The 144179-nt window shown below is 45.4% G+C and overlaps 2 protein-coding genes across 7 annotated transcripts in view; one reads left to right on the top strand and one right to left on the bottom strand.

Moving 5' to 3' along the window:
• LOC147121149 (tyrosine-protein phosphatase non-receptor type 14-like) overlaps positions 1-17680 on the top strand; it is a 311830-nt gene extending 294150 nt beyond the window's left edge. For all 3 annotated transcript variants that reach the window (XM_085981181.1, XM_085981179.1, XM_085981178.1), the window contains 5 exons: positions 6118-6336; positions 10300-10428; positions 12020-12254; positions 16005-16168; positions 17472-17680. In XM_085981181.1, the coding sequence (XP_085837307.1) occupies positions 6118-6336; positions 10300-10428; positions 12020-12254; positions 16005-16168; positions 17472-17600 (876 nt within the window). In that variant the 3' untranslated portion in view covers positions 17601-17680. The remainder of the gene's footprint in view (positions 1-6117; positions 6337-10299; positions 10429-12019; positions 12255-16004; positions 16169-17471) is intronic.
• An 11336-nt stretch (positions 17681-29016) lies between these two features.
• On the bottom strand, positions 29017-102232 carry LOC147121150 (N-lysine methyltransferase SMYD2-like). Of its 4 annotated transcripts, none has more exons than XM_085981186.1 (12): positions 101801-102230; positions 81191-81254; positions 65602-65712; positions 63153-63213; positions 58939-59063; positions 48479-48546; positions 43423-43525; positions 41668-41778; positions 35289-35409; positions 33618-33792; positions 30125-30233; positions 29017-29293 (listed from the first exon to the last, which is right to left on the bottom strand). In XM_085981186.1, exons 1-12 carry the CDS (start codon positions 101947-101949, stop codon positions 29213-29215), a joined length of 1278 nt encoding a protein of 425 aa, XP_085837312.1. In that variant the 5' UTR covers positions 101950-102230; the 3' UTR covers positions 29017-29212. The 4 variants fall into 4 exon arrangements, 3 of the variants coding, with proteins under 3 accessions (XP_085837312.1, XP_085837308.1, XP_085837317.1); XM_085981182.1 differs by having other exon boundaries at positions 30125-30236; XR_015077330.1 differs by lacking the exon at positions 29017-29293 and adding an exon at positions 32338-32436 and having other exon boundaries at positions 30144-30233; positions 101801-102232.
• Between the last annotated feature and the right edge of the window lie 41947 nt (positions 102233-144179).

Consider the following 144179-nt stretch of genomic DNA (forward strand, 5'->3'; position numbering starts at 1 on the left):
TTTAGATCTTATATTGTGTAATGAGACAGGGTTAATTAGCAATCTCATAGTAAAGGATCCTCTGAAGCAGATATGATAGAATTTTACATTAATTTTGAGAGTGACTTGCCTAAGTCCGAAACTAGAGTCTTAGGGGGCGATTTTGCGAGCCCTGGGGAGGCGGGACTGCCGGTAAAATGGCAGAATCTGGGGGCGGGTACCCATCCCTCCCCCAACCCGCCTCCGTGCCATCTTCCCAGGAGGCGGGTACCCAACCCGCTACGGGTTCGTCTCCTCGAGGTGGGAAGGGGATTAGTGCCAATTAACTGCCTGTTAACAGGTAATTAACAGGCAGTTTTTTGGAGAATCCCTATTTTCAGCCCTGAAGTGTGGGTCAGCGAGGCGGGCCGTCGGTCTGCGGGGGCCGGAGGGGCCGAGATGTCCAGTGTGCAGGTGAGTTATGGGTGCATGTATGCAGAGGTAAGTGTGTGTAAAGTATTTTAATAAGTTTTACTTACCTTTACTTCTTCCTGCAGGCTTCCACCCTTCAGGTCTCAGGAGTCCCTCAGCTCACCGGCACAGAAAGCAGAATGGCTGCTGAACTGTCAAAAGCTGCAGCCTTCTGCTTTCTGCTCAGGAGAGCTCTCTAACTGAGCCTGTGTCCCAGGACTCAACTTAGAGGACAAATTGTCAGTGTTTGACAGCTTCACAGAGCTGTCAAACGATGACATTTCATCTGTCAAAAGCTCTTGACAGATGAAACGTCACTCGCTGACGTCACCTATAATCGGCTTTCCCTTAATTGACCTGCTAAGCCCGCTGGGCGGGCTTAACGCGGTCAATCAAGGAAAAATAGCGTGCATTAGCCACAAGTCGATGGAGGCGGGACTAAAACCCAACAAGGGGGAGTCCCACCTCCAAAAGCTCCCCACGGAGAAAATCCAGCCCTTACACTTAAATAAAGCCTATTACATAGGTATGAGGGGCATGTTGGCTAAGGTAGATTGGAAAAATAGATTAGAAGGTATGGCAGTAGATAAGCAGTGGCTAGCATTTAAAGAAATATTTCATAATTCTCAACAAAAATACATTCCGTTGAGAAACAAAAACTCCACAGGAAAAGTGATCCAACCGTGGCTAACTAAAGAAGTTAAGGATAGCATTAGATTGAAAGAAGAAGATTATAACGTTGCAAAGAATAGTAAGCCTGAGGATTGGGAGAGTTTCAGAAAACAGCAAAGGTTGGCCAAAAAATTGATGATAAGGGAAAAAATAGAAAGAGAAAACTAGCAAGAAATATAAAAGCAGATTGTAAGAGTTTCTACAAGTATGTAAAAAGGAAAAGAGTAGCAAAAGTAAACGTTGGTCCCTTTGAAGCTGAGACAGGAGAAATTATTATGGGGAATAAGGAAATGGCAGAAACGTTAAACAAATATTTTGTATCTGTCTTCACAGTAGAAGACACAAAAAGCATACCAAAAATGGTGGGGAACCAAGGGTCTAAAAAGGGTGAGGAACTTAACGTAATTAATATAAGTAGAGAAATAGTACTAGAGAAACTAATGGGACTAAAAGCCGACAAATCCCCCTGGACCTGATGGCCTACATCCTAGGGTTCTAAAAGAGGTGGCTGAAGAGATAGTGGAAGCATTGGTTTTGACCTACAAAAATTCCCTAGATTCTGGAATCGTCCCAGCGGATTGGAAGTTCGCAAATGTAACACTGCTATTCAAGAAAGGAGGGAGAGAAAAAAATGGGAACTACAGGCCAGTTAGCCTGACATCAGTCATCGGAAAAATGCTGGAATCCATTGTTAAGGAAGTGGTATCAGGGCACTTAGAAAATCATAACATGATTAGCCAGAGTCAACATGGTTTTATGAAAGGGAAATTGTGTTTGACAAATTTATTAGAGGTTTTTGAGGATGTAACTAGCAGGATAGATAAAGGGGAACCATTGGATGTAGTATATTTGGATTTCCAAAAGGCATTCGATAAGATGCCACATAAAAGATTATTTCACAAGATTAGGGCTCATGGGGTTTGGGGATAATATAGTAGCATGGGTAAAGGATTGGTTAACGGACAGAAAACAGAGAGTAGGGATAAACAGATCTTTTTCAGGTTGGCAGGCTGTAACTAGTGGGGTTCAGCAAGGATCAGTGTTGGGGCCTCAGCTATTTACAATCTATATTAATGAACTAGATGAAGGGACCGAGTGTAATGTATCCAAGTTTGCTGCTGATACAAAGCTAGGTGGGACAGTAAGCTGTGAGGAGAACACAAAGAGTCTGCAAAGGGATATAGATAGACTAAGTGAGTGGCCAGTAAGGTGGCAGATGGAGTATAATGTAGGGAAATGTGAGGTTATTCACTTTGCTAGGAAGAATAGAAAAACAGAATATTTTTTAAATGGTGAGAAACTTTCAAATGTTGGTGTTCAGAGAGATTTGGGTGTCCTTGTGCAAGAAACACAGAAAGCTAGCATGCAGGTACAGCAAGCAATAAGGAAGGCAAATGGCATGTTGGCCTTTATTGCAAGGGAGTTGGAGTATAAGAGTAAGGAAGTCTTCTTACAATTGTACAAGGCCATAGTGAGACCACAACTGGAGTACTGTGCACAGTTTGGTTCTCCTTATCTAGGGAAGGATATACTTGCCTTGGAGGCGGTGCAACAAAGGTTCACTAGATTGATTCCTGGGATGAGAGGGCTGTCCTATGAGGAGAGATTGTGTAGAATGGGCCTATACTCTCTGGAGTTTAGAAGAATGAGAGGTGATCTCATTGAAACATACAAGATTCTGAAGGGGACTGACAGGGTAGATGCTGAGAGGTTGTTTCCCCTGGCTGGAGTGTCTAGAACTAGAGGGCATAGTCTCAGGATAAGGGGTCGGCCATTTAAGACGGAGATGAGGAAGAATTTCTTCACTGAGGGTTGTGAATCTTTGGAATTCTCTGCCCCAGAGGGCTGTGAATGCTGAGTCTTTGAGTATATTCAAGGCTGAGATAGATAGATTTTTGTACTCGTGGGGAATCAAGGGATATGGAGATTGGGCAGGAAAGTGGAGTTGAGGTCGATGATCAGCCGTGATCTTTTTGATTAGCGGAGCAGGCTTGAAGGGCCGTATGGCCTACTCCGGCTCTTACTTCTTATGTTCTTAACGATCCTCCGGGCAGCCATTCCTAGCGCAAGCTTCAACTCCTTTACCAAGATGGTGTCTTGCACTAAACACAGACTAAACCGGCGTTTCAGCTCAATCTTGGCCACCTCGGAGGCTCTTTAGCACCTATAGTATCTGGTGAAAATCTTTTTTGTCTCGGTGTTGATCAGATCAAGTCAAGGAGTTTAATGTTTGCAGTTGATGAAAAGTGAAATAACCTTTTGAGGCATGGAGCTTCTCACCAGGAATTCCAGCAATAGTTGTGAAAACTTGATCAATTCTGTGCTTGGATAAAGATTTGAACAGATAAAACACTTGACTGCATTGACACATCAATCTGTCAAAACGATTACTTATTTATTGGTGGGCGGTACGTGTTTCCATCTGGAAAAAGTCAAAGTTAATTGGACATTAGTGTTTGAGCATTACTGTCTACTCCACAGGAAGTGAATTTGGCTTAAGGAGAAATGAATGATGCGTGATAAGGAGCCATGCCTGGCCTGGCCCAATAACTTGCTTACAACTTAGTCATTTTTAGATTATATGGTCAGTGCCAGGAACAGGATCTAATTCATAGCCCATGGTCCCTTGTCTTGTGTTTAGTTTAGGTAATTAAATTAAGAACAAAAATGGATTATATTTTTAATTTTAAATGGAAACCGAATTGATAGTGAATGTTTTGGCATGTTACATGCAGTAGAGCTCAAATGGTGAGCTGAGCCAAAATGTATCAAAAGTTTAAATAGTCTGATGCACAGTCTTACATTTGGTCACCTTACTTATAATTGGCTGGTAGGAAATTGCTTGAAATATTCCTAAGAATGTATTTCTGTTGCTGGACTGAGCACTGATGTGTGTTTAAGGAACAAGTTATAGCTATAGTAACGTTACGAAACTCCAGACTCTCTCATTCTTTGGCTGATGGACAATATCAAATATAGTTGTGTGCACCTGTGTTATCGTGTTAGGTATCTGACCACTTCTCACATTACCACCTCTTGCAGGTATTGTACTGAACAAACCCGTCCGTCTGTCTGTGCTTTAATCTTTTAGCTCTGTGACACGCAACAAAGTCAAAAGCAAGTCCCTGACATGTTACAAGCAAAAAAAGAGCAACTCAGTTTGCAAATGTATTCAGATTTACTAAGCTGGACTTTGCATCAAAAAATTAAACACACAGGACTGGGTTGCCTTTCTTTTTTTTTAAGTGTAATTCTTGAAATTCTTGAAAGGAATGAAAAAGAACAGATTTGAGATGGGCTATTCCATGATATAAATAATCTATCACTCAGGTACTTCCTAGAATGAAGCCAACCATTAAAGTATTAGTGTGACCAAACAATATCGGTGAATACCTGATATCCACAGATTTCAGTCATTATCTGCAAGGCAGTTGGTTTCATTTTTAATGAAAAATGAATTGAAAATGATCATTAAAACCTGGCCCTGAGATTTGATGTGAACTCTTAAGTCTGTGCCCTGGCACCATCTAGTGGGTCTTTGCATGAATTGCATCTATAGGTAAACAAGAAATCCTTTAACTCTTTGAAAAAAACAAATCTGGATGCTTTGTTATATATTTGTGTTTTTTTAATATCTTCTAAAAACTAGTTCCATCCATATAATTTTTAGTGAATAGAACTGATCATGCAAATTAGCTAGGCAACTGCATCTGCATAATCTATGGCTCTGTGCTTATTGAATGGAACTAGAGCGACACCAAGATATCAAGATGATGAGATTAGGATGGACATTGTAGCTCACTTCCATATTCCTTAATGTAACTTAAAATAAAGTCAATATTTGCATTATATTTGCTATTGTCTTCGGTCCCCGCCACAAACTCCGTTCCCTAGCCACCGACTCCATCTGTCTGAGGCTGAACCCAACTGTTCGCAACCTTGGTGTCATATTTGACCCCGAAATGAGCTTCCGAGCACATATCTGCACCATAACTAAGACCGCCTATTTTCACCTCTATAACATCACACATCTCCGCCCCGCCTCAGCTCATCTGCTGCTGAAACCCTCATCCATGCCTTTGTTACCTCTCGACTTGACTATTCCAATGCACTCCTGGCTGGCCTCCAACATTCTACTCTACGTAAACTTGAGGTCATCCAAAACTCGATGCCCGTGTCCTAACTTGCAACAAGTCCCGTTCACCCATCACCCCTGTGCTCGCTGACCTACATTTGCTCCCGGTTAAGCAGCGCCTTGATTTTAAAATTCTCATCCTTGTATTCAAATCCCTCCATAGCCTCACTGCTCCCTATCTCTGTAATCTCCTCCAGCCCCACAACCCCCCGAGATATCTGCGCTCCTCTAATTCTGGCCTCTTGAGCATCCCTGATTGTAATCGCTCAATCTTTGGTGGCCGTGCCTTCTGTTGCCTGGGCCCTAAACTCTGGAATTCCCTCCCTAAACCTCTCCGCCTCGCTACCTCTTTCCTCCTTTTAAGACGCTCCTTAAAACCTACCTCTCATCTGCCCTAATTTCCCCTTGTGGCTCAATGTCAAATTTTGTTTTATAATGCTCCTGTGAAACGCCTGGGGACATTTTACTACGTTCAAGGTGCTATATAAATACAAGTTGTTGTTGTTATAACAATGTAGATAATTTTTATAATAAGACAGAGGACAAGACTGACAGGAAGGGGTCTGAATCAAAAATAATACCGATTCTGACCCAAAATATGATTGCACTCTAAAATAAAATGCAGCAACTTTCACAGAGTAACACAGGTTGTCCCTATGAGTAGCACTATGTGATGCCAAACTGCCTCAAAAGATTTGTGCAGGGCCAGTCTTGCAGCTTGTGATATCAGTGCCTCTATTCTATTGCCTCCTCACCATGTCAATTAGTAGCAAATAGAATAAACACTTCTCTCTGAGACTGCAGTTCATACAATTACTATTTTACTCCAAGGCACTGCAGGAAACTCTAATAATTTCCCCTTTATTTCCCTGGAAATTCAGTGCAAGATGCTGGAAAGAAAGCTGGAGGAAAATATGGTGTTTACAGAGTATGAGCAGATCCCAAAGAAGATGGTCGATGGTGTTTTCACCACAGCGACTCTTCCAGAAAATGCAGAGCGGAATCGTTTCAGGGATGTCGTTCCGTATGAGGAGAACAGGGTGGAGCTTGTGCCAACCAAAGAAAACAATACTGGTTACGTCAATGCCTCTCACATCAAGGTGAGAATCCTGTCACTGTGTATATTAGCTGTGCCATCGTATGATTCTATACATTATTTTAAATATTACAGTAGAACCCCTATATAATTCAAGGTGACACAAGAGCCTCAAATTGTGCTGGATATTTACAAAAGTTTACCCCATTTGTTTTGCTTTGTGCAAATTTTTGAATAGTAAGTGTGAAATAATGTATATAGAGTGCTATTTAATAAGGAATAGGCTTGTTATTAAATTGTTATAAGGATGAGCTGAATGACCCTTATCTCACTACCTCAAACTGGTGCTGGTAACTGTTTCAATGACTCAGATCTGGCTCAAAGTTTGATGGGTCACGGACTGTTCAGATTCAACAGAGGCTCATTTGCTTATGCTTCCTGAATGCATAATGTTCTGTTAAATGGTCTGGCAGTTCCAATAAATATTTATTAATGGTGGATTATTTAGACCTCCTCAAGCTGCTTGATTTTTGTACTGAGTACTCACTTGAGGTTTTTATTTCAAGCTGAAAGTTGAGCTCTGCAATAATGACAAAAATCCTAATTATTAGAAATCTATCTTTAAAAATAGACTTTAAAAATACCCTACTGTCTGAAAGGACCATATTCTCCAGCTGGCAGAGGGGTAGAATGGTGACCTGAAATCAGCTGCCGAGTGGTTTGTATCTACAGGGTATTTTTGCCTCCCTCTTCTTCCCTATGTGTGGAAGTATTTAGTCTCTATTAGCTCCTCCCCCAACAGCCCAGGAGCCAACAGTCTACGGACGACTGCTACAATTAGACATTTACACTGTAGTCCACAGTACTTTTATAATGTAAAGGATCCTACCCATCGAAATCCATTGGATCCCCACATTTTTGTGGGTCTTGCAAGCTGCTGTTGGGTTTCTACTTAAACCCAAGCCCATGAAGCCGAATTCATTCTCTTTTGGCAACAGCCAACAGTGGGTCTTCATTAGAACAGTGGTACCAGCTGTAGAAAGCAACAGATTGAGTTCACTGGTTCTCAGTCCCCTTCTAGACATTATAAAAGTGGTAGTATTCTATGTAGCAGTGCATGGTACACTAAAGCAAAAGCTCACAACTTGTATTTGTACCATGCCATTATAGGTGCTTTTGCATTCTAAACTGTAGCCAGGAGAACTCTTCCCACAATTCTCTCACCGGCTGCACTTCGCGCTATAACTAACCTAACTACTATTGTTCCAGCAATAGCAGAGAACCACCTTTTAGAGGTCTTGTAAACTGTCATGCTCTGCTCCTGCCTTACATCTCATGTAAAACTCTCGAATCTGGTGCCGCAGATTAAAAATGCCTTATATGAAGCTTTTTAGTGCCGTTCTTCTGTAACAAGTTTTGTATTTGAATAAATTGAACCAATGATCAGTTTCTCTTCTGGCACAAAGTTGATTAATTTGCTGCTATTGTGATCATTTTGTCTGCTTTGTAAATTATCAAATTATATACTAGCTGGGGAGCCCCGCGTTGCGAGGGCAATTTTGGGGCGCGAGGGCAATTTTGGGGCGTTTGGTCTCCCTGCCCCTGTGTGTCCCCCCTCTCCCTGTCCTATCCCTCCCTCCCCTCTCTCCCTCCCTCCCCTCCCCTGTCTCCCTCTCCCCTCCCCCACTCCCCTCTGTCCCTCTCTCCGGCCCCTCCCCCTGCCTAGCGAGCCCCGTGTTGCGAGGGCAATTTTGGGGCGTTTGGTCTCCCTGCCCCTGTGTGTCCCCCCTCTCCCTGTCATGTCCTCTCCCTGTCCTGTCCTATCCCTCCCTCCCCTCTCTCCCTCCCCTCTCTCCCTCCCTCCCCTCCCCTCTCTCCCTCCCCTCCCCTCTCTCCCTCTCCCTCCCCTCCCCCCCCCCCCACTCCCCTCTGTCCCTCTCTCCGGCCCCTCCCCCTGCCTAGCGCCTGAGGTCCGGTGCCGTTGCTGAGGTCCCCCGGTATCGCGCGGCTGATGGACGGCCGCTGCGTGCGGCGCATGCGCGGTGAGTGCGGGCGGCGCATGCGCGGTCAGTGCGAGCGGCCCGCGGGAGCCGGCAAGGCCGTTAGCGAGCGGGAAACTTCGGGCGGCCCGCCCGCGCTACCTGAGAGGGGGAAGTAGAGAGGGAAGAGGAGAAGGAGAGAGAGGGAAGAGGAGAAGGAGAGAGAGGGAAGAGGAGAAGGAGAGAGAGAGAGGGAAGAAAGAGAGAGAGAGAGAGAGAAATTTTTTCAGCTTCAGGCCCCGAGTCCCCCCTGCGCGAGGGTGAGGAGGAGGGGGGGGGGGGTTGCTAAACACAATATAAAACTCAAATAAATTGTTAATTAATTGCCTAACACATAATTGAAATATTTACCTTGGTTCCCTAACACACAGAAAGTGTGGGGGAAAAAATCGTGGAAAATCAAGATGGCGGCCACTCACCTCGGTTCAGAAGGATAAGGCCCGCCCACACACGCACCGATTGGTCGACCGGTCAGGTCACCGAAGCGTAGGATTGGTTAATCGTCGAGTCACTCGACACTCAACTGTAGGAAGACCTCGACGTCACACGGTCGCTAATGAGATGCTAATGAGCGGAACGCTGAACGTTTTTGGGATACCGCGGGCGGGATTTTTGTCCGGCCAAAACGTAAATACGCCTATGACCGGTCCGGAATCGCAAGCTTTCTTTTGAGGCGACGCGCGCGTCGGTACGCTCTGTAACTTCCAAACGTATAGAGACCAGACAGACAGACAGACAGACAGAAGAGCCGCTTTATATATATAGATACTTTGTGCAGGAGGGGTACGGTGGCTCATATTGCCACTGAAAAATCTTAACAGCATGGTTCTCACACTGAATATTAACAAATAGAACATGAGAAATAAATCAAAAGCCTTTCCTAGTTCAGTGTTCTCAACTTCAGCTAACTTTTGTAGTAGGTTTATTTTGTGTTGTTTGGTACATAGAGCGTGAAGTGGGTCTTCAACTGCTATTTATTAGTTAAGGGCCTACTTCCATGGGACTGGCTGCAGTCAAGGATGTCGATCAGCCTTTTCCTTTGTGGTGTTGAGCACCCAATATCTCTCCTTGTACCTTGTATACTTTTCTGGTAAAATCAGAGTCATTCCTGTTTATACTATGTTAAGCCAGAATTGCACCTGATGGCAGAATTTTGCCATGTATATATGTATGGCATCCTGTAAGTACACCATAGCATTGGATTTCATGAACCACTCTTGCACAAAGAGGCTGGCAATATGTCAGTAACTGTGTTGTGCTGCTTGAGTACTTGATAATGCAAAAGCAGATATTGTTTCATTTTAAGTGTCTGCTGTAAATTAATACTTAATGTTTAACAAAGCTAGACTACTCTCCGCTTTAAACGGGGAAATGTAATACTGCAGTGTTACTGTAAGGTAACACCAGTTTAACAAAAAACATCTGTTATTACACCGGACGTCCTGTCTGTCTTGGGAGTTTGATGCAGAGCAAGACTCGCTCTTCTCAACCCAGCAACATGCCTTCGTGCCAGCTTCACAAGAACACTGCTCATTGCATCAGTGTGATATTTTCTATTTCAACATCATTCACCATGTGACCTTTCTGAGCACAATTGCCAAAATAGTGACGAATTAAGGTCCATTTTATGCTGTGGTCCCATGCCTGCTAGGAACAGGACTTAACGGCCAAAACTCAATCCACACAAAGGACCATTACAGCCAACAGACTGGAAACTTTTATTCCATCAACCTGAATTGGATTATGACCCAGGTGCCAGAGGTAATGAATTAATGTGCTAACATGTACCACATAGTCTTTCTAGGGCATGATTTTTTAAACAGATTTTGTGCTTTTTACAGTTGAAATGGGGTCATCTCTTCGAAGCATACAATGCAGAACACTTATTAGTGTACACTGCAAGAGGCTAAAGCAACCCAACTCAACAACTTCAGTCATGTAGGGTTTTATAGACTGTGTTCATTTATGATATTGCTTCTAATTGACAGGTTACCGTTGCTGGAGAGGACTGGCATTATATTGCGACACAGGGACCCCTACCACACACGTGCCATGACTTTTGGCAGATGGTGTGGGAGCAAGGAGTGAATGTTATTGTCATGGTTACAGCAGAAGAGGTGTGTTCTATTTGTTTTTATACTTAATTAAACTTGTGATGTTTCAAACATAGAGAGGACACTGTGGAGGAGATTGTTGAATTGTTACAACCATTCCACTTCCTGTTGATGGGTGTAAGCACATAGTGGTTTGATTTTTTTCAACTTTCGATGGTTCAAGAAAATATTTCTGGTTGTGTTAGCTCAAGTACAGGAAATAAAATCCTTACCCCAGATATGTGAGAAAACTAATGGATAGAATGGACCTGCAGAATTTTTTGTAGCTATGGGAGTGGTGTAATACCAAATTTCTACCGAGCCTGTATGACTTGGTATCACTGCTGCTGTCACTCTTTGTTCAAATTTAGGGTAAAGACAAAGAAAATTACTTTCTTTTAGAAAAAAAAGGCACCAAAATTTAAATGATTAAACCCATGTGAACATGTGAAAGTATCAAAAAAAAACTGTCCAGTGTACCAAAACCAAATGGAAAAACCAGTTTGTGTAAACCAGATAGTGATGGTGTGTCTCTACTATGCTCCTACTCTGTGGCACGTACGGATATAAGGTAGATGTTACATAGAATGCCACATGGGCCAAAACAACTTGTGGACCTAACAGGACATAATGCATGCACTTTGTCACTGAGTTCTGAAACTTGATCCACTCATTGCATTAATGTAGTTTCAAACCAGGACCTGTATGGTATCCTCTATCATATAGTGTTGTTATTGGCCATGAGTTTTTATAGAGGAGACTTGTATAGCAGGGAATTTATTTGATGATTTAGGTTTATAGAGAATATAACAATAATTGGCCAATTAGAATATAAATAAATGATCACTTCCTGTTACAACCTCCATAAATCTAAACCACATTAAAGCCCCTACTATACAATTCTCCTCTACAAATGTATGTGGCCAATAACAACATCATGTGATACGGGATACCATACAAGTCCTGGAAAGGCAGGAAACAGATGATGAATTGATTCCTTTCAGTATGTTAATCCCACATCTCTCCCTTTAAATACTGAAGCTGTTCCTCTGTTGTTTCATATTCATTTGTCGGAGTGATCATTTAGGCCACCTACATTGCCACTGAGACTTTTTTTCTTTCTTATTTATCATTCAGCCTGTCTCAATGAGCTCATTCTTCCTATGTGAAATAATAACGCTGCCCTGACATTTAAGAAGTAAAACTGTCACAGGAAACAGAATTTTGTGAGGCATAATATGCATCATTTTCCTGTAATCTTTTAGTAAGGAAAAAGGTGTCATGCAACCCAGGTAGTTTAAGTAAGTCAATATTGGAAGGGCTCTAACTAAAGGAATAAAAAAAATAGCTGAAAAGCATGAGTAAATGCAAAAGAGAGTGAGCAATGCAATGGAAAGATTTTCTACCTCTTTATATTAGAGCCTCCAAGGACTCCTCCATAATTTTGCAATGTACTTATTCCCATTCATTTATTCTTACTGCATGGTGAATGATTTGTGACATATAAAGGAACTGTGCTTAAAGGAACTAATCAACAATTATATTTTTACTTTGTGAAGTGAAAATCCTAAAGTTCACCATTCCAACATTCAGGAATTTATCCTTTATTATGTAGGAGGGAGGAAAACCAAAGACCCATCGATATTGGCCCAAGCTGGGCTCAAAGCACAGCTCAGCAACTTACGGAAAGTTTAAGGTGACAACCAAATTCCGCACAGATTCTGGTTGCTATGCAACTACAGGTTTAAAGGTCAAGCATCTTTTGTCTGGGCAGGAGAGGACCGTGTGGCATTTGCAGTACACAGACTGGCCAGACCATGGCTGTCCAGAAGATGTTCAGGGTTTTTTATGTAAGTACCATGATACGTATCATTTTGCACAATAGACCAAACAGAATGAAACACATTAATTTTAACATTACAATCAATTGATTATATAAGTCACGAATTGAACATAGTGTTAAGCGTTCATATATTAAACACCACTGTTTGCTTTAAAGCAGCGGTGTCCAAACTCTGGCCTATAGAACACACACAGCTGCCAATGTGGCCCAAGAAGCCGATGCAATGCAGTTTTATTTATTTATGTATTTCTTATTGGCTGGCTAGTCCTGTTTGAATTTTGTGTGGCTGGAGCTTTGGAAAAGGATGTTCTTAGTTACCTCATTGGTGGTTAAATCCTAAATCAGAATACCAAGATTGGTTAGTAGAAGTAACTCGAGATATATGTAAATTAATAGGAACATGGCTATTGTAAACTTTATATGTGGCCCTTAGGACACCTATGAGGCCACAAAGACAAAAAAGCTTAGAGAACACTGTTTTACAGTTCAAGATGCAACCAGGTTGCTCTGGGTTGTAATCTCTTTCCTTGCTGTACAGGAGACAGGCAGATACTTTGGATTTCTGTTTCCTCTCATAAAATGTACCGCCTCAGTTCATGGTTTAGACGGTGATTCTCGAACCTGCAAAGTCACAGGCTGCACTTATTTCATAACTGCAGCAACAATGCAAAGCAATTTTGCTTCGTACTGGCCTAAAATTGGTGTAATTCTGGAGTCAGGGCTCAGCGAGGCTCCAGAGCGAAACAGCATGGTACTTCAGCCCCTTGGATTCTCACTCCACTTCATTCCAGTTGTATTGTGTATATAGCCACAATGACTCTTCAAAGCATATATTTAAAATGATAGACCAACTTTTTTAAAATGGCAATTCCTTTTATACAGGAATTACAAAATAGAAAAGCTGCATTAAAACGTTTCATTTTAAAATGAGAGGCTATGCAGCGAGGAAGGATAGTTTGTACAAATTTATGCTAAACAGGTGGTCTTAATTGTGAGTGGTATTACTGCTTGCCCCATTGTGCAGTGTGTTTAAACCACAAGTGGAAATGTATGCATGTAATTAGGTACATTTTTAATGTTTTAATTGTGGTTTCAAAGTCTATTTTCAGAATGTAGTACAAGGGAACAACTTTTAATGTCCTTATGGTAACTAGGGATGGGAAACACATACTGTCTTGCCAGTGTCACCCACATCCCAAGAATAAGTAGTGAACAAAACACACGTCTGAAATATTCTCTCAATTATTTTTCTCTTCATTATAATCATCTTACTTGACCTCTGAACTTTCTTCTCATTTTCCCTAAGCTGTCCTACATGCTTCACCCAGACATACTGGGCAGGATTTTAACTCTGATGTGGGGAGGGAGCGGGGGGCAGCTGGATTGCGGTCAGGAAACGCTGGGGGAATGGATTTCCCTCGGCGCCTGATTAACATTTTTTTCTGTTTCCCGCCAGCAGCCAGCTAGATGGAGTGGCTGGTTGGCTGTCGGGCGGGTAGGCCTGCGGCACCAGTCCGCAGCCGGTGAGCAGAGAGGAGGGAGGGAGAGAGGAATTGGATACCGGGGGCGGGGGGTGGAGCTGGGAGCCTGAGATTGGAAGGCCGGGAGGGGGGGGGTGGGACGGGGATCGGAGGCCTCGTGGCGGGGTAGGGGGTAGAAGAGGAGGGGGGGGGGAGCGAAGAGTGTTGGAGGCCGGGTGGGAGGGGAGATTGGAGGCTGGTGGTGGGGGTGGAGAGGAAGAAGAGGGAGAATGGAGGTTGCCGGGGTGGGGGGGGGGAGATTAGAGGCCAGTGGGGGGGGTGGAGATCAGAGACTTCATGGGAGAGGCCGTGGAAGGGGGGTGGGGAGAGATCGGAAGGGCTGGGGGGGGCGGGGGGGTGTCCGATCGCGGGGTGTTGGCGAGGCAGGGACGCTGGCACTTACCTCCTGGATCCAGCAGGCCTGGGAAACCCGGCCGCCCAGAGTTAAATTTAAAATGGTGCTTCAAAATGCGGCACGCAGCCTCATTATAATATTTAAAGTGCCAACCCACTCCTGGGAGCGGGTTGGCCGCCCACCCACATTCTGCCTCCGTTAAAACCAGAAGTGGGCAGGTTGGAGGAGAGGTGGGGGTCAGGATTCAGATTTCTAATACTTTAACCTCCCACCCCAACCCAAACCCACCCATTTTTTGGAGTTAAAATTCCCCACACAGTGTTGAAATCAGTGGAATCATGACCCATTGCACTGTCTTTTACTATAACTCATTAATTCCCAGACCTCAAAACTGTGGAACCTTCTTTAGTCTTTCCTTCCTTTTAAAACTCAAGCTTGGCGTCATCTAACTATTAGGACTTAATTTGTCTTTCTCTCCTGCTCTTTTTAAACCTGGTAGTGCCTAGAAATGTGGAACAGAGTCCTTCATCTAGGATTCTCAATTTTAAAAAACTGGCATTTGCTTTGCTTTAGAGACTTGAGTTAATGTACAGTATGAAGCATGCAACAGATAGCAGTGATAACACACAATGTTGGAATATTTTTACAAATTCAGGTTTGTAAAGGGAATTTGAGAGCCTACATGACCTGTCAGAAAAACAATTACAATCTTCAGGGACACAACTACTAGGGTGGCAAGGAGACCAAAATCTGGTTGAGCCCAGATAGTCTGAAGTCTTTTAGAGTTGACTTATACCATACACGGGACCCTTTAAGCATCAGCCACTCACCACATGTGCTTTACCCACTTTGAAATGTTTTGAAAGAGTGAAATACTGAAGACAGTTGAGCTACTCTGTTATGACCTGGGGAAGCTGCTGTGAGATGAACAGTTATTTTGACATCATAAAGAAGTACTGTAGTGTGTGGTTATTTTCACTGCAGTTCACTTGCTAGATAGAACAAAGAATGGCTTGGAGTGTGTTGTGTAGAACTATTGGGTTGCATATATAGGATAACAGCTAATCATCTACTTCAGATTCATTCTTAAAGCCTAAAAGCTGAGCTTAAGTGGCTAATAATGTTATCTGAACCCTGAGATTGGGTTACAGCTTTGTCAGACATGATCAAAACCAGCTGTCAAATATAACATGTTTGGTTTATGGAAAAATTAAAGTCCATATGAGCCCTGAGATCAGCAACCTCTTACAACTGGACTAAGCATAGCTTTGTGATATAAACACTCCTCTGACTGAAAACCTGGGTTTACCACAAGATTTGATTCTAGAATTCCCTTGTTCCTCCTCTGAAAAGAAGGCAAATAATGGGTTCTGTTCTACAGGCTTTAGATTTACCCCTGTATAGATTTTTTTTTGTACAATCTATATCCTTACACCAGTGGAAGTGTTATTTTTAAAAAGTGCTTCCTTTGTATGACAGTTAGGATTTATCTATCAATTAGGATGAAAAAAAACTGTTGGATTACAACCATCTGAACTCACCGTTACTCTATTGAATGGTATTACTGTGGATAAGAGCTTTCTGCCAGTAATAGACACTAATCCTTTGCCTTCACAAGCTGCTTTCAGTTACTGAAAAGATGGCTCTTGGAGTAGGGTGGGGAGAAAAAGATTTGGGTGAAAGAAAAGGAAATCATATTTTATATTCAGCATTTCAGGAATGTTATTGAACTCTTCATAAATATTGATAAACCACACCCAACTTAATTTGTTCGTCCTGCCAGAGATTTTTGTTGGATGGTGGGAGCCAGCAAGAAAGTTACTGCAAATTCTAGCACCCAGTTTGTTTGTTACCACCTACACTTTCCTTTTTAATTTCTCAGCTTATCTAGAAGAAATTCAGTCAGTCCGTCGACACACCAATAGCATGCTGGATTCTACCAAGAGCTGCAACCCACCAATAGTTGTGCATTGCAGCGCAGGAGCTGGAAGAACAGGGGTGGTGATTCTAACAGAAGTCATGGTTGGTTGCTTGGAGCATAATGAGGTGAGTGCAACAGATGGTTTTGAAAATGTACTTGATGGACTTTCAATCCATGATGCGCAGGTTAGCAGTTGAGTTTGTCATAGGCAAGCTGCAAAGATCTTCACTGAATTTTACAGAGCAGTTCCCAACTATCTAAATGTTGCATAAAATGGACCTTCCATAAATTGGCATTCTGTTGCAATCCAAATAAAAAGTCTGAGAACCTGAAATGGACTGAAGATAGGAGGAGAAGAATGTCAAGCAATCTTGTTTTTCACTGGCCTTGATACTCTCTGCAGTTTTATCAGTTATTTTATTTGCCCACATTCCTGAGCACTGATGTTCTTCTCCGATGAACACTAGTATTCACTGAATGTACTTCTTTAAAGTTGGTATTCTAATGAGTGAATTGATCTCTCAGCTTTCTATACATCTGAAATATAGACATGATGATCAGTTTCCTGTGTTACCAAAGTGTTGTCATGATGGTGTGGCATCAGTATTAAAATTATTGCTGTTTCCATTCTTTCAACCCCATCTGTTGGAACTTGAGCTATTGAATTATTATGGGCACCGCCTACACACATCAGGTACAAATTACTAAAATTGGGGACATTAGGTTTCCATTGTACATATCATCTCACGCCTATCTGGAGCACCAATTAGTACATCTCTGTCTATAGCCTAGTAACCCGCCCATTAAATCCATAGCTCCTACAAAGGATCGGATCATCATATTACGCCAGTTAGACAGCTTTCAGTCTGCAGATTTGTCATTGTTGTGGGACCCTTTTGGGGGTAGCGCTAAAGCCAAAAACCCAACATAAAATGGCAAATGCATATTTAGTGAAGCCAGCTGGAGAAGGTGGATGAGGATGGTTATCAGTTGCTGTATATAAGCAGGTGGTGTGTCTTTCCACCAGAATACGGTCAACTTTTTGAGAAGAGGCTGGTGAGCCTCTGTGCATGCGTTTGAGGACATGTCTATGGGGCTTTGCCTTCTCTGACTTAATGATGTAAGCAGGTAGTGATGGCGTTGAACTGAGTATTTTCCCCCTCTTCTCCACCCCCCGACTCCCAGGACAAGTTTTCAATGCCCTCCGAAGTCCCTTTTGTAAGAGGGATAGCTAAAATTTAGAGAAAACTGCTCCCAGATCTTCAGGGATCCAGGCTATGATCCTGGCCTCAACACCCCCAGAGTACAGTAGTTTCTACCTAAGTATTTGTTTATTTTATTTACTGTTGGTATCTCCACTAGATTGTCTTAAAGTCCAATATCTGTCACTTTGTGCATTAACATATCTTCACTGCTGTTCTGTTTCAGAAGCTGGAAGTGCCGGTTATGCTGGGATTTCTCCGACAACAGCGGATGTTAATGGTACAGACCATAGCCCAATACAAGTTTGTCTACCAGGTCCTCATTCAGTTCCTGAAGAACTCCCGGCTGATTTAGATGTGAATTCATAAACTCTGTATTTGAACCACCTTAACATTTAGCAGTGGAAATGGAGCTAGCTTATTTTTTTTTTATTTTTTTTTATATAAAGTGCAGCTCAAGTACAGCAAGTATTTTGTCATGTGGTACTTTGATTTTTTGAACCCTCCCCTTGACTCTGTTGTGAGTCTTGTTGGTTTTAAGTTATAACAAGGCTGCTGTTGGAGCCTGCCATAGAAAATTCAGAAGTACTGAGTAAAGTAGCAAGAAAGAGAACATTTTGCGTGCACACTTATGGGTGGATGGTGGACATTGTTTTGCAGTGATTGCACAGTGATGTACCAGAATGATGTTTTCCAACAAAACAAAATGGAGCACTGTCCAACCTTGCAAATTTGTAGAGAAGACTAACGACCATGAGCTAAAGGTATGTTGGAAATGCTGCTTTATTACCTCATGAGCAAAATTCCTTTAACATTGCCTCGTTCACATCATTAGAAGACCAAAAAGTATCAGGGAGAAAAGCATTTGGTAGCTATTTGATGATGACCCAATGAGATCATAAACATTAATAATGATTAGAAATTATTATTTTTTTTTTTTTACGAAGCCTGCTCTGGATAATTATATCAGCAAAGATGAGCTGATTAATACAGTGTTATAAATAGACGGTAAGAAGACACTCCTCCCTTGATGGTCTGCACATATTTTTACATTAAATAATTAAAGTAATGACAATACAAGCTTTTGCTTTTTTGAAAATCATTTTCCTTGAGACTTCATGCTTCTTGGCATGATTTCAGCCATTTTGGATGCAATTATATACTACTAGTATAGGGGGCAAAGTTTGCAGGAGTACCAGGACAGTTTTATATATCCACAATGACTCACATCGGATCTCGTTACAAGTAAATAGAAGCTGTATGGGAATCCCCCATGTACCCTGGTGGTTTTGCTGGTGTTTAGTGGCAGAATCAGAATAGTGATACATTTTCCCATTAACAGCAGGAGACTTTTAGTGGAACACTTGAGGGCAGAGGTTGAGACATCTGGCAGTGGCACCCTCAGCAGTGTGTTACAGATTGAAGTTAAATGTCACTTAGCAGATGTTTTTAAGTAAGCCAGAATCTTCCACGCTACAGTATGTTTGGAATGCTCAGAGAGTTGGACAGCAGCTGGGGGTGATTTGTGGGAAGGAGTTATGTAGTTGGGGAAGGGAAGTGTTTCTGTATTGGGAGGTAATCCGATGCAGAATATGTTTCGGCGTCATTACCACCGCAAAATCCGGGCCATGTTAAGGGGTGTGTTACACAGACTTATCCAAAGAATCTAACACTCAGCCAGTCAGGCAGCATCTGTGGTGAAAGAAAGGTAGGGTGAATGTTTCAGTTCTGATGGTGTCATAGACCTGAAACATTAACCCTGCCTTCCTTTCTTCACAAATGCTGCCCGACCTCCTGAGTGTTGCCAGCATTTTCTGTTTTTATTTTGGATTTTCAGCATCTGCAGTATTTTGCATTTTCTTCAATAATTACACCCAGTTGACAGTGTAAGGTAGAACAAGATGTATATGAATAAGATTTATTCTGCTCCAATGTAAAGGAGCAAAAAAGACCCCTCAAACATGTGTAGTAGTAAAGTAAAGCTTCATTTTAATTTAATTTTTTATATTTGTCCAGTTAAATAATTTAATTTACCAAACAAGAGCATTAAACCAGAAATAAAAGTAAATGTTCAATTTTATTTATGAAACTTATTATCTTTATACAAAAAAAAAGTGCCAAGTATAAGACATCTGTAGGACATTTTCCATTGTCGCCCTTTTCAGGTTTGAATGGTTCTTTTTACAACAACTACATATAACTCTGGCACACTGCAGAGAAAAAGCTGTTTACATAGCTGAGGATTAAGTTCCATTTTAAAATTGGTCTTTGTCTAACTTTTGTAACTTGTCCTAATAGTCGTAGGAATGACCAAGTTATTTTAATCCCTGGACAGATCTTCTTAAAGTGTAAGAGGAAAAGTAAATTGTTTTCTTTTAGACTTGTGTTGTATCTCAGCAAGGATTCTTGGGTAAATGTTTCATCCTTGCTTTCATGTACATTAATTATGCAAATTATTTCTTGTAAATTAGTAATATTGAGTGTTATAGATTTAGAGAAATGTACTGAAGCATTGAACAGTTCTTAAGTCAAAAGATTCTTAGAATAGATTTATTTTCATTTAATTTTTATGTCTGGTGAAATATTGCACCAGTCCACAAGGGGTTAATAAAGATGGCAGCAGCAGAGAATGGGAACTGAGTATAGCTGGCCAGACAGGCCAAAATAGCTCATCATGTGCTACTGCATGGCCTCTGTGGTATGAGTGACCAGATAGTCGCGTCTCCCTGTTTATAGAACGGATTACCCAGCTTTGGTTATGGGATGGGCAGTGCATTATTTCAGCATGATAGCAAGTTAGTTATGTGATTTTAACATGCAAATAGCATCCCTGGTTACTTTTTTTTTTATAATGGTGGGGAAAGAAAATAAGCTTCCCAGCAACTTCACAGAGGTGACGATGCTCCTTTAATTGATATAGTTTCATGTGGGCTTTACTCTGAGATTGCTGTAGTTTGATCAGTTGTGGAACTAATAGGGGCCTTTTTATTCTTACTGATTTGTGAGCTGGAAACAGTCATAGGTGCAACGGAAGCAAGAAGATTTAACCAGCATTTACACAGAACTTTCTCAGTAAAAGAGAAATGAATGCTGTGAGTGTGGATGGAAAATGACTTAAAAATATTTACTTAAGTTATTATGTAGAAATGACTGGGTTAAAAAGATACTGCCATTATTATTACATAGCCCATGAGCAAACGCCAATAAAAAGCCAGATGCAAACCCGAGGTCAGCAGATGCCAAAATGATAAAGTATGAACAATGCAGAAATTGTATAATGCAATGGAGAGAGGAGATCGCATTTAATAACAAATTTGGTCATCTGCGAAAGAAAGTGCTTGGAGGCATGTTGAAGATTGGAATGTAAAAGTAAGAAAATATTGCAGAGGATGAAAAAATTGAAGAAAAGTGCAGGCTCTATAATCCCCACACTGACACTAGGCTAATATCTGACTACAGTTTTACTTAAACCAAGTTGGAAATCTGGACTGTGCTTTTTAGTTTGTGTGTGAATGAAATATATATAAACATGCAGGCCCTGAAATTCCTTGGGGTGCTATGCTAACGTTACACTGTGATCACCCCCGCGGATGTCTTCCAGCCCTGTCCCTGCGGAATTTGTGGGGTCAGCAGGAATGCACCTAATTTGTATGGGGCAGGTGGGCACAAGCACCTCTACGGACATACCTCTGTCTGTTGCATGCAGCTGGACAATCCAGTACCTGCCAGCCATGGGGAAGGGGTGATCTGCCCAGGCGCCTCACCCCACCCCCCCAACCAGCCATGTACCCTCCGACGCCCTGTGTAAAGGGGTGTTTCCGAAGTTTTTTTTTTAATGAAGTCCCTTTTCCCTCAATGATCCAGGCAGCATCCCTGCCCTGTATCCCACTGGTGGTGCTCATTTTCACCCATTAGGAAGCCAGTATGCCAAAACTCTGTGTACTGACCTCTACAGATATGCAGGGTCCTGACTGAGCCAGGATCACCTGGCATTGGGAGTCTCTGCCCAGACTCCACTCCCTGATGTCATTTGCCTTGTAAGGTTCCGCCCGTTTCAAGGCATTTCGGAAACTGTCAGAAACAGCCGAGACTCACCGGAATTATGGCCGGAGATGGGCAGAACCCCTCAAAAGGGCCACAGTTCTGCGCAATTTGGTTTTTTTTTTAAACCAAAATTGTGAACTAGCTATTGGTGATTAACAGATGAAAACAAATTTCAAAAACCACTTCCCAGCAGCACGACATCACAGGTTGTGCTGTACGGTGAGATAACAAATAAAATAAGGGGAAATGGCAGGCCTTTGACTGGTTTAGATGCCCAACAGCAGTCAGCGGTTCTATGAAAAGTAAATAATAGCGTAGATAAGTTAATGCTTCTCTGATTTAATAAAACCCTCCGAGTACTTTTTTTGACAGCCTTGTTTAAGATGGCTGGCATGCTGTGACTTTGCAAGCTCCTTCCACTGACTAATACTGTTGACTGATCTTAATTTGTGTATTTATATAATTTAACAGGTTGGGATAAAGCCGAATCTGAGTTTCTAATATGCTAATAGCTGTATTCTCTCAGTATTTTTTGGGGGGCTTTTCAATATTGCTACGGTCTGAATTGTTAGGTCAATTTTTAGGTATGTGCTGTTGAACAATGTTGATTGCCAAACCTGAAATTGCAACACATTTGCTGCAATGCCTATCACTACATTGTATTTGATGTTTGGAAATGCTGAATGGTTGGTTGTTGACCAATTTTTAACATTGTTCTGATTCTTGATTTAATATCTCATGATTATTAATCAAGCACCACAACTCTGTTTTTTGTTAAAATGCTTTTGAATGTACACTTTTTCTTACGCCTCTGTGAAGTGCCTTGGGACTTTTTTTTAAACTATGTTAAAAGGCACTATATAAATTATAAGTTTTTTTATATATATATAAATGCATTTATCACTGTAGGTTTGAGGTGCACCCAGAATCCTTTCCAATTGTATATTCAGATAGTTGGCTTGAACTTTGACCAGTTGATCACATTCTAGGCTATTTGAGCCCAATTGGAAACCATGTACTCAGTTAGTCGTGTACCATTGCCAAAATTTCAGGATGCTCACCACAAAGACACTGTGGGAATCTTACATTAGTTTTCTTAAAAACAGCAAGTTGTATAACATACCATACAAGACTATTAAATCATTGTGTCTTACTAAATTTCTCATCAGGTCGCAGCAACAACTTTGCCATGTTACTGTGAGACAAGTACAAAATTGTTCCAGACTATGGGAAAGTTGTGGTGAACCTCTTGCTGAAACTTCTATGTCTTTATATCATTAATTATGTTTCACCTGGATTTTGTGTTATCTTTAATGTACCAAGAAACTCTTGTGTAAAAATGGAAAGAGTTTTGTGCTGGAGACTTGAGTCCACCAGAAAGTTAATTTGAAACGATCCAAATTTACTTCACTTAAACATTGACAGGAGATTTTCATCACTGCTGTCTAGGCTGGATTTAGTAAATTTACTGAGTCAGTTTTCTAACCCTGTGTTACACATGTCCTGTTTTAGGAAGAGGTCAATTAATGAATAAAAACATGTTGCTTGTAGAGAAAGGTTCATAATATTCTTTGATACATACCAACAGTTACATAAGCAGTGAATAAAAGAGCAAGGATTACATTGATTTTATGCTAAGAATGTTAGTCCCCATCTTTTAACGAGTAGGATTGTGTCTAATCAATTGCCAAATTTAATTGATTACACACTCATTCACTCATTATCAATGAAGCCACACCAAGCCCAGCACTAGAGAGGCACATTATTTTGGACAAAACACAATGCACTATGGTTCGTACCCGATAAAACTACTGGTCCCCTAAATCTGTTGAAAGGTTGTCTTTGAACTTTAAGTTAAAAAGCACACACAATAAGTAATGATTTTATTTTGCATTTGTGATCTCTTATGCCAAGTGCCTTTCTTATAAAAAGGGCCTTGCTTATTTCTTGTGGGCTCCTCAGATTCCAACTGGACAGTTTGGCAGTTCAATCTATGACATATGCAGCTAATTTTTAGCATCGATGTGCTGATACTGCATTCAATTGGTATTTGCACCTGTTCAAAACCACTTCTCTACATCCCATGTTAAAAAGAACCCTGACTAAAAGCAATTGCCGTTAACTCCTCACTGACTTTGGCTCCAAACTCATTTGATGCAACATCTTTTCTGAATGACAATCAATTGAACCTATTATGACTTGACCTTTTTTGCCCTGACCCCCAAGGTGATTGTAATTGGTGTGGGGGGAAAAGCTCATGACTCCTTAATATAACAGAAGTGATATTAATCCATTGTCTCCACTGTATTCAAATAATGTTTAAATTTTCAGAAAGGTGAAGCAGTGAAAAACAACTTGGTTAAGTAGTAGTTAAGCGTCTTGTTTCTCACTTCAGTTGCTTAAATCCTTCCACCATATATGCCTTGTGGTATGAGTTCCACCTAGCAGACATAGAGGGAACTGGAGTTGATGTACTCTCCAGATGTCATTACAGTAAGCAAAGCTCCTGTTGACTGGAGTAGTACAATGGACTGGCATTTTTTTTTTTAATGTGCACTTTTTAAAATAGAAAAGCCTACAAATGTGTGTTATACTAACCCAGTGAAAGGGTTTTGGACCCTTTAGTGTTTATATGTCTGGAAAAAGTGCAACTTTGTAACAGGAAACTTAAATGTGTGGATTTTTAAGCCCACATGTTTGACTTTAAACGGAACTTAATGGTTTTAAGTACAATAAGTGAAATAGTCTTATGTTCTGTATCCTTTCTTCCCCTTGAAAACTAACTATGCATGCTTTTTACATCAGGTGTTATGTACTCTGATCAGTGTATAAGCTTTCATTTCCAGTTTTCCGGTATAAAACTGTGATACTACAATGACAGTATTTTGCATTGGATCTTGCTGCCTCTCTTTCTATGATACGGATACCATTCAGCATTGCTTCACATGACTTGTCAGAACAAAATTACCATTTGTTTCTTTCTCTGTCTTGTGTAAATAATTATTTTGTATATGCTTCTCAGTGACTATTTTTCCTTATTCATGAATGTACCAAACGTTTTGTAAAAGATTGTTTATCATTCATACACAATAAAGCATTTTTTCCAAAAATCCCACTGTTACCTATCCTTCTGTAAGGTAATGTAGAAGAGCAAGAACAATAACCCCCCCACCCGCATATTAGAAATTGTGTTGACAATTTCCAGTATATAGCCAATATTAGTGGCATAGATCTTACAATACTACTTCAATTAAATATATGCCTACATTTGAGAATTGTATTAGGATCTACTGCTTTTTGTGTAGAGTTTTATATATGCAATATCTAAATTGGTTCGCTCTAGACTGCTACATAACCCACTCTAAAGAAAAAGATTTATTGACCAAGCCATATCAGACAACAGCAGAACCACAGTGCAATAGAATGAAGTGCAACATCACTCTTACTTGTCAGAGACCAAGGCAGACACAGATGTATTACTAACACTTTTACTTATCTGCAATTGCAAGGATATGCCATTGTAAGGTTATACAGTGTTTTTTTTTAAGTGTTTGAAACTTATGCTATTAACACTTTGCACTTGACCTTCTCTGTATCTGGGCAATCCTTTGCAACTAGCTTTTATGTGAACATAATCAAACCTCAAGCTAGAATATAGAGAGAATCCCACTTCAGGTGACTTAATTGAATGCAATTTGGTTGCATAGACCCCTTTCTAAAGGTGTCAATCAACTATACAGCCATGTCCTTGAGTTATAACTGCCAGTGAGAATTCTAGTAAGGAGCATGCTATGCTGGAATAAGGCCTACAAGACAATTTGGTTCAACATTTTTATCCAAGACCTAAAGCTGTTTGGTCTGCATCAGTTGCTTCTGTGTACAGCAAATGGCAATTTTGTCAATACAAAAATCAAACTTGCTAATTATTTAGCTCCTTGGTTAGAGTACAGCTACACTACAGTAATCATTAGGGCAAGTCATTTGTTGCGAGGTCATCCTACAAATTTCTCCACCCAACACATCACAATGATTATAGTGCGTTTCGTACATGTTTCTTTGATTCTTTTAATGTTAAATCTATTTGACAGGATTGTTACTTGGGTGTCATATGCTACATATAAAAAGAATTCAGGCACAAAGCTTATTCATTTAGCAGTTGGACGCTTCCCCAAAATCTGCAAGCGTGGGTCCCATTGCTAAATTAGTTAGATGCTAGGCCCCTAATTTCCATATTTAAGGGGTCCAATGCCTAGGTGACCATCAGGGCTATGCTCAATTTTTCAGCAGCCCTTGCTCCAGGCAGGCAGCCCGAAATTGAAGTCTTCACTGGAGCTGTCTATGAAGGCACGACCAGCGGTGGATGCTCATGTGGCGTATGCTGACGAGGCCAGAGAATCAATTTCCATCGATCCTTGGGCCTCTGGGTTCCAGCGCACGCTGCTCCTTATGAGCCCTGACCAAAATCTATGTATGTAGGGAGGAGACAGAGTTTTTATTCAAAATCTAACTGCCCTTGTTTTCTCAGTTTCCAGAGTTTCAGTGGAATCCACCTGAACTCTTCAAATCTGTCTGTACGTGCAGCAGTTGAAGGCTTGGAGCCCACAGCAGGCTATTTAGGAAGCTTCCACTGAAACGTGAGAACTTGCAAGGAAAGCTGGATTTTAAATGAAAAAATTGAACCTCTAGTCCATTTGAACCCTAAAATCAACAAGATCTGTATACTGTGGTGTACAAAGTTCTGCAAGAAAGGCTAGTATTTAAGCTTATGGGTAGTGATTCAGGATAAAACCCAAGAATAGATAAGTCATTGGCTGAAGGATGGGAAACAAGGGAAATTTGGTACAGGAGTTCTTTGGTTGGTGGGTGGAGAGCAAGAAAAGTATTCCGTAGCATGCTACTACTATTTTAGTTACTGGATCAATCCTTTGCCTCAAGACCCTCCTCACATCTTCAATAGCAGGTGTTACAACACCTCATTTTAGGTTTTAACTGACAAAAATTACTATAAGCTATCATGTTAACATCTACTGCAACTAAAGAAAATAAATGGTTTGCACTATCTTTTATATACACAGTTCTAAAACAATCTGTGGAACAAGGCCCTACATTTCCTATTGTCCCACTACACTGGCAGAAGTTTGGTGGAGTGGAACTTCCAGCTGCCCTATGTGTCCCTGACCACTTACCAAGGTTAGAGGCATGAGAGCCAGCATCATTTACCACACCAATAGGGCACCCGCCTCAGGTGGGCAAGAGGGAATGCACTATGATGCCTTGCCACAGTGTAAGTGGGCCCAAGGTCCTGGGGAAAGGTTGAAGTTGATTCTCTAATTTGAACAGTCCAGGCTAATGATGCATATCTCCAAAACATTTGAATAACTGGAGCTACCAGTCAGACACATTACACAATATACAGCACAGAAACGGACCATTCGGCACAGCCAGTCCGGGCCGGTGTTTATGCTGCATATGCTAAACCAATCATATCATACATTAAAGAAGATTTTCTGCACCCACGATTGCTTTGATGTAGCGCGTATCAAAAAAAAATTAGGCAGGGCAAAGTGCATGCCTGTATAACTCCATGTTTGAATCCCTCCAATCAGGCTCCGCCCCATGCCACAGTACCAAAACGGCTCAGTCACAAACATCCTTTGTGACTGTGACAAAGGTAAACTATCCCTCCTCGTCCTTCTTAACTGGTCTGCAGCCTTTGACACGGTTGACCACGCCATCCTCCTCCAACGCCTCTCCACCGTCGTCGAGCTGGGTGGGATTGCACTCGCCTGGTTCCATTCTTATCTATCTAATCGTAGCCAGAGAATCACCTGCAATGGCTTCTCTTCCCGCTCCCGCATTGTTACCTCTGGTGTCCCCCAAGGATCTATCCTTGGCCTCCTCCTATTTCTCATCTACATGTTGCCTCTTGGGGACATCATCCGAAAACACAGCGTCAGTTTCCACATGTATGCTGACGACACCCAGCTCTACTGCACCACCACTTCTCTCGACCCCTCCACGGTCTCTAAATTGTCAGACTGCTTGTCCGACATCCAGTTCTAGATGAGCAGAAATTTTCTCCAACTAAATATTGGGCAGACCAAAACCATTCAGTCCCCGCCCCAAACTCCGTTCCCTAGCCACGGACTCCATCCCTCTCCCTAACATTTGTCTGGAGCTGAACCACACTGTTCGCAACTTTGGTGTCATACTTGACCCTGAAATGAGCTTCCGCAGCATAACTAAGACCGCCTATTTCCACCTCCGTAACATCGCCCATCTCCGCCCTTGACTTAGCTCATCTGCTGCTGAAACCCTCATCCATGCCTGTGTTACCTCGAGACTGGACTATTCCAACGCACTCCTGCCTGGCCTCTTACGTTCTACCCTCCGTAAACTTGTCATCCAAAACTCAGCTGCCCACGTCCTAACTCACACCAAGTCCCGTTCACCCATCACTCCTGTGTTCACTGACCTACACTGGCTCCCGGTTAAGCAACGCCTCGATTTCAAAATTCTCAGCCTTGTTTTCAAATCTCTCCATGGCCTTGCCCTTCCCTATCTCTAATCTCCTTCAGCCCCACCACCCCGAGAGATATCTGCGCTCCTCTAATTCTGCCCTCTTGCACATCCCCGATTATAAATCGCTCAACCACTGTTGGCCGTGCCTTCTGTTGCCTAGGACCTAAGCTCGGGAATTCCCTCCCTAAACCGCTCTGCCTCTCTACCTCCTTTAAGACGCTCCTTAAAACCTACCTCTTTGACCAAGCTTATGGTCACCTGCCCTGATTTTCCCTTATGTGGCTCGGTGTCAGATTTTTGTCTTATAACACTCCTGTGAAGCGACTTGGGACGTTTTACTACATTAACGGTGCCATATAAATACAAGTTGTTGTTGTTCCCAATCAATTTTCTTCCATTTAAATTAATAGAAGGAAAATTGGACGGGTTCCTTTACAGTCGCGTGCTCTGACTAGCACAAATTTCTGATATTCCCTATGGCCAGGTGATCCAGTGCACCTGGACAGAGATCCCATTATGTTTTTGTTTGAACTCTATGACTTGGGTCATCCCATCAACACAATTAATCATGGCAACATTTGTATTGATTTAGGCTGGGGCAGCATTTGCTTTTAACTCCTTATGTATGGTGATTGAATTTGGGACTAGACCAAATTGCTGCTATTTTGCACACCACCATTGCTGTACCAAATAACCATTGGGCAAATAGACCCTCAATGCTGAAATTCTTAAATAAAATTACAGAAAGCACTGTTTAGTAGCTATAGCCACAAGTCTTAAAGTTAATTAATATTTGAACCTCTTCAGGGATTTATCCTGCAGAACATTTGTGGAGGTCAAAATAACCAATAAAACTTAATTTAAAAAAAATTTGGATTCAATGCCAATTCCATTAATAGAATGAGTCCTAATAAACCTACCTTCACATTTCAAGAGGATCTGGATTGAGAATAATTCCTTGTTTTCAGTGTACAAAATTAGAATAGGCTTTATACTATGTTCAGTGTTCATGAGCAGACTGACTGATTATGCCTTTCTAGCAATTGAACGCAATTTTGGTGGAATGGGGCAAAGCCAAAAGATTACCACAAGTACCCAGTCCCGCTTCCTATAGAACTAAAAATTTTGCTTTGAAGTAGGTGTTTACAGAACATTTACTACTGTTAAACCCCTCGAGACATTAACTGAACCCACAACGATTCCAAGCTTGTACAATGCATTTTATTGTAGTATTCATTTAAATATTAAAAAGACAACAAAAATAAAAACAGCATTCCTTTGACCTTCATGCCATTATTTTCGGACTGGTTGTTACAGATATGGACAAATATTTCAAATGATCAGTTTGTTGTCGACAGACACCACCATACAGTCTTGCATTTTAACTGCAAGGAAAACTATTCATTTTTCTTCCAGCTCCTTTTGAATTTCAAAAACATACGGATGATCCTTGCCATGTGCCACTTCCATAATGGCCAAGGCCTGTGAAAGAAAATGCCCAATTTCATTGTCAGTACCTCAAGATCGATTCCAAAATGTGACTCTTTTAAATGAAGATGCCAATTATACAAGCTAGGTCTGTTGCATGGCACCCTAAAATTAATAATTCCAGTTGGGAAAAAGATATTAAAACAGGAAATTTTCTGAATTCAAAGTTTTTTTTAAATTTCTGCTCTCCTATTGTGAACATCAGGCCACTGCTTACACACCAGAGGAGCTAAACTTAAAATAAGCCTTTTTTTAACATCAGTTATGGTCAGACATTCAAACTAATTCTGTGAGCACTACTGATTTGGCAGGGTGGGGGGAAACCTTCAATAATATCTTTCAACTATTTTCCATGATATTGAACTCCCAATTTCAGCTATACATGAAATATGATTTATTTTAATTCCGTTTAAAAAAAAAAAAAATAACATTTGCATCACACATTGTTCTGTGAGAAAGGCGGCAGATAGCCAACCTGCTCACAAACCTCCATCAGTGTTATCAGGCACATACTACAGAAAATAGGTCTACAACTTAAATGAATGACAACACACTGTGCTCCTTGAACATTCAGACCCCTCCATCAAGCACTTTGAAAACAAGCACAGGAACAGTCTACTGGCTATAATAACCCTGATGTGAGATTTAATAAAATATGAAGCATAGGTATGTTTAAACCTAATTTCTTGCACATAAAACTAGAATACAGGGTAAGTCTTCCCTGGAATATTCCTTTAAATTCAAGCAATCAAAATAATCATGCATTAGTTGTAAACCCAATATTTGGTGACTGTAAAGAGAAAAGCCAAAAGGTGAACGTATTACCTTCCTCAGTGCCTTGGCTCCAGCAGTATGATGTTCCAAGCCCATATACAACCGTCCCAGTTTCAGCCACATTGAAGCAACATTCAGAGAATATGCAGGATAGTGTTTGCTGCTTTTTTTAAAAAAAGCAAAGCATTCTTTAATTTTTTTATACAAGTAGGATTTTAATTTTCTCCTGCCCCCTTTAAATCTCATTTTTCTTTCTAACTAGGTGAGGATTGCACATAGCCAGTGGAAAAGTTCACTAAGCGACTCTGTACACCGATGTCAGACCAAAAGAAGGTGCTACTCATCAAGGAGTGGGGCCAATGGTGTCCCAGTTTATTTGAGAGTCGCACTAAGTGCAAGGAACCACTGGAGTTCAATTTCAGGACAAGAGTACTATGCAGTGAGTGGAAGAATCCCAAGTATTAAATTCTTAAAAGGGGCCACGCACCCAAAAAAAAATTAAAAGGGCACATTGCTGGGTATGTGTCCAAATCACAAATCTGGGACCAAATTAAGAATTTCTCTTGGAACTAAAGGTTGATGTGGAAAATACGCAAGTTTAGTGGTATAGCAAGTGCCTTTTTTGTTGTTGGAGATTTGGGTACAGCAGAAGTAGTGTTATCCTGAATTTCATCTCTGATGCTACACCAGACTCTAGAGTGCTGACAGGAGCTGATTTTATGAAACTGCTCTCCCAGTGAGAAGCCTCACTCACCAGCAGCGCATGTCAGGAAATCGTGGGCACACTTCTCACGGTCGGCTGAGCTTTCATTTTAAACGGGAGCAAAATCAGGATTAGTTCACTCGTGATTTCCCGACAAGTGTTCCCAGTGGGTTAGTCCCTGAACTGGTAGCTCAGATTTATTAAGTCGGCCATTTGATATTAGGAGAGGAAAGGTGGTGCATCTCCATTTCCCACTCGTGACATCCCTTACAGTGCAGAATAGGTCAACAAAAATTCCATCAGAAACTGATAGTCAGTGGCACTCAATAGAAATCTAGTTTTGAATCAATATATCTATTATCTCATCAGTACCAGCTATTACGTTTTTTGGGCTGTACCACATATTACTCCAGTGCTCAGCATTAAGGACCACACCCGTATGTCAGCCCTTGCTCACAACAAAGAAAAGTATGACTATACGAAGTAGCATTCTGCAGGGTCAAACAGAGAGCCTCGTTACTGTAAATTGCCCACTGGAAATAACAAGTTCCATCGTGTTCTTCAGATAGCAGAAGCATAATCATCATTATAGATAAAACAACACAATTTGCTAGAATCAACCAGGTATCTTAAAAGTAACGTTAAACTGCAACAATAGATCAATACAGCAGATTCCATTAGATTGCAATATTTAATTTACAACTCCTTGGCTCAAAAAAAAGTGCAACGTTTCGCTAACTCTCCTAACAATAAATTTGGATCAGCATCTGCAATGCTAACACATGTTCAACGTCTCTCAGGCTGCAGGAGTCATACAAGAACTGCCAAATAGATTTCTCCATCTCTGGAGGAAGTGGTTGATTGACAGCTCTTTGCACAGGCAAAGGCTATCAAAAAGCATCTTTCACAATTAAATAGTCAACCAATTGTAGGATTTAAAATGTGCAGATTGTCTGCTACAAAACACATCCCTCTGGTATGTTAGCAACCTAAAATGGTTGGTTTTGTTTGCTTCCCATGATCAGATTTAACTTGTTTCTGTAAAGTCTGTAGGTTGTGCAGTAAATAACTTCAGAGACTTTAGAAGTACAAACAAAACAGGTCTTTACTATTCTGTGGTCTGGGCGATTTCTGCTCTAGTTAACGTATCACAACCCTTATATACTGGTGTGGTCACTATCGGTATTACAGTATACATGAGCCAATAAATAGTGCCACCCTAAAGTAGTGCTCTTAAAGGCGAACGGTTACATACACAACAGTTTCTAACACCCGAGTGGACGGAGAAGGGATGAAACGTGTCTTGATCAGTAGCGCAAAACTGGAGATAGTGAATTGGCAGCCCGTTTTACACCCGGCCCGATTTAAAACGCAGCGGGGCGTAAAACAGGAAGCCGATTTCCTTTTTGCACTAGCGTCCAAGATCTACATCACTCCCAGACTCTCCTCCCTTGTTGAGCAATAGAGTGATAAAGCTTCCACTTTACATACTGTCTCAATCGTAATTAATATCAGAGAAGGAAAGGAATGTCCTTTAGGGAAGGAAACCTGCCGTCCTTACCCAGTTTGGCCTACATGTGACATGTACTGCCTTCTGTGGAGATCACCGTCACAGTGCCTCCCCAGGAGCTTTCTACTGGATCATGGTACCCATAATTCCCTGCACAACAAAGTAACAGCAGCCAGGAAGTGAGAATCAGAAAGTGGTTAAAATCTGTTAATACCAGGTACAGACCTAGTCGAATGATCCGATCCACTCTTGCCTAGAGGGTTTTAAATATCTATGCAGTCTATTGCAGAAGACGACAAAACTATATTACAGTTACACATCGAATTCAACTAAGCCATAGCACGATATAGATCCTGAAGGTATATGGCATCATTCGACAGGCACTACTATATGATAAGGCTTCTTTTTTGTATGGTGGTGGGGAGGGAAGAAATTTTATGTTCAATACAATTTATTTAATTTTCCTGATCTTGAACTGTGCATCAATTGCGGCCGAGGGGGCAGGCAGGCAATTGTTAGATGGTGTACTAGAGTAGCCCAAGAAAAATCTCTCCTGCCTCCAAATGGGAAAGCACAGAGTCTTGTTCAACATCAGCACCACAGTCAAGACTGGAGAATGACCATGTGGAGGACTGCAAACACAAAACCACCTCTCGTCAGTCAATGGCACCGGTGGGCTGCAGTACCATCATGAAAATTAGGTCTCTTTGCTTGGCTCGGCACAAGTTCTTTTGCACATCCACCTTCATGATTTTCTTGAGCATTCAAAACACTTGGAACATGTCCCTCTCCACAGGAAACCAGACTGAGCTCCGTTATCTTTCACAACTCAGTGATTCATTCATATTTCATTTGAAATCACCTGCATTTGCTGGCATGCTTACAAGTACAAAAAATAACCCAGAATTTTTTAAGCACATGCGGAAGCCATTGCTTATAGACCCCTTTTGCCTCCACAGAATGTGGGCCCCTCACGGAAATAGTTAGCCATTGAAGATAAATAAGAGTTTCTAATTATCAAAGCAAATAATACATTTACCCAACATTTAATTTCAGCTCTGGTAGAAACCCTTACTACACATTTTTAATAAAATGCAAAAATGTGTCTGCAACTATGTACCACCACAAGCAACATTTTACTACTAAGGTGCACTGTGCACAACTCTTAAGTGTGACTTGTGCAGTAGTGAGATTTTACATTGCCTATATTAGTGTTACTGTTTCAAAAACCAAAGAAAAGCAAATACAAAATACTTCTGGGAATCATCTTGTAGAGAGACTGCAGGAAATACTGTATTAAAAGTATTAAAGTTATATTTTCTTTTCATCACCTGTAAGGCTTGATTATTTTTTGACCATAGCGTAGAGCTCCGTCCCAGTCCTGCATATACAGACAGACTCCCATGGCCTGGTACATCATGTGCAGCATGTAGACATTGTCATCCTCAAAGGTCGATCCCATCTTATCCAGACTTAACTCGCAGATCTCCAGCAGCTCACTAGGGGGTGCCAGATAGTTAAGAATTGTACCAAGAGAACACCAGGGAGCACCCAAAAGCTGGACTGCAATGGGAGATTAAAACAAATGATTTTTTTTAACTTCACAGTACCTTCTCCGGTGTCCCTCCACCTCTTTACACTTTTGCACAAATTGTGCCCTCAAATGATAATGCTGGGAAATCTAAATGAACCACAGACACTTATAGCACAGGAGGCGGTCATTCAGCTCATCATGCTAGAGCAACGCAAAAATAATCCCACTGCCCCACTCTCTCCCCATAGTCTTGCATCTTCCTCTGCTTTTACTTCAAATACTTATCCAAACTGTCCTCTGCTTCAACTGCTCTGAGGCACAACATCCCATGCCATCACAATGCTCTGTATAAAGAAATTTCCCTTAAACATCCCACGTGTGAGAATTTTAAACTGATGATCCCTCTTCAGGGACTCCTCAACCAGAGGAAATAGTCTTCCCCGATACAACCTATCAAAACCTTTAGAACACTCCAATTGCCCCTAACCTTCGCCGTTCCAGTGGTAACAATTTCTAGTATCTCAAGTCCTCATACCTAGTTTCTCATACCTAGTATCATCATGTTGAATCTACACAGCGTGGCTTTACACGGTGTGGCTTTAATGTCCTTTGTTTAATGGTATACTCAAAACGTCACACAGTACTCTCCCCTCTTCTTAGGCAGTCCCTCGGAACCGAGGATGACTTGCTTCCACATTAAAAGTGGGTTTGCAGGTGACTTGACGAGTCCAATGCGGGACCTACAGTCTCTGTCACAGGTGGGGCAGATGGTGGTTGAAGGGGCGGGTGGGTGGGGTGCTTGGGTTGACGTGCGCTCCTTGCGCTTGGCTTCCGCTTGCTCCTGGCGAAGAGACTCGAGGTGTTCGGCACCTTCCCGGATGCTTCTCCTCCACAGTACTCTAATTGTGGCCCGTCATACTTTTGCTCCTGTACTTTATGGCCCTATTTATAAAATCCAAAATACTATTGAACTTTAAAAAAAAACTTTACCTGCACTTGCAAGGAGTTATGTATTTGAGCACCAAGGTCTCTGTTCCTCCATACCCTTCAGTGCCTTTCCATTCAGTTTATACTCCCATTCACTGTTTTCCCTCCCAAAATTCATTAACTCACACTTCTCCACACTAAATTACATCTGCCACCTAGCTGCCCATTTCCTTACTCCATCTGCATCTTCCTGAAGTCTTTTCCTCGATTTTGACTTTCTGCCATCAGTAAATTTCAATATCATTCTCCTTATTCCCAAGTCTAAATCATGTGCATAAATATATATAAAAATATATATACTGTATAAGAACAAGAGAAGTGAATGGCCAATCCATTGTCAGTAAGTATACAAGTAGTGAAGGACATCCAGAATGAACAGAAATTTTATAAATGAACATGAAACAGCAGCACCTCTCAAGCATGCAGTAGTTTAGCTTTTAAGAGGTATGGGCCTCACAACCAATCCACAGGAAAAGGATATTTTTGTAGTGTTTAGCTCTCCTGAACTCTTCAATTATATTCCTAGCGTATTTGATCGTGTCCTTGATGACCTCTGGCTTTGGCGGTTCACCATATTTTGTAATTTCCAACTTTTCTGTATCCTGCAGAGAAGGATGGAAATGTGAAGCGCCATTAATGAAAAAGCTGTAATCTACTGGAGTGGAGTGAATTCCTGATAAGGTTGTGCATTTTCCAATATGATTTACTGATATTCTCTATTCTTTTGGCCATGCATTCTTGTTAAGAGATGCACATCTCACGCCATCAGGTCTGGAAAAAACATTCCCACCAACTGCCCAGAACTGGCCGAAGACTCACACATTAAAATCACAATTTCCTGCCCTCCCCCTCATGCATAAATGTGCCATCGGATAATGACATTTATAACTTGCTTCTGTTTTTACTGAAAATGAAGAGAAATCTATGGAAATGGAGCTATCCCAGCATCCAAAGTGAGAATAAAAGGGCTTTGGCATAATTAACCACACGTCCTCCTCCTCCACCTCAAATGCTTCTCCTCCATTGTCTAGCTTGGAGAGATTACCATTGCTTTGTTGCACTCTTACTTATCCAATCATTGCCAGGGCATCATTACCAATGGTTTCTCTGTCTACCACTCCATCACCACCTCAGGAGTCCCTCCTCTTCCTCATCTACAAGCTACACCTTGGCAAAATTATCCAGCGACATGGGGTCAGGTCCAACATGTACGCCTCGGTCACCTCTCTCAACCCCAACTGTCTATGTGCTGTGACCGCTTGTCTGATGTCCAATTTTGGATGAAAGAAATAATGCATTTATACAGCACCGTACAAATAGAGTTTTACAGCACAGAAAGAGGCCCTTCGGCCCATCGTGTCAATCTTCAGGATATTCCAAACCAATTCACTGCCACTCAAATACAGTTGAAGTGTAGTTACTGTTGTAATTGTAGGGAAATGCAGTCGACAATTTGCACACAGCAACCACCCACACTCAGAGGGTTGTGAATCTTTGGAATTCTTTGCCCCAAAGGGTTGTGGATGCTGAGTCGTTGGGTATATTCAAGGCCGAGATAGATAGATTTTTGGACTCCAGTGGAATTAAGGGATATGGGGATAGGGCAGGAAAGTGGAGTTGAGGTTGATGATCAGCCATGATTTTATTGAATGGTGGAGCAGGCTCGAGCGGCCGTATGGCCGACTCCTGCTCCTAATTCTTATGTTGTTTTCCCACAAACAGCAATGAGGTAAATGAACAGATTATTGTTTTTGTGGTATTGGTTGAAGGATAAATCTTGACAACACTACCAGGAGAGCTCTCCTGTTCTTCAAATAATGCCATGGGAACTTTTACATCTGCCTGAGTGGGTAGACAGGATATCAGTTTGAGGTCTCATCTGAAAGACAGCATCTCCCATAGTGCAGCACTCCTTCAGTACTACACTGAAGTATCAGCCACAATTATGTTCCCAAGACTCAAGACACAAGAGTGCAATCACTGAAACCGAGTCACAATTTCCTCCAGCTAAATACTGGGAAGACTGAAACCATCATCTTCAGCCCCCGCCACAAACTCTGCCCTTGCCACCAACTCCATCCCCCCCTCCTGACCATCGTCTCAGGTTAAACCAGACCGTTCGCAACCTCGGCATCCGGTTTGACCCCCAAACTGAGCTTCTGGTCCTTGCCTTAACCAAGACTGGCAACTTCCACCTCGATCATCATCCGCCTCAGTCCATCGGCCACTGAAACCCTCAGCCATGCCTTTGTCACCACTGGACTCGACTATTCCAATATCTGCCTGGCCGGCCTCCCATCCCACAGCCGCTGTAAATTTCAGATGATGATCTAAAACTCCGCTGTCCGTATCCTATCTCTCAACAACTCTTGCTCGCCTTGCAACCCCCATCATTTAGCCCCTCGAGCCTGTTCTGCCATTCAATGAGATCATGGCTGATCTGGGACCTAACTCCATATACCCGCCTTTGCCCCATATCCCTTAATACCTTTGCTTAACAAAAATCTATTAATCTCAGATTTTAAATTAACAATTCACCTAGCATCAACTGCCGTTTGCAGAAGAGAGTTCCAAACTTCTACCACTCGGTGTGTAGAAGTGTTTCCTAACTTCACTCCTGAAAGGCCTGGCACTAACTTTTAGGCAATGTCCCCTAGTCCTAGAATCCCCAACTAGCAGAAATAGTTTCTCTCTATCTCCCCTCTCAGTTCCCCTTAATATCTTGAAAACTTTGATCAAAATCATCCCTTAACCTTCTAAATTCCAGGGAATACAACCCTAGTTTGTAGCGGGTGAAGTTTTAGTTTGACCTTGCTGACCATAGTTTAAGTCCATCAATGGCATAATTTAAAATCACTCATTTTTAAATTCCCCATGACCCAGCCTTCTCCAGAGCTACAACCCCTGCCCACCCCTGACTCCAGCCTATGATGTACTTATCCCACCATGACCCTTTGCCCCAACACTGGCGGCTGTGTCTCAACCACCCAAGTCCCATTCTGAAACTCCTCCACTTCCCTCTGCTCAAAGATTCTCCTTAAAATCCACTTCTGAGCAAGCTTTCAACCGCCCAATATCCTCTCCTTTACTGGGCACCCAATTTTTCCCTCATTACACCTTTGAAGTACCTTGGGGCATCTTACAATAACTTGTATTTAGAGATCACCTTTAATGTAGAAAAATAACCCATTAAATGTGCTATTGTTATCACTGTTAAAAAAAAGTCAACTTGTTATCACAGCCCAAATTTTCACTGTTGCAATAGCATAGCAAAGTAGAGCAGGACCGCAACCAGCAAAACGACACGAGGGTTGTGATCGTATGAATTGCAGTTCTTCCAATTCCAGACGAAGGCCTGGATTTTCCTTTTTTTAAAAAAAAAACATACACAATGGGGTCAATTTTCAGTGTGCCGTGAGGCGGGCTTTTAGGCGTGCGGGGGGGGGGGGGGGGGGCTAAAATCCCGAATTTGGGGGTCCCGACACCATCCCGCCCAAAACCCGCCTCCACGTAAGTTTCAAAGGAGGCGGGTACCCGCCCCGCACTGGGACCCGCTGACCCGAGGCGGGAAGGGATTAGTGCCAATTAACAGGTAGGTAACAGGCAGTTTTTAGCCTAATCCCTATTTTGAAGGTTGTCATGTGGGATTCCCGATGGCTCCAAACCACGCCATGCGAGAGTCGTCGGGCCGTCGGGTTGAAGGACTTGGAGGGGTCGAGATGTCAGTGTTCAGGTAAGTGATGGGTGCATGAGTGCAAAGGTAAGTGTGTTTGGTGTGTCTAAAGAAGTTTAAATTACCTGTACTTACCTTTACAGCCTTCCTTCCTCTAGGCTTCGGGAGTCCATCATTCAGCCGGCACAGAAAGCAGAATGGCTGCAATCTGTCAAAAGTGACAGACTGCAGCTTTCAGTGCCGGCGAGTTTTCTAACCGAGTCTGCGTAGAAGGACTCAGGTTAGAAGACCGACCGTCAGTGTTTGACAGCTTCAAGCAGCTGTGAAACACTGATATTTCATCTGTCAACACGTCTTGACAGATGAAATTTCAGTCTGTGACGTCACCTGTTGCCGGGTGGCCCTTAATTGGCCTGCCCACAAGGTCAATCAAGTGAAATCGCGTGGATTGGCCGCATCTCGATGGAGGCGGGACTACAACCCAAAAGTTGTAGTCCCGCCTCCTTCCTGACTTCCGAATGAAAATCCAGCCCAATGTTTTTGGGTAGACTGGCAAGTAAAATGTAGCATTGGCCCTCTGCCAAAACTCCATCCCCTAAAAATGCCTGCCATTGATTTCTCATGTCAGCCAACTGACTCAGCCACTTTCCAGAAGTGGACCTCAACATACATGAATGCAGCTGGTGGGCTTGGCGGGGGTGGGGGGAGCATGGCCAAGTGCCACCCCCCAAAAGATTTCCCTACATTTTCACCGACTTACTACTCTGAAAATCACCACCATTGTAAAAGGTGTTGAACTTGTACAGGTCCCCATTGGTAGGAAGGCATCAGGAAGGTGAAAGGTCTTACAGGAGTGTGATTTTAGCCTTAAAAAAAACAGGTGGGTTGGGGTCGTGTGGGAAGTTAGTGTTAAAACTCTTAATCCCGACCAGAAACCGTCTCCAACCCACCCACTTCTGTTTTTAACGTGGGGGTGGGGGAGTGCGCGGGCAGCCAACCCGCTCCTAGGAGACGGGTCGTTCATTTAAATATTGAGGATGGAAGGCTCCGATTTAACCTCCATCTTGAATTTAACTTTAGCTGGTCGGGTTTTCCAGGCCTCGCGAAACCAGTCAGCTAAAGTAAGACAAGGACTGCTGGATCCATGACGGATGTGCCTTTACACTAACCTCCTGGATCCAGCATCCCTACCTACCTCACCCTCTGCGATCGGAGACCCCTCCCACAAGGCCTCCGATCCCCCCCACCCCGCTCCTCCTGGCCTCCCGATGATGCTGCAAACCCCTCCCCCCCCCACCCCTTCTCCTCTGGCTCCCAATCTTAGACACCACCCCCACCGTCAATCGTTCCCTAACCCCACCTCCAGCTTCTCTGGCTGCTGATTGTTCCCTAACCCTTCTCCTACCCCATCCGTGCTGCTCCCTGCCCCCGATCCTCAACAGACACCACGCCCCCCTCACCAAAAAACCAGAGCTGCTCCCTCCCTCCTCTCTGCAGCCTAGTGCCACAGGCCTATCCGCCCACAGCCAGCCAGCCCCTCAATCTGGCTGGCTGCAGGTGGGAAACAGATTTCCCCATGCAAATCAGGCCCTGCCGTTAAATTTGGAAAGGCCGGCGGGAAACCAGTTCTCCCGACCGCTTTGGAGCCCTCCAGCTCCCAACCCGCCTCCCCATTAAAATTCAGGCCACTGTTTTTGGAAGGGAGTCACTTCCACTACTTTGATGATGTTGTTTGAGTATTTGAACAGGTACTTTGTGAAGCTTTCTAAGAATTTAAAAAGGAGCACTGCATATTGAAATAATGGGATTTCCCTCTGGGGATTCCATTGTCTCTGTATTGGAGGAGGAACGGATGGAATCTCGTGTGGCATCATGCACTCAGGCAACACCCACCCGAGAGGTATCTGCATCTACAAACCAAAGGACCAGTCTGGATTTTTCTATAGATAATATCGGCGAGCACGGCATTTTTCCCTCGGACCCTGTAATACAGATACACCAGTTGGATTCTGACTCTCAGCCACTTTCCACCAGGGACATAGCCTTATCTGCCTTATTGCCCCTCCCCATCTCTAATCTCCTCCAGCCACCGCACCCCCCAATATCTGTGCTCCTCTAATTCTGCCCTCCTGAGCATCCCCAATTATAATCACGCAACCACTAGTGGTCATGTCTTCAGCTGCCTCGGCCCCAAGCTCTGGAATTCCCTCCCTAAACTTCTCATTCCTCCTTTAAGACGCTCCTTAAAAACCTACCTCATTGAACAAGCTTTTGGTCATCTGCCCTAATTTCTCCTTGTGTGGCTCAGTGTTAAATCTTTGTCTTCTAACACTCCCATGAAGCACCTTGGGACATTTTACTACATTAAAGGCACTAGATCAGTACATGTTGTTGTTGTTGAAGGGGACAACAGCACTTTTTAATCCATCCGGATGCTTGCAGGAGACCTATGGTGACATTAGTCACAGCCAGCAGTTCTTTCCCTACATTACGACAGCGACTACACTTTAGCATGTCCTGAAGTCGTGAAAGATGCTATACAAATGCAAACCCTTTCTCTTCTTTCTTGCATTAGACAGGTCACAGGTGCTCTGTTCAGGTACACCGCGAGTTCATTCAATTTACATGGACCCAGCAAAGCAAAGAGAGAAAGTCATTAATGTCTTCGGAGTGTCTGGAGTCACACAAGTGCAGGGTGCCACTGATGTCATTCCTGGTATGAAAGCCCCATCAACTTCAAGAGCAGGAAGGGATTTCATTTCCTGAACGTCCAGATAATGAGTGACGCAAGTTACTAATTCTGCATGTCAATGTGTGCTACCTGGCAAGTAGCCGTGATTTGTTTATTCTTGGGCAATCCAGGATACCTGCACTGCTCAGCCACAGCAATAGGAGATCAAGGGGACCCGTTTCAACATTGGCTGCTGTTACCTTTATGGAATCGAATGACGGGGGCCGAAAACAGGCACTACCAGGATCAGATCATCGGAATTCTCAAGTCCCATTTCTAGTTTCTGGACAAGTGGGTGTGAGCGCTGCAGTATAGTCAGGCAAGGGTTTCCAGATTTGTAGTGGCTTGCTGCATCCTCCATAATAATTACAATAGGATTAGGTCTTCGAAGCATAAAAAGGTGCTAGTCCCCTGCTCGCAAAGCGAGAGAGCGCGCCTCAAGTTTAAAAATGTTACCTTTGCTTTTGTTGCACATTCTCGGCAGTCGCATGTAAAGAAATAGGAATCTCTCAATCGATCCTGTCTGTCTTCAGTTGGATACAGCAGATCAATATAACTAGTGAAAATCTGGGATAAAGTAGACAAAAGCACGCGTACAAGTGTGATTTTCAGTTCAAAACTAGCATCAGATCTAAATAAGATTTAGATTCCTCAGGCTTTCTGGCAAGTGTTATTTTAATATAAAAGACCAAGAAACCATCACATTATAATTGTGAAAAGTACCATTATGAAAAAATATTACTGAAGAACTCTGTAGCTCAATACTTTGAGGACATGCAGCTTCCTTTGAGAGTACACTCTTTTCACTTGACTGGTGGTTTTCTCCTACTCTCGGCCTACTAAATGACATCATCCCTATAAACACAATACCCTGAAACTACACAAAGTCATGAAGGGCTGACTACATGTAGTGTAGGAACGGTAGGATAGTGGTTATGTTACTGGACTAGTAATCCAGTGCCTGGACTAATAGTCTGGAGACACGAGTTCAAATCCCGCCATGGCAGTTAGGGAATTTCAATTCAATTAAATAAATCTGGAATAATGGTTCACTAATGCCTTTTAGGGAAAGAAACCCGGCCAGTCAGTCATATTAAAAAAAACCTGCTGTGGCGGTACCACCGGTTGTACCTTACATAAAGACACATAATTCCCTTTAACTTACCTTACTGTATGTTTAACTTACCTTTTGGGGCCGTTGCCCCTTTAAGACGCGCCCTAGCGCGCTGACGTCACACCACGTGACGTACGTGCGGCAGCCGCTGGCCCGACTCGGCCTTCCAGGACGGCCGCCGGCACAGCCCAGCCTAGCGTCTTCGGCCGCATCGGCCAGCTGACGGGATCTTCCGCTCCCGCGGCAAGCACCGGCTCAGTCTGGCCTCCAGCTCCCGCGCTTGCGACTTCGGCCTCAACAGCCAGCGACACAACGACGCGCATCACGTGACGCCCTAAGCGCGGGAAACGCGAACAACGCGATGACGTCATCACGCTCCCCACAGGACTGTGAACTCAGTCCTCGTGGAGTCCCCGCTGGGACAAGACCTATACCACGGTGCTCCTACAGTCAGCCATCTTACCTGATGTAATTAGTCTGTTCCTGTAAATAAACAACTTGTTAATAGTTCGTCGAAGTCAAACTCTCTTATTTAGTGGCAATCTACACGAACCGCTACACTGCTACAAAGGACTGCAGCGGTTCAAGGCAGCGGATCACCGCCACCTTATCAAGGGCAATTCAGGATGGGCAATAAATGCTGGCCTTGCCAGCGACGCCCACATCCCGTGAATGAATTAAAAAAAAAATATAGGAACCAGCAAACTTCAACAATATAGTTCTCAATTCATAGCATCAAAATCCTTACCACAACAATGCAGGAGGCCTACACTAGATCTACCATGTGGGTTGGTACCGGTCAGTCTGTATTACTGTATACAACTTGTTTTTTATTTCTAATTTCCAACAGCTGCATTTTATCTTCCATTTGTAATGCTCATCTTTTGCAAACTGCTCATTTCTAAGCAAATTTAATAAAAGATGGGGATTCAATAACACTACAAAGCTCCTTAGCATGCTTATTTGCATATATTCAGCACACTCTACTTCAGAATATTCAATATATTTACACAGAATTATTCTGCTAAAAAAAGGTAAAGGTTTTTTTCAATTTTCATTTTTAAAAAAAAGCAAGCTCCATCATCCTTCTTCCTAACCTCATCTCCAGGGCTTATCTCCTTCACCGCTCTGACCTCTGCCGTCGTCCCCTTGTAAGTTACAATCACATTCGGGCAGCAGCTGTGATTCATCAGGGCAACGCTGTGGATGAAAAACGACAAAAACAAAGATCAGGATTTTCAATGTTTTAAAATCAGCAGTTGTTTTTAAAACTACGCAACTTAAATAGAAAAACAGTCGTCAATACAAGTTGAAAATACACAAGTATTGGATATGAATTGAACAAAGATAGGAAGAAAAATTAAACTGCAAATATATTTATTTTAGAAAAAAGCTGCAACTTGTTTATTTACTTGCTCGCCCTCTTCATCAGGCATGAGGGGAAGCTGGTGAAAGCCACTGACCTAACAAGTACAATGTCACTCAGTTGTTGGGTAACAGGATATGTGCATCTGCTTTGAAGGACATCACCAAGGTCTCCCTCTCCCAAAGTGGAAAGCTCTGGTGTGGCAGATGGCCCATTGAAACATCCCAACTGATGAGCAGTGAAAGTCAAAAGTTGATTCTACTAGGATCCAGAAAAGAGTTGCCCTATGATTTATAAAGCAAGATTTTACTGCTACTATGCTGCAGTCTAATAATTAACAAGCATTAACATAACAAAGACTCCTGAATCATTGAACAGCCTTGCCGTTTGCTTGCGTGGTGGTAGTTACCACGAACCTGCAGCACAGCATGGTATTTGAAATCCTCCCTGTACGGAGAGGCTCCATTATCTTAATCTATCCTCCCAGCCCTAGCAGAACCCCTCTTCAGGAAGGTGTCTCACCAGCAGCAACCAATGCAACAAAAAGTTACAAAGAGTTACAGGAAGTAGAACAAAAATATGTGAAGATGTTGATTGTTTTGTAAACAATGAGTGCAACCTACATCACTGCAGTAACAATCTTGGAGGAGTTACTAAAGCTGACAGAATAATGGAGCTAAATGAATACTCAGCAGACATTAATGCAGGGAGCTTCAGCAATTAGGTCAGTCCAACTGTGTGCGTAATTACAGTGCCCTCACATTGCCAGGCTTACCAACTCCTCCAAGACAGGTACGGAGACGCCATCAGCAGCTCGCAGTTTAATTTGTTTAAAAAAATATATAAACTCAAAAATTGCAACTGGGGACATGAAGAATGGATAAGCCTTTACCTTCCCTTCAAAAAAAAGTTTCACTACCCCTTGGTTGGAGATGCCACCATCTCCACTCAGCACAGCTCAGAACAGAATAGAGTGGGAGTTCAATTCACCTCCATGGCACCGAGAGTGAGCGCAGTGATGCCCCATGATGAATAGTGTTAAACCTTTATACTGTGGCGGTCCTACGGGTTGTCCTTTACATTGAGTTACATAATTCCCTTTAACTTACTTATGTATGTATAACTTACCTAACTGTATGTACTTAACTAACTTATTTGTGTAACTTACCTGTTGGGCCGTTGCCCCTTTAAGAGGCGACCTAACGCGCTGACGTCAGGCATCACGTGACGCATGTGCGCCGGCCGCCGGCCCGATTCGGGTTTCTAAGACGGCCGCCGGCATAGTCCGGCCGACCGTGACTTCGGCCGCATCGGCCAGCAGGCGGGAGTGAAGCGATCCTCCACTCCCGCGGCAAGTACCGGCATAGTTCAGCCTTACAACCCTGGCCTCAAAGCCAGCCTTCGTACCGGGGAGATGTACGATGCAACGGCGCAGGTCACGTGACCGCCTAAGCGCACGTGAACGTGCTGACGTTATGATGCGGTCACGTGACGCCTAAAGCGGGAATAAAGAGCCGAGTGTGAGGAGGTCATGAGGCTCCCCACACGCTCCCCACGGGACCGGGAACCTAGTCCTTGTGGAGTCCCTGCTGGGACAAGACCTACAACATGGTGCTCCTGCAGTCAGCCATCTTACCTGCTACCTTACCTGCTGTAATTATCCTGTGATCTACAATATGGTGTTTCTGCAGTCAGCCATCTTACCTGCTACCTTACCTGCTGTAATTATCCTGTTCTGGTAAATAAACAACTTATTTATAGTTCGAAGTTAAACTCTTTCATTTAGTGGCGATTTACTCGAACCGCTACATTGGTGACCCTATGACGTGAGTACGGGAGCTCATCAATTCCAACGCTACAATGGGTGAACCCGTATCCGTGAACGATTTTCACAGTAGCAACGCACGCCTGAACCTCGTCTTCACTCAAGACGACCAACGCACAACCGACGAACAACATGGAACAGCAACCGTTTAATACAGATTCCACCAAAAGGGACCCCGTTTTTGCAAACGTCTTCGCAACGGAAGCGCAGCTTGGAGGTGAGCCCGTTTGTTATGAATCATTTTATAGAAGTAGAGCACGACCAACGGCAACAGTCGTCCACCAGCGCTACAATTGGTGGGTTTGTGAACGTTTTTCACAAACGAAGCATGCTATGGAAGCATCAGCCGTTCTGCTGTTGCTACCACAATCCAGGGAGCCACGGTCTCCCTCGTGCTTTTTGAAGGAAGAAGCCCTGTTCGCTGAGAACAGCGATGCGGTACAGACCACGGTCTCTGTATTCGATTCTTCTACTGCCACACGGTTCGTCTGCCTCTACATCCAAAGTAACAGCAAGTATACATCTCTCCAAGCGCGGGGTACAGCATGTTCGGGCCCACAAGATCAGAGCACACCCCGCGGGGATACCACGAGGACTCATCCCTGCAAAATACGAGGATGCACTCCTCGCCCACGAGAGCCCCTCCCTCGTGAACACCGATGACTCTTTTCCCGCTGACGGCGCACCAGCTTTTCAGCTTGCTGGTTGTGTTACTACACGATTCGGCGTGAACAAAAGCGTGCCGCCCTTCCGGCTGTTTTTTTCCTAAATTTACAACTGTTACAAGTGTTGCCGCCTTTCAGGCAGAGTTAACCTCTCCTGAAAGCAACAACAACCTGGACCGTTGCCGCCCTTTCTCCAGTTTTCCCTTTAACAAACGCAAATGTCTATTGAAGCTGCACACATCGAGGACGGGTCTAACGGGCATTCCGCAGCTGCGATCAGCCACGTGAAAGTTGCTAGCCTCACCGATCACAGATCAACGTAGCAACTCTTCACCCTCCGTTCTGTTCATGTCGTAGCATTATGGCACGCACTGTTCCGTGCGTTCCAGCCTCCTGAAGGTTTCGCTCATCAGTCAACGGAGACATCGCCCGCGTCCGCCCAATCAGCCCGTCACTCTGACAAGGCTGCGTGTTCAAATCACGTCGGGGTCACCAATGTAGCGGTTCGAGTAAATCGCCACTAAATGAAAGAGTTTAACTTCGACGAACTATAAATAAGTTGTTTATTTACCAGAATAGGATAATTACAGCAGGTAAGGTAGCAGGTAAGATGGCTGACTGCAGAAACACCATATTGTAGATCACAGGATAATTACAGCAGGTAAGGTAGCAGGTAAGATGGCTGACTGCAGGAGCACCATGTTGTAGGTCTTGTCCCAGCGGGGACTCCACAAGGACTAAGTTCCCGGTCCCGTGGGGAGCCTCATGACCTCCTCACACTCGGCTCTTTATTCCCGCTTTAGGCGTCACGTGACCGCATCATAACGTCAGCACGTTCACGTGCGCTTAGGCGGTCACGTGACCTGCGCCGTTGCATCGTACATCTCCCCGGTACGAAGGCTGGCTTTGAGGCCAGGGTTGTAAGGCTGAACTATGCCGGTACTTGCCGCGGGAGTGGAGGATCGCTTCACTCCCGCCTGCTGGCCGATGCAGCCGAAGTCGCGGTAGGCCGGACTATGCCGGCGGCCGTCTTAGAAACCCGAATCGGGCCGGCGGCCGGCGCGCATGCGTCACGTGATGCGTGACGTCAGCGCGTTAGGTCGCCTCTTAAAGGGGCAACGGCCCAACAGGTAAGTTAAAGGGGCAACAGCCCCAACTGGTAAGTTACACAAATAAGTTAGTTAAGTACATACAGTTAGGTAAGTTATACATACATAAGTAAGTTAAAGGGAATTATGTAACTCAATGTAAAGGACAACCAGTAGGACCGCCACAATACCATCAAAAACCATCTGCTAATCTAGGATCATTTGAGATCCAAGTTTTTAAGATTGATGAAGGGAGGTGAGAAATATTATACTGTCTGGGCTAACTGAATCATTTGTCCTTTTCTCAACCTACACAAGTTAAAGTGGGAAAATCTCACTCGCAAAAAGAGCAGGGATGCATCATCAATTAACTTTGAGCTAATTGTTTCAATATTTTGAGATAGAAAATTCCCAACTATTGATTTTTGTATTTCCAATTCACAAAAATAAACCCACAGATTTTAGCTTTCTCTCGGAATTTCCTTCCCTGATCCCTCTTCCCCTCCAGGTGATTACATACGGTTCTATGGCAATGACTGGTGACCGCGAGTAAACACTGGCTATTCTGATGTACCTATTTTTAGCAGCCAGGTAGACTGCCTTAGCACTAGACACCTGTCTGCCTCTTGGCTGGATAAATGGTGCATGGGTGAAGAAACCTAAAAAGCAAAAGAAGAACTAAAACCTGAAAAGTTAAGAGGCAGTGGATATGGAGCCAATCTTGTATTGCACATGGCCCCTCATCTTCGCATCAGGGTAGTGGCCATTTAAAGCCAAGTCGGACGTTAATTTGCTTGGTATACTGCATTACCATTCCTCTCTCCTATCACCTGCTCCTGAGACTGAACAAAGTTTGCTTCTTCAGTTGCAATGCATTGCGGTGGTCCAAGGTGATCAGAGATCCTTTGGTCATCTGCATAAAGATGGCGTGTGATCAAGTCGGCTTTTAGTTATGAAGTGTTCTACAGTGTAATGTGCTGTACAGACTGCTAGCCGGAAGAATACTTTACTATTGAGTGCAACACTTAGGATGGGTATTCGCAGGAACTGGTCTTTCAGGAATTCCTGGTAAATGCTTACAGCAGATATTTGGGTGAAAAATACTGCTTACTTGTTAAGAACAAACAAGACTGCACAGAACTATTTTAAATAGAAAAATCTTACTAAATGACAACATAAACAGGGTGTACTTTGCATTACAGTCCTAACCTTGGAAAAATAGCAGAGCCCAAGTGAGAAAGTTCTTCATCTTCAATTGTGAATCCATTGCAGTTAACCTTGAGAGAAAGAAAGAAAATAAAAACTAAACGCTTTGCAAGAATGATTGCGTCCTCTGTTATTCTCTACAGACAGTGCTTGATCAGGGTTCTTCTCAGCTTTCAATCAAGCTACAGATCTTTGCTTATTTGTCAGTAAAGATGCTTCAGGTCCAAGCTGAGCCTGGCTTATAGGGCAGCAGGCTGGGGAGAGGAGAGATGAAAAAGATCACATTCAGGACTGCAGTCATGCACAGGTGTACAAAAATGCAGGTGTGCAGGCCTGATTTTGGGAACCTGCAAAGCTTATAGCCCTGAAATTCTGGGGTCTTCAACAGGTCTCATAAGACAAAGAGGACAGACCTGCTAACAATTACTGTCTACAACCATAATAACTACTGTGACTGCTACTGAACAGGAAGTGTAAATTCAGTAATATTTAGAGCTATCAACAGCTCGAAAACTAGCTTATTGAAGAGAGATTACAGTGGCTCTGTATTTAAATGACCTATTGCCACTTCCTTTCAAAATGGTTGGAATTATATGCTGGTACAACAGTGCCCCTGTATGTAGCTAACGGCTTGGGATACTTTAGCTAGACCATCTGCAAATGACAGCACAGCATTATACACAGCTCCAGTAAAGAAAAGAAATGCTTACTCTAAGAAGCCATTTTACAAAGATTTTTGGTGAATGATTAAAAACATTTTTTATTTAAAAAAATTTTTTTTTTTTTTAAAAACCTCCCCTCACCCACACTTGTACAGGGACACAGTTCCTCAACCACCACCAGCTATCCTGTATTTAACTAAGTGACAACTCTTCATACACAGGTCTGGCTAGTGAGCATTTAGCAGACTATTCAATGGTTTAGCCATCAGTGCCAGGCCTGAGCCTGTCACACACACACACTTTAGAACAGATTCGAAATCAATCCTGGGACTATCCTGGCCTGTACCCAATAGGTCAATGGAGAGTTTGGCAATGAACCACAAAAACATTTCTTCAAAAAAAGTTATTCTATTTGTAAAAATATTTATTTATTAGAGCTTCATGAGCTGATGTAAGCTTTTGGTGTCACACAGGAAATATAGTTCAGGAAGTTAAGCATTGAAACCAGGATACAGACAAAAGGCAACAGAGCCTGGTGAGTGCTAGTCCAGATACTCGAACACTATCAAATTAACCTGCAATTGTACTCTTCTTACAATTGCATTGGCAATAAACAGAAAGAATGTCAATGTTTCAACACACTGTGCACAGCGATGGGTGCTCTGGGCATTTCTACTTGCAAGCAAACAATATACAGGAAACTTCGCGATATCCGGCACAGATGGGATCGAGCTGCTGCCGATCTATCAAAACTTCCGGATAGACCAGCGCTAATGTTGAAGGATACGGAGGTTTTCATCTCCGTATCCGACAACAAACACTGTTGCTTAGCAACAGCTTGTAAACACTCGGCCCGTACCTTGGAAGCGTCTCTGAAGCTGTTGCTAAGCTACAGAGACGCTTTCCAGAGCCTGTTAAAAAAATACTAGGAGAAGAAAAAAAACCCTAACCAAAACGGCTGCTGATTTCTGCCGTTAGATCGAGGTTTCTGGACATACAACCTCCGGATAAACCAAAGTTTCCTGTAGTAAGTTGGCAATCTTGATACTCACATTGTACAACACCTTCCTTGAATGCAAGTAATTGGCTTATCACTACCATCAATATAAAGTAGTTAAGCATTTCCAGATTGCTCTCATTCAGCTTCTTGTTTTACATGTCCCAGCTGATCCTGGGGAGGATTTGCAATAGTATGTTGTATGTTATGTCTGTCTTTCTTTGCATCATCTGAACATCAAATGAGAAAGCGAATATAATCTAGAGTAGTAGCTCATTTCAATTCCCTTCCTGCTGTGCTGCTATATGAGCAAAGGCTAATGAAGGATATGGTGAGGTTCATTCCGTACATAAATGCGGTTCCATTTGTTTAAGTAATGCAGAAAATTGCTAAACGCTTATGGGCTTTTATTTTGAAGCAGACACCGGGTTGCTAAAATATTTTAATCTTGCTTTTGATTAAACTTGATTTGGACTTTTCAGCCCATGTCTTATAGCCTGGGTACTTGCCATAAGAGACATCAGAATTGTATTTCCAGTGCATATCTTAGGGTAAGAGTTCACTGTTCACTCCAGCGCTGCCTGGGCTATATTACCTCCCACCCCGCTTCCTGCAAGGACTCTACTCCATTCTCCCAGTTTCTCTGTTGCATCTGCTCGGACGATGCCACCTTTCATATTCAGACATGTCTTCCTTTTTCCTAAACTGAGGATTCCCCTCTACCATGGTTGACATGGCCCTCGACCATGTCTGTTCTATTTCCTGCACTTCTGCTCTCACCTCTTCTCCTTCCCAGAACCAGGATAGGGTTCCCCTTGTCTTCACCTTTCCCCCCACCAGCCTCCACATTCAATGGATCATCCTTTGCTATTTCCACCACCTCCAGCGTGATCCCACCACCAAACATATCTTCCCCTTCCCTTTCAGCATTCCGAAGGGACTGCTCCCACGACACCCTGGTCCACTCCTCAAATCACCCCCAACACCCGCTCCCCTTCCCACAGCACCTTCCCGTGCAAGCGAAGGAGATGCAACACCTGCCCTTTTACCTCCTCCCTTCCCACTCTCCAGGGCCCCAAGACGCTCCTTCCAGGTGAAACAGCGATTTACTTGTACTTCTTGCAATTTAATATATTGTATTCGCTGCTCACGATGCAGTCTCCTCTACATTGGGAGACCAAACGCAGATTGGGCGACCACTTTGTGGAACACCTCCGTTCAGTCCATAAGGGTGACCGAGCTTCCGGTAGCCTGTCACTTTAATTCTCCGCTCCACTCTCACTCTGACCTCTCTGTCCTTGGCCTCTTACACTGTTCCAATGAAGCCCAACGTAAGTTCAAGGAACAGCACCTCATCTTTCGATTAGGCACTTTACAGCCTTCTGGACTCAACATCGAGTTCAACAATTTCAGACCATAACCTTCTGCCCCTATTTTCTCACATGGTAGCTGTTGATGATTCTGCCATTCCCATTTACACCTCCAGACTCAGCTTTCATTTCTTTACTTGTCCCATTACCATCTCCTTTTGCTTTGTACGATCATATCTTTTGTCATTTAATCTCTCCTGCTTTCCATCCTATCAGACCTTCCCTTTTGTTCTTTCCTCCCCTCCGTTTTCCCTGCCGCTGGACTTGCTTAAAATCTGTTACATCTCTAACTTTATCCAGTTCTGACAAAAGGTCATTGACCTGAAACATTAAACCTGTTTCTCTTTCCACAGATGCTACCTGACCTGCTGAGTATTTCCAGCATTTTCGGTTTTTATTTCACTGTTCACTTTGCAGTTTGTTATCCAGGAAAACTTAAGGTCATGTTTCAGTTCTCAAGGAGTGGGAGCTTGCCGATGGAAGCGGACTTTTGCATTGGACACAAGTATCTGGAGCAAGCCAGCCTCAAAACAAAGGGCTGCAAACAGATGATGTTCCTCTAACATTCCAATAGTACTCAATGAAAGAAAGCAAAAAGGCTGAATTATTAAAAAACAATGATTTCTTTAAACAAAAAGTTTAGACTTAATTATTGTTTTCATCAGTGTAATCATTTTTCTACTCAGGGGCTCTAGATAGATCATTCTAAATGGAAAGCGAACAGCTAGGCTAACACACCATTCTTTTTCCTTTCATGGTAAACCAGATAGGACACGAAGCAGCTAGCATTCTCTATTCAGCACAAGTGCATTTTAAGCCTGTGCTAGGACCTCCGACTATGGAGGAAACATGACCCTACAACAGGTAGGAATGTGGCCACCCCAAACTTGAGTGGCAGGAACAGTGGCTGCCAATTTAAGATTACTCGACTTGTGGTCTTGTCTCCGCTAGCCAAACACACAAGTCACACTAATTGTTTTGTGTTAGCTTCTGGCTTCCTCTCTAATTTTAATTAATCCCTAGATCAATACGATGGCGCAGTAAGCTAGAGGCCTAATTAGCTGGGACCTTGCAGCTTAGGAACCACTTTTAAATGTAAGCATTGGAATAGAAACATGTCCCATTAGGAGTCAAAATGATACACATTCTATATTTCTTAAACACAATTTGGAACCTTACTATCCCTATTGGTATTCCCCAAAGGCAAACCAAATGATTATACATCCTTCACAGTAACTATTCATTTAAACTGGTGCAGCTCTCAGTTCAGAGAGTGATTCTTACTGGGCACTTATTTTAGAGTTCTATAGCATTGCCAAGTCTCAGGACTGAATACAAGCACATGACGTTTGGAATGTAATAAAGGCACAGGAAGCCCATTCCTTCCATGGACCTTGCGCAATCCACTTTTATTGCAACTCAAAACAATTAATTTCATTCACCTGAAAAAAAGGAGGTTCTGCAACCCTTCACTTAGTGCTCCCCAAAGGCAAATCAAATGATTATACATCCTCCACAGTTACCTTTTTTTGGCAGATCATTTTGTCCGAATGGAGAGAGCCACGGATAGGGACTTCAGCATGGTCACTAGTGCCATTGGGTCTGCTCATCCACAGATCAACAGGTAGGGAGACTGGGAGCAGGGGCAGGCAAGACATGGTAATGGATGATGGTGGTATCTCTCCCAATGGCAATACATCCACAACAGGCCACTACCCCTTCCAATGACTTCGCTCGGGCCAGAAAATAGGTAGAACCAGGCCGTTTCTGCACATGCAGCCAGGCTGGATATGCTCAAGAGGTCGAGTGCCAGCTCAATCCAAGGAGCTTCTTTCAGAGAGACCCTCATCTTCCAGTCACCTCAAAGGCTCCAGTAATGGGGGTTGCATAAAGGAAGTCCCAGTTTTGGTAGTCAAGCACAACGCACACCAACTGATAGGAAGTGGGAGCACCATGGCAACTAGATTCGGCAACTCCTTGTGAAGGAATAAGCCATATAACCTATTCAGAAAAATACACCATCTTATAAAAGAATTCTGGCCTTACTAAAACATGGCAAACTGGGTTTGAAAATTTAGAAACCTAACTATGAAATAGCTATGAAAGCATTCTGGCTATCGAGATAAGATGGTTGTTGATCCTGAATAAATAACCTTATTGAAACAGAAGGTTAAGGGCTCCGACAGGCTGAACTTTTTGGAACGAAACAATGGTTCACCCTGGATAAGGTGTTCTAATTTACACTTCGTAAAGAAGCACAAAGTAAGGAACATCTGCCCTCGTAAAGATGACAAAGTAAGAAACACCTGTTGTCACACCGTTTTTTATATGGCAAACTTAGACCACTGAGATGAGATAAGAGTCTGGCAGAGGTCAGCAGAAAACCTTAAAGGAAATACCACTGGAAAAGGGTATAAATATTGAACTCTCAAATGGGATAACAGACTCGCTTTAAATCGGGCAAAGCGATTCTCGGCTTCAGAGGCGGCTCTGTAAGTCTCCAACTCTTTGTTCCTCGGGGATCAAAAGGTATTTGATTTTGGTGGATATCCTAAGAACTGTAAAACTGTAGCGAAGTTAAGATTTGAAAGTAAGGTTCTCTGATAATAGGATTGTAAGTTCTCTCTTTTTGGAACTGTTAATGTTGCAATTGACTCCCCAACTGTAAACTGCATGTTGGTTCTTTAATAAATCTATATATTTTTAAGAATTGTCTCACATAAGACTTCTGTATCAAAAACTCAATCTCTGTACACTCTTTGGTGAGGAGTTGCAGAATTCTGGGGGTGTTTTCCAGACCCTCATAATATCCAGAACGTTACAGTCTAGCTAAACTTATTAAAAGTGCTATCTGGAGGACGGTAACATTTTCAGGTTGTTCCTTTCCTTTAGGGAGATAGTCCGGACCTTTAGACCCAATTAAGTGTCTTTAGGATTCGGCTACCTCAAACTTTAGTTGAAAGTGAACATCTTGAGAAATACGCCTGATCCAGGGTAGCTCTAAAAAGGGGCTAGGACTAGTAATTATCCCTTCATCCTCGCATTGAAAAATAAAACATTTTGGTATGGTAGTTGCACACGTCACTGAGTTCCGTTTGAGTGACGGGGAAAGGCAAGTACATTGCAAAGTGTGGTCTGCCCAGCAGATAGGGTGACTGTGCACTTGATGTACATTATGAAACATACAGGGAAGGCTAATAATGGGAAGGGTCTAGAGGGACATTGGGATAAAGTGCCCTATATAATGGTCTGCTGAATGGTTCCTGCAGCTGCAAAATGATGCTTGTGCTGATGCTTCTTCTGGTTTTTTCAGCAGTTCAGCAGCACCCTCCCCGTTCTTCAAAAAGACTTTTTTTTTTTTTTTTTTTTTAAGGATGCCTCAAGTTGTAAAGGTCTGGATAAAGCAACAGACCACAGTGATCCTGGAAACATTGTCTCAGTTGTACTGAAGGATGCTCCCAGACCTGTCGAGGCATCAGAAGTGCTGCCTCAGCAATCCAATGATGTGCTCAATAATGGATCTGGTGGAGACATGCACCTCATTGTATTGGAGCCTTTCTGGTGTGCGGGAATGCTACAGTGGGGTCATGAGCCAAGGCAACAGCAGGTATTCTCGCCTTCCCGGGATCCAACCTTCAACCTGCTGGGCATCTGCAGATAATGGCACAGTGGACTGCTGTAAAATGAACGCATAATGACTGCTGCCAGGGAATCTGGCATTCACCAATAGTAACTGGCGCAGATGGTCTCACAAGCTGATAAATGATGAAATAAAAATCTTTGCGGTTTGTTTATAGGATGCGCTCGTCTGCAGCAGTTTATAGGACTATGTGGATACCAATGACATTCTGGACTTGGAGAATGTTGCCATTTGAAAAGAAAACTGGGGCTCTGTCCCATTACTTGCCGTTATCGATGGGAACAGTGATGTACCTACTTGCTGTACCAAACAAGGAATCAGTCATCTGTTTTGAACAGTGATGCACTGCAGCCTGAGGTTACTAATGTTCCCACTAGTCCCCGGAAACATTCAGAGGCAAGAGATTTAAGGCCACTGTCACCTTCTGGAGCCAGACCAACTGGCAGCATCATGTCTGCCCTAGAGGGCTGCCTGCAACATGTTGCACAATTCTGTCACTGCCTCCCTGATGAAATGAAGCCTCTGAGGCACTGCTCCTCTGCAAGGTTAATGGGGTAATGGTCGGTAGAAGCCTCCCCCCTGCAATGATGCCACACTCTCGATGGCATTCAAAAGTTCCCCATGTCCTCCCGTAGCACATGTATGTTGGGATTCAAAATGAGACCACATTGTGGCAAGGAGGATGGTGGGAGCAGAAAACTGTGCAACTCCCCAGCTCTCCTCAATAGCTCCTGGACACTTCAATTCTACTGCAGCAACAAACTTTTAAATGATGGTCTCCTTCTCAAAAGTCGAGTTACCAATCACAATCCAAGTTGGTGCCTGTCTCCAAGTGTTTATGGATTTCAGACAAAGCCTTGAAGCAGAGAATGCCCAGGTTATATGGATGCAATAGGTGACAGACCGGCAACCAGCTTTAGGGGTGGAAACAGCCATGGAGTCTAGGTTGACATAATTTCCTGCACTTTTAAATTCAGCATCTGTTTCAGGAGCTATGTTTCTGTCTTCAACTAGCCAGTAACTAGAAATGCAGATCAAGTGCAAACAGGATGGAGACTAGTACAGGAAACTCTCGTTTAAACGGCAGCTAAATATCCAGAATTCTCTAATAACCGGCAAAATTCATACTCCGAAAACAACACCTCAATAACCGGAAATGTTGCAGAGTCAGAGTCTCCCGCGGTGGCCGAGTTAGTCAGTGGGGGTAGCTCTCCAAACTGCCACTACTCGGCTTCTTGGCGCTGTCGGATGTCTGAACACCTCAATAACAGGAGTCTGACTCTCCCGCGCTGCCGGTAGTCTCTTCCGATCCGCCATTTTTCTGTGTGTCTCCCGCACTGCCGGTAGTCTTTTCCGATCTGCCATTTTTCTGTGTGTCTCTCCATTTTTATCGTGAATTATCTCACCCATCTTGCATTATGGAATTCCCAAAAGTTGGTCCAAGCAAAACGAAGAGAGTGGCGTTAACTTTAAAAACAGAAAATCGAGATATGCCAACGACTAGAAAAGGGGAGCGAAGCGTATCAACATTATGAATGAATTCAAAATCGGTTCGTCAACAACATACAACATCAAATCGCAGAAGGATTAAGCTGCTCAAGTTTTATTCAAGCTCGGAGACATCCAAGAGTGTAGAGAAACGGCGTACGCTTCGTAAGCCTAAGCTTGAAGAGCTGGATACCGTGCTTTATGAGAGTGATTTTCTCTTAAGCGTTCAGAGGGTGTTCCACTTTCCGGACCCATGCTAATCGAGAAAGCGAAGGATTTCTACGTAAAGATGGAGCTCACTGACAAAGTGTGCTTTCTCCGAGGGATGGCTAACGTGGTTCAAGTTACGGCACGGGATACGACGACTCGATAGAGAAGAAATCAGCTGATCACGACGCCGCAGAAGAATACTGCGATTATTTCAATCGGATCGTGCAACATGGTTTGTCGCCAGCACAGATATACAATGCCGATGAAACTAGCTTATTTTGGAGGTTTTTGCCAGAATCAACACTTGTGGGCTAGTGAGGCTAATGCTTCAGGTTACAAGAAAAATAAAGATCGTGTAACCGTGCTAACATGTGCGAACGCTGCTGGATCACACCGGGTTAAACTTCTTGTTATTGGGAAGTATAAAAATCCCCGTGCCTTTAAAAATGCGAGGCACTTACCTGTTGAGTACAAAGCTCAAAGAAATGCTTGGATGGATAAGGAAATCTTTTCGTATTGGTTCCATCATATTTTTGTTCCATCTGTGAGGGAACATTTCCGTAAAATAGGGAAACCTGAAGATAGCAAATGCATTTTATTGCTTGATAATTGTAGAGCCCATCCGCATGAAGCCGAGTTGGTTTCGGGAAATATTGTCACCATTTATTTGCAACCAAATGTAACTTCTCTCATACAACCCATGGACCAGGGCGTTATCCAAAATCTCAAGTGTCATTACAAGAAAGACTTCCTACGTAAACTGATAAACCAAGATGACAATATTCACGCATTTCAGAAGGAATACAATCTTAAAGATGCCATCTTTAATGTTGCATGTTCCTGGAACTTGGTGAAAGGTCACACTTTGAGGCAAGCCTGGTGCAAATTGTGGCCTTCTGTAATGTTTGCTGAAGGTTCTTCTTCAGAGGAGGAATTTCATGGGTTCAATGTTCATCCCAAGAGTATAATAATGGAAATGGCTGGCATGGTGAAAAATGTAGGCCCAGCAAACCCTCTACGTAACCTCAGTGAAAGTGATACTGAGCAGTGGGTTGATGCAGTTAGAGAAGTTGCTGTTGTGCATATGCTAAGTGATGATGAAATAATTGAGACGGTTTTGAATCCAAAGAAAGAAAAGGAAAGCGAGATGGAAGGTGAAGAGGATGAGATTTCTGAAGAGAAGATGATTTCTTGAGCTAAAGCTGCAGAAGGATTTGCTTTAATCCTCCAATTTGCTGAAATGTAGCCTTGCTACTCTGCCCAAGAAGTTATGCACCTCCATATTCTGCATTCCACCTTTCTACAAAAAAGGCAAGAGTCCACTAAGCAAGCAGACATCCGGGACATGTTTAAGAAAGCTTCCAAAAAGAGTTGAAGCAGTGGAAGTGCCTGAAGAATCTGTTGGAAGTGCATGATCCTGATGACCCAGCTGGCATGGATATTCCTGATGAACCAGCTGACTTGGAATAAGTGTACAGTCAACTACAGTACTGTATAGTTGTTTAATTACTTAACAGTAAAACAAAACTTATACAGTAAAGAGTTATGGATTACCCTCAACTGGCAGTACTGTACTTAAGCATCTTCCACCATCCATTTAACACAACATTCTGTAGGCGAGTACCCAATTACTGTATACTGCACATTTCTTGATTTTTTTATTTTTGTTTGTTAAAAATAGCCTCGGTAGATAACCCTCTCCGTCATCCGGAATTTTTAATCAACCGGCACCATCCTGGTCCCGTCGGTGCCGGATACCAAAGAGTTTCCTGTACATGGGGCAATCACCCATTTCACCCCCCTCTGTGCAACACCCTACAAATAGGTCCCCACAGGGATTTATAGAGAGGAAAGAAAAAAAATGTTCATTCTGTCTCCAACGGAAGTTTTCAGTTTATTCTATAGATGTGTATCTCCCAGTCCTGTTGGAACCTTCACAAGTCTGGGAGCGGAGAGCTACTGATATTTATTGTGACAAATCAAGATATCTGTAGGTGTAATATTCATCTGTGGGCACTGAAGGCACCCAGTTACATCCACAGAATAAAAAAAAAACTGCAACTTTTCAAACATCAGATTTCAAATCGGCTACAAACCTTAGCAAACAGCTCAATCAAGGCAGCCCGGTCAGGGAAGTCAAAGTGCTTGGAGTAGAAGTGATGAAGGGCAGCAATGTCACTCTCAATCAGCTCTCTTTTTTCATTATCCAATTTATCAAGGTCTGAATCAAGCAGAAATAAAGTCAATTAAAGAGACTGGATTGAAACTGGTTGCTCAGAAATCAGAATGGCCCAGTAATTCCGGGCACAACACGCGAGTACGGACGGGGTACTCACGCATGTGCCCGGAGGAATTTCCGGTTTTCAGCATGCACAGCGCATGCGCTGAAAACCGGCATTTCCTGTCCTCTGACCCAAGGGGTTAAGAGGCAGAACGCGCGCGACTGCACAGGCAGCGCGTGCGCAGTGAAATTCCTTTTTTTTTTTCTCCAGAGTTGCACGTGTGTAAAGGCCTCCGATCTTTACGCATTGAAAAACCACACGCAAGTACTTAGTTTTTCAGGTAAGTGGGCTTTTAGTACAATTGAGAATTTTTTTTTTCCCCCCACAGGTTTGTTATTTTTAAAGAATTTACAGTAAGGTAAGTTTAGTTTTAGCCCCAATTTTTTATATAATTTTTTTTTTCAAATTTTAAAATTGTTTAAAATAGTTTTTCAGAGTTCTTTATTGTTCATTTAAGTAGTGCAATGTTTTTTTAAATTTCCTTTCAGGTTTAAGTAGTGTTTTAGGGCCAGGAGTTTTCATGAGTTTGACAGCTCTTACTGTCAAACTCATGAATGAGTTTCCCCTCCCCTGATTGGCTGTAGTGTGCTCACCTGATCCCAGCCGGCACATCGCACTAACTACGCCGCTGGATCAGGTAAGGACATCGCGCCAACATCTGAACCGGGCCAGTGACAGGAAATGCAAGCAGGCCCGAGCTTCAGATGTCGGCGCGCAGGGCGAGTGCACATCAGGGGCTTGCACGCGCGGCAAGCTCCCGATCCTAATTTCAGGGCCAATATTGCTGTTAAATCTATTGTAATAGGAGATATTGGGGTCAATTTTGCAGTCCCGTGCACCAAAAGATCAAGTGTGCAACTGGCATGGAAGGAGCACTGAGCTGGGTGAGCAAGCCTGACATCAATTTCTTTCCAGCCTCCAATTTTAGTGAGCTGATGTGCTTTCGCCCATTTCATGTGCAAGCCTCATTAAAGCCCCAGAGGTGAAGGAAAAATATTTTAAAATGGCTCAAATGGTATTTCTGCTGGGTTGGCTCTTTTTTCCCCCCCATTTAAATTATGAGCAAGGGAAGCTCTGTGGGCACTGGAGCCCTTAAAAAAAAACCTTTGTTTTTTTTTGTAATTTTAATGCTACTTTTCTAGAATAGATTTTTTCCCACATTTCAGAAATTGTAATTAATTTTTCCAGATAAAATTTATGCCAACCATTCTTATTGCCCTTAAAGGTATGCTTGCTCATCTGACCAGCATCCCACCCTCCGCGCACTGTAAACTTCAGCTCATCAAAAACTCTGCTACCCACATGCTGCCCTGCTTACCCAGCACTCCAGTCCTTGCTGACCTACACTGGAGGCAAGGGGACTGGAAGCCAATTTAACATTCTCACCCTCTTGTTTAAATCCCTTTAGCCCTACAAACACCTCACTGCCCCAAACAATCCCCATTGCTCCAACTCTAGCCTCTTGTGCATCCCCCCTCCTATTGTTAGCCATGCCTTCAGTGATCAAGGTCACATACCCTGGAATTCCCTCCCTAAACCTCTCTGATTCATCACCTTCCTCTCCTCCTTCAAGACCCTCTTTAAAACCCAACTCTCTGACTAAGTATTTGGTCATCCATCCTATTATCATCTTTGGCTCAGCCTCCATTTTTGGCTGATTACACTTCTGTTGAAGCACCTTAGGACATTTTACGTTAAAGGCGCTATATAAATGCAAGTTGTTGTTGAGGTTGTACATGGCACGTGCCATTTATCTGGTACTATTGGTTAGTGCTACCTCGTCAGATTCCTCCCAAGTCCTGCAGACAGCATTCAGACTGGCTGCCTCCTCTTGCCAGGTATAATGCACTGCCAACTTACAAGGGTGGTGCTCTGAAATGGTGAACAGAACAAACCTTCTCACACATACCTCACTTGGCAGAAATGGAAACTCCCCAGGGCAAGGGAGGTCCAAGGTCTCATTGCACTCCTGCAGCTCCTGGTCTACAAGGAAACTTAAATTAAAAATTTTTTTTTTTTAAATATAAAATTTAATCTTCTGGCCCTCAATCCAGCTCCCAGCAAGATTGGCCTAGATAGCTTTCTCACGTTGGTCTGGCAGGGAAGCCACCACTGCTCCCCTGATCAGGCCTCAGGTTGAAATCACAGATCGGATCCCAATTAGGTCATCAGAGCCTGCCCATTGCGCCAAGGTGGTCACTACTGCTTTATTCAGGAAGGCTGCACAATTCATATCCTGCCTAGTGGAAACAGACAACCAAAGGGAGAAAGACAATCAGTCCTACAGATGGTCAGTGATCCTGCAGGAGCAAGGAGCAGCAGCCCGACTAGTGTGGCAATGGTCACCTTTTGCTGCCTGGAAGGATCTAGTCACAAAGGAATTTAGCAGTGACCTTGACTGGTACACAGTGCATTGCAGGTCTTCAGCCAGTGGTTGACATATTTCCCCAATAGCCTCCAGGAGAAAGTGCAACCTTCTGAGGCATTGATAGTCAGAGAAGTCCAAGAAAGATCTTCATGGTCCGTGTGCCCTGGTGAGTGGGTATCAGTGCATAGAGAAGAGAGGCCTTCTGTGAAGCCCAATTCAGCCGACAATCTAACCACTGCAATATCCTCATCTTCATAACATAATGGCTCAAAATTTGCGATCGGAGGCTCCCCGACCTGTAAAAAAAAAAAAATCTACAAATGTACCTGGTGGCCTGAGAGGTATGGAGGCTTGCAACGCTGGGCCTCTCCGGGTATGCGCGGGCAGAGCCCCACATATCTCAGGGGCACATGCGTTTCACAAGCGTCCCTGGGTTCACATGGGCCGGCCCAACCAATAAAAGAAGGGAATCCCCATTCATACTTATGGGAGTTCCATACGTACGGAATCCCCATAAGTATAAATTAGGGATCACTCAAATATATGAACACATGAAAACAACTTTTTAAAATTACATTTGAATGTAATTAAAATGCCATTTGATTAAATATTTTTAAACGAAAATGTAATTTTAGGGAAATTTTTTTTTATACATTTTAACGGGGCTAAAAATAAACTTACCTTATTGGACAGGGTTTTTAAAATATAAATGAGTGATAAAATTTTATTTTTCTAATTTTTTTAAACTCTTGTGCTGGTAAAAGCAGGCCTTACGCCTGCTTCCACCAGGCGCAAGAATTCCACGGCCTTTCAGCGGGCGGAAGTTGAGGATTCTTGACAGATCACAAGTTCCAGGTTTTAGCGCATGTGCTTCGCATGCCTAAACTTAGAACTTGCGCAGCCCCTACGGGCTCGTACACACCTCGTACGCACTCACAGGGGTCGCAAATTACAGCCCATTAGAGGGATTCCAGTGAAGGTAAATCCATGTCCCCAATTAGTACTTCGAGTCGAACAGAGTTAAACTAGCAGCAAATGTCCTGACTGAATCTCCAAAGTACTAAAAAGAGAGATTGAGATGCAGGCAAAGTAACACCAACCTTTAGTGGGCCACAAAAATTGGCCTCTTCAATACCATCTTGCAGCTCCTACTGCCACTTAATATAATGGTGGTAATTGTTTGGGGGTAGAAGTTGGGGAAATATTGAGGAGCTAGCCATCCCCCATGACCCCATATATGAGGTGCATTGGGGTCCCAGCAGGCCTTGGGGGAACTAGTGCTTTTCAGGAAGGATAATTCAGATCCAAATTTTTTGCAACAGATTTGAGACGGTAGCCTCCAAGAACCCATTTACCACCTCAAATCCACCCCAAAACAGGTGGTAATTCAGAGGAAAATCCAGGCCCTGATGTCCAAGACTTTCAAGCAGCAAACTTTTCTTTTATGTTTAAGGGGCAAGCCCAGGCTTCAGTGAAGGTAAGCGCAGAGAAACAGACAACCACTTTGAGTTATGCAGACTCTGAGCTCAAAGGATTAACAGCATCATGTTGAAGGGCTTGTCACAGCAGTTAGATCCTTTTCTTTTGGTAATTTTGAACTAAAAAGGTCACAGAATACAGTAACCCAGTTTTGGCTTCACGCCCTGCGCTGAATACTTACGTGACTCAAACTCACTAACAGTCAGTAATTCCTCTGAAGGTGTTTTCTCGGGTTGCATTTTCTATAATAAAAAGAAAAAACAGAATTTAGATGTGTATTTATTATAGCAAGGATTCAATATGGTAGAGCCAGACATGTTTTAAAACAAAGATCAGTCTACTGGCATTACAGAGCTTGCTCTACAGAGAGCCGGCACGGACTCGATGGGCTGAATGGCCTCCTTCCGTGTTGTTATGACTCTACTCTATTAATGTTAATTTCCAAAATGAGTTAGTTAGTCATTATATACAAGATTGGAGGAGAGGGCCCGATGACAGAGCCAAATAGTATCCTTGGTGCATCTCGCATTCCTAAAGCTGCAGTCTGCTTCCCAACAAGTTCAGGCAATCAGAGCCCAATTAAAGTCTCCTGTCCTCAGTAGATTTCAAGGTACTATACTGCACTAAAACTTCCTCTATAGTATCTTTAAGTTTCCCAACTTTGTCTAGGTACTGTACGCTCATCTCCAGTAAGTTTAGAAACAAACTCACAAGTAACATAGAAGCAAAGTTCTGCCTACAGTCAAATTAATGAAACTATAGGATGACAGCATATCCACCAAAGTTTGTCCCTTTGAAAAGCATAAAATTACTTAAAAAAAAATAAAAACACTGCCTTGCTGAGGTACAGTTCCGTGGATGCCACTCATCCTCCAGTATGTCACCCAAGTTGCCCAAGGTTTAGTTTGAGTACCGTACTCCTTACATTTGCAGGTCTTTGGATACTCAGGAAAGAGCAATGAAAGCACCAACAGCATAATAAATCAAAGTTTAATTTTCACAACAAAGGAGCAGCAAATGGTAGCTGAACAGTGTTAACTGGGATGCAATCAAATACACCCATCGCAATTACAAACCGCATTTGAGGTCCGCAAGCCATTATAGTTAGGCTAGTGTATATAAATATTCCAAAAGGTCACCAATTATTAAACAGTCCACAGGAAAACCAGCCCCCATATCGGAGGTCAACTGGGGTCAGATTGATCACAATGGTTTCTAAACAGGGTCAGAAGTTTTTATTTAAAATGCAATGCTTACTCTAGATTCAATATTTAACTCATTTTTGTTTTTAAAAAGTGTGTTGCCATCCATACCAGCACCTTAAAACTAAGAGGTCATGGAGTGCTGCAAAACACTATTTAATGTCGCCGAATAACTATTAGTGAGGTCACTTGGATGAATAACTTGCAAGCATTCTTTAGTTAACTGAAACATCACTATGGCCTTTGGGAATGTCTGAATCGCTGGGATCCACTGGGGCAATTGTTTTTTTTAAAAATACGTACACCATGGAGGCCCAACTTTTAATTTCTGGCTATTTCACTGGGAAAGAATCACAGAATCTTACAGCACAAAAAGAGGCTATTCAGTCCATCGTGCCGGTGATGGCTCTTTGAAAGACATAGCTTAAGACTAAATATACCAAAAGTGGTCAAAACATACAATTAATAAACCAGGGTACATTTACTAACTTTCTTGCTTTCCGCCCTATTATCTCTCTTCACCCTGTCTCAAGAAGACAGCGACTCACACTGGAATAGTTTGATAGGTGGCAGCGACAGCCTTACAGCATCTCACCCGAGGGTCCATCCCAATCTACACAGAATGTACAGCACAGAAACAGGCCAGTCGGCCCAATTGTTCCATGCTGGTGTTTATGTTTCACATGAGCCTCCTCCCACCCTGTCAGCATTACCTTCTATTCCTTTTTCCCCTCATATGTTTATCTAGCTTCCCCTTAAATGCACTATACTATTCGCCTCAACCACTCCACGTAGTAGCGAGTTCCACATTCTAACCACTCTCTGGGTAAAGAAGTTTCTCCTAAATTTATTAGTGACTATCTTAAATTTATGATGACACCTAGTTTGGGACTCCACAAGTGGAAACATATTCTCTATCCTATCATAATCTATCAGATCAACCCTCAGCCTTCTCTTTTCTAGAGAAAAGAGCGCCAGCCTATTCAGTCTTTTCTGATAAGTATAACTTCTCAGTTCTGGTATCACCCATGTAAAACTTTTTTTTAAAAATTAAAAACCTTTGTTAGTGCCTCTATCCTTTTTATAATATGGAGACCAGAACTGTGCAGAGTCTGGACAACTAATTTCAGCAGGCTATATTATGAGAGGGAGGGAAAGGCAGGGGAATCATATACAACCCTATCCTCGCTAGATATCAACACACATACACTTCCAGCACAAATACGAGTAGTAATCACAAGCTGGGATCCCAGCCAATTTCTAACCTCACCCCACAACCATTCCATGCCCAGAGTGGCTAACTTAGCACAGATAGTAAGCAGCCCAGTCAGATCTCAAAGTATTATTACTCCACAGCTGTTGCCATCTTCCCAACTGACGACGCCAATAATATGGTTCGTCAGTTCATCCATTAATCAGTCACCTCACCTGTTTGACCAGGATTCGAGCCACCAGCCTGACTGTCTCCGAGGGGTTCCAGTTCTGTCCAAATTTGCTCATGGAAGAACATTCCAGTTTGTGCATTGGCCAGTCAGTTTTCTGCAAGAAAAAAAAGAGACAGATTTCAAAAAGTGAAGATTCCAAACCTTTAGAAACATTTTAATTAGAGACTCAACGCACTGGTCTAATTAAAGCAGAATTCCAACACAGCAAATCAACTCAAATTCATTTAGATTACAAGGAGTCCCCAATCCAATATGTGCACAGGAATCTGCAATGCTTGATAAACCCACGTATCTCGCTCAGTCACATCCTGAGAAGAACAGGTGGGATTAATTTATGCTCTTAATCCTATTCCCAAAGTGTGATCTCTACATTCTGGAGGGGTCAGTGGAGATCATGTTACTCCACTCCAATTCATGCGAGTCCCAACTTTGCAGCAGTGAATTAAAAAGCACTCCAGAGGCCAAGCAATACACTACACCAGAATTCACCACAGGGAGCATTTACAGTACAAGGGCAACTCAAGCTATTCCATTTCATTGCCTGTGCAGCACCTTTTTGCTCCTCCAATTTTCTCCCTTTATCTATCCTAATGAAGCAACTTATACTGGAGTATGGTGCTAGGGCAGTAATGGTCCTCCAATGCATAAGATTTAAGTGGCCACTCTCCTTCTGTGAACCTGGACAGAGGACCTTTTGATCACGGTTGTCATCACAACAAAACCAATCCAATTGCTGTCCTCACCCAGTGTCCGCATAAGGTCAGTTCTGGCATAAATCATTGGATGATCAAGAGCAGCAAACCTGTTTATTTAACCTCGGGATGCTGAGAACTGGGGACAATGTAGAATGTGGGGAGGCGGGTGGAAAGAGAAAAGTAGGGAGGATGGAGGGGGAACTGCTTGTGCCACTAGTGAGTTGGGCTTTGATTCACCTACAGGTTACAACGTCTACCTCATTCATGGATATCCTGCATATTTCTGTAGATAAGTTACTAATGAAAATATATTCAAAGTATTGTAGGAGTCTCTGCACTCCTAACAAAGAATCTATAACTTACTGGAAGTTAACAAACTGAATTTATTGTCTAAGAACTTTACAAAACAAGAAACTACAGGAGAAGCTCAAAACAGGTCTTTCCTCTTTCAATCGACACGAGGACTGGCTGGTCCCGCCCTCTACCTCTGACATCATGACGTTTCCCGCCGAAGGGGACGTCACGTGACCACGTCATCGTGTCAGATCGCGATGTTGTCGATCTAGCTCTGTTTAACCAGAGCCAACTTGAAAGGTAATAACATTGGTTACAGACAATTATGTAAGTCACTTAATGGTTTTGCCACATACGCCCCCCCAGAATTGTCTTTAGCGAAAAGAGTCAATCGCTGAGGAGGTCGGACAAGTCTGTTGGACCGACTCCGAAATTCCCGGAAGCACCGAGCGCCATCGCGGCAGCGGGGGAAGTACCGGGACCGGCGTGCATGACTCGTGGCGGTCTATTCGACGGTCTGGTAACGAAAGTGCACGGCGAGCGGCAGCAGCGGGCCTTCGGGCCGAAACGAGCGTGGTAGTAGCAGAAACCGGTCGTCGGAGGCGCCTTTGTCGGAGCCGGGCTCTTCGTGGCGGGGCGTTGCACGAGGGCGCAGTATTGTTGCCGGACCGCGTAAATCTTATCCGCCTCTTCGGCGAGCGCGACGCAGTCTGCGGTTTCTGCTCGGGCGAGGGACGCCTGTACTTGCTCAGGAAGTTGAGTAAGGAACAGTTCGCCAAACAGAAAGCACTGGGGCTCAGACCCCAGGAGAGTCAGCATATGACTCATCATTTCCGAGGGTTTGGAGTCTCCTAACCCTGGTAGAGTCAGTAAACGGCGAGCGTGCTCCGCTTTGGTGAGACCAAATACCTGCAGCAATCGTGTCTTGATGGCGACATACTTGTCAGCAGTCGGAGGACTCTCCAGCAGGCTGATGATTCTCGACGCCGTTGAGCTCTCGAGGGCGGAGACCACGTGGAGATAGCTGGTCTGATCCTGAACGATGTTGCGGAGCTCAAATTGCACCTCGGCTTGCACAAACCAAGAGGCTGCCTGTTGTTCCCAGAATTGGGGGGAGCTTCAAGGCCACTGCGTTGGCCTCCATTACTGGCCTGTGTTCGGCGTTCACCGCGAAAAACGATCGCGAGGAATCGGGGTCACCAATGTAGGAGTCTCTGCACTCCTAACAAAGAATCTATAACTTACTGGAAGTTAACAAACTGAATTTATTGTCTAAGAACTTTACAAAACAAGAAACTACAGGAGAAGCTCAAAACAGGTCTTTCCTCTTTCAATCCACACGAGGACTGGCTGGTCCCGCCCTCTACCTCTGACATCATGAGGTCATCACGTTTCCCGCCAAAGGGGACGTCACGTGGCTCACATGATGACGTCATCGCGTCAGATCGCGATGTTGTCGATCTAGCTCTGTTTAACCAGAGCCAACTTGAAAGGTAATAACATTGGTTACAGACAATTAATGCTAGAGGTAATAACATTGGTTACAGACAATTATGTAAGTCACTTAGTGGTTTTGCCACAGTATCAGAATCTGTAACTGTTGTGGAGATAAAAATACATTGGTATCCAGGTGTTGCCGAGCGCACTCAAGTTGCCAGTGTTGCAAGATCTGCGTGATCCAAAAATACTGACTCGTGCCCCCATGAACAATGTTGCACTTCAGACAGGTTCGTCATCTCAGCCTCCTCCTCCACCACATTGCACAATGCACCAAACCTCCTGTTTCAGGTGAAGACAACAGCAGCTCTTAGAAATCTCATGCACTCACATTTTCTTATAAAAAAAAAGGACTATTTGGCTATTAATTGAGATTCAATTGAAGATTTAATAAAAATCAGCTTTCTAATTCAGTTTCTAGAAAAGCCCTAAAAGGTGAACTTCATTAGTGAAAAGCAAACATTCCACACTGTACAGACACCCATCAGAAACAGTGACCAAATGTACCAAGATATCTGATTAACAACCCTTCCTCAGAGTTACCTCAATGGCACGTTTGGGCCCTGGCAGTGCTTTAATAAAATTGGTCTCATTTCCATTGGTCAAAAATTGTCCTCTGGCCTCCCCAAAGATATAGGGGGAAAAATTTGTTAGCGACCATGTTGGGTCGCTAACATTGCCCGAGCGCTAAATTTAGCGCCCGGCAAAAAATAGCAGCGGCGATCGCTAACTTCAGTTTTAGCGCCCCAAAAGGGAGGTGGAGCACTAATTCAAGCGCTCCGCTTCATTCTTAGGAGCTCTAACCCCGATAATCAGGGCGGTGCGTTCTGCAGCGCTATGCACTGGGCCACGTAGTGCTGCCACATGAAAGACTCTTCCCTCTCATTAAAGGGGAGGGCCCAAGCCCACAACTCTGCGGGGCCCTACATGGACCACCGTGGAGTAGGGTGCAGTGCCAGCAGCCTGGCACTCAAGAAGAGTGTTGGGCTGCCAGATCACGGCACGGACCCTGCGTTCAAAGACGCGACGGGCCGCAACAAGTTGGCCGATTTATTTTTCCCCCCACCTGCCACCTCCCCTTTGCTTACCGCCCCGTGAGCCTCCTGCCACCCCGTTCCCGTCCCGAGTCGGTCGCAGTCATCGCCCAGCGCAGATTCAGGGGGCGCGGGCCAATTCTGCAGGCGGGGCGAAAACGGGGCACTACCGGTTACCGCTAACTCTCACTGAATTTAGCGGGAGTCGTTAGTGGTGAAAAGTCATCTGCGCCCCGTTGGTGTCCCCCCTCCCCCCCAAGGGGCGCAAATGCACCGAATTTCTCACCCATACTGGAGATCGCAAAGTCTCTGTTTGAAGAATGGACTCAGTCGAGAATATTTTTGTGGACTTTATGGGCTGAGGGTGTGGTGGGATTGCCCTGTGCAAATGCGTGGGGGACTGGTTTGTTAAAACTCCAGAGAACGCATGGCAGTTGGCTGTGATAAGAGAACTGTCAGTCATCCAGAATGTATGGGTTCGCCCGATAGTCCTGGAAAAAGGAAAGCGGCCATTGAACTTATTAGAAAGGCCACTCTAATATGCAAAAGCACTTCTCACTTCCATCGAGAAGCAGAACAATGAACCCACTGGCCTCAGCCAGCCGAAAAGGAGCCAGTTTTTTTCCCCCAACACAAAGACCGAAAGATATGTCCCAGACTTAGGGCCATTAATCCAATACGCATGGGTCCGGGGACAACCCATCACTGGAGTGCTCTGGCGAAAAAAGGATTTTAAAGATTAACGGGAAAAGATAGGGGTAACCAGACTACTATAAAGATAGATTATTTTCCACCATTCTCTCTCTCGCTCCCTGCTCCAACAAGATCGAACTAACAAGTATCAGAGAAGCCGACGAGCAGAGCGATCGAAACCGACCGCGTGTGGGGGGGTAAGCACAGTCTCGAGTGTCCCAAGCCAGCAACCCGTGAGCTGCAAGCGCTCAGAGTTTTCTCAGAAGTGAAGTTTTTGGGCTATTCCGAGGGGGAAGCTTCATTTGGTTCAGCCAGGTGAAGGGGTTTATGCAACTGGGTAATTCGTTGGTGGGGTTGAATTAGAGTCCACCATAGCAACAAGGGAATTACTGCTGGTTATAGTCCCCAGTTGTGTACTGTATGTATGTTGTTTGTAACCTGGATTTTATTCTCCACAGAAGACAGTGATTTCGTTTAGTAGTGCATGTTTTAGCCAGTGTATGTTAGACCAAATAAATATAAGTTTGATTTTTCACCGAAGCATTCCTGTCCGTGACTTATTTCATTTACACTCTGAATAATAATTCCCGGGTATAGAACTTTCGTAAGGCGGGGGCGATTCGAACCGTCCGTCTAGCAATTGGGCTAGGATCGAAAACCGCTTACATTTCTTGGCAACCAGCAGCAGAACCTGGGTTAAAGGAGTGTAAATCAGTCATGGACAGCACTTCTGGCGAAAGATCCCAAATGGAGGAAAGGATTTCTTCATGTGTTTAATAAGTCACTAAGAAGTGAGTGCTAGGCTTGTTGCATGCCGAGCATCCGGTGGACACAGCGGCAGAATGGACGGAGGGCAAGGAGCATAGGAGCAGCATTGAAAAGGCGATATGGCTCGTCTGTCTACAAAGACAGGTGCAACTGCTAGATAAGCAGGTTGCTAAGTTAGAGGCAGAGCTCAGGGAGTCCGAGGCACAGTCAGACGCAAGGGCTGTAGTAGGGAGCAGGTTTTGCATGGAGCCAAGGGATGAGAAGCAGGGAAGAATAAGCCAGGAGGAAACCTTCCGTAACCATAAGGAGTTCTTGCAATGCCAGGTAACTGAGGCAAAGGGGAACCAGAGGGTGGTTAGGGAGGAGAACGCTCGCTTGTCGAGTGAGGTGCGAGCCAACCTCGTGGCATTCGCTGCACAAAGGCACGACTGTGGGAGGGCAATAGGGGTGGAGGTCAGAGTAGAAGGAGACCCCATGGCCCGACCACAGAAACAGTACAACTTCCCCAGAGAGGCAGAGGCAGATTTAGAGACGGCATTGGGATCACTGGTTGAGCAGAGTGTGTTGAGACCCATAGTGACCCATGTGAACTCTCCAATTTGGCCGGTTAGGAAACCAGACAATTCGTGGAGAGCCACTGTGGACTATCAGGTGGTTAACAAGAACATCCCAGCCTGTGCCCCCACCATCGCAGCCGTAGCCGACCTGATCGGGAGCATCCTAGCATCCGCGAAAACATTCACGGTGCTGGACATTTCGAACGGATTCTGGTCTATCCCTCTCAAAAAAGGAGGACCAGTATAAGTTTGCATTCACTTTCAAGGGTCAGCAGTACACATGGACCTGCCTTCCCCAAGGGTTTCATAACAGTCCTTCTATTTTCCAATGTATGGCCAACTGTTTAATCTTCACGGTGGCGTCCCCGATAACTCTCTTAACCCATCATATGCCCACTCAGATGCTTCTGGATGGGAGGATAAAGGACAGCACAGTGAGCAGTGCACGCATTGCTCGTTGGACTTTATTGCTCCCATATGAATTTGAGTGTGAAAGGCCTCTGAGCCCAAGCTCGCCGCAGATTTGATCTACCCAGGGGTGGCCCACAAATGTTCTGTTGAAGGGGTATGGGACGTAGACATAGGGTTTCGGGCTGGGATCCATCCCACGGGCCGCGAGATCTATGTAGACGGGTCCAGTACAGTGGTGGCCAGGGAGCGACTCACTGGATGCGGGATTTTTGACCCAAAGGCAGGCATTGCCAAGGCCATTAAACTCCCGAGCACCATGAGCGCCCAGCACGCTGAACTGTCGGCGGTGGTGTATGTGGTTACCCACTCTGAAGAGTTCCCTACACGATTTGCCCGGACAGCATGTTCACTTGCAATTTGTGTACAGAATATTTAGCCATTTGGTTTTGTCACGGGTTCACATCTGCAGACGGGAAACCCCTAGCAACCAAGCCATTGTTGCGGCAGATCATAACATCGATAGGAACCCAGGGGGATTTCTATATCCACAAAGTCAAGGCCCATTCTAAGACAGAACCCCGTGCGGAGGGCAATCAGCAGGCTGATGTGCTGGCCAAAGAGGGTGCTCGAACGGGCACGTTTTGTGATCGATACGGGTCGAGTCTGGTAGCAGCGATCAGAGACAGAGGTGGGACCCAAGGGAGTGCAGGGGTAGCACTGGCCCCGGACCTAAAGATGGTCCAGGCATGGGAGACCGCCCTAAAGACTGTTCTGGAGACGCTGGCTAAGGGAGATAAAGTAAAGTAGAGGGTCCATACGGAGTGGCAGTTATTACGATAAAGGAAGAGATGGTTTTCAGAGGGGAACAGTGGGTAGTTCCGCAGCAGCACCGGAGGGAATTCCTTCAGTTGGCTCACGAGGGTCCAGGAGCGGGGCGCCCTGGGCCAGAGACCACCTGGCAACGGGTGGAACAGGCAGGGTAGTGGCCGCAACTGAGGGAGGACGTCCACGACTTCTGCGCGGATTATTGGTGTGTGCTGCAAACAACCCTGACCCCCAGAAAAAGGAAGGTATCCATAGGACACACTAGGAGAGTGGCGGGACCATGGCAGTCCATACAGGTCGATTATATCGGACCGCTGCCCACAGCTCAGGGGGGTTACAAGTACTGCCTGGTCCTGGTAGATGTGTTCTCTAAATGGGTAGAAGCCTTCCCCTGCCAAACAGCCACAGCTTTGGGGACCGCAAGGATTCTAGTGAGAGAAGTGTTCTCTAGGTGGGGGCTACCACAGCATGTGGAGTCCGATCAGGGGAGTCACTTCACAGGGACAGTCATGCAGGCAACTCTGAAGATGCTAGGTGTAGAGAAAGTAAATGGCACGTCGCACACAACCTGCAGTCATCGGGGATTGTGGAGCGAATGAATAGGACCATCAAGGAAAGGTTATGGAAGGAGGCGGGAGACTCGCCTAGAAAATGGGTGGAGGTCTTGCCGTTAGTTCTGATGGGGGTCCGAGCCAGCCCGTCTAGAAGCACAGGGTCTTCCCCGCATGAGCTCGTGACTGGCAGGGTCACGAGAATGCCCAGCCATGTACTGGCCCCGGTTCCCACAGACGGTCAGTTGAGAGAGGTGAACCGGGACAGGTTTGTTAAGAATTTGCTTGAGCATCTCAGACAGATCCATTGGCAGGCTGCCAGTAACATGGGGAAGCAACATCGTAGAAATCGTTTATTGCTTGAGCCTCAGAGGCACGACGAGTGGGAGGTCGGCGATCAAGTAATGGTTAGAAACTTCGCCAGGGTAGGGACTTTTGAACCACTATGCATGTGACCATACAGTATCGTGGATAGGGCAAGTCCAATGGTATATGCGGTCAAAGTGCCCCGATGCACTGAGTGGTTCCATATCAATCAGTGCAAGCTTTTCAACCCTGGGGAAAGAGCTAATAAGAGGAGGAAACAGCAGGGAGTGGTGAGCTGTGCTACAGGTGTGGGTCTCCAGCCCCTAATCTGGGACTGTGAGGAGCCCACAGAGGGACCAGTCGTTCCGCCTGTGGGGGCAGGAGTGAGAAGGAGTGCCAGGATCCCATGGTCGAGGGTGCCGTGGACGCCTCCTTACACACCGGTGAACGAAGGAAGCCGGAGCCATAAGAGGCCCAGGGTTGAGGAGACCTAGTGTGGCCACCTGGAGACGGGTGGCGCTGTACATAACTTCTTTCTCTCCTGTCTGTTGCCTTAGCTTGTCTGTACAGTTTGGATTTTAATTGTGTGTAGCTGCGTCTGGAAAGGTGAGGCATCACCCAAGGACAACGTTGCATTCTGTGTGTTTTCAGGGAATGCCCAAGAACAAGATGAAGTCAGCCATGGTAGTCCTGATCGTCACGTTGAGGCTTGTAATAAGGGAACATCTATAATTATGGGGGATTTTAACTATCATATTAATTGGACAAATCAAATTGGGCAGGGCTGCCTTGAGGATGAGTTCATTGAGTGTATTAGGGATGGGTTTCTTGAGCAGTATGTAACTGAACCGACCAGGGGGCAAGCAACCTTAGATATGGTCCTGTGTAACGAGACAGGATTAATTAAAAATGTCCTAGTAAAGGATCCCCTTGGAATGAGTGACCATAACATGGTTGAATTCCATATTCAATTAGAGGGTGAGAAGGTTGGATCTCAAACAAGCGTGCTAAGCTTGAATAAAGGAGACTATGAAGGTATGAGAGCGGAATTGAGTAGAGTGGATTGGGAAAATAGATTAAAGGGTAAGACGATACATGATCAGTGGTGTACATTTAAGGAGTTATTTTACAACTTCCAAAAAATATATATTCCACTGAGAAGAAAAGAGTGTAAAAGAAAAGACAGCCATCCATGGCTAAGTAAAGAAATTAAGGATAGTATTCGACTAAAAACAAGGGCATATAAGGTAGCCAAATCTAGTGGGAGGATAGAGGATTGGGAAAACTTTAAAAGACAGCAAAAAATAACAAAGATTGATTAAGAAAGGGAAGATAGATTATGAAAGTAAATTAGCAAAAAATATAAAAACAGATAGTAAGAGTTTTTATAGTTATATAAAAAGAAAAAGGGTGGCTAAAGTAAATGTTGGTCCCTTAGAGGATGAGACCGGGAAATTAATGGTGGGAAATATGGAGATGGCAAAAACACTGAATGAATATTTTACATCAGTCTTTACAGTAGAAGACACTAAGAATATCCCAACACTGGACAAACAGGGGGCAAAAGGGGGGGGGGGGGGGGGAAGGAGCTAAACACGATCAAAATCACGAAGGAAGTGGTACTCGGTAAAATAATGGGACTCAAGGCGGGTAAATCACCTGGACCTGATGGCTTACATTCTAGGGTCTTGAGGGAAGTGGCGGTAGGGATTGTGGATGCATTGGTAATAATTTTCCAAAACTCCCTGGACTCGGCAAAGGTTCCGGCAGACTGGAAAACTGCTAATGTAACACCCTTATTTAAAAAGGGCAGTAGACAGAAGACCTAACATCTGTGGTAGGTAAAATTTTGGAGTCCACTATTAAGGAGGCAGTAACAGGACATTTGGATAATCATAATTTAATAGGACAAAGTCAGCATGGTTTTATGAAGGGGAAGTCATATTTGACAAATTTGCTGGAGTTCTTTGAGGAAGTAACGTATAGGGTGGATAAAGGGGAACCAGTGGACGTAGTGTATTTAGACTTCCAAAAGGCATTTGACAAGGTGCCACACAAAAGATTATTGCTTAAGATAAAAAATCACGGGATTGGGGGTAATATTCTGGCATGGATAAAGGATTGGCTATCTAACAGAAGGCAGAGAGTTGGGATAAATGGTTCATTCTCAGACTGGCAATCAGTAACTAGTGGTGTTCCGCGGGGGTCAGTGCTGGGTCCCCAACTCTTTACAATCTATATTAACGATTTGGAGGAGGGGACCGAGTGTAACATATCAAAGTTTGCAGATGATACTAAGATGGGAGGGAAAGTAGTGAGGAGGACATAAAAAACCTGCAAGGGGACATCGACAGGCTAAGTAAGTGGGCAGAGATTTGGCAGATGGAATACAATACTGGAAAGTGTGAGGTTATGCACTTTGGCAGGAAAAATCGTAGAGCAAGTTATTATCTTAATGGCAAGAAACTGGAAAGTACTGAAGTACAAAGGGATCTGGGGGTCCTGGTGCACGAAACTCAAAAGGTTAGTATGCAGGTGCAGCAAGTGATTAAGAAGGCCAATGGAATGTTGGCTTTCATTGCTAGGGGGATAGAATATAAAAATAGGGAGGTATTGCTTCAGTTGTACAAGGTATTGGTGAGACCGCACCTGGAATACTGCGTACAGTTTTGGTGTCCATACTTAAGAAAGGACATACTTGCTCTCGAGTCAGTACAAAGAAGGTTCACTCGGTTAATCCCGGGGATGAGGGGATGGACATATGAGGAGAGGTTGAGTAGATTGGGACTCTACTCATTGGAGTTCAGAAGAATGAGGCGCGATCTTATTGAAACATACAAGATTGTGAAGGGGTTGGATCGGGTGGATGCGGGGAAGATGTTCCCGATGATGGGTGAAACTAGAACTAGGGGGCATAGTCTTAGAATAAGGGCTGCTCTTTCAAAACTGAGATGAGGAGGAACTACTTCACTCAGAGGGTGGTAGGTCCATGGAATATGCTGCCCCAAAAAGCTGTAGAAGCTACATCATTACATAAATTTAAAACAGAAATAGACAGTTTCCTAGAAGTAGAGGGAACTAAGGGTTACGGGGAGCGGGCAGGAATTTGGACATGAGTCTAGGTTCGGATCGGTCATGGCCCTGTGGGTAGCGGAGCGGGCCCAGGGGCCGTGTAGCCTGATCCTGCTCCTATTTCGTGTGTCTAATTCTGTTAGATTCAGGAGATGGTTCTGTGATAGTGGATTGGCGGTTAGGACCAGATCAGCCATGATCTTATTGAATGGCGGAGCAGGCTCGAGGGGCCGATTGGCCTACTCCTACTCCTATTTCTTATGTTCTTATGATTGAAGCCAGCACGAATCACAGGGGTGACACCAAGGAATCGGTCGTCTTCGGCTGCACCGGCAGAGACGGACTGACCGTGACCACTGGAGGTGGCTCGAAGGATGGGGCGAGCGTCTATCTCCACGAGGGATGATGGCCTGGATGGCTGGGGTTGAATTCCAGCCATGACGAGTTCACATGCCCGAGAGTAGGGGTTACCACCTCCAGGGTTAGGGTAACAGAGGGTAAACGGGTGTGCCTTAGCTGTAGGGGACACATTCCACTGGGAAGGTGGTGGTGGCTCAGGAACCTGAGCACGGATACAGGGGACCAGACAGCTGACTGGGAAAGACGAAGTAATGACACGTACCGGATGATCAGGGAGGAGCGAATGTGTGTTGGGATAAGTGGTGGGAATCCGAGGAAGGGATTTGTGTGTGTATGTGGGGGTCAGAAAAGATCTGCCCAGCGGGTGTGTCGATCACGTTTAGCAGGCGATGGCAGGACGCCAGGGGTGGGATCGGAGTGTGGACTCTTGTGTAATCCCAAAACCCCCGAACACCATCAATGCCACAGAGCTCATCTCATACACCAGGAAGCCCCCGCCCAGAGCCCCGACGGTACAGACGACTGTAGATGGGTGTCCCACCACCACCAGGGGTCCGGGGAATGGGTTGGTGTTAATCCCTACTGACAAAGTGTTGTTTCAGAACGTGCACTACGCCGTGACATCCATGATCCTGAACCTGACTAAAGTCCATCTGTCTGTGGTGTCCAAGGAAGACGGAGAAGCTTTATGAGGCTGTTAAAAGCGATGTTTCAGGAATTTTATGAACTGGACTATGGAAATGTAGAGAAAGAACAGCTTTATAATCTGAATGTTGGGAGTAGTGTGGGGTCCGGGAGGCACAGAAGAGGGACCTGGAACGATGTAGCCACAGCGTTCAGTACAGGAACGGGTATAATTAATAGTATGGGTGATGCACAACTCCAGATGCAGATCACTGGCTTAAAGAACCAACTGCGTAAGATTCTAGGGGAAGAGAATACAGTGGTGGGTTCAGAGCTTCACGAGGACCAGGCAATGACCGTTCATTTAAAAAAGGTCATTGCGGAGCTGGAGAGGCACGCAAAAACTGTTAATGATTGGACACGGGAGGACAGGAACGCCTCGGAGCAGGCTGCACGGAATGAGGTGTGTGTGTTGTATGGAGCATGGTTGCTGGGCGAGGGCTGCAGTAACCTGGAGGACCTGAGGCAAGGTCGCGTCCCTTCATGGTTAAGCAACAAGTATCTCGCCGCGCTGCACCCGTATAGCAATTCGTTGAGCCCGTGCCAGCTTCGTTTAGCCTCTGAAGCCTACCTTGTCCCTGTAGATTGCGGGCGGTCCAACCATACTATGTGGAGCATTTCGGGTACCCGATTCCTTTTCTGCCGGAACACCTCACTGGAGTTAATAAAGACCGTTGAGCCCTCCCAGAAACATTTTTACACATTAGAACAAAAGACAGTAGAAGTGGGGGAGGAGATCAAGGGGATTGTCTCGCCACCATGGTGGGACATCGGTCTGAGTATAGAGAGTCCTCCCTGGATCCGCATCTGTTCTCATGCATTAGTTATCATACAATTGTTGCTTGTAAGCTACTTGTTTTACACCAGCTGCAGGCGACGGAGCCAGATGCTCCAAGCGCAGTGGCAAGGGGTGTTAGATCGATCCGGAAAGGTGTAATTCGATTTGTGTTGATGATGGTTTCTCCCTGCAAAACTTGTAATGTACCCAAGTTCAGTAAGCAAGTGTATTGTATTCTGGTTATAGTTTAACACTGTATTGCGCGAAGTGCGCTGTTGCATTTTTGTAATGTGTTACCACCTGTCAATGCTGTACTGTGTGATGTGCGCGGTGACTTTTTGGTAACGTCCTGTGGATCTTATTAATGTTCTGTATTTTGACTTGAAGTTTGTCGGTGGGAATTGGAACCCAGCCGTTTGAATGTGTTAAGAAGCCGTTTCGCTGATGTTTTGACTCGGTAGAAGGGAACTATGACACGCAGTAAGCGGTACAGTTCCGGGGTTTTAAAACGTAAAAATCAGGGAAACAGCTTCACTTGTGGGAGACTTTGGCCTTTGCTCTCTCGTCGAGTGATGCTTTGTGGAAAGAAAAGCATCAAACGGGGGACTGAAGAGATCGCAAAGTCTCCGTTTGAAGAATGGACTCAGTCAAGAATATTTTTTTTGACTTTATGGGCGGAGGGTGTTTTCCCTGTAGTGGGATCGCCCTGTGCAAATGTGTAGGGGACTGGTTTGTTAAAACTCCAGAGAACGCATGGCAGTTGGCTGTGACAAAAGAACTGTCAGTCATCCAGAATGTATGGGTTCGCCCGACAGTCCTGGAAAAAGGAAAGGGGCCATTGAACTTATTAGAAAGGCCACTCTAATATGCAAAAGCACTTCTCACCTCCATCTCAGAAGAGAAGCAGAACAATGAACCCACTGGCCTCAGCCAGCCGAAAAGGAGCCAGTTCTTTTCCCCAACACAAAGACCAAAAGATATGTCCCAAACTTAGGGCCATTAATCCAATCACGGAATACTCATGGGTCCGAGGACGACCCATCACTGATTAAGCACCGGAGTGCTTAGAAACAAAGGATTTTAAAGATTGGCGGGAAAGATAGGGGTAGCCAGACTCCTATAAAAGATAGATTCTTTCCCACCATTCATCTCTCTCTCCAACCAGATCGACCTAACAAGATGTACCAGAGAAGCCGCCGAGCGGAGCGATCGAAACCGACCGCGTGTGGGGGTAAGCAGAGTCTCGAGTGTCCCAGGCCGGTAACCAGTGAGCTGCAAGCGCTCAGAGTTTTCGGCTATTCTGGGGTGGGAGCTTCATTTGGTTCAGCCAGGCGAAGGGGCTTATGTGACTGGGTAATTCGTTGGTAGGGGTGGAATTAGAGTCCACCATAGCAACAAGGGAATTACTGCTTGTTATAGTCCCCAGTTGTGTACTGTATGTATGTTGTTTGTAACCTGGATTTTATTCTCCACAGGGACAGTGATTTCATTTAGTAGTGCATGTTTTAGCCAGTGTATGTTAGACCAAATAAATATAAGTTTGATTTTTCACCGAAGCATTCCTGTCCGTGACTTATTCCATTTACACTCTGAATAATAATTCCCGGGTATAGAACTTTCGTAAGGTGGGGGCGATTCGAACCATCCGTCTAGCAATTGAGCTAGGATGAAAAACTGCTTACAATACACTCGTCAGGGTACACGTACTTTATCCAAGTGACCATAATTCATGCGAGCCTCAACAGCGAGTGTCAGCTGTCTATTCCACCTAGGGTGAGCATGGAGGAATCAATCTGTTTTGCATATATTCACAAAGGAGCAGCATCTACTTGGAGCAGTCAAGGCAATTTCACAAGGAGTTTCTAAATTAAAACCGACCATAATCCACAGGAGGAGAGGGTATTCCAAGTTTCTGCCTCGATTTTCACCAGAAACGTAACTAGACCAGCCATAACCAGCACCGTGGCTACAAGAGATGGGCAGGGGTCTGCAACAAGTGGCTCACCCCGACCTCACCACCATCTACAAGATTCAATATGAATGCAATGGAATACTCTCCACTCACCTGGATGGTTGCAGTCACAACACCACTCAAGATGCACCACAGCACCTCCCAGCTCTGTGACTACTACCACCACCGAGATGGACAAGAGCAGTCGCGTCATGGAAACACCATCACCTCAAAGTCACACACCATCCCGGCGTCACTGGATCAAAATCCCAAAATTCTCTATCCAACATCATCAATACAAGAACTTCAGAAGGTCAACGAGAAGGCCCACCAGCATCTTCTCAGGATGGGTAATAAACATGGCCTTGCCAGGAGTGCCCTCATCCACAGTGGGGGGGGGGGGTGGCGTTGGGGTAACACATATAACTGCAGCACACTAAGTCAGAACTCTCATAACTAGACCAATGCAAGACTCAACGCTACAGCAGACTAGCAATCAATTAGACAGGCAATATAAAAAGCACTAAATAAAAAAAGGTGCTCCACATAATGCAGTAGCGGATTTGGGCATTTTGAGCAATACACGGCACTTCAGAGCAACACAAAACTGTAAGCACAAAGAGATTTTGCACAGGTTTAGCAATTAATTATAATCCAAGATAATCTCTTAATTTTCTTCCAAAAAGTTTAGTATTCATGAACAAAAATTCCTTTAGGACTATTCTACCACAGAAGACATCACAGCCAAGCTCAATGTTGTGCTCACTCCGCATCCTCATCATTTTATAACAGAGGTTACTGCTCAACGATCAGGAGTAGAATCTATGGTTCATTTTATTCTCCCTAGTCTGGGGACACGAAGACCAATTGTAATATTGGTCTTCACCGAGGTTGGCTAACCCAACCTGGGATGTTCCTGGTCTACATAGCAAAGTGAATCATCAGAGTCGCACCGCTTGCACACCAAGAATTAATGGAGGTGGATACAAAAACAATGCTGTGAGCGAAGGTTACTGTTGATATGTCACTGGCACACTTTCCCCATTGTAAAAATGACATTTATGAATGAATACTGCAGATCAGACTTGAATCTTACCTGGCAGGTTACATTGCAGTAGAATGCTAGCTTACAACGTCCACACTTTGCCAAACTCTCTTTACTGCAAGAGAAAAGAAAATATCTTTACTGGGCAGCCAAAGCCAGGCTTTGTCGGAGCAGCTCAATGGTAAGGCTCGTGATTTGGTGCACTGCGATCTCCTAACTGACCAGGTGTAGTATGATTTGCTGCATGGGTACCACAATTTTGCATTAAATGTCCTGGAAGCAGTGAAACTGGCAGCTTCTGAACAATGCATCTGCCTGATGGGCTATAGATTTTGTACAACTCCTCTCCCCATACATAGAGTAAATCTGATCCAATTTAAGTGTGACATCCTCAAACAGGTAGGTTTAGAAACAACAGAAATCCAAAAAAATAGCGAAGGGTTCCTGGCCCAAGTGCCATATTCAGTGACCCACGAGTCCGAATTTCAAAGTCAGTGGTTCACGAGTAATGCAGTGCTTTGCTTTCCTCCTCTTTTCTTACCTTTTTTTTTTTTAAATGGTGTCAGCTGTGGCTCAATGGCAGCACTCCTGCCTCCGAGTCAGAAGGTTGTGGGTTCAAGTCACACTCCAGAGACTGGAGCATAAAATCTAGACTGACACTCCTGTGTAGTACTGAGACACATTAAACCAAGGTCCCCTCAGGTGGATGCAAAAGATCCATGGCACAATTTGAAGAAGAGCAGGGGAATTCTCCCCGGTGTCCTAGACAATATTTATCCCTCATCCCTAAAACAGATATTTGTTCATTATCACATTGCTGTTTGTGGGACCTTGCAGTGTGCAAATTGGCTGTTGCATTTCTTACATTACAACGGTGACTACACTTCAAAAGTACCTCATTGGCTGTAAAGCGTTTTGGGATGTGTAAGGCGCAATATAAAAGGTCAAGCCTTTGAGGGGGTTCTACAGAATGCCAACTGATCACAGATTTTAGTGAATGCAAGAACAGGCATTTGTTGCAGCTGATAATTTGAAAGCTCTGCACCATCCTGGAACACATCACAACATTCCCACGCTGCAAGATTTACAATTTTGTACTCCTGGAGTTCCTTCAATGCACCAGTCTGAGCAAAACACCAGAAAGCTTGATCACAACTTCTGTAACTTGTATTTTACTGTTTTGGCTGTGCAATTGCTTTGTTCATTGCTGCTCAGAGTTGAATGGACATGTTGAACATCAAGTCTATTAAGACTCCTCCTAGGTCTCTTTCAGCACCATGCATGGAGTACAAGTGCTATGCATTTTTCTTCCTACATGCAGTAATCTGCATACACTAAATTTCATCTACAATTTTCTGCCTACTTAAATATTCTCAAACATTGGCCCAAGTAACATCCTGTACAGGCTGTTTATAAAACTACCTTGGACACACAAGTTACAGAACACCAATTGTGGCTATTACATTGCCAAATTAGTGATATTTTTCCAGTTGAATTCTGACTATCTCCTCTCCCAACACACAAATTAACATAAAATATGTTGGTGCTGGTCTTGTCAAATGTTATTTTTCTGTGCTAGTAGGAAGTGTTCCTACAGCAAGACATTTAACAGTAAACATCCTTGTAACAGCTTGCATCATTATTTCCATTTGCAATATTAGATTATCCCACAAAGGCAGGAGTGAAATATTGAAACACAACATCTTGTAATACCAATATTGTTGTTTTTCTTTAAATAATTCACAAATACAATTTTATTTATTTGTAAATTTGGAGACATCATGCTTAAATTCAGTTAATTTCCTTCACTGTCCCAATCTCAAAAAAGCACCCATATTGCAGCAGCGTCCGACGGGCAGCGTCCGACGGGCAGCCTGTGGGAGAAATCCAAGCTCCTTTCACCCAGCCACTGCCTCTTGGATTAAAGCCAGTTTCAACCACAATTAGCTTCATTGAGAGTTTTGTGCAGTTAATGCAAGAAGAAGCTGGGTTCAGATGAACATCTTGGCTGTAGCTCTTGAAACCTCAGAGGACCTGAAAAGGTTGCTCCCCGATTAGTGGATTTAGACGAATCAAAGAGCAGCTTTTTTGCACTAATCAGTCCTTAAGCCCCAACTTCTGGAATTCCCTGCCCAAACCTCTCCGCCTCTCTACCTCTTTTTCCTTCTTTAAGACGCTCCTTAAAACCTACCTCTTTCACCAAGCTTTTGGTCACCTGCCCTAATTTCTCCTTATGTGGCTCGGTGTCAAATTTTTTGTCTTTTAATAGTCCTGTGCAGCACCTAGGGACATTTTACTACGTTAAAAGGCGCTATATAAATACAAGTTGTTGTTGTTTCAAAAGGCAAGGTTGAATCTTCCCAGTTTTCAAGCCATAGGGAAGAAGGATGGAGTCACAGTGAAGTGGGGTGGGAAAAAGAGGAACAGAAGGATATGGGTGAAGATAGTGGCAACATAAGAATTAGGAGCAGGAGTAGGCCATATGTCCCTTCGAGCCTGCTCCACCATTCAATAAGTTCATGGCTGATCTTCGACCTCAACTCCACTTTCCCGCCCTATCCTCCTATCCCTGGATTCCCCTAGAGTCCAAAAATCTATCTATCTCAGCCTTGAATATATTCAACGACTCAGCATCCACAGCCCTTTGAGGCAGAGAATTCCAAAGATTCACAACCCTATGAAAAAATTCCTCATCACAGTCTTAAATGGTCGACCCCTTATCCTGAGACTATGCCCCCTAGTTCTAGACTCTCCAGCCAGGGGAAACAACCTCTCAGCATCTACCCTGTCAGTCCCCCTCAGAATCCTGTATCTTTCAATGAGATCACCTCTCATTCTTCTAAACTCCAGAGAGTATAGGCCCAATCCACTCAATCTCTCCTCATTGGACAACCCTCTCATCCCAGGGATCAATCTAGTGAACCTTTGTTGCACCACTTATAAGGCATGTATGGCCTTTCTCAGCTAAGGAGACCAAAACACAAACTTTCCCTCAAGCCTATCAAACTTCATGAAATAGAACATATCGTGGGGAGGGTGAAAAAAATGAAATTATTCTATCCATTACTTCTAAACTTCAGCCTACAGCTAGTCCAAAGATGTGCGGGTTAGGTTGATTGGCTATGATAAATTGACCCTTAGTGTTAGGGGGATTAAATACGTGGGGTTACGGGGATAGGGTGGGATGTGTGTTGGTGCAGGCTCGATGGGCTGAAATGACCTCTATCTGCACTGTGGGGTTTCTGTGATTTCTGAGATAGTCAAGAGCGGTTGGTAGACTCTGCAGCAGGGAGACTCAAAAGAGAAACAGGATTCAGAACGATAGAAACAAAAGTATTTAATTAGGGTGTTGCAGCAAGTTATCTGCTGTCACTCAATTCTATTCGGAAAACAGCATTTATCATTTCTTCTGACACTTTCCTAGCAGGTCAAGGGGCAACGAGCACGCTACATGCAGCGAGTTTAGAAAATCACTATCTAGCCACACTATGTCATTTGCCCGGTCTTTAATCCATTAGATTACTCTAGTGAACACAAAATCTTATGCAATAGGAATGAGCACCAAATCCAGTTTATAAATAAGACTATGGCATCTGATGTACACACACTCAGAGCTCGGAGGCACTCAATCTTTTAAGTGGGAAAAGAGATTAGAAATGCCAATCCGGCTGACCCAGGGCAAAACAGGCATCTGCACATGTACATCATGATTTGGGGTATCCTGGCATTAGTTTCCATCATGGGAGTATAGCGGATAGGATAAATCATTATAACTTCATCATTCTCTCCATCCCTTGGTGGTCTAGTGGGTTTATCCTGAACCTGAACCCTGATGGCTAGTGTTGAAGATAAATAAAATTGTATAGTCAATGCAGTAATTAAGTCTGCTGCAGCTTCTATAGCAAAATTCATGAAAGCAAACAATATTATTTGACACCCTCTAACTTGTACCTTTACCGTAGCTAAATCCTAAGAACACATTTTTACATAGTCGCCAAAGAGAGCAGAAAAAGGGAAGGAGAAAGGGCACTTATTTCAAGTTGAATTGCACTCAAGAAAAAAAAACTTGCATTTATATAGCACCTTTCGCAACCTCAGGATGTCCCAAAGCACTTTACAGCCAATGAGGTGCTTAGAAATGTCACTGTTTAATGTAGGGAAGGTGGCAGCAATTTGCACACAGCAAGGTCCCACAAAACAGCAATGAGATAATCAGATCATTTAAAAAAAAAAATTATTAAAGTGTTGTTGTTGATACCTATTGGCTAAGTCACTGGGGAGAACTCCCCTGCTCTTCAAAATAGTGCCATGGAATTTTTTTTTTTTACATCCACCTGAGGGAGCAGATGGGGCATTGGTTTAACATCTCATCTGAAAGACAGCACCTTGAACAGTGCAGCACTCCCTCAGTACTGCACAGGAGTATCGGCTTAGATTTTGTACGCAAGTCTCTGGAGAGGCACTTGAATGTACAACCTTCTGACTCAGAGGCGAGAGTGCTATAACTGAGCCAAGAAACTTTCTATTTAATAATAAATGGTTCATGTTTTAGACCAGAACTGAGAAACACCACTCGGGAATATCACATGAAAAGCAAGTAACAGGAGGCTGCAGTTTCTTCTATGAACTCCCATTTACAGGATCACCCACAAAGCAGAGCCTAGGTAAAGCACAGATAAGATGCTACAGAAGGAAATTAACAGTAGACATGTTCCCTCCAAGCTGCGCGCGGGCACGCAGCAATCTTGAAGATATGCACAAGCTGCGCACAAGCTCTCAAATACCGCAAACGTAACAGATTTTAAAGGGTACCGCGCATTGAAAAACTGGCAGCGCACGACAACAAAATTTTAGAAGGAACAAACAGTGCAATACTCAATAGCAAAATACCGCGGAGGCTGGAAATCTGAAATAACAACAGGAAATGCCAGAAACACTCAGCAGGTCTGGCAGCATCGTGGAGAGCGAAACAGAGTTAACGTTTCAGGTCGATGACCCTTCGTCAGAACCGGAAAAGGTTAGAGAAGTAACAGATATTTAAGCAAGTGTGGGGCAGGGAAAGGGAGGAGGGGAGGAAAGAACAAAGGGAAGGTCTGCGATAGGCTGGAAGGCAGGAGAGATTAAAAGACAAAAAGGGATGATGGTGCAAGGCAAAAGGAGATGGGAATGGGACAAGAAACAACAGATGACTCTAGGTGGTGTAAATGGCAATGGCACAATCAACAGCTGCCATGAGAGAGAAAAAAAAGGGGAAAAAAATTATCAGGGCCAAGATTGTTGAAATTGTTGAACTCAATTTTGATTCCAGAAGGCTGTAAAGCTTATTGAAAGATGAGGTGCTGTTCCTTGAGATTCGTTGGAACAATGCAAGAGGCCGAGAACAGAGAGAGCAGAGTGGGAGTGGAGCGGAGAATTAAAGTGACAAGTGACTGGAAAACCTTCGTTCAGCCCGTAAGCGTGACCCCAAGCTTCCGGCCGCCTGTCACTTTAATTCTCCGCTCCACTCCCACTCGGATCTCTCAGTCTTCAGCCTCAGCAGCTGTCGATGATTCTGCCATTGCCATTTACACCTCATCTGGAGTCATCTTTTGTTTCTTAACTTGTCCCATTACCATCTCCTTTTGCCTTGCACCATCATCCCTTTTGTCTTTTAATCTCTCCAGCCTATCACTGGCCTTCCCTTTTGCTCTTTCCTCCCCTCCTCCCTTTCCCTGCCCCACACTTGCTTAAAAATCTGTTACTTCTCCAACTTTTTCCAGTTCTGACGAAGGGTCACCGACCTGAAACGTTAACTCTGTTTCTCTCTCCACGATGCCTGACCTGCTGAGTGTTTCCTGCATTTTCTGTTGTCATTAGTGCAACACTCTACTTGCTTTACATGAACAGGTCACTGCACAAAACCAAGAAGCGGTGTATAAATAAAAGCAAACATTCTTCAGTAAGGATTACAGGCTTTATCACTGCAGTTAGATTGGACTACCCTGCAGTTTAAGCTTGAAAACTATCTTGTATTGCGAAAAACAACAACAACGACGACTTGATTTTATATAGTGCCTTTAACGTAGTAAAACATCTCAAGGTGCTTCACAGCTGCGTTCAAAATCAAAATTTGACATCGAGCCACATAAGGAGATATTAGGGCAGATCAAAGAGGTAGGTTTTAAGGAGTGTCTTAAAGGAGGAAAGAGAGGTAAGCGAGGCAGAGAGGTTTTTAAAAAGAGGGAATTTCAGAGCTTAGGGACTTGGCAGCTGAAGGCTCGGCCACCAATAGTGGAACGATTGAAATCGGGGATTGTGAACAGTTGCCAGGGAGAGGAATGGAGTTGGTGGCTAGGGAACGGAGTTTAAGAACATAAGAAATAGGAGCCGGAGTAGGCCATTTGGCCCCTCGAGCCTGCTCCACCATTCAACAAGATCATGACTGATCTTCTACCTCAACTCCACTTTCCTGCATGATCCCCATATCCATTGATTCCCTTAATATTGAAAAATCTAATTGATTTCAGTCTTGAATATACAGGAATCCCGCCCCAACTGCGGTTTTGCCATACGTGGATTTCAAGTATACACGGTTTCCTCTCTGCGACAACTTTTGCCAACCGCGGCAGTGAATTTTGCGTATACGCAGTTTTTAATTTAAGATTAAAGGTAAACAACATGATTTTATTGCTTTTATATTCTGTGTGTTATTTGAACATTTATACTGTATTTGCCAACCGCGGTTTTACTAACCACGGGGGTTTTCAGGGACGTATCCCCTGTGGTTGGGGAGGGATTAATGTACTCAATGACTGAGCCTCCACAGCCCTCTGGGGTAAAGAATTCCAAAGATTCACCACCCTCAGTGAAGAAATTTCTCCTCATCTCAGTCCTAAATAGCTGATCCCTTATTCTGAGACTGTGACCCCTGGTTCTAGACTCCCCAGCCAGGGGAAACATGTATCTGCCCTGTCAAGCCCTGTAAGAATTTTGAATGTTTCAATGAGATCAAGAACGGAGTTTGTGGCCTGACAACCCACAGCTTTCTTCAATTATTTCGGGGCGTCTGTGACAGTGGAAATAAAAGCAAACATTCTTAAATAGCAATGGAAGAATATATTCCACACAACAATGTATAATTAGTAACTCATTACTGTAAATAACAGGAGAACATTATGTTTCCGTTGACAACCACTCCACTACCCTTTGCAGCCTATATAATCTATCTAAATTTGGTACCAAGGCACAATCTGCTTTAACCCTTGAACGAATGAATACAATCATTTTTTTAAAGATGTTGTGAGTAATTTCCCAAATACATATTATGAGGAGCAATACTTTTAGGCCTCTACAAATGCAGCTGTGGAATAGGACTGCAAGTCGCCCAACAGATGATTAAAATGCCTAGTTTTTCCTCCTCCTTGGCCAGAAGTTTGAGAACTCACGACATGGTGAATTGCAACTGCATACGATAACCCTTGGTGCATCACCTGGGCCACCAATAACACCTCGCTAATGTTTGTTACAGGGAATTCGCTTACCTGATTAAAACAACTATGTGAACAGCTCAAATAATGAAGGACTTTGGCTGCGGTCAGCAATAGTAATTTAACACAAAACATGTGACAGAAACAAAAAGAAACCAATGTAAAATAGCCGTGCTTGAAAGAAAAAGTTGTTATTCCTAGTTGCAAGGTCAATTATAAAATGATTTGCAGCAGATGAAATAGATCAGGTAGATGAGCTAAATGTGGGTGAGCACTTTGGAAGTAGAGAAAACAATATGATTAGGCTTAGGGTCCAAATGGAATAGAAAAAGTCAGTGCAAAAAACAACAAAATGAGGAGATCGCTCACTGGAGGTGAGGTGGAAGGAGAGATTGGCACACAGGACTGCAGAGGAAAGTGGAATTTTTTTATTAGAGAGATTGCGAAGGTACAGAATAAGTATATTCCATAAAGAATCTTGCAAACTCTATGGCGAGATCTTTAGCTTCTTCGATGTGTAATTGATTGATTGGCTGCTTAGACCGCTTGATGATGTCAATCACTGACGAATTCTCTCAGACAGCAAACCAGGAAATGAAAAGCACCGATTATCTGTACTTTTTAAAAATGTTACAGACAGCGAAATGAAGATTGGGACATGTACATGGGGTTAAGGTAGAAGCTGAAATATGAACAAACTTGAATTAAAAAAAAAAATCTAGTTATTTTTATCATGGAGAAATTTGACATTCTACAAATATAAAAATTTTCAGGGCCAGAACGGTTGTTTAGCAGCCAATACGCTGTTAAAACCCCAGTTACACCTATTCCAACAAGGCTTAACATTTAATGGGGTGTTTAACAGCGATAGTAGTGCAGAAAAGCTCAAGTTATTGTCAGTTCCACTGATTGCCAGCAATGGGGGCCGGGGGCCCACAGCACAGCCAGTGCCGGAGCAGGCTGATAATTGGCCGCAACTTCAGGATTTCAAAAACAACTATTTATATAGTGCCTTTAACGTAGTAAAATGTCCCAAGGCGCTTCGCAGGTGTATTATAAGACAATAAATTGACACCAAGCCATATAAGAAATTAGGGCAGATGACCAAAAGCTTGGTCAGAGAGGTAGGTTTTAAGGTGCGTCTTAAAAGGAAGAAAAAGAGAGGCAGAGAAGTTTAGGGAGGGCGTTCCAGAGCTTAGGGCCTAGGCAACAGAAGGCACGGCCACTGATGGTTGAGCGATTATAACCGGGGATGCTCAAGAGAGCAGAATTAGAGGAGCGCAGATATCTCGGGGGTGGGGGCGGGAGCTGAAGGAGATTACAGCGATAGGAAGGGGTGAGGCCATGGAGAGATTTGAAAACAAAGATAGGAATTTTGAATTCAAGGCATTGCTAAATGGGGAGCCAATGTAGGTCAGCAAGCACAGGGGTGATGGGTGAACGGGACTTGGTGTGAGTTAGGACACGGGCAGCCGAGTTTTGGATGACCTCAAGTTTACGTAGGGTAGAATGTGAGAGGCCAGCCAGGAGTGTGTCGGAATAGTCAAGTCTAGAGATAACAAAGGCATGGATGAGGGTTTCAGCAGCAGATGAGCTGAGGCAGGGGCGGAGATGGGCGATGTTACGGAAGTGGAAATAGGTGGTCTTAGTTACGCCGTGGATATGTGGTCAGAGCTCATTTCAGGGTTAAATATGACACCAAGGTTGCGAACAGCCCGATTCAGCCTCAGACAGATGCTAGGGAGAGGGATGGATTCAGTGGCTAGTGAACAGAGTTTGTGGCGGTGCCCAAAGACAATGGCTTCAGTCTTCCCAATATTTAATTGGAGAAAATTTCTGCTCATCTAGTACTGGATGTCAGGCAAGCAGTCTGACAATTTAGAGACCATGGAGGGGTTGAGAGAATTGGTGAGGAGGTAGAGCTGGGTGTCATCAGAGTTCATGTGGAAACTGACGCCGTGTTTTCGGATGATGTCCCCAAGGGCAACACGTAGATGAGAAATAGGAGGGGGCCAAGGATAGATCCTTGGGGGACACCAGAGGTAACGATGCAATGGCTTCTCTTCCCACTCTCGCAGGTGATTTTCTGGCTACAATTAGATAGCTAAGAATGGAACCAGGCGAGTGCAGTCCCACCCAGCTGGACAACAGTGGAGAGGCGTTGGAGGAGGATGGAGTGGTCAACCGTATCAAAGACAGGTTGAGAAGGACGAGGAGGGATAGTTTACCTTCGGCGGTCACAAAGGATTTCTTTTGCGACTTTGACGAGAGCAGTTTCGGTACTGTGGCTGGGTGGAAACCGGATTGGAGGGATTCAAACATGGAGTTCTGGGGCAGATGGGCACGGATTTGGGAGGCGACAACACGTTCAAGGACTTGAGGGGAAGGGGAGGTTGGAGATGGGGTGGTAGTTTGCAAGGACGGAGGGGTCAAGGGTTGTTTTCTTGAGAGGGGTGATGATGGCAGATTTGAAGGAGAGGGGGAAAAGTACCTGAGGAAAGCGAACAGTTAGCAATGTCAGCTAACATAGGAGCCAGAAAAGGAAGTTGGGTGGTCGCAGTTTAGTGGAAATAGGGTAGAGAGAGCAGGAAGTGGGTCTCATGGACAAGATGAGCATGGAGAGGTCAAGAGGGGAGATCGGAGAGAAACTAGAGAAAGATGTGAGTTCAAGGCTAATGCAGGGGTGAACCTTAGAGGAAGTTTGGCCCGGTGGGCTAGGGGAAGGAAGGGAAGTGGCAGAGGCAGCTGATTGGATGCTCTCAATTTGAGAGAGCAAGCAGTCCACGAGCTCCTCGCACTTGTTGTTGGAGGAGAGGGTGAAGGAGACAGGAGGGGTTTAAGAAGACAGTTAACCGGGGGGGGGGGGGGGGGGGGGGGGTGGTATCTTTGCATTCCAGAATGATCCGGGAATAGTGAGCAGTTATGGCAGACGAGAGTAGGACCCGATAATGCTTTATGTGGTCCAGCCAGATCTGGCGTTGAATGGCCAAACCAGTTGTCAGTCATATCCGTTCAAGTCTGCGTCCTTTGGACTTGAGGGAGCAAAGATGTGGGCCATACCAGGGGGAACGGCCAGGGTGAGAGAGAGAGTAATGGGTTTAATAGGAACTAGGGCATCAAAGGTGGTGGTGAGGGTGTGGTTGAGCAGATTGGTAGCTGTAGAAATGTCGTGGTGAATGGAGAACCAAAGGCTGGACAGTTGGGATTTCGTGATATACCTATCAATTCAGTTCATGAAAAGAGACGAGTTAAGTTAGTAACTATAGGTTTTTATTGGCTAAATAACAGAGCCCACCCTCGTGGGTGATCGGATCCAACAAGGAGGAATACCAGCCAGTCGACCACCTTTATACCTGGGCAAGCAGGCGGAGCCATGGGCGGAGTCAGCTGTGGTCAGCCCAGGTATAACAGCGTGGCAAGAGGTAACCTTGTGTAGTGATACACTATGGTTATCACTGTTTACACTGTTGTAACGATATAAACAGTGATAACCATAGTGTAACGATAGTGAACGATAAAAGTGGTTTACCACATTCACCCCTTGTTTAAATTTGAGTCCGGCGGGGTGAAGTGTACTACCAGTTCGGGTATGTCAGTCTATCCGGAGGCCTTGTAAGCCTTTCTGATCGGCGCAGCAGCGGCGGTGTAGTATTCAAAGTTAAGGCTGGTGTCTGCGTGGTCGGCGAAGGCTCATGGGGTTCCGGCATGCCGTCTACCGGGGCTGGATTTGGGGGAGTGGTGGGGGGTAATGGTGGTGTCTCAGGGGTGCGAGGTCTCGTAAGGAGACTGTGTCCTCCCGCCCGTCTGGGTATGCCACATAGGCGTACTGGGGGTTGGCGTGCAGGAGGTCCACCCTCTCGACCAGGGGGTCCATTTTATGGGTCCTCACGTGCTTCCGCAGCAAGACGGGCCCCGGAGAAGTCAGCCATGTTGGTAGCGAGGTTCCCGTAGTCGACTTCCTGGGGAAAACAAACATTCGTTCATGGGGGGTGGCGTTAATGGCAGTGCAAAGCAGTGACTGGATGGAATGCAGCGCTGCCGGGAGGACTTCCTGCCAGCGAGAGGTTGGGAGGCCCTTAGACTTTAAGGCTAAGGGAACGGCCTTCCAGACTGTCGCGTTCTCACTTTCCACCTGGCCGTTCCCTCGGGGGTTGTAGCTGGTGGTCCTGCTTGCAGCAATACCTCTCGCTAGTAGGAACTGGCGAAGTTCCTTGCTCATGAAGGATGAGCCCCGGTCGCTATGTATATAGTTCGGGAACCTGAACAAGGCGAAGAGGTCATTCAGGCATTTGCTGACCGTGGTACTGGTCATGTCTGGGCAGGGGAAGGCAAAGGGGAAACGGGAGTACTCGTCAATAATGTTGAGGAAGTACACATTACGGTCAGAGGACGGGAGGGGCCCCTTAAAATCGATGCTCAAGCGCTCGAAGGGGCGGGTGGCCTTGATCAGGCTTGCTCTGTCCGGCCTATAGAAATGCGGTTTGCATTCGGCACAGGTTTGGCAGTTCCTGGTCATGGTCCTGACCTCCTCGATGGAGTAGGGCAGGTTGCGGGCCTTAATGAAGTGGTAAAGTCTGGTGACCCCGGGGTGGCAGAGGTCGTTGTGGAGGGTCTGCAGTCTATCAATTTGCGCGCTGGCACATGTACTTCGTGATAGAGCATCTGGGGGTTCGTTCAGTTTACCAGGCCGGTACAAGATATCGTAATCGTAGGTGGAGAGCTCAATTCTCCACCTCAAGATCTTGTCATTCTTGATTTTGCCCCTCAGCTTGTTATTAAACATAAAAGCGACCGAACGCTGGTCGGTGAGGAGGGTAAATCGTTTGCCTGCCAGGTAATGCCTCCAGCGTCGTACTGCCTCCACGATCGCCTGGGCCTCCTTCTCGACAGAAGTGTGTCGGACCTCAGGGCCCTGGAGGGTCCTTGAGAAGAAGGCCACAGGTCTCCCCGCCTGGTTAAGGGTTGCAGCTAGGGCGAAGTCGGATGCATCGCTCTCCACTTGGAAAGGGATAGACTCATCCACCGCGTGCATTGTGGCCTTAGCAATGTCTCCCTTTATGAGGGAGAAGGCTGCGCATGCTTCTGCTGTCAGGGGGAAGGAGGTGGACTTCATGAGGGGTCTGGCTTTGTCCGCATAATTGGGCACCCATTGGGCATAGTAAGCGAAGAGCCCCAGGGTTCTCTTCAGCACCTTTGGACAGTGGGGGAGGTGAAGCTCCATGAGGGGGGGCGCATTCTTTCTGGGTCGGGGCCGATGACTCCGTTCTCTACTACGCAGCCGAGGATGGCAAGGCGCGAGGTGTTAAAACACACATTTCTCCTTATTGTAGGTGAGGTTCAGCCGTTGGGCCGTACGGAGGAATTTCTCCAGATTAACATCATGGTCCTGCCGGTCGCGGCTGCAGATGGTGACGTTATCTAGATAAGGGAACATGGCATGCAGCCCGTTCTGGTCAACCATCCGGTCCATCTCCCTTTGGAAGACCGAAACCCCGTTGGTGACGCCGAAGGGAACCCTAAGGAAGTGGTAGAGGCGGCCATTCGCCTCGAAGGCGGTATACTGGCGGTCCTCAGGGCGGATAGGGAGTTGGTGATAGGCCGACTTAAGGTCAATGGTAGAGAATACCCAGTACTGTGCAATCTGATTGACCATATCAGATATGCGGGGAAGGGGGTATGCGTCCAGCTGGGTGTACCGGTTTATGGTTTGGCTGTAGTCAATGACCAGGCGGTGTTTATCGCCGGTCTTAACGACTACGACCTGGGCACGCCAGGGGCTGTTGCTTCCCTCGATGATGCCCTCCTTCAGGAGTCGCTGCACCTCGGAGCTAATAAAAGCTCTGTCCCCGGTGCTGTACCGCCTGCTCTTGGTAGCGACGGGTTTACAGTCGCGGGTGAGGTTAGCGAACAGGGAGGGGGGGGCGGGACTTTGAGGGTGGAGAGGCCGCAGGTGGTACGCGGTGGGCGGTTTAGGAATTGCTGGTTGTAGACCGTGAGGGGGGGGGGGGGGGGGGGGGGAAGGGATCCACCGTATGCCATGGTGACACTTTGGAGGTGGCATTGGAAATCCAGCCCTAGTAGGACGGCAGCGCAGAGCTGGGGCAGGACGAGAAGTTTAAAATTTTTATACTCCGTGCCCCTAACCGACAGGGTCACAACACAGTAGCCGCTGATGTCTGTTGAATGGGACCTCGACGCCATCGAGATCCGATTGCGCGTTGGCCGGACAGTGAGGGAGTAGCGGCTCACCGTGTCTGGATGGATGAAACTCTCCGTTCTTCCACTGTCGAACAGGCAGGTCGTGGCGTGGCCGTTTACTTTGATGTCCATCATGGACTTGGACAGGTGATGCGGGCGAGCTTGGTCAAGTGTGACGGAGGCTAGTGTATGGCTGAGCGAGCTGCTGTAGTCTGCGGGTGAGGCGGTGGTCGGGTCTGGAGACAAGGTGGCGGTCGAGTGTGGTGAACAAAATGGCGGCGCCCACGACGTTGTACAAAATGGCGGAGAAGATGGCCACCCCCACAACTCACATGAGGCACTGCCGGCGTCGGTGGCCTTGATCAAAGATGGCCGCCCCTACAACTCGCATGAGGCACTGCTGGCGTCTGTGGCTTTCCCCCTGCAGGCCTTCGCGAAGTGGCCTTTCTTGTGGCAGTCGGAGCAGGTCGCGTTTCTTGCAGGGCAGCACGCCCTCGGGTGTTTCGCCTGGCCACAGAAGCAGCCGGCGGCCCGATCGCAGGGCTCCGATGTCGCAGCCGGTACCGGGGGTGGCGGTCCCGATCGGTTCCGGGACACCGACGCTGTGGTAGGCCCCAGGGGCGGCGGTGCGAGGGGTATTGCGGCCGGAGTCGGGCCCGAGTCCCAGGGTCGCGCAGCACAGTACCTGGAGTACGCCTCAAGGTCCCGATGGGCCACTTCCAAGGAGCGAGCGAGGATAGCAGCTGTTTTCAGGTCGAGGTCCTTTGATTCCAGCAGTCTTTGCCGTGAGTAGTCTGACCGAAGGCCTTTCACGAAGGCATCGCGGATATTTCCATCGGTATGTTCTGCAGCTGTTACGGCTTTAAAGTCACAGTCCCTGCCGAGTATTTGTAGCGCCCGTAAGAAATCATCAACCGACTCTCCTGGCTGTTGCGAGCGGGATCTTAGGAGATGCCTGGCGTACATTGAGTTTACAGGGCTCCGGTACTGCTCTTTTAGCAGGTTGAAGGCATCCTCGTATGTAGCAATGTCCCGGATGAGTGCAAATACTTTAGGGCTCACCTGGGCGGTCAGAACTCTTAGTTTGGATACCGGAGGAACGCCGGATTCTCCCAGGTAGGCTTCGAAGCAGCTCAGCCAGTGTTCGAAGTCGAGGGCTGAATTCGCAGCCTGTGGGTTTAGATCCAGGTACGGCGGTCGGAGGGCTCGCAGCCAGGCCGGCTGCTGGGGCTGTTGTAGCTGGCCGGTTGGCTGGGGCTGTTCGTTTGGCTGGTCGTTTGGCTGCTCCGGTACAGACATTTCAAAATTTAGCCAATAAAATTGATATACCTATCAATTCAGTTCATGAAAAGCGATGAGTTAAGTTAGTAACTATAGGTTTTTATTGGCTAAATAACAGAGCCCACCCTCGTGGGTGATCGGATCCAACAAGGAGGAATTCCAGCCAGTCGACCACCTTTATACCTGGCCAAGCAGGCGGAGCCATGGGCGGAGTCAGCTGTGGTCAGCCCAGGTATAACAGCGTGGCAAGAGGTAACCTTGTGTAGTGATACAACAGTGTAAACAGTGATAACCATAGTGTAACGATATAAACAGTGATAACCATAGTGTAAAGATAGTGAACGATAAAAGTGGTTTACCACATTTCGCAAGTACAGTTGTAAGAGAGTTGGCAGTTTTTCCAGGCGTGGACACAGAAGGAAGTAGGGCTGGGTGGGGGAAGTAGGTGGAGAGCGATACAAGGACATGGTCAGAGATGGCCTCATCTTCGACTGACACGGTGGGAGTAGCGAGGCCATGAGAGATGGCCAAGGTCAAAGGGGTGGCTGTGAATATAGGTTGGGGAGTTCACATGGAGGGAGAGATTAAGGGAGGATAGGAGGGTAGTGAACTCAGAGGAGAGAGAGCATGATGAATTGAGATGGAGGTTGAAATCAGAGGATGAGAAGTTGCTCGGTGCAGAGGCTGAGGGAGGAAAGCAGTGAGGATATCTCGGTGATAATTTTTTTTATTGTACTTGGGTGGGTGGTAGAGAACGAGAATTTTAAGTGAGAGGTAAGAGGGGTGGAATAAGGAGAGATGCTCAAGGGAGGAGAAAGTGCCGGAGGAGTAGGGGGACAGACCCAGGTGTGATTTGGTGATGAGGGCAACACCGCCACCACAGCGGTCTGGACGGGGCAAGTGGTGGAAGGTATAGTCAGGCAGGGAGGCTTCAGTTAAGGGTAAGGTGTCATCACCCCTCAGCCAAGTTTCCATCAGGGCCATGATGTCGATGCAATCATCCACGAAAAACTCATGGATGGCAAGGGCCTTGTTCGCAAGTGAACAGACATTCTGCAGGGAGATGCGGCGAGAGTCGGTTATGGCTGATCCACTGCCAGCATCCGCAGGGTCAGCGCTGGGGGGGGGGGGGGGGGGGGTGGGAGGAGAGGAGATGGGCAAGATTGGCTCCCCACAGGCACACTAGACAGAAGGTCGGAGGGAGAGCGGATGGGACAGTTGGGGTTACTACTCGTGAGGAGACAGCGACGCGTTTAGATGTGCATGGGCTAAATCTTGAAGTTATGGTCAGTTTCAGAGGGGTAATGACGGCAAACGCTGACAGTTCACCATCATTACCCACCACAAAATCCGGGCTGATGTCTTTAGCCCCCACCACAAACTCCATTCCCTCGCCACCATTTCCCTCCTCCACCCTGGCCACTGTCTCAAGCTGGACCAGACTATTTTCAACCTGTATGTCCTATTTGACCCCGAGCTGAGCTTCCGAACCCATATCTACTCCATCACAAGGAATACCTACTTCCACCTCTAATATCGCCAGTCTCCTCCACCCCACCTCAGCCCATCTACTACTAAAAACATTCTTTTGTTATCTCCAGACTCCTAGCCGGCCTCTCAACTTCCACCCTCCATAAACTTGAGCTCATCCAAAACTCTGCTGCCCGTATCCCGTCCCGCTCACCATTCACTGCTGCCCGTATCCCGTCCCGCTCACCATTCACTGCTGCCCGGATCCCGTCCCGCTCACCATTCACTGCTGCCCGTATCCCGTCCCGCTCACCATTCACTGCTGCCCGTATCCCGTCCCGCTCACCATTCACTGCTGCCCGTATCCCGTCCCGCTCACCATTCACTCCTGCCCGTATCCCGTCCCGCTCACCATTCACTCCTTCAATGATTGCATATTTTTATTGCACCATAAAAGATAGGTCAATATATCTGGTGCATGAAAAGGTATCTGGAAACATCTCAATAGAACCCATACTAGCAAGATAAATGTCACTCATTCTTAAGGCAAAATTCTTGACATTCTTTCACTCAACTTCTGCAGTAGCACAAGGTTTAAAAAAAGACTTTTTCCAGTCAAGAACATAAGAAATAGGAGCAGGAGTAGGCCAATCGGCCCCTCGAGCCTGCTCCGCCATTCAATAAGATCATGGCTGATCTGATCCTAACCGCCAATCCACTATCACAGAACCATCTCCTGAATCTAACAGAATTAGACACACGAAATAGGAGCAGGATCAGGCTACACGGCCCCTGGGCCCGCTCCGCTACCCACAGGGCCATGACCGATCCGAACCTAGACTCATGTCCAAATTCCTGCCCGCTCCCCGTAACCCTTAATTCCCTTTACTTCAAGACGATGTTTGCAACAGTACCCATACACTTATGATCAAATCTGTACTCCCACCACCCCCCCCCCCAAAGAAAGCAATGCTTTTAAAAAAAAAAAAAATCAGGGAAGGGAGTGATTTAAAAACAAAGCAGTTTGTTTGCTCTTCTTCCACAATAAGAATCAGCACTGCAGTTGTACATTACCATCCCCTGCAGTGTGACCCAATTTCCAGAACACTGCAGGTGCTCTGCTGCATCGCTCACCATACCTGACTGTAGGCAACCGAGACAGCAACACCCATCACCTCCCAAGTTGAGGATATATTAGGTTTAAATACAAAAGGACAATGAAACGTGAAAATACTCAACTGGAGGAGGGCTAATTTCAGTGAGTTGAAATGGGATGTGGCCCAGGTGGATTGGAATGAGAGAGGCAGGTAAAACAGTAAATCAGCAATGGGAAGGAGATAGTTCGGGTACAGACTGGACACATTCTCACAAGGGGGATAGGAAGGGCATCCAAAGCTAGAGCTCCCTGGGTGACTAAAGATATAGGGATTAAAAATGAAAGAGGAAGAGGAGGCTTATGATAAATATCAGGCTCATTTTAAAGTAGAGAACCAAGCTGAATACAGAAAAGTACAGAGGAGAACTGAACAAGGAAATAAAAGGGGCAAAGAGAGAGTGTATGAGAATAGATTCGTGGGTAACATAAAAGGGAACCCAAAAGTCTTTGATAAACATATAAATAGTAAAAGGGTAGTCAAAGGAAGAGGGGGGCCGATTAGGGACTAAAGATCTTCTTGTGGAGGCAGAAGGCATGGTGGTGGTACTAAATGAGTACTTTGCATCGGTCTTCACTACAGAAGCGGATGCTGCCAATGACACAGTAAAGGAGGTAATAGAGAAATTGAATAGGATAAAAATAGATAAAGTGGACGTACTAAGGTTAGAATCATAGAATGGTTACAGCACAGAAGGAGGCGGCCATTCAGCCAGTCGAGCCCATGCTGGTTCTCTGCAAGAGCACTTCAGCTAGTCCCACTCCCCTGCCCTTTCCCCGTAGCCCTGCAAATTTTTTCTCTTCAGGTATTTATCCATAGGTTGGCAGTGCTCGAAGTAGAAGAGTCACCCGGTCCGGATGGGATGCACCCTAGGTTGAGGACGGAAGTAAGGGTGGAGATAGCAAAGGCTCTGGCCACAATCTTGCAATCCTCTTTAGATATGGGAGTAGTGCAAATGGTACATGCCTATTCAAACACACATTATATTATATATCTGGACTTGGGGACACAGGACAATTTCAAAGTTTGCAAATGACACGAAACTTGGAAACGTAATAAACAGCAAGATAGTAGTAGAGTTCAGGAGGATATAGACAGACTGGTGAAATGTGCAGACACATGGCAGGTTCAATTTAACACAGAGAAGTGTGAAGTGATGTATTTTGGTAGGAAGAATGAGGAGAGACAATATAAACTAAATGGTACAATTTTAAAGGGGTGCAGGACAGAGACACCTGGGGCGTATATACACAAATCTTTGAAGGTAGCAGGGCAAGTTGAGCAGGCTGTTAAAGAAAAACAGATCCTTGGCTTTATAAACAGAGGCATACAATACAAAAGCAAGGAAGTTGTGCTTAATCGTTATAAAATCAGTGGTTGGGCTCCAGCTGGAGTATTATGGCCAATTCTGGGCACCAAACCGTAGGAAGGATGTCAAGGCCTTGGAGAGGGTGCAGGTGGGATTTACTAGAATGGTATCAGGAATGTGAAGCTTCAGTTACATGGAGAGACTGGGGCTGTTCCTCTTAGAGCAAAGACGGTTGTTCTCCTTGGAGCAGAGAAGGTTAAGGGGAGATTTAAATAGAGATGTTCAAAAGTATGAAAGGTTTTGATAAAAGGATGGAGCCATTGTTTCCAGTGCTAGAAGGGTCAGTAACCAAAGGACACAGATTTAAGATAATTGGCAAAAGAACCAGAGGCGAGAGAAGGAGAATTTTTGTTTCTTTTTACGCAACGAGTTGTTACAATCTGGAATGCACTGCCTGAAAGGGTAGTGGAAGCAGATTCAATAATAACTTTCAAAAAGGAATTGGATAAATACTTGAAGGGGAAAAATCTGCAGAGCTATGGAGAAAGGGCAGGAGAATGGGACTAATTGGATAGCTCTTTTAAAGAGCCAGCATAGGCTGGATAGGTCAAATGGCCTCCTCTGTGCTGTATCATTCTATGATTCTATAAAAAAGTTAAGCAATTGCTTTTACCCATTTAACACCTATAGCAGCAGTTGAGCAGCAAAATCTCAATCATACAGCACAGGAGACAATTCGGCCTATCGTGCCTGTATCGGCTCCTTGAAAGAGCTATCCAATCAGTCCCACTCCCCTCTTTCCCCATAGCCCTGGAAATTTTTCCTTTTCATGTATCTATCCAATTCTCTTTTGAAAGTTACTACTGACTCTGCTTCCATCACCCTTTCAGTCAGCGCATTCATGATCATAACAACTCACCACCTAAAAGAATTCTCATCTCCCCTCTGGTTCCTATGCTGGTTATCTTATGTGTCCTCTGGTTACCAACCCTCCTGCCAGTGGAAACTTTTTTTACTCTATCAAAATCCTTCATAGTTTTGAACAACTCGATTAAATTTCCCCTTAACCTTCTCTGTTCCGAGGAGAACAATCCCAGGTTCTCTAGTCTCTCCACATAACTGAAATCCCCATCCCTGGTATCAGTCTAGTACATGATCCCTGTTTCTTAATGTTTGAAAATTATAACAGTGGTGACGCTTCAAAAAAAAAAGTAATCATCGGCTGTAAAGCACTTTGGGATGTTTGGAGGTCATGAAAAGCATTATATAAATGAAAGTCTTTCGTTCACCTCCTCTGCCCTCTCCAAGGCTCCAATCTAAAACAGAACTTTCAGATTTCGTGCAGAATTCTGTAAACGACACAGTTCTTTGGTTACATTCATTCCAGTTCCATTTAAAAATGTTACTCAGTAGAAAATTCCAAAAGAACAAGGATCATGTTTTGAAAACTCAAGTGCTCAAAAAGGAGTTAAAACACCCCAGAATAATACTAATGATGTCATTCTAATAATAAATTGATTAGAAATAAAAAAAGTGTTAGATCTTTAAATCACACAGCTACTTGTCCTTGGAGAACAATTGATAAATTCCAATGAAATGCTGATTTCTACCCGCTTCTGGTGCACGAGCAACCCTTGTGAGCGCAAAGCAGTAACTCGACGTACGTTCACTAGGACCCAGAGTGAAAGCACTGCAGTCATGGGATCTCCAGGCAGACAGAAGCAATCGTAGTAGTAAGCAAGCTGCAACAAACACGTTTTACTGCAATCCACGCATCACATACCGAGCGAAGCAGAATTCGCAATGATTTCCCCGTTCATTGACAGTCAGGACGTGGGTATAGGCTGGGCAGGTGAAGAGCAGCTCTCCTATCCGAAAATCTTTCCGAGCCTGCAGACCCCTTCCTTTGCCCTCGCTCAGAAATTTCTCCATGGTTGAAGTGAGGCGGGCAGGCTGGCTCCGCGCCACCTTCTCGCCGCTCTCCTTACAGCTCTTCCGCCCCGCACACGCTTCACGGCCGGGGGGAGTCTCTCCCTCTTTCCCTTCACTTGGTTCGCCACCTCTCAGCGATCAGACTCCATGGCTGCCGGCCTCAATCCACCTCTTCGCCGAGAGTGCGTCACTTTCCGCCCAGCCAGCACCAACTACTTAAATGGAAGTCGATCAGCCGCGCTCCCCGCTCACATCCTCATTGCTGCAACCAGCCACATGCTCCCCCCGGGTCCAAGCGCTAACCCTGTTCGTTGGTCTTTTCCTGTGTCTATCTATCTAGATATTGAGGAAACGTACACCAGTCTCACCCCAATGGAGGGCTCTCTACGCGCGAGTCCTCCCTTTATCTATTGGGGACTTGGCCTGGAGGGTGTTGCACGGAGCAGTCCCGTGCAGCAAGGTTTTAAGTAGGTTCAGGGACTCCAAGGCCTTTTCTGCGGCCTGGAGGAGTCCGTGCTCCGCGTTTACATGGAGTGTGAGAGGTTGCAGCCCCTCTTCCATTATTTGAAGGGGCTGCTCCTCATTCTGCGGCTTGGAGGAGTCCGTGTTCCATGTATATATCGAATGTGAGAGATTGCAGCCCCTCTTCCACTATTTGAAGGGGCTGCTCCTCAATTTTTGGCTGCACTTCAGTCCCATGCTCCGGACCTTTGGTCACCCAGTGCGGAGGGGAGTGGGCAGGTCGGGGGACCTCCTTGTAGGACTGCTCCTGTGCCTGGCCAAAGTGGCCATCAACTGGTCCAGGCAGCGGGCAGTCAAGGAGGTAGTTCGGCCCGACTGTCTGCCTCTCTTCCGCAGCCATGTTTGCGCCCGGGTGGCCCTGGAGATGGAGCATGTGGTGTCCTCCGGCACACTCGAGGCCTTCCGCGACCGGTGGGCGCCGCGGGGACTGGAGTGCATCATCACCCCCAGCAACCAAACTTTAATTTGTTAAGTTTTATTTAATGGTTTTTTAAGTTACAGTTTATTTGTTTATGGTCCATACAAAAAAAGAGTACACCAGTCTCACTCATTTATTTTTTCTCGTAATCTCACTGAAAAATTCAAAAACTATTTTTAAAGCTTTATAACTTTATGCTGTTTAGGCTTAAAAGGGCAATATCGAACATTGTTACAAATCAACTATATATATACACTATATTTTTAAAAATATTTATTAAAAGCTATTAGTCTATACCCTATTTGTGCTGCTTCCAAAGGAGCTGGTTCTGCAATATGATTCAGGGCCCCGTTTTCCAATTTTACTCTGTCCGTATTGCGAGGTGGATTTGGAGAGCAATCCAATCACTGCCTTTAGCTGATTTCCCCGGGGGCAGCAGTTGGTATGCTACGATTAATGTCAGCAGTCCAGGTTGGGTGAAAAATCACCCGGGTTCTCACTTCTGATTATTATCAAGTGACGCTTGCCTGCTTATGGATAATTGGTCAGGACAGCGTTGATTTGGGTGTGATGCCGTCTACGGAACAAATTGCCTCTGGCATTCTGTCCAGGGTCACATGTGAATAATAGCCAGTTGGATATGATAGCAGAGGGCTGCCAGTGCCTGTGTAACAGTACCTCAGCAAGAATCAGTTCCTTCAGGTGAGTAAAGGAGAACATTGGAAGGAAAAACACATGTAAACAGAAATTTCAATGCCAGCTATACCTGGGGGGGTGGGTGGTGGGGGGGGGGAGTTATAATGAAGGGATTTAAGGTAAGCAGATAAATCTGTAGGGGAGTGAGGATGAAGCTTTGCTAATGTTAGAAACTTCTGAGTACTCCAAATTTTCCGATCGTATTATTTTAATGCTATTCATGTTAAAGTAATGCCGATCAGAAAATCTGGACTCATTTATGATGACCAATTTAAAATTATTTTATAGGGCAGCAAAAAAGGATGGCGTTTATAAATGCTTAGGCCGCGATTTTGCCAGCGGTCAGAGGGCGGGTTTGGAGGTGGGTCGGGAATTAAAATCCATATGATTGATGGCGGGTTGTGAACCTGCCGCCATCCCGCCTCCACACAACTTTACAAAGTGTCGGGTCTGCGAGTCCCGATCAGACCCGACACCAAGCAGCAGGAGAGGCACTTAAGGCAGTTAACAGCCTAGATCATCCCATTTTTACAGGCTCTTCCCATTTTAGTACATTTTCAACGTGTTGCCCGTTGTGCAACCAACATGCCAGCTGATTGTGTCGGGTTCAGCAAGGAGCTGAATTGTTGACAGCTGCTCCTGCAGCATAAAAGCGGACCTGCAACATGGCTGACTTTCAGATGCCAGAACTTTGTATTTTGAGGTTTTAGAACACATTTTGCAGATCTATTGAGTTGTAAGTGTTTAAGCTGAGATCCATATGCACTGAGCGCTCCTTGGAAAGCCCTCTTTCCACATTGACTGAGCATTTATAACATCTGTTCCTCAACTGAGATATATACCAGTGGAATGGGGACCATTTATACCCTCTCATCCTGGTCTTCAGAATCAGAGGAAGAGCAGCCATGGCTGCAGCAGAACCAGGCACAACAGCAGCAGCAACAAGAGGAGCGCCAACCTTCTCCTCAGCCACCTGATGCTGCACAGGGCAGAGTGCGTCAGCGCAGGGCTGCACCGCGCTGCAGGAGATACCCCCAACACAGGGTTTACAGACCGAGGATGAGCTTCCTCAACATGAGTGAGCAGCAGTGCCAAAAGAGGCTGAGACTTCCATGAGAGGTAGTCGCAGACATCTGTGCAATGCTGCATCAACACCTGGAACCCCGAGGAGCAGGTGGACACTCCTTACTAGTGACTGTCAAAGTCACCACCGTACTAAACTTCTTTGCCTCAGAGTCCTTCCAGGGATCATCAGCAGACAGCAATTAAACAAATACTTTGGTTCTGTCTTCACGGAAGAGGACACAAATAACTTCCCAGAAATGCTAGGGAACCAAGGGTTGAGTGAGAAGGAGGAATTAAAGGAAATTAGTATTAGTAAAAAAAATAGTGCTGGGGAAATTAATGGGACTGAAAGCCGATAAATCCCCAGGGCCTGATAATCTGCATCTCAGAGTACTAGAAGAGGTAGCCATGGAAATAGTGGATGCATTGGCTGTCACCTTCCAAAATTCTATAGATTATGGAACAGTTCCTGCAGATTGGAGGGTGGCAAATGTAACCCCACTATTTAAAAAAGGAGGGAGAGAAAACGGAACTACAGACCGGTTAGCCTAACATCAGTACTAGGGAAAATGCTAGAGTCTATTATAAAGGATGTGATAACAGGACACTTAGAAAATATCAACAGGATTAGACAAAGTCAACATGGATTTATGACAGGGAAATCGTGTTTGACAAACCTACTGGAGTTTTTTGAGGATGTAACTGGTAGAATAGATAAGGGAGAACCAGTGGATGTGGTGTATTTGGATTTTCAGAAGGCCTTTGATAAAGTCACACATAAGAGGTTAGTGTGCAAAATTAAAGCACATGGGATTGGGGGTAATATATTGGCATGGATAGAAAATTGGTTGACAGATAGGAAACAGAGAGTAGGAATAAATGGGTCTTTTTTGGGGTGGCAGGCGGTGACTAGTGGGGTACCGCAGGGATCAGTGCTTGGGCCCCAGCTATTCACAATATATATCAATGATGATTTGGATGGAGGAACCAAATGTAATATTTCCAAGTTTGCTGATGACACGAAACTAGGTGGGATTGTGAGTTGTGAGGAGGATGCACAGGCTTCAAGGTGATTTAGACAAGTTGAGTGAGTGGGCAAATACATGGCAGATGCAGTATAACATGGATAAATGTGAAGTTATCCACTTCGGTATTAAAAACAAAGGCAGAGTATTATTTAAATGGTGATAGATTGGGAAATGTTGATGTACAGAGGGACCTGGGTGTCCTTGTACACCAGTCACTGAAAGCAAACATGCAGGTGCAGCAAGCAGTTAGGAAGGCAAATGGTATGTTGGCCTTCATTGCAAGAGGATTTGAGTACAGGAGCAAGGATATCTTACTATAGTTATACAGGGCCTTGGTGAGACCACACCTGGAGTACTGTGTGCAGTTTTGGTCTCCTTACCTAAGAAAGGATATACTTGCCATAGAGGGAGTGCAGCGAAGGTTCACCGGACTGATTCCTGGGATGGCAGGACTGCCATATGAGGAGAGATTGTGTCGACTAGAGTTCACTGTATGTATTCACTAGAGTTTAGAAGAATGAGAGGGGATCTCATTGAAATGTATAAAATTCTGACAGGGCTAGACAGACTGGATGCAGGGACAATGTTTCCCCTGGCTGGGAGCTCTAGAATGAGGAGTCACAGGATATGGAGTAGGACATTTAGGACTGAGATGAGGAGAAATTTCTTCACTCAGAGGGTGGTGAAGCTGTGGAATTCTCTACCACAGAATGCTGTGGAGGCCAAGTCACTGAATATATTTAAGAAGGAGATAGATAGATTTCTAGACACAAAAGGCATCACGGGGTATGGGGAGAGAGCGGGAATATGGTATTGAGATAGAGGATCAGCCATGATCATATTGAATGGCGGAGCAGGCTCGAAGGGCCAAATGGCCTACCCCTGCTCCTATTTTTCTATGCTTCTATCAGCGGCATCTCCCAGTCGGCCGCACACACTTGCATCATGCAAGTTACCGATGCCCTCTTTGCAAAGTCACACAATTACATCCACTTTTCCACAGATGAAGCAAGTGTAACCGCGCATGCAGTTGGCTTTGCAAATATGACAGGCTTCCCAAGGGTGCAGGGCATCGTAGGCTGCACACATGTGGCCATTAGGGCACCCCATCACAACCCAGCTGTATTTGTCAACCGCAAGGGCTTCCACTCTCTTAACGTCCAGCTAGTGTGTAACCACAGGAAGAACATTATGCATGTTTGCGTCAATTACCCTGGCAGTTGCCATGACCCATTCATCCTGCGGCAGTCTACTGTGCCTCAGCGCTTCAATCCGCCAACCCAGCTTTCCGGATGGCTACTTGGAGACAAGGGCTATCCCCTGAAAAAGTGGCTAATGACACCAATGAGGAGGCCAACAAATGAAGCTGAGGAGTGGTACAATGTGAGCCACATTTCCACCAGGAGCGTCATAGAGCAAACCATCAGTGTGCTCAAAATGCGATTCAGATGCATCGACAGATCTGGTGGAGCTCTACAGTACACTCCAATCGATGTCCAGAATCATCATGGTCTGCTGTGCCCTGCACAACATCGCTCAGCAGCGTGGCTTGGCGCTGCCTGAGGAACAAGTGGCTCAGCGCACAACCTCCTCGGAAGAGGAGGAGGAGGAGGCGACAGATGAGGGACACCTTGTGGAGGTGGATGTGCTAATTCCACCAGCACGCGACCACATTGCTGGCTGTGAGCCAAGGGAAAAACTAATCCATGACAGATTCGAGTAAGTTTACGCATCAACCACATGTGGCTGGCATATGGAAATGAATGTCTGGTTGACCTTCTTAACACACCATACAGTATCTGTACAATAAACTGGTTTCCTATCACTCTCACCACCATCATTACAGGTGAAAGGCGCCCTGACCCATCACTGTGCAACTTCCATTTCTGAGCACACATAGGCCAACTCTTTGAATCTTTGCCATCGCATTTCTTTATTACATTTAAAATCACGATGAAAATGTTCTTTGTATGAGATCAAAACACTCTTGTGACTATTTGTGTGTTAACCTTCTCTTACGCGTGCTTCTACGTGGTGCTTCCCCGGTGGCTTCAGCAGATGTTGAGGCACCTTGCTCACTTCTATGCTGCGCCTGCTTAGATGCCTTTGGCAGGTATCCTCTGGGTTTGGGAGCCTGGGAGGGCTCTGCAACAGTCTGCTCCTCCTGCGGCTGTGCAGGGGCTGAGACGGCCATCTCAGTTGGGTGAGGAATCTGGGACTCTGACCGAGGGCTCTGCAGTGGCATGGGAGTGTGAGCACTTGAAGAGGAGCACACACTTCCTTGTTGTGGACCACCAACATCCCTCTCATGGGTCACCCGCACTTCACTGCTAAAAAGTGGCTTGAGAGCACCTTGCTGCACATTAGTGGGGCCATGAGGACCCGTCTCTGTACTGACTGTCCTCATAACAGGGACGTCCATGTACCTCTGGTTTCTCTCCTCAATAGATGGACATCTATCCTCCATAGCAGACCATCTATTTAGAAGAGTCACCATGTTCATTTGAGTCTGGCGATTTATGTCCTCCATGGAGGTTGCCATCCTTTCCATGGCGGCACCTACATTCGCCATTGCGTGCGCCACAGCATTGTTCATGTTTGAGATGGACTCCACCATTCTCTGCACACTCGCAGTTACCGTGGTTGCAAACCCTATCAGAGACTCCTGCACTTGTTCCTGAAGCTCCAGCACCACTTTCTTTCTGGATGGCCCCAGAGGCACAGCATCTACATGCAGCTGAGCAGAGCAAGGAGCGTCCAGTGGCCTCCGATGAGGACTCTCCACTACTGTCGCTGTTTCCACCATCTGCTGATGCTCACTTGTGAGCTGTGATACAGCAGGTGACAGCACTATATGTCGCGAAGGACCCACCGAGGTGTGCGTATCTACGCTGGTGTTGGCTGCGCTGATTTCTGGTGATGCTGCTCCCTCAGAGGCTGCAGGTTGCTCTGAGGAGTCGTCCGGCTCTTACTCCTGGACAGAGCGGGGGGGGGGGCTCTCGATAGTCCTGTGGGGGAGTAAAGACATGAGATAGACATGTGATATTTAGGTAGCAGACACATCCTATTGTGCAGATGATCAGAAGTCAATCTCTATGAACATCATGGCCTAGAAATTCAGTTGGTTGCACCAGCCGGTAGCGCCTTAGGAGGAGTAGATGTCGGGCGCTAGGCGGCTAGCGGCCGGGCGCAGCGCGATCTGCGCCTCTCCACAACTCCACTCACGATTTAGCGGCGGCGCAAAGTCTTTGCGCGTGCTCAGCTGCGCGCGCAGATCATGACGTCATTTCCTCGTGCAACGCCCTTTGTGCGCCCCCAACCGGAAATTCAGTCGCGACGCCCCATTGTGCGCCTGGCGCCCCTAGCGACTGGTAGAGTGGAACGGTGCTCAGTCGATGCGGGGCGCGGGGGGCGCAAATTAAAGGGCACTCCTCCTGCACTATAAAAGGCTGCCATTTCGCAGCACTCCTTCTTGAGAGACGGATCTTTGCAGAGAGACCAAGGTAGAGAGCTTTTTGCTTTGGCTCAACACTCGGACAGGTACTTGTGGCTTCAGGCCACAGCTTTCCACTTGTCTTTGCCTTCATTGACATATCATTGTTTGCCAGCATATTATGGGGGCTGCAATGGGTGCAAACGCTGGCTTTCTCAATTGCATCCAAAGGGCTCACAGACGCCGTGAGAGAGTGGCAGCCCTGGCTAGACGGAGAGGGGGCAACAGGCGTCGGGAAAGGAGGCCTTACCCACCCAGGGTATACCGCCAGCATTTCTCCTATCTCAACATGTCTGACGAGCAGTGTGTTCGGAGGCTGCGATTCAGAAGGGAGGTGGTCACAGAGATCTGCCACCTGCTTGGCGGTGATCTGCAGCCACAGCTGAGGAGCAGGACGTCTCTGTCGGTGGCAGTGAAGGTGACGGTGGCTCTCAACTTCTATGCCACTGGCTCCTTCCAATCCGCTACTGGGGACATTTCCAACATCTCCCAGTTCGCCGTGCATTGCTGCATCCGCCAGGTGACCAATGCCCTTTTCAAAAGGAGACGTCAGTTCATCTCCTTCTCCATGGCCCTTGCCAAGCAGCAACAGCGTGCAATGGGCTTTGCAGCATTCGCGGGCTTCCCCATGGTGCAGGGCGCCATTGACTGCACGCATGTGGCTTTGCGGGCACCTCTGGAGAATGCCGAGGATTACCGCAACCGGAAGGGCTACCATTCGCTGAACGTCCAGCTGGTGTGTGACCACAGGCAGCTCATCCTAGCTGTCAATGCCCGCTTTCCAGGCAGCAGCCACGATGCCTTCATCCTGCGACAGACTTCTGTGGCAGACATGTTCCAGGCCCAGCCTCACCCACGAGGATGGCTTATCGGGGACAAAGGCTATCCTTTGTGTACCTGGCTGATGACCCCGCTCCGTGCGCCCAGCACCCCTGCTGAAGAGGGATACAACGATTGCCATCAAGCGACCAGGAACATCATCGAACAAACAATCGGCGTCCTGAAGCAATGGTTCCGCTGTCTGGATCGTTCTGGTGGAGCCCTACAATATTCGCCGGAGCGAGTCTCCCATTTCGTGGTCGTTTGCTGCATGCTGCACAACCTGGCTATCCGCAGGACTCAGCCACTGCCACCAGAGATTGGAGGACCACCTGAGGAGGAGGAGGAGGAGGAGGAAGACCAGCACAGGAGGGAGGCAGAAAGTGCAAGGGCCGCCCGTCGCCGGCTTATTGAACGTCGGTTCTAGGCCCCCTCTCAGGGAATGGCTTGTGCCAATGTCAGCAGATGAATGTAGCCGCTCCACAAGCCCTCAGCCGAGCAGGGCAACCAGGACTTTACAAAAAAACCATGCACAGTGCAATTTAAGAACAATAATTTATTGCAAACCTCTGCTCTTCCCACATTACATCCTCATGTGGAGAAGCCCCCTCCAAAAACACAAAATTACCAGTCTCGGCCTTACAAAAAGAAAGAAAGACACCAGTCTCGGCCTTACAAAAACACAACTACACCAGTCTCGGCCTTACAAAAAGAAAGAAAGACACCAGTCTCGGCCTTACAAAAACGCAACTGCACCAGTCTCGGCCTTACAAAAAGAAAGACACCAGTCTCGGCCTTACAAAAACACAACTACACCAATCTCGGCCTTACAAAAAGCACCAGGCATTTGTGCAGACCTTCTACTTTTTGCCCTGCGAGGGCGATGCCTTTCGCATCCTTGCCTGGCCCCTGCCCGCCCTGCAGCTCCTCCTCAATGGGAGCCCAGTGGCTGCAGCAAGGCTGGGGGAAGGCTGCTGAGGGGCAGATGGCGAGATGGCAGATGCCCTTGGGGGTCGGCCTGCACCAGCTCTGGCCTTGGAGTGGCCGGCTGCTGACTGCTCCAACTCTGCCTGGGCGGTAGCAGTCTGTCCAGCGGCTCGTGGCAGCTGCACTGGCGGAGTGGCAGTGTCGGCTGCAGGAATGGTGCCAACCTGGCAGATCGCAGGTGCTCGCTGGTCGCCTGAGACATTGGCACTCGCACGGGCCAGCACTGCAGCATGCGCAGCAAACAGCTGAAGAACAGACTGCTGCTGCGCGGCGAGTGCCCTGGCGATGCCTGGCTGATCCAGCGAGGGTGGCAGCAGTTAGTGCCCGTGTGGCCCTGGTCTGTGTCTGCATGACAACAGCCAGTGAATGGACGGCACGACTGAGCACTTGGCTCGAAGCCGCCTGTGCTGCCGCGAAGTCCTGTAGACTCCTGGCCTGTGCTGCACTGAATTGATCCAGACTCCTGGCCTGTGCTGCTCCAAATTGCTGCACACTCCTTGACAAAGACTCAATGGAGTCAGGCATCCTTGCCACTGCAGCCATGAGCTCATTGTGCCTGCGCTCAGCCTGGACGGCCATTTCCTCCAGGAGCCGCACCTCCTCTGCGCTGACCGTCGCAGGACTGGAGGCCGCACTCACCCTCTGGGGAGAAGTCCGCCGAGCTTCCCCACCCCTCCCGCGTTGCTGCAGGCCGCTGGGCCCCGGAGCTTCACTCTCCTCTGACCCTTCCCCCCGGCTCCCCTCCAGGGAAGACGTGTCCCCTTCATCGCCATGGGGTGGCGCGGCTGAGGGTGGCACTGATGGGCCGGCTTCCTCTTCCTCCTCCTCGAATTCTGAAGCGCTGACAGTGGCAGCTTGAGGGCCCGCCTCCTCACCTGGCGATTCACCATCTGAAAGCAGGAAGGCACAAGAGTAGCTTTAGAGTGAGGACAGGGCGGCAGCAAGGGAGGCATGAGTGGTGCCATTCACTGCATTGGTCGGACAGTGGCAAAGGATGCTGATCTGAGGCGCAAGTGGAACGAGAGAGGTCAAAAAGGTGATGCCCTTACCATTGGTGCCCAGAACAGGGTCGGCATCTCCACTGGCGACGGGGCCAATCAGCTGGCCTGCCATAATGCGCTCCACACGCTGGTCGAGGTCGGAGAGCTCTTTTACGTCAGGACGGCCTCCCCCGGTCTCAGTTCGTTTCCGCCGGTTGTGCGCCACCTTGGCCTGCAAGAGAAAGGACGGCCTCTAAGTACAGTGTGAAGCCCTGATCTTGTCTGCACTGCCTCCCATGGTCAAATAGCTTGTACAGGGTGAAGCCCTGATCTTGTCTGCAATGCCTCCCATGGTCGAATAGCTTGTACAGTGTGTAAAGTGCTGAATGTGCAAGTGATTTTCATGACAGTCCCATAGCTGCTGGATGAGGGCTGGCCATTAGGGCTTTCAGGTCCCTTTGCCCATAAAGTTAGGTGCACATGCAGGGATGAGGAGGACACTGGAAAGGGTACTCACCCTGACAACCCGAGTGAGGTCGTTGAACTTCTTCCGGCATTGCACAGGAGTCCTGGCAACCACGCTGTTGGACGACACCCTGTTTGAGACCTCCCTCCAGGCTTTCCGGTAGGCGCTGGGCAGCGGCCTCTTGCCACCTTCTGGGAACAGAACATGGCGCCTGCGCTCCACTCCGCCAACCAGCAGCCTCAGGTCACCGTCGCTGAAGCGCTGCGCTCTCTCCCTGGCCTTCTCCATAGCCCTGGGCATTGTGCAGATGAAGCTGAAGTGGTCAGGCCTAGGTTGAGGGCTGCAGTGTGCAGGGCGTGGCAGGCAAACAAATCCACCCTCCCCCTTTAAGAGCTGACCGGCGCCAGAGTGTCTGCCGTCAATCAACAACTCGTCGCACCGGCGCTGCTCCCGGCCTCGGTGGTATCGCTCAGCACCGCCGGCTTAGCGCCTAAAGATAGTCATGCATCGCCTGTTTTAGCGCAGCAGCAACCTCTTGGGGCGATGCGACTGAATATCGGCGAAGGTGGCGCGACTTTGCGCCGGGCGCAAACTTTAGCGGCCGCCCGACTTTACCGCCCCAAAAGTGGCTATACTGAATTTCTAGGCCCATATGTCATCTCAGTCACTCATGAAATCTAAATGAGAGGGTTGCAAATCTATTCTGTCACCAGTTTGATCTACTGCGCCCGTCTCTCCGTCCCCCACTGCCAGCTCCTCTGCACCTCCAGCGATGTCGAGAGCAGCCCCCTCATCGTTTGTTAAATGCGCTAGGGATGGTGCGCCTCCTCCTGTCCTCCCTCTCTCCTTATTGTGGGCTTTCTTTTCCTGCAATGAGGGACACAAGTGAAGTTTCAGCGAGATTGATGGAGTCAGTGTTAAGAATGGATAAAATAAATGTTTAGAAGGGGACAAAGATGGAGTGAGGTGCCAATACCAAGGTCCCTCCCTGTGTGTTTTTAATTGTTGTCATTGCATCACAGTGAGAGTGAGTGTGAGGGGTGCATAGTAGAATAGTGAAGTGATTCTGTACATAGAGAGAGAGGGATGGTTAAGGGTGGAAGGGATGTAAGGGTCAGTTGGGATGTGCAGGAGTAGATTGCCAATGCAGAGTGCTGGTGATGAGAAGAGATGAGAAGCAGATTGAAGGTAAGTGTGATGTTATACTCACTTTTGCTGACCGTAGCAGATCATTGAACCTTTTTCGGCACTGCACCCAGGTGCGTGAACACAACGACCTAGCGTTTACCTCATCAGCAATTTGCAGCTAGGCTGCCTTGGTTTGCTGAGGAGGTTTCCTCCGGCCATTGGGAGGGAACACAACCTCCTTGCGCCCTTTTACTCCCTCCAGAAGAGCATGGAGGGAGTCATCATCAAATCGAGGAACAGCCTTTGCTCTTGAAGCAGTCATCTTCCAAAGATCAGTTATCAGGAGCATCAGAAAGGAAATGAAATCCAAAGGCTACATGGGCCCCTTAAATTCATCTGAATCAAAGACGTCAGCAGAGGCGAGCAGCACACCCGCACCCACTGATTGGGCCGGGTAGCGCGTACAGCGGGCTTAATAAGTCCATTAAATGAAAATTGTTATTTCGGAGTAGCTTGAAACCGGCAGCAGGACCGGAACCCGCCGACCAGCCAACCTGACTCCAACCCGCCTCCGCTGGGAAAATCGCGGCCTTAATGTCATGCATAAGACCATAAGAACCTAAGAAACAGGAGCAGGAGTAGGCCAATCGGCCCCTCGAGCCTGCTCCGCCATTCAATAAGATCATGGCTGATCCAATCTTGGCCTCAACACCACTTTCCCGCTCTCTCCCCATACCCCTTGACTCCTTTGTAGTTCAAATGTCTGTCAATCTCCGCCTTGAATATATTCAATGACTCCGCCTCCACAGCTCTCTGGGGTAGAGAATTCCAAAGATTCACGACACTCTGAGAGAAGAAATTCCTCCTCATCTCCGTCTTAAATGGGCGACCCCTTATTCTGAAACTATGCCCCCTAGTTCTAGATACCTCCACTAGGGGAAACATCCTCTCCGCATCTACCATGTCAATCCCCCTCAGAATCTTATATGTTTTAAGAAGATCACCTCTCATTCTTCTAAACTCCAGTGAGTATAGGCCCAACCTGCTCAACCTTTCATCATACGTCAACCCCTTCATCCCAGGAATCAACCTAGTGAACCTTCTCTGCACTGCCTCCAATGCAAGCATATCCTCCCTTAAATATGGAGACCAAAACTGTACACAGTACTCCAGGTGCGGTCTCACCAGCGCCCTGTAAAGTTGCATCAAAACTTCCCTACTTTTATACTTCATACCCCTTGCAATAAAGGTCAACATTCCATTAGCCTTCGTAATTACTTGCTGTACCTGCATGCTAAGTTTTTGTGTTTCATGTGCTAGAACCCCCAGATCCCTTTGTACTGCAGCATTTTGTAGTCTAACACCATTTAAATAATAATATGCTTTTTCATTCTTCCTTCCAAGGTGGATAACCTCCCATTTTCCCACATTATACTCCATCTGCCAAATTTTTGCCCACTCACTTAACCTATCTATATCCCTTTGCAGACTCTTTGGGCTGGATTTTCATTGAGGAGGTGGGTAGGAGGCGGGACTACAACTTTCGGGGTTGTAGTCCCGCCTCCGTTGAGTAGTAGCCAACCCACGCGATTTTGACTTGATTGACCTTGTTGAGCGGGCTCAACGGGCTAATTAAGGGCCACCCGGCAACAGGTGACGTCACAGATTGATATTTCATCTGTCAAGACCTTTTGACAGATGAAATATCAGTGTTTCACAGCTGTTTGAAGCTGTCAAACACTGACAATCTGTACTCTAAGTTAATTCCTTCCTCTCAGGATGATTTAGAGATCTCTCCGGAACAGAAAGCTGAATGCTGCAATTTTTGACAGATCGCGGCCATTCTGCTTTCTGTGCCGGTGAAATGAGGGACTCCCGAGACCTGAAGGAAGGAAGGCTGTAAAGGTAAGTAAAACTTCTTTAAACACTTTAAGCACACCAAACACACTTACCTCTGCACTCATGCACCCATCACTCACCTGAACACCGGACATCTTGACCCCTCCAAGCCCTTCATCCCGACGGCCCGCCTCGCTAACTTGGTGTGGTTTGGAGCTGTCGGGAATCCCACACTTCAAGAATAAAAATAGGGATTAGGCTAAAAACTGCCTGTTAACTACCTGTTAACAGGCAGTTAATTGGCACTAATCCACTTCCTGCCTCGGGGAGGCCGTTCCCAGTGTAGGTCGTGTACCCGCCTCCTTTGAAACTGGCATGGAGGTGGGTTGGGGGCGGGATGGGTTCGTGCCCCCCGATTTCAAGATTTTAACCCCCCACACGCCTCCAATCCCGCCTCCACGGCTCAATGAAAATCCTGCCCTTTGTGTCCTCCTCACAACTTGTTAACCCACCTATCTTTGTATCATCAGCAAATTTGGCTTCATCCAAGTCATTAATATAGACTGTAAATAGTTGAGGCCCCAGCACTGATCCCTGTGGCACCCCACTATTTACTGATTGCCAACCGGAAAATGACCCATTTATCCCGACTCTCTGATTTCTGTTAGTTAGCCAATTCCCCATCCATGCCAATATATTACCCCCAACCCCGTGTGCTCTTATCTTGTGCAGTAACTATTTATGTGGCACCTTATCGAATGCCTTCTGGAAATCCAAATACACTACATCCACTGGTTCCCCTTTATCCACGCTGTTTGTTACATCCTCAAAGAACTCTAGTAAATTTGTCAAACACGATTTCCCTTTCATAAAACCATGTTGACTCTGCTTGATTGTCTTATGATTTTCTAAATGTCCTACTATTACCTCCTTAATAATGGATTCCAGCATTTTCCCAATGACAGATGTTAGGCTAACTGGCCTATAGTTTCCTGCTTTCTGTCTCCCACCTTTCTTGAATAGTGGCGTTACATTTGCGGTTTTCCAATCTGCTGGGACCACTCCAGAAACCAGGAAATTTTGGTAGATTACAACCAACGCATCCACTATCTCTGCAGCCACTTCTTTTAAGACTCTAAGATGCAGGTCATCAGGTTCAGGGAACTTGTCAGCCTTTAGGCCCATTAGCTTGCCTAGTACCTTTTCTCTAGTGATAGAGATTGTTTTAAGTTCCTCCCTCTCTATAGCCCCTTGATTATCTATTATTATTGGGATGTTTTTAGTGTCTTCCACCGTGAAGACCGATCCAAAATAATTGTTTAGAGTCTCTGCCATTTCTCTATTTCCCATTATTAATTCCCCAGTCTCATCCTTTAAGGGACCAATGTTTACTTTAGCTACTGTAAGAGTCATGAAAGTTTAAGAAAGAAAATACTTTAAAATATTGGTTAAATAGTATAATACAGTTAATTTACCTGACTGACTTATTGTATTGAGAAACCCCCTATTTTCTTGTTCCAGTAGTATAGTCTGAGATACCCCCTTTATTCTTGCTACAATGGTACAGTCCTTAAGCTTGTCACATGGTATCCAGCCATTTTACAGTTCAAGCTCCATGAGGCTAGAGAGAAGGTAAAGGCTTTGAGGGCTGGAGCAATACAGTTTTTGACCGTGTTCGTTTAAACGTGTTTTGCTTTGTAATTCTGTTTGTAAGGTGTTACAGTAAACAGTTTAAAGACAAAGTTACGTTTTGGAACGTTTTATTTCGACACGCGTCTACTCGTTGTTAAAAGCCTCAAAGCTCAGTGGCTGCATGTTTGGAAATTACGAAGCGCCACTACATTAGTCAAAAACTAGCTCCCTAAGAAGGAAAGGACGGAATTGTCGGCGAACGTATACATGAATGGTCACGGAGCCAGACGACAATATAAGAAAGCGAAGGTACAGTGACTGTTACTTGCCTTGTTCATTCTATTGAGAAGCTAAATAAGAGCTGCGGGTAAAAAGGGCGAGGCCTTACGGAGCCGTGAGGAGCTTCTCCCAGCCAGAAAGATTGTTGGCCAAAAGAGGGAAGTAAAGCTCACCCCAAAGGCAATGGAAGAGAAGTTACATAGAAGAATAGGTGCAAGGAGGGCTAAATTAGCTCAGATAACTGGAAAAATGAAGATAATTGATTGTCTCATGGAAGATAATGCTAATATTAAGAAAGCTGAAGACATAATGCATTATGATTTCTCCAAGTTGCATGAAGAATTTAATGTACTCAATGAAGATGTATTAGCACTTCTGTCTGAAGAAGAGGGAAACGCTGATCAGCACAACTGGTTTGATCATAAATCATCCAGCATTAAGGACTATGTCAAGGCCACAGAACAGTGGATGTTAAAGATTCGTCAAGATGCTGATACAGCAGAGAAAGATAAAGATGACGATGAAGTCGGACCAGATGATAGCATTTCAGAGACTTCAGTCAGACTGAGCAAAAATCGAAAAGAAGGTAGCTCTATTTCTGGACACAGGTCAGTCGCTTCTACCACATGCTCGTCGCGACGCATGAGAGAGGAGGTTGAACGGGCAGCGTTGATGGCGTGCGCAGCATCTTTAGTGGAGAAGCAAGCTCTTGAACGGGAAGAGGCCCAACTGCAGGCCCAACAGGCCCAACTGCAGGCCCAACAGGCCCAAGTGCAGGCAAAGAAAGAACAGCTGGAGATAAAAACAACTATTGCGGTCTCAGATGCCAAGTTGAGTGTGTATGAAGATTATGAAGGCTCACAGGATGGCATGAACGACTACTGCCAGTCAATGTTGTCACACAGAGTTGGATCCAGGGCACCTTCAAGAGTTAAAAGAGAGTCTGAAGGCCATCTCCTGGCATTACAGCGTGGAAGAGAGGCCTCTCCACTAACAGGAGCACGTGATGCTACCCCAGATGTCAGACGGTCTAGACTAGACCCTGCTGATGACCACCAAAGGCCTGAAGACACACAGAGAAGCCTATACCGAGTGATGCAACGTCAGAACGAAATTACAGAGATGCTTGTAAAACAACAGAATCTGTTTCGACTCCCTCAAAGAGACATACCAGTGTTCCAAGGCGACCCGCTCAAGTATAAGCCCTTCATCAGATCCTTCGAACAAGCCATCGACTCCAAAACAGAGAGCAGCAGTGATAAGTTGTACTACCTGGGACAGTACACCAGTGGTAAACCACAAGACCTGGTCAGAAGCTGTGAACACATGAGACCGGACCGGGGATACATAGAAGCCAGGAAGTTGCTGCAGGAGCACTATGGTAACGAGCTGAAGATAGCCACTGCATATATTGAAAAGGCTATCAAGTGGCCACAGATCAGATCGGAGGACGGGGAGGCATTGAACACATATGTTCTTTTTCTCATAGGATGTCGCAACACCATGGAGGATGTTGAATTCATGGAAGAGATGGACAATCCTACGACTATGAGAATCATCATCTCTAAGCTTCCTTACAGGATGAGAGAACAATGGAGAAGAACAGCCTTTGAGATAATGGAGAGACGGAAAAGTAGAGCCAGGTTTGCAGACTTAGTGAATTTCATAGACAAACAGGCTAAAATTGCTAGGGACCCATTGTTTGGAAACATCCAGGATGTCAGCCCGACTACTGATGGAAGAGTGAAAGCCAAGCCTGCTGAATCAAAGACTCTCAGGAAAGGTGGTTCCAGGGGAAGCAGCTTTGCAACTATCGTCACTCAGGCTGGGGAAGAAAAGTCTCAGAACTCATCTCCCAAAAAGAGCAGCACAGTGACGCCTGCTAATGCCTTTCAGAAGCCATGTTTATTCTGCCAGAAGAATCATACATTGGATTTCTGCAGTGACATCAAAGCACAGCCACATAAAGACAGAATCGAATTTCTGAAGTACAATGGCCTATGTTTTGGATGTCTCTCTCAGGGGCACCTGAGTAGAAACTGTAAGCAAAGAACAACATGCAGAGAGTGCACTCGGAAACATCCCAGTCTGCTGCATATCCACAAAGAAGAACAAGTCTCTAAGAAGAGTGAAGAAAACAATACCGACGAGAAGGTTGTTTCAAGTGCTCTGGTGTCGCGAGAACCAGAGACTTGTGGATTCACTGGGGCCGGTGACAGTGATTGTATTCTTGCCATCGTACCTGTAAAGATCAAGTCTAAGAGGAGTGAGAAGTTTGTGGAGACTTACGCCTTCATGGATCCAGGTAGTTCGGCAACGTTCTGCACAGAATCACTCATGCGACAGCTGAACGTTAGAGGCAGAAGAACAGAAATCCTATTACGCACCATGGGTCATGAGAAGTCAATGCAAAGTTATATCCTGTCAGACTTAGAAGTGTGTGGACTTGGAGAGAAGGACTTCATAGACCTGCCTAATGTTTTCACACAGAGGGAGATTCCTGTTAAAATAGGGAACTTAGCCCTGCAGAAGGATGTGGAGAGATGGCCTTACCTGGAAAAGGTGCGTCTCCCATATATTGAAGCAGAAATTGGCCTATTAATTGGAACCAATGCCGACAAAACTATGGAGCCATGGCAGGTGATAAACAGCAAGGATGACGGACCCTACGCAGTCAGGACAGCCCTTGGATGGGTAGTCAATGGACCGGTAAGGAGAGATGATGGCAACAAGTCGAACAAGGAGCAACGACAAAATGTAACAGTTAATCGTATCTCTATCGCAAGCATTGAAGAGCTGTTGATACAGCAGTTCAACGCAGACTTTTCAGAACGCAGCTGTGAGGAAAAGACAGAGATGTCACAAGAAGACCATCAGTTCATGGATTTGATGACAAGGTCTACACAGTTCATTGATGGCCACTATCACATTGGTTTGCCACTGAGAAGACAGACCGCGAAGATGCCGAACAATCGCTGCATAGCAGAGCAGCGCGCCATCAGTCTAAAGAGAAAGCTGAACAAGAACCCCGACTTTCACGAAGACTACAAAGGCTTCATGAGAAACATCATAGCGAAAGGCTATGCTGTAAAAGTGCCCGAGGAACAGTTGAACAGAGACGATGGAAGGGTCTGGTACATTCCTCATCACGGTGTGTATCACCCAAAGAAGAAAAAGATCCGTGTAGTGTTTGACTGCGCCACCTCATTCAGAGGAACTTCACTGAATGACCAGCTGCTTCAAGGTCCTGATCTTACTAATACCCTCATTGGCGTCTTGACGAGGTTTAGACAAGAGCTCGTTGCCATGATGGCAGACATAGAATCAATGTTCTACCAAGTCAGAATCCCTGACGAAGATGCTGATCTTCTGCGTTGCCTTTGGTGGCCAGATGGCGACGTTAGTCAAGCTATGGTGGAATGTAGAATGGCTGTACACTTGTTCGGAGCCACATCATCTCCCAGCTGTGCAAGCTACGCTCTCAGAAAAACTGCAGAAGATGGCAAAGGCAAAGCACCACCAGAGGCTGTGGAGACAATCTTCAGAAACTTTTATGTCGATGACTGTCTGAAGTCCGTGTCAATAGAAGACAATGCCATTGCACTGTCAAGAGACCTTAGAACTCTGTGTTCGAATGGAGGATTCCATCTGACTAAGTGGATAAGCAACAGCAGAGCAGTTCTAGCTTCTATCCCAGAAAAGGAAAGAGCCACTGAAGTCAAAGATCTGGACCTGAGCCACGATGTCCTTCCTATCAAGAGAGCTCTTGGTGTACAATGGTGCATTGAGTCAGACACGTTCAACTTCAGAATAATGGTGAACGAAAGACCATCCACAAGACGAGGGATTCTCTCCGTGGTCAGTTCCATCTATGACCCTCTTGGATTCCTGGCACCACTCATTCTGCCGGTGAAGCTGATCCTACGAGAGCTGTGTAGAGACAAGAGAGGATGGGATGAAGATATCCCAGAAGGTCAAGCTCAGAGATGGCTCAGATGGTTGACAGATTTGCAACAACTTTCTAGCTTCAACGTCAGTAGATGCATCAAGCCTGTGAGTTTTGGAGTTACAAAGACGGCTCAACTACATCATTTCTCGGACGCCAGTGAGGATGGCTATGGCACGGCTACTTACCTCTTGCTGACAAATCAACAGGGCCAGAAACATTGTGCCTTCCTCATGGGGAAATCCAGGGTGGCTCCGCTGAAGCAGGTCACCATCCCGAGACTGGAGTTGACGGCAGCGGTTGTTGCAGTTAAAGTTGACCAGGTGATGCGGAAAGAGTTACAGCTCCCACTAGAAGAATCTGTCTTCTGGACGGATAGCACGGCGGTGCTGAAGTATATAGAAAATGAGAAGATACGCTTCAAGACCTTCGTAGCGAACAGAATCTCATCCATTAGAGAAGCTACACAACCATCTCAGTGGAGGTATGTAAACACCTCATTAAACCCAGCAGATCAAGCCTCACGGGGATTGAAGGCTGAAAACTTCATGAGGAGTGAAACGTGGATACAAGGCCCAAGTTATCTGCTGGAAACAGAGAGATCATGGCCAGAAAGACCAGATATGCCAAGTCAGATTGCTGAAGACGACGTCGAAGTCAAGAGATCAGTCACAGCAAATCTCATAACTACGAAAGAGAACTTTGACACAGTGAACAAGCTTGTTAACCATTTCTCAGGATGGCACCAGTTGAGGAAAGCAGTTGCATGGTTTCTAAGGTTGAAAGAGTTGCTGCTACACCTGAGCGGTAAGAGAAAAGAGTATCGAGCCACTATCCATCAGTCTGAAAGTAACCCTGATAAGCAGAGAATGCTTCTACAGCAATATATGCACCAGCACAAGACCACATTGGGTAAGAATTCATTGACCGTGGAGGATTTGGCCAAGGCTGAGATGGAGATAGTTTGCTTCAGTCAAAGACAAAGATATCCAGAAGAAATCGAAGCTTTACAGCGAAATACTCCAATCAAGAAAGGTAGTCATATCTACAAGCTGGACCCTACACTGCAAGACGGAGTACTGAGGGTGGGAGGGCGACTAAACAAATCTGCAATGCCAGAGGAGGCCAAGCATCCTGCTATCCTTTCTAAGGACCTCCGGGTTGCTACTCTCATTCTTCAGCATATACACCAGAGTATTGGACACAGTGGGAGGAACCACGTGCTTGTGAAGCTAAGACAAAGATACTGGATTCCAGGAGCTAATTCTGTAATAAGAAAAATACTCTCTGAATGCATTGTTTGCAGACGGTTACACGACCCTGGAAAGACCGATCACAAAGCTCTGCCCGCTACAAGAAGCAGCGTGAAAGGTTCCTGAATGAAAAAAGTGGACATTTATATTGTAAATATGTTGAACTCATTAGTTTATGACTCTTAAGAATGTTTGAGTAATTGATATGCTTCATGTGCCTAGTCAATTAGGGGCTGGAATGTAAGAGTCATGAAAGTTTAAGAAAGAAAATACTTTAAAATATTGGTTAAATAGTATAATACAGTTAATTTACCTGACTGACTTATTGTATTGAGAAACCCCCTATTTTCTTGTTCCAGTAGTATAGTCTGAGATACCCCCTTTATTCTTGCTACAATGGTACAGTCCTTAAGCTTGTCACATGGTATCCAGCCATTTTACAGTTCAAGCTCCATGAGGCTAGAGAGAAGGTAAAGGCTTTGAGGGCTGGAGCAATACAGTTTTTGACCGTGTTCGTTTAAACGTGTTTTGCTTTGTAATTCTGTTTGTAAGGTGTTACAGTAAACAGTTTAAAGACAAAGTTACGTTTTGGAACGTTTTATTTCGACACGCGTCTACTCGTTGTTAAAAGCCTCAAAGCTCAGTGGCTGCATGTTTGGAAATTACGAAGCGCCACTACAGCTACTCTCTTCCTTTTTATATACCTGTAGAAGCTCTTACTGTCTGCTATCAACCTCTCTCTTCAGCAGCACTGCCTCACTTTATTTCGAAGCTGTTCTGGTCCGCAGTTCCATTTTATCCTTCACCTCATCTGGTGCTTTAATAAAAATACATTTTTTCTTCCTTTCAGTTGTCAAGGACTGCAAACTTCAACAACTCTTATATACCAACACCCCTCTGGATCCTTCTTCCCCTTCACTTTCCTCTGACCCCATTCCTCCCTCCAATCTCACCATTTGTCGTGTTTTAACTATCCCCTCTGACCTTCCCCTCTCTGACCCTGAACAGCATCTTGTTCGTCTCACCTTCATCCCCTTACACCCCCACCTCACTGCATTTCGAGTTTGACACGATGCTGAGCTCTTCTTCCGTCGCCTTCACCTCCACGCTCACTTCTTTGCCCAGGGTGGGCGTGTGTGCTGTGAGGAGGATGCCAAGAAACTCCTGTATGATTTGGACAGGTTGGGTGATTGGGCAGAAGTATGGCAGATGCAGTATAATGTGGATAAATGTGAGGTTATCCACTTTGGTGGCAAAAACAGGGAGGCAGATTATTATCTGAACGGCAATAGATTGGGAGAAGGGGAAGTGCAACGAGACCTGGGTATCCTTGTGCACCAGTCGCTGAAGGTAAGCATGCAGGTGCAGCAGGCGGTTAAGAAGGCAAATGGTATGTTGGCCTTCGTAGCGAGAGGGTTCGAGTACAAGAACAAGGATGCCTTGCTGCAGTTGTACAGGGCCTTGGTGAGACGACACCTTGAGTATTGTGTGCAGTTTTGGTTGCCTTATCTGAGGAAGGATGTTCTTGCCATGGAGGGAGTGCAGCGAAGATTCACCAGACTGATACCTGGGATGGCAGGAATGACGTATGAGGAGAGATTGGGTCGATTGGGCTTATACTCGCTGGAGTTTAGAAGAATGAGAGGGGATCTCATTGAAACTTATAAAATTCTAACAGGACTGGACAAACTAGATGCAGGAAGGATGTTCCCGATGGCCGGGGAGTCCAGAACCAGGGGTCACAGTCTAAGGATACGGGGTAAGCCATTTAGGACAGAGATGAGGAGGAATTTCTTCACCCAGAGAGTGGTGAACCTGTGGAATTCTCTACCACAGAAGGTAGTGGAGGCCAACTCATTAAATATATTCAAGAAGGAGTTGGATATATTTCTTAAGGCTAAAGGGATCAAGGGATATGGGGAGAAGGCAGGGACAGGGTACTGAATTTGGATGATCAGCCATGATCTCATTGAATGGTGGAGCGGGTTTGAGGGGCCAAATGGCCTACTCCTGCTCCTATCTTCTATGTTTCTATGTTTCTATCTCCAGAGGAGATGAGGTCAGTGACAGTCTGGGAAACGATGGCTTGATGTTCACCAAACAACAACAGCGCCACCCTTTTCAGCAGGTTTAACAACAATGTCAGAGTTGGACCTGAGAAAACGGAGGTGGGTTAGAGTGAGTGAGGAGAGCAGAGAAATTGAGACGGCCGATGTCATGCTGGCAGTTCCCAATGAATAGATCAGGAGAGGGTAAGAGGCCAGAGGGAGGGGTCCAGGTGGAACAAGAATTCTAAAGACAGGAGAAAGGGTCTGCTGTGCAGGGGGAAGACGCCTGGCCAAAGAAGTGGGCGCGGGAGCGAAGGCGACAGAAGAAGAGTTCAGTATTGTGCCGAGCTCAAAATTAATTGAGGTGGGACGTAAGAGGATGAAGTTGAGGCCTTTGCTGAGGACTGATCGTTCGGGGTCAGAGGGGAAGGTCAGCGTGAGATTGGAGGGATGGATAAGGTCAGAGGAAAGTGATGGGGAAGAAGAATCTGGAGGGGCGTTGGTTGTTGAAGCTTGCGATCCTTGACACTTGAAAGGAAGAAAAGGTTTGTTGTTAAACGCCAGATGAGGCGAAGGATGAAATGGAACTGCGAACCAGGACAGCCTTGAACTCGAGTGTGTCGGTGCTGCTGAAGAGAGAGGTTGAGAACATGCCTGTGGTGGCGCATGGCATTGAGCGTGGAACTCAGGAAGTGGTAAGAGCAGTGGTTCGAGAAATGCTAAATATCATGGAAATATCTGTAATCATGGATGGATTCGAAGCAGGAAGGGTGGAATTTAAGTTGGAATCCATCTTTTATTTCTTTACTTGTTCCATTACCACCCCCTCTTGCCTTGCACCATCATCCCTTTTGTCTTTTAATCTCTCCTGCCTTCTACCCTATCACAGACCTTCCCTTTTGTTCTTTCCTCCCCTCCCCCTTTCCCTGCCTCTGCACTTGCTAAAAAAAACTGTTACATCTCTAACTTTTTTCAGTTTTGACAAAAGGTCATCGACCTGAAATGTTTCTCTTTCCACAGATGCTGCCTGACCTGCTGAGTATTTCCAGCATTTTCTGTTTTTATTTTGGATTTCCAGCATCTGCTGTATTTTGCTTTTGTTTTGGAGTTTATAAACATTGGTGAAATCTGCTCTACATCATTGGCTTTTGTCATTTTATTCACAATTTCTGGCTTAATTCAAAAAATATATTTTTAGCGGAAAATGGGTGTAACATCCATTTTCCTGTGATTCTCAAAACCACTCACTTCATACTACTAGAGTTTTACGAATTATCATCTAGGGAAATAATGGCTGCTGCTAGGATGATAGTGCTTGTACAGGCAGGGCAGCAGCAATTTTTTCAGGCATATTGTATTTGGGAGTGGAGCCCATCTGTATGATTATTGACCAGGGCTCCAAATCAGTTGGGGTCCAGTAGACTACTAATACCAATACATTGTAAGAGATAATGATTTACACTTAAGCCAGAAGTAGTGTCTGAGGCGTCTGTGCTTCACGAAGGAGGTGCTCACAGAACTCTGCCACCTCTTGTAACCAGACCTGTAGCCTCACTCCATGGCAAGGACAGCGCTGCCAGTGGCTGTGAAGGTGACCGTGGCCCTGAATTGCTTTGCGTCGGGATTCTTCCAGGCTGGAGCAGGCGACATCAGTAACATCTCACAGTTCGCCGTCCACTGCTGCATAGGAGGTGACAGACGCCCTTTATGCCAGGAGAGGGGACTTCATTGTCTTCTCTCTGACCAGAGAGAAGCAGATGGAGCTTATATGTGGCTTTGCCAGGATAACGAACTTCCCCATGGTGCAAGGCACCATCAACTGCAAACACGTGACTTTGCGGGCACCGTATACATATGCTACCACAAAGCAAACTTTCCAAACACTATCCATAAATCCATCCAATATTACATGAAAAATTTAATGAATCCCCCTTGTGCATTCCCGTAGTGACAGTCTTGCATGTGCCTATGCCTATCTTAGTGCTCCTATGCAGTGCTACCCCAGTGGCTGCAGCATGGCAGGTGGAAGGCTGCTGATTTTCAGTGGGGGAGACTGCAGATGGCCTTGCAGGATGACTTTGAGGAGCTCTAGGCCTACTAGGCATGGACTCAGACTGCAACACCTCGGCATGGGCGGCACCATTCTCGGCTGGCTGGCTGACAAACAATAGCAAGGGCACTGGCGGAGTAGCAGTGGTGGGTGGATGAATGCTGTCATCCTAAGAGACAACATAAGAACATAAGAAATAGGAGCAGGGGTAGGCCACTTGGCCCTTCGAGTCTGGTCCGCCATTCAGTAAGATCATGGCTGATCTTCCTCATCGCCACTTTCCTGCACTATCCCCATATCCCTTGATACCCTTAATATTCAAAAATCTATCGATCTCTGTCTTGAATATACTCAATGACTGAGCCTCCACAGCCCTCTGGGGTAGAGAATTCCAAAGATTCACCACCCTCTGAGTGAAGAAATTCTCCTCATCTCACTCCTAAATGGCCGACCCCTTATTCTGAGACTGTGACCCTTGGTTCTAGACTCCCCAGCCAGGGGAAACATCCTCCCTGCATCTACCCTGTCAAACCCTGTAAGAATTTTGTATGTTTCAATGAGATCACCTCTCATTCTCCTAAACTCTAGAGAATATAGGCCTAGTCTACTCAATCTCTCTTCATAGGACAATCCCCCCCCACCCGAGGAACCAGTCTGGTGAACCTTTGTTGCACTCCCTCTATGGCAAGTATATCCTTCCTTAGGCAAGGAGACCAGAACTGTACACAGTACTCCAGGTGTGGGCTCACCAGGGCCGTATATAATTTCAGAAAGACGTCTTTACTCTTATACTCAAATCCTCTTGTAATAAAGGCCAGCATACCATTTGCTTTCCTAATTGCTTGCTGTACCTGCATGTTAACTTTCCCAATCTCTCACCATTTAAAAAATAGGAAGAAGACAAGTTCGGTGGTACAAAACACAGTGGGAGCCCAGGAGAGCGTGAGAGTTCAGCGGTACAAAACACAGCGGGAGCCCAGGAGAGCATGAGAGTTCAGCGGTACAAAACACAGCGCAAGCCCAGGTGAGCGCGAGAGTTCGGCGTTACAAAACACAGCGGGAGCCCAGGAGAGCGCGAGAGTTCAGCGGTACAAAACACAGCGAGAGCCCAGGAGAGCGCGAGACCTTGGTGGTACAAAACACAGTGGGAGCCCAGGAGAGTGCGAGACCTCGGCAGATTCAAAAGGTGAGTGGGAGCCCAGGAGAGCGTGAGAGTTCGGCGGTATAAAACACAGCGGGAGCCCAGGAGTGCACGAGACCTCGGCGATATAAAACACAGCGGGAGCCCAGGTGAGCGCGAGACCTCGGCGGTATAAAACACAGCGGGAGCCCAGGTGAGCGTGAGACCTCGGCGGTATAAAACACAGCGGGAGCCCAGGTGAGCGCGAGACCTCGGCAGTATAAAACACAGTGGGAGCCCAGGTGAGCGCGGGACCTCGGTGGTATAAAACACAGCGGGAGCCCAGGTGAGCGGCTACAACAGACCGGTGAGTGTAAAGAAATAAAAAGTAATCAAAGCATTGTAATGATCAATAACATGTCATTCTATAGTGGACACTAGGTGGAGCCGTAGAGCTGTGTAGAGCTGTATATAGCTGTATGTATATAAGACTACACTACCCAGCTGTATATATATTAAGACTACATTACCCATGAGGCACTAGGCTACCCACAAGGCAACAGTCAAGATGGCAGCCTGCACACAGGAGCACACATGCTGCATCTCTACAGATACTGTACCTAGTCCACATGTGCTCAATAAAGTAACTAGCAAAAGCTAGCTGTGTTCATAATAAGAATGTTTATTTATTAATGAACATAAGATGGTACCAGGGTGGTGAAGATCTGCTGAAAATTGTGAAAAGCGACATGGAGAATTTGAAGCCACCAGAGCGTTTGAAACTCACAGAAAAAATCGACTACAATTGGCAGACTTTTAAACAACAATTCGAACTCTGCATTGCAGCCATCAGATTCGGTACGAAGCCAGACGCAAGGAAGATAGCGTTGCTGCTCACGGTTGCAGGCCCACAGGCGATAGAGGTATTTAATACATTTGTATTTAATCCAGCGGAGAACAGAGAAAAATTAGAAGATGTGCTAAAAAAATTTGATGCACATTGCTCTCCCAAAAAGAATGAGACGTATGAAAGATACATCTTCCGTTCTCAGACACAGCAACAAAATGAGACTTTTGATAGCTTTATAACTGATCTGAAACTGAAAGCACAGACATGTAATTTCTCTGAGCTGAAATCATCCATGATTCGTGACCAGATTGTGTTTGGTATTCATGATAAAACAGTCAGGGAACGTCTGTTGAGAGAAACCGAACTAAATTTGGAAAATGCAGTGAAAATATGCCAAGCCAGCGAGCTAGCTCGAAAGCATGCGAAGACTTTCAGTGAAATCAATAATGATGCGATTGTAATGAGTGATAATGCTGCTGTCGGTGCTGTGTCCTATAAGGGGAAGAAACATGGGCAGAACAGAAATGAAAAGCAATCGGAGGATGAAATTTTTAATTGTAAACGCTATGGTTACAAACACCAGTTAAGACTGCCCAGCGTTTGGAAAAATCTGCACAAAGTTTAATGGAAAGAATCACTTTGCCAAACAATGCTTTTCAAAAGTAAAAACAACGAAGGGGCAACAAGTTAATGTGATTGAGGACACTGATTTAAGTGAGACATTTTTTGTAGGAATGGTGTCATGTGACGATATCAAAAAAGATACAGAAAATGTGCAGCCCTCAGAAATGGACAATGCTGAACATAAAGTCAATGCAGTAAAAGTGGACAAATGGATGATCCCACTGCAGATAAATGGAGCATTAGTTACATTGAAACTGGACACTGGGGCAAAAGCAAACTTAATCAGTATGAGTGACATAAAAAATATGAAAGAAAAGCCCAAAATACAGAAAAAGTCAGTACTACTGAAAAGCTATAATGGACAGAAAATAGATAGCTTAGGTGTATGCAGACTTAAAGTGACAGTCAAAGACAAAGTGCATCATCTCATGTTTTCTGTTGTGGCTGAAAGACTTGATTCGATACTAGATGACAAAGCTTGTGAAGACTTAGAACTGGTCAAGAGAGTCTACCGTATAAACTGTGCCATAAGCAGACCAGATGACTCAGGTGATGAAGCAGAGAGCCCATCCAGGATGAAAAGGCCAAAGGGTATCCATGTCTTCAAAAAGCCTAGTTTCTCCAAGAGGAAAGAAAAAGACTTTAAGGTCAAAGAGAAGCCAAAGGAAGAAAAGCACAAAGAGGAAAAACACAAGGAGAAAAAGTCCAAAGATATAACCGCAGCAGATGTTGTTAAGCAGTGGAAAGAGAAAAAGAAAAAGAAGAAGCCTGCACCAGAGCAGGAAGCAGTTCCGGCGGATACTCCTTCTTCCCTCAGGCCAATCTTTGGTGTTCCATTAGCCGAGGCTGCTGAGAGGACTATGCTGTATGATGGGATCCAGCTGCCAGCAGTTTTTCGAGAGTGCATTGACTACATTGAGAGTTATGGCATGAAGAGTGAAGGAAACACTGAAACCCTCTCCAAGCAAAGATCGCAAGGAGACCTCGATCTATTCAAGACCAGATTGATGACAATGCCGCAACTGCATCTTGTCATTCACCGCCAGAACAATCTCATGAAGACACATCAGACTTACCCGTGTTGAGAAGATCCACACGTGAAGTAAAAAAGCCTGATAGACTTAATCTTTGAGTACAATGTAAAGCTTTGAAAATGTGTTGACTGTTTTGAAAATGTTTATGTTTATAGAGCACTAACAAAAGTGTTACTGATATTATCTTTATTGTTTTCTTGAATGTTGATTGATATTGATTTTGTTAAACCTCAAAGAAAGGGGGATGTAATGATCAATAACATGTCATTCTATAGTGGACACTAGGTGGAGCCGTAGAGCTGTGTAGAGCTGTATATAGCTGTATGTATATAAGACTACACTACCCAGCTGTATATATATTAAGACTACATTACCCATGAGGCACTAGGCTACCCACAAGGCAACAGTCAAGATGGAAGCCTCTACAGATACTGTACCTAGTCCACATGTGCTCAATAAAGTAACTAGCAAAAGCTAGCTGTGTTCATAATAAGAATGTCTATTTATTAATGAACATAAGAAGCATGGCGCTATCAGAAAGCAGGTAAGTGATTGGTTGGTGAGTATTTCTATATTTCTTGCTTTTTTTCCAAACTTGGGCTTCTAAATTTAAGTGCCTTGGTGTAGATTAAAAGATATACGTGTTCCAAATTTTAAAATGAATGAATTAATTAATTGAGATGGGAGACCAGGCAATGTGTTGTTGTTGTTGTTGCCTGTGGGAGCTGGTGGACACCATTGAGGTCCAAGGTGACACACCTGCAGCAAATGTTGGCTGCTCGAGGAACTTCGGCTCAGAGTTGATGAGCTGGAGTCCGAGATTCAGACACTGCGACATATTAGGGAGGGGGAGCGTTACCTGGACACTAAGTTCCAGGAGGCAGTCACACCCACTAGAGTATTTACTTCCAATTTGGCCCATTGTCAGGAATAGGAGGGTGTGACTACAAGCAAGGCAGGTATTGGGATCCAGGAGATAGTGATGGAGGAGCCTCATACCTGTTGGACAAGGCCAAGGGAAGAGATTCTTGCTCCCTGTGTGGACGAGGGCAGGGACTACAGGGTGGATGAGCAATCTGACCACAGCACAGTGGTACAGGGAGCCATTGAAGTGGGGGGAGTAAAAAGAAATGTTGTAGTGATAGGGGATAGGATAGTTAGGGGGATAGACACTGTTCTCTGCAGCCGAGAGCGTGAATCCCAAAGGCTGTGTTGCCTGCCCGGTGCCAGGGTTAAGGACATCTCCTCTGGGCTGGAGAGAAACTTGGAGTGGGAGGGGGAAGATCCAGTTGTCATGGTCTACGTAGGTACCAATGACATAGGTAGGACAAAGAAAGAGGTTCTGCTGAGAGAGTATGAGCAGCTAGGGGCTAAATTAAAAAGCAGAACCACAAAGGGAATAATCTCTGGATTACTACCTGAGCCACGAGCGAATTTGCATAGGGTAAATAAGATCAGAGAAATGAACGAGTGGCTCAAAGACTGGTGTGGGAGAAATGGGTTTCGATTTGTGGGGCACTGGCACCAGTACTGGGATAAGAGGGAGCTGTTCCGTTTGGACGGGCTTCACTTTAACCATGCTGGGGCTAGAGTCCTGGCAAATCGAATAACTAGGGCTGTAGAGAGGGCTTTAAACTAAATAGTGGGGGGGAGGATCCAGGTGAGCTGGAAAATAAAAAGTCAATGAGAAATGAGAAAGCAATAGAGCAGGATAGAGATGGGGGAAATAATAACCAGAGTGTGACAGGAAGGGACAGAATGTTTAAAAATAAGAGTGCAACAGAAAATGAGGCCAAAACAAGGAGAAATGGTAAAAAGACAAAGTTAAAAGCTCTATATCTGAATGCACGCAGCATTTGTAACAAGATAGATGAGTTGACGGCACAAATAGATACAAATGGTTATGAGCTGATCACCTTGCAACCACGTCTCTGTAATGGCGATCAGGGCTGGAAACTGAATATTCCAGGTTATTTGACAATTTGGAAGGTTAGACAGAAAGGAAAGGGAGGTGGGGTGGCTTTGTTGGTAAAAGATGGGATCAGTGCAGAGGTGAAAAGTGATATTGGCTCAGAAGATCAAGATGTAGAATCAGTTTGGGTGGAGATAATAAAAATTAATAAAGGGAAAAAGTATCTGGTGGGCGTAGTCTACAGGCCCCTGAACAGTAGCAATACTGTTGGACAGAGTATAAATCAACAAATAATAGAGGCCTGTAAAAAAGGTACGGTAATAATCATGGGTGATTTTAATCTCCATATTGATTGGACAAATCAAATTGGCCATGGTAGCCTTGAGGAGTTCATAGAGTGCATGCGGAATGGTTTCCTAGAACAGTATGTAATGGAATCGACCAGGGAGCAGGCTATCATGGATCTGGTACTGTGTAATGAGACAGAATTAATAAATGATCTCATAGTAAAAGATCCTCTAGGAAAGAGTGATCATAGCATGGTTGAATTTCAAATTCAGTTGGAGGGTGAGAAAGTTGTTTCTCAAACCAGTGTCCTGATCTTAAACAAAGGCAATTACAATGGCATGAGGGTAGAACTGGCTAAAGTGGACTGGAAAAATAAATTAAAGGGTAAGACAGTTGAAATGCAATGGCGGACATTTAAGGAGATATTTCATAACTCTCAACAAAAATATATTCCAGTGAGAAAGAAAGATTTTAAGAGAAGGGAGCACCATCCATGGCTAACTAAGGAAGTAAAGCATTGAAAATGAAGGCATACAATGTTGCCAAGATTGGTGGGAGAGCAGAGGATTGAGAAATTTTAAAAAATCAGCAAAGGATGACTAAAAAAAATAAAGAGAGAGAAGATGAATTATGAGAGTAAACTGGCAAGAAACATTAAAACAGAGAGTAAGGGCTTCTACAGGTATATAAAAAGGAAGAGGGTAGCTAAAGTAAACATTGGTCCCTTAGAGGTTGAGACTGGGGAATTAATAATGGGGAACGGGGAAATGGCAGAGACTCTGAACAAATATTTTGTATCTGTCTTCACGGTAGAAGACACTAACAACATCCCAGTAATAGATAATCAAGGGGCCACAGGGAGTGGGGAACTAAAGACAATCACTATCACTAGGGAAATAGTACTTGGTAAAATAATGGAACTAAAAGATGACAAGTCCCCTGGACCAGATGGCCTGCATCCCAGGGTCTTAAAAGAAGTGGCTGCAGAGATAGTGGATGCATTTGTTGCAATATACCAAAATTTCCTGGACTCTGGAGAGGTCCCAGCAGATTGGAAAACTGCAAATGTAACACCCCTATTTAAGAAAGGAGGGAGACAGAAAGCAGGAAACTATAGACCAGTTAGCCTAACATCTGTCGTTGGGAAAATGCTGGAGTCCTTCATTAAGGAAGCAGCAGCAGGGCATTTGGAAAATCATACTGCAGTCAAGCAGCATCAGCATGGTTTTATGAAAGGGAAATCCTGTTTAACAAATTTGCTGGAGTTCTTTGAGGAGGTAACGAGCAGGGTGGACAAAGGTGAACCAGTGGATGTGGTGTATTTGGATTTCCAGAAGGCATTCAATAAGGTGCCACATAAAAGGTTACTGCATAAGATAAGAGCTCACGGAATTGGGGGTAATATATTAGCATGGATAGAGAATTGGCTAACTAACAGAAAGCAGAGAGTCGGGATAAATGGGTCATTTTCCGGTTGGCAAACGGTAACTAGTGGGGTGCCACAGGGATCGGTGCTCGGGCCTCAACTATTTACAATCTACATTAATGACTTGGATGAAGGGACTGAGTGTAATGTAGCCAAGTTTGCGGATGATATAAAGATGGGTGGGAAAGCAAGTTGTGCAGAGGACTCAAAGAACCTGCAAAGGGATATAGACAGGCTAAGTGTGTGGGCAAACATTTGGCAGATGGAGTATAATGTGGGAAAGTGCGAGGTTATACACTTTGGCAGGAAAAATAAAAAAGCAAATTATTATTTAAATGGAGAGAGATTACAAAATGCTACAGTTCAGAGGGACCTGGGGGTCCTTGTGCATGAAACACAAAAAATTAGCATGCAGGTACAGCAAGTAATCAAAAAGGCAAATGGAATGTTGGCCTTTATTTCAAAGGGGTTAGAGTATAAAAGCAGGGAAGTCCTGCTACAACTGTACAGGGTATTGGTGAGACCATACCTCGAGTACTGCGTACAGCTTTGGCCTCCTTATATAAGGAAGGATATACTTGCATTGGAGGCAGTTCAGAGACGATACACTAGGTTAATTCCAGAGATGAGGGGGTTGACTTATGAGGAAAGGTTGAGCAGGCTGGGCCTATACTCATTGGAATTTAGAAGAATGAGAGGTGATCTTATTGAAACATATAAGACACTGAGTGGGCTCGACAAGGTAGATGCAGAGAGGAGGTTTCCCCTCTTGGGGAAATCTAGAATGCGGGGGCACAGTTTTAGAATAAAGGGTTGCCCTTTTAGAACTGAGATGAGGAGGAATTTCTTCTCTCAGAGGGTCATAAATCTGTGGAATTCTCTGCCCCAGAGAGCCGTGGAGGCTGGGTCATTAAATACATTTAAGGTGGAGATAGACAGATTTTTGCAAGATAAGGGAGTGAAGTATTATGGGGAGTGGGCGGGGAAGTGGCTTAGAGCCCTAGATCAGCCATGATCTTAATGAATGGCGGAGCAGGCTCGAGGGGCCAAGTGGCCTATTCCTGCTCCTATTTCTTATGTTCTTATGTTCCGTGAAGACAGACACAAAGACCACGATTTTGCCGGCACTTAGAGGGCGGGTTTGGAGGCGGGTCAGGTGGCAAAATCGCAAATATTGACGGCGGGTTCATATCTCGCCGTCAAACCGCCTCCGTGCAACTTTCCCAAAGGCGGCCTCCCAAACTCCCGATCGGTCCCGCCACCAAGCGACGGGATAAGCCCTTAAGGCAGTTAACTGCTTGTTAACTGCCTGGATAATGCTATTTTGACAGCGTTTTTAGATTTTGCCACTTTTTCTGCATGTTCCACGCTGTCCCCAAACCATGCCAGCTGATTGTGCCAGGTTCACAAATGGCTGCCTTCTTCATAGCTGCAGCTCCAGCATAAAAATGGAGCTCAGTTGCAGATGGCAGAACTTTGTTTTTTCAGATCTTGGAAAACTTTTTGCAGGTCTACTGATCTTGGAAGTGGTGAAGCTGAAATCCATCTCCACTGTGACCTCCTGGGAAAACCCTCTCCCCACATTGACTGTGCGCTTCCTCAACTGAGATATCTACCAGCAGCATGGGAACTGACATGAATCAACTCAGCGGCCTGCGGGTGGCGCTGTCCAGGGAGAGTATAAATACTCGGGCTGGGCCCAGCTTGCGCAGGACATTCTTAACAGGAACTAGTGAAGAACACAACTAGACCTCAATGTTGTAAAACTGTTGATTAAAGCTTTGTTTAATGCTTAGACCAAGTGCCTAGTAGTTTTCTTACGTCCGGAACCATTTATTTCCTTTCATCCTGGTCCTCAGATTTGGAGGAAGTGCAGCCGCGGCAGCAGCAGAACCAGGCACAACAGCAGCACCAACAGCAGGAGCGCCAACCTCCTGCTCAGCCACCTGATGCTGCACAGGGCAGAAGGCATCAGCGCAGGGCTGCTCGTTGCTGCAGGAGATACCCCCAACACAGGTTTACAGGCTGAGGGTGACCTTCCTCAACATGACTGAGCAGCAGTGCCAAAGGAGGCTGAGACTTTCGCGAGAGGTAGTTGGTGACATCAGCACAATGCTGCACCAATACCTGGAACCCAGAGGAGCGTGTGGACATCCCTTACCAGTGACTGTCAAAGTCACCACCGCCCTCAATTTCTTTGCTTTAGGGTCCTTCCAGGGCTCATCAGCAGACATCAGTGGCCTCTCCCAATTGGCCGCACACACTTGCATCATGCAGGTTACCGATGCCCTCTTTGCAAAGGCGCACAATTACATCCACTTCTCGATGGATCAAGCAAGTGTATTCGCACATGCAGTTGGCTTTGCAAATACGGCAGGCTTGCCAAGGGTGCAGGGCATCATAGACTGCACACATGTGGTCCTTAGGGAACCCCATCACAACCCAGCTGTTTTTGTCAACCGCAAGGGCTTCCACTCCCTTAACGTGCAGCTGGTATGCAACCACAGGAAGGATATTTTGCATGTTTGCGCGAAGTACCCAGGCAGTTGTCATGACTCTTTCATCCTGCGGCAGTCTAATATGCCTCCGCTCTTCAATCCGCCAACAGTACTTTCCAGATGGCTACTTGGAGACAAGGGCTATCCTCTGAAGACGTGGCTGATGGCGCCATTGAGGAGGCCATCGAACGAAGCTGAGGAGCGCTACAATGCCTGCCACATTTCGACCAGATCCATCATCGAGCAAACCATCAGCTTGCTGAAGGTGCAATTCAGATGCCTTGACAGATCTGGTGGAGACCTTCAGTACTCGAACAGCCAGGGTCTCCAGAATCATCATGGTCTGCTGTGCCCTGCACAACATCGCACAGCATCGTGGCTTGCAGCTGCCTGAGGAACAAGTGGCTCAGTGCATAGCCACCTCAGATGAGGAGGAGGAGGAGGAGGAAGAAGACCTTGCGGAGGCGGATGAGCCAGCTGCAGCAGTACGCGAGCACATTTCTGCCCGGGATGCAAGGAATGCACTAATCTTTGCCAGATTCGCTTAGGTAGATGAATCAAACACATGTGGCTGGCATCTTCTTATCACACCATACACAATGGACAAGAACCTATGGGTTCCTATCAATCTCACCACCATCATTACAAATGCAAGTCGCCCTGAGCCCTCAATGTGCAACTTCCATTTCCCAGATCACATAGGCCAGAACTTTAACTGTTTGCCATCCCTTCTGTTTAATCAATGCACAAAAGGATGACAATAGCAAAAATTAAAGACAGCAGAACAGAACACCCAAGTGACTACCCTTGTGACTAATTGTGCTTTGTCTTCCTCTTACGCATGCTTCTACGTGGTGCTTTCCCTGTGGCTTCAGCAGATGTGGAGGCACCTTGCTCACTTTCATGCTGCTCCTGCTTCGACACCTTTGGCAGGCATCTGCTGGGTTTGCGAGCCTATGAGGGCTTGACAACAGTCTGCTCCTCCTGCGTCTGTGCAGAGGCTGAGACGCCCATCTCATTTGGGTGAGGACTCTGGTAGGGCTCTGACCGAGGGCTACGCAGTGGCATGGGAGTGTGAGCGCTTGGATAAGAGCCCCCACTTCCTTGTTGTCTGCCACCAACATCCCTTTCATGGGTCAGCCCCACTTCAGTGCAAGCAAGTGGCTTCACAGCACCTTGCTGCACATCAGGGGGGCCATGAGGAACCGTATCTGCACTGGCAGTCCTTCTCAAAAGGACTTCCATGAAGCTCTAGTTTCTCTGCTCAAAAGCTGCCCATCGCTCCTCCAGAGATGTCAGTCTATTCTGAACATTCACCATGTTTTCCAGATGCTGGCGACTTATTTCCTCCATGGCCGTAGCCATCCTCTCCTCTACCATAGCCATCCTTTCCAGAGAGGTAGCCACCCTTACCACGGAGGATGCCATCCTATCTGTGTTGGTGTATTCATGCCCCATTACCTCCACAAAGGCACTGCTCATCTTAGAGATGGACTCCTCCATCCTCTCCACACTCGCAGTAACCCTGGAGACAAAACCTGCCAGAGACTCCTGCTCTTGTTCCTGGAGTTCCAGCACTGCTCTCTTTCTGGATGGACTCAGAGGCACAGGGTCGACATGCAGCTGAGCAGTGCTGGGAGTGCTCTGCGGCCACCGACGAGGATTCTCCATAAGAGCATAAGAAATAGGAGCAGGAGTAGGCCATTCGGCCCTTCGAGCCTGCTCCACCACTCAGAGATCATGGCTGATCTTTTGCCTCAACTCCATTCACCGGCCCTATCGCCATATCTCTTGATGCCCTTACTAGTCAGAAATCTATCAACTTCTGTTTTGAATATACCCAATGACTGAGCCTCCACAGCCCTCTGGGGTAGAGAATTCCAAAGATTCACTAACCTCTGTGTGAAGAAATTTCTTCTCATCTCTGTCCTGAATGGCCTACCCTTTATCTTGAGGCTGTGGCCCCTGGGTCTAGACTCCCCAGCTAAGGGAAACATTCTCCCAGCATCCATCCTATCATAGAAGATAGGAGCAGGAGTAGGTCATTCGGCCCCTCGAGCCTGCTCCTCCATTTAATGAGATCATCCAAATTCAGTACCCTGTCCCTGCTTTCTCCCCATATCCCTTGATCCCTTTAACCTCAAGAAATATATCCAACTCCTTCCTAAAATATTTAATGAATTGGCCTCAACTGCCCTGTGTGGCAGAGAATTCCACAGGTTCACCACTCTCTGGGTGAAGAAATTACTCCTCATCTCAGTCCTAAATGGCTTACCCCTTATCCTTAGACTGTGACCCCTGGTTCTGGACTCCCCCGCCATCGGGAACATCCTTCCTGCATCTAGTCTGTCTAGTCCTGTTAGAATTTTATAAGTTTCAATGAGATCCCCTCTCATTCTTCTAAACTCTAGCGAATATAAGCCTAATCGACCCAATCTCTCCTCATACGTCATTCCTGCCATCAAGCCCTGTAATAATTTTGTATGCTTCAATGAGATCCCCTCTCATTCTTCTGAATTCAAGAGAATACAGGCCTAGTTTACACAATCTCTTCTCATACGACAGTCCCACCATCCCAGGAATCAATCTCATGAATCTTCGTTGCACTCCCTCTGACGTAAGAAAACTACTAGGCACTTGGTCTAAGCGTTAAACAAAGCTTTAATCAACTGTTTTACAACATGGAGGTCCAGTTGTGTCCTTCACTAGTTCCTGTTAAGAATGTCCTGTGCAAGCTGGGCCCGTGCCCGAGTATTTATACTCTCCCTGGACAGCGCCACCCGCAGGCCGCTCAGTATTATTTCATAAGTCTTTCTTTCATGAATGACTGATTCATGTCACCCTCTATGGCAAGTATATCCTTCCTTAGGTAAGGAGACCAAAATTGTACTCCAGGTGTGGTCTCACCAAGGCCCTATATAATTGGAGTAAGACTTCTTTACTCCTGTACTCAAATCCTCTTGTAATGAAGGCCAGCATACCATTTGCCTTTCTAATGGCTTGCTGCACCTGCACATTCACTTTCAGTGACTCATGTACAAGGACACCCAGGTCCCTTTGAGCATCTGCATTCTCCAATCTTTCACCATTTAGGAAATACTCTGCCTTTCTGTTTTTTCTACCAAAGTGGATAACTTCACATTTATCCACATTATATTCCATCTGCCATGTTCTCGCCCACTCACTGAGCCTGTCGAGATCCCTTCAAAGCCTCTTCACATCCTCTTCGCAACTGACACTGCCACCTAGCTTTGTATCATCAGCAAATTTGGAAATGTTACATTTAGTCCCCTCATCCAAATCATTGATATAGATTGTGAATAGCTGGGGCCCAAGCACCGATCCTTGTGGTACCCCACTAGTCACAGCCTGCCATCCTGAAAAAGACCCGTTTATCCCTACTCTTTGTTTTCTGTCTGTTAACCAATTCTCAATCCATGCTAGCATATTATCCCCAATTCCATGTGCCCTAATTTTGTTCACCAACCTTTTGTATGGGACCTTATCGAAGGCCTTCTGAAAATCCAGATACACCACATCTCCCGGTTCCTCTTTGTCTACTCCACTAGTTACATCCTCAAATAACTCCAATAGGTTTATCAAACAGGATTTCCCTTTCATAAATCCATGTTGACTCTGCCCAATCTTACTATTAGTTTCTAAGTACCCAGTTATTGCATCCTTTATAATAGATTCCAACATTTTCCCAACTACTGATGTGAGGCTAACAAGTCTGTAGTTCCCCGTTTTCTCTCTCACTCCTTTCTTAATAGCGGGGTTACATTTGCTATCCTCCAATCTGCAGGAACCGTTCCAGAATCTATAGAATTTTGGAAGATGACAACCAATGCATCCACTATTCCAACGGCCACCTCTTTCAAAACCCTAGGATGTAGGTCATCCGGTCCTTGGGATTTGTTGACTTTTAGTCCCATTAATTTTGCTAGTACTGTTTTTTTATGAATAATAATTTCTTTAAGTTCCTCATTCTCATCACACCCTTGGTTTTCTCGTATTTCTGGGAGGCTTTTTGTGTCTTCCTCCGTGAAGACAGAAACAAAGTATTTATTTAATTTCTCTGCCATTTCCTCATTCCCCATTATACATTCTCCCGTCTCTGACTGTAAAGGACCTACATTTATCTTCGCCAGTCTTTTCCTTTTCACATTCCTTTTGATGCTTTTACAATCTGTTTTTATATTTTTTGCTAGTTTGTGCTCATATTCCATTTTCCCTTCCTTTATCAATTTCTTGGTCCCCCTTTGCTGATTTCTAAAGAGATCCCAATCCTCAGGCTGACCGCTTTTTCTGGCAACTTTATAAGCTTCCTTCTTTGACTTAATACTAGCTTTAATTTCTTTTGTTAGCCATGGTTGGATCACTTTTCCTTTTGGGTTTTTCTGCCCTAGAGGAATATATGTTTGTTGCAAATTATGCATTATTTCCTTGAATGTTAGCCATTGTATGCCCACCTTCATACCTTTTAGTGTAGTCTCCCAATCTAGCAAGGCCAACTTGTCCCTCATACCCTTGTAGTTTCCTTTGTTTAGATTGAAGATCTTAGTTTCAGATTGGACTACATCACTCTCAAACTTAATGTAAAATTCAATCATATTATGGTCATTTGTCCCTAAAGGCCCCTTTACCACAAGATTATTGATTAGCTCTTTCTCATTACACAGTACCAGATCCAGAATAGCCTGTTCCCTGGTTGGTTCTTCCACATACTGATCCAGAAACCATCTCGCATGCATTCCAAGAATTCGTCCTCCGCACCATTAGTGGTAATTTGATTTGCCCAGTCAATATGTAGATTAAAGCCCCCCATGATTACTGTATTGTCCTTGTTACATGCACTTCTAATCTCTTGATTGATACTGTGCCCTACATTACCATTACTGTTTGATGGCCTATACACAACTCCCACCAATGTTTTCCACCCTTTGCTGTTTCTTAGCTCCACCCAAACTGATTCCAGTTCTACATCACGATCTGCCAAGCCAAGATCTTTTATCTTTACCGTACCGATCTCATCCCTTATTAACAGCGCTGTGCCACCTCCTTTTCCTTTTTGTCTGTCCTTCCTAAATGTTGAGTACCCTGGAACATTCAGTTCCCAGCTTTGGTTACCCTGCAACCATGTCTCTGTAATGGCAATTACATCATACCCATTTACTTCGATTAGTGCCATTAATTCATCCACCTTGTTGCGAATGCTGCGTGCATCATTTAGATAAAGTGCCTTCAACTTTACCTGTTTAATATTTTTCTGCACTTTGACCCTCTTTACTGTTGGCCTTTGTTTCTGCTCCCTACTAGTTTTGCTGACTACTTTTCTAACTTGCACTTCCAGCTTTGTTTCTCCTCCGTTCTGGGCCCACACTTAGGTTCCCAGCCCCCTGACAAACTAGTTTAAATCCTTCCCAACAGCACTAGCAAACCCCCCTGCGAGGATGTTGGTCCCATTTCTGCCGAGGTGTAACCCGTCCATCTTGTACAGGTCCCACCTTCCCCAGAATCGGTCCCAATGCCTCAGGAATTTAAATCCCTCCTTCCTACACCATCTCTCCAGCCACGCATTCATTTGGTCTATTCTCCTATTTCTGCTCTCACTAGCACGTGGCACTGGGAGTAATCCTGAGATTACTACCTTTGAGGTCCTGCTTTTTAATTTATTTTCTAGTTCCCTTTATTCTGCTTGCAGGACCTCGTCCCTCTTTCTACCTATGTCGTTGGTAGCGATATGGACCATAAGCTCTGGCTGTTCACCCCCCACCTTCAAAATGTCCTGCAGTCGCTCAGTGACATCCTTGACCCTGGCACCAGGGAGGCAACATACCATCCTGGGGTCACGTCTGCGGCCACAGAAACGTCTATCTGTTCCCCTTATGATAGAATCCCCTCTCACTATTGCTCTCCCACTCTTTTTCCTCCCCTCCTCTGCAGCTGAGCCACTCGTAGTGCCACGGACTTGGCTCTTGCTGCATTCCCCTGAGAAACCATCTCCCCCAGCAGTATCCAAAACGGAAAATCTGTTGGAGAGGGAGATGGACCCAAGGGACTTCTGCACTACCTTCCTAGTTCTTTCACTCTGTCTGGCGGTCACCCATTCCCTGTCTGCCTGTGCACTCTTTACCTGCAGTATGACCACCTCGTTAAACATGAAGTTCTCAGCCTCGCGGATGCTCCACAGTGACTCCAGCCACAGCTCCAGCTCCAAAACACGGATTTCGTGTAGCTGCAACTGGAGACACTTTCTGCACATGTCTTCGCCCTGGACACCAAAAGTGTCCCTGACTTCCCACATAGCACAGGAGGATCACTTCACGTTGCCGAGCTGCCCTGCCATGTCCTATCCTTAATTTACTCCCTTTACTTCCTTTAAATTAAAGAATATTAAATACACTAGGGACCTTACTTTACTTTAAACACTACTTACTCTGAACTAGAGACCTTACTTTTACTTTAATGACTGGACTGTAGAAATACTCACCAGGTCCTACTTACCAATCAGCTCCTTCCCTTGTGCCGACATCACTTTTAATCTCTGACGTCACTTTCGAATGTTGCCTGTTTTGGTCCGCTCTCGCTGCTGCTCCCAATAGCTCGGTCTGGGCCTTGAGCCTCGGGCTTTATTTCCTCACTCCTCCTTCGTCTGTTCCCTCACAGGTCGGTCCGCTCTCCACTGCTGTCCCTGTCTCCACCATCTGCTGATGCTCACTTGTGAGCTGTGATACTCCAGGTGACAACACTACTCTATGTCGCGAAGGTCCCACCGAGGTGTGAGTGTCTGCGCTGGTGCTGGGTGCGCTTAATTCTGCTGATGCTGTGCCCTCAGAGGTTGCAGGTTCCTCCTGAGGAGTCTTCCAGCTCAGGCTCTTTGTTCTGGACAGTGGGGAGGGGGGTTGTCGATGGTCCTGTGGGGGAGTAAAGGCATGAGTTAGACATGTGATATTAACGTAGCATGCACATGGAATTGTGCAGATGATCATAAGTCAATCTGTATGAGCATCAGATGCCATGTCATTCACTCATGCAATGTAAATGAGAGAGATGCAAATCTATTCTGTCACCAGCTTGCTCTGCTGCGCCCGTCTGACCATCCCCCATTTCCAGATCCTCATCGCCTCCAATGATCTCCAGGGCTGCCTCCTCAGTGTTGGTGAGATGGGCTATGGAAGGTGGCCCTCCTCCTGCCTTAGCCCTCTCCCTCTTATTGTGGGCTCTCTTTTCCTGCAATGAAGGACACGTGGAGTTTGAGTGAGAATGATGGAATGAGTGTAGAGAATCCATAGCATAGATGCTTAGAAGGAGACAAAGATGGAGTGAGGTGCCAATACCAAGGGCCCTCCTTGTGCGTTGTTAGTTGTTGTCATAGCATCACAGTGATAGTGAGTGACGTAATAAAGACTCACTACGCACTTGGTTGTACATAAAGCAAGGCTTTAATCGACTTGTAACAAAACATGGCGGTCTAGTTAGTAGTCACTAGCTTCCTGTTTCCAGACTGTCTCTGACCAAGGTGGGCCCACGCCCGAGTATTTATACTTCTCGGGCAGCGCCCTCAGCTGGCCGTTCAGTAGTACTTCTTGTAGAAGTTGCGATTTATGACAGTGAGTGTGAGGGCAGCATAGTCGAATAGTGAAGTGATTGTGTACATAGAGAGAGAGGGATGGTTAAGGATGCAAGGTATGTAAGGGTAAAGTGGGATGTGCAGGAGTAGGTTGACAATGCAGAGTGCTGGTAATGAGAGGAGATGGGGAGCAGATTGAGGCCAAGTGTGATGTTATACTCACTATTCCTAAGTGGACCAGGTCATTGAACCTTTT

The sequence above is a fragment of the Somniosus microcephalus genome, chromosome 3 (genome assembly GCF_052327205.1).
Source record: "Somniosus microcephalus isolate GS21.2 chromosome 3, FLI_Smic_1.0, whole genome shotgun sequence".
NCBI classification, from domain to species: Eukaryota; Metazoa; Chordata; class Chondrichthyes; order Squaliformes; family Somniosidae; genus Somniosus; species Somniosus microcephalus.

What these genes read in the sequence shown, in the direction of transcription:
- LOC147121150 (XM_085981182.1), bottom strand. Translation starts at nt 101,949, where the DNA reads ATGGAGAAATTTCTGAGCGAGGGCAAAGGAAGGGGTCTGCAGGCTCGG. An exon ending in ACTGCAATGTAACCTGCCAG is followed by an intron (nt 65,713 to 81,190) that starts GTAAGATTCAAG and finishes TTTTTCTTGCAG; the next exon opens with AAAACTGACTGGCCAATGCA. An exon ending in GGCTCTGCTATTTTTCCAAG is followed by an intron (nt 43,526 to 48,478) that starts GTTAGGACTGTA and finishes TTTCATCCACAG; the next exon opens with CGTTGCCCTGATGAATCACA.